The 144,179-nt window shown below is 51.0% G+C and overlaps 2 protein-coding genes and 1 long non-coding RNA gene across 5 annotated transcripts in view; 1 reads left to right on the forward strand and 2 right to left on the reverse strand.

The window, feature by feature from the left end:
* Positions 1–8,281: 8,281 nt before the first annotated feature.
* Positions 8,282–99,393, reverse strand: LOC149434240 (kinesin-like protein KIF19). Its single transcript, XM_089663898.1, has 20 exons — positions 99,132–99,393; positions 83,273–83,353; positions 62,373–62,483; positions 55,328–55,415; positions 49,127–49,263; positions 43,894–44,019; positions 41,385–41,579; positions 35,819–35,965; positions 33,573–33,695; positions 33,183–33,339; positions 31,106–31,280; positions 29,581–29,779; positions 24,669–24,939; positions 22,569–22,690; positions 20,089–20,258; positions 19,541–19,646; positions 16,848–16,935; positions 16,237–16,634; positions 14,560–14,716; positions 8,282–8,585 (listed from the first exon to the last, which is right to left on the reverse strand). Exons 1-20 carry the CDS (start codon positions 99,168–99,170, stop codon positions 8,428–8,430), a joined length of 3,048 nt encoding a protein of 1,015 aa, XP_089520024.1. The 5' UTR covers positions 99,171–99,393; the 3' UTR covers positions 8,282–8,427.
* Positions 46,378–47,988, forward strand: LOC149434241 (uncharacterized). The gene is made up of 2 exons (XR_016308788.1): positions 46,378–46,583; positions 46,663–47,988. It is a non-coding gene; the product is annotated as an uncharacterized LOC149434241 (long non-coding RNA).
* A 12,374-nt stretch (positions 99,394–111,767) lies between the features above and the next one.
* Positions 111,768–144,179, reverse strand: part of DNAI2 (dynein axonemal intermediate chain 2) — a 43,243-nt gene continuing 10,831 nt past the window's right edge. For 2 of the 3 annotated variants that reach the window (XM_089663890.1, XM_089663891.1), the window contains exons 5-14: positions 142,900–143,042; positions 140,214–140,327; positions 135,565–135,704; positions 134,599–134,721; positions 131,663–131,886; positions 127,893–128,028; positions 125,938–126,084; positions 121,646–121,882; positions 117,678–117,716; positions 111,768–111,908 (exon numbers count right to left, since the gene is read on the reverse strand). In XM_089663890.1, the coding sequence (XP_089520016.1) occupies positions 117,681–117,716; positions 121,646–121,882; positions 125,938–126,084; positions 127,893–128,028; positions 131,663–131,886; positions 134,599–134,721; positions 135,565–135,704; positions 140,214–140,327; positions 142,900–143,042 (1,300 nt within the window). In that variant the 3' untranslated portion in view covers positions 111,768–111,908; positions 117,678–117,680. Of the gene's footprint in view, positions 112,005–117,677; positions 117,717–121,645; positions 121,883–125,937; positions 126,085–127,892; positions 128,029–131,662; positions 131,887–134,598; positions 134,722–135,564; positions 135,705–140,213; positions 140,328–142,899; positions 143,043–144,179 lie in introns of all 3 variants that reach the window. The other variant, XM_089663892.1, reaches the window with a different exon arrangement.

Here is a 144,179-nt window from a genome sequence, read left to right on the forward strand (position 1 = left end):
GCCTTTAAGAACACCCTGTGGCTGTGGATGGTAATTAATTGGGGGGCGTGCCACCAACGGCGCAAGTGAGGTCACACTAGGTGCACGGGAGGAGGGGGGTTGAACTGATCCTTTAATTTCATTGGATGGTGACACTAAGCGGTACGGCTCATACTAGGCACTCCATCCTCACTGTGACGGTTGCTCCGCATACACAAGGTGCCGTTGCTGGGCTGGTTGCTAAGACGCAGACGCAACCTCATTGGTTGTTATGGTGCAGGCAGGACAGGAGGCGATCAACAACGGATGGAGACGATAGCAAGTGTATTAGTGGGTTCCTGGGGACTTCGGTCCAGTCGGGCAAAGATGGGGAACTGCACCCCCTGCCAAGTCTCTAACACATGACATAGATAGGTGTAGCACCAGGGGCGGACTGACCATTCGAGAACTCAGGCACTGCCCGAGGGCCCGGGGTCAGTAGGGGGCCCCATGAGATGCCCCTGGTACCTTTCATAGGCTTTTTTGAGTGTGGGTGAGGACACAGGGGCCCCATGATCCCCTATTCCCCGGGGGCCCCATGAGTTGTCAGTCCACCCCTGCGTAGCACCATGCATGCGCTGTGCACCCGCTCTCTTCTCCCCTCTCCCCCGTGCTCCAGGTGTCCATAGTTGGCACACAGGATGCACGTCCCTTCTAACTGCTACGTATGGGTGGCTGCACATGCGTGGTTTTTTTTTTGTGTCAGCTGTGGTTGGTTGGGGGGGCGGAGTGTGGTTGCATCTGAGCACGGTGTGACAACACGCCCGGTAGAAAGCGGGCCGTGGTCTGCTAGTTCCCCACCACCGATCCTCCATTCAAGGACGCTGCGCCTGAGGCGGCCGCCCCTTCTGCCCACCCCTTGTCCTGCCCCTGGAGGCAGCCATTTACCCCGATTGCCCCTCGCTGGCCTGGAACATTCCGGGGTTCTAATTACCATCCGTGTTCTCTGAGAAATCGGAAATTGCATAGTAATAATAAAAAAAAAAAGAGGGCTTGTTCGCACAGCGGACCGCAGGACCGCCTCTCCACCATCACAACGCCAAGGAAGGGAGGAGTACAGACTTTTGCATAGTTATTCTTTCTTTTTTTTTTACTTCCCCCTCCAGCACCCTCCAACAGTTCTGTATCTGCCTGCCTGCCTGGCCCGGGAGCTGCGCATGCATGCAGAAATCCTAGCCAATCATAGTTGGCCGCTCCTTAGGAATGAATGGGATTTTCCAACAGAAGGAGGAATGGCGGCAGTGGGAGGAGCTTGGACAGGTCAGTAGTAAATTTTGGAGTTGCGGAGGGACTTAATTAACAAAAAAAAATTGACCCCAGTCCTCTGCCCGGCCAATAGTGACCCCAGTCCTCTGCCCGGCCAATAGTGACCCCAGTCCTCTGCCCGGCCAATAGTGACCCCAGTCCTCTGCCCGGCCAATAGTGACCCCAGTCCTCTGCCCGGCCAATAGTGACCCCAGTCCTCTGCCCGGCCAATAGTGACCCCAGTCCTCTGCCCGGCCAATAGTGACCCCAGTCCTCTGCCCGGCCAATAGTGACCCCTGTCCTCTGCCCGGCCAATAGTGACCCCAGTCCTCTGCCCGGCCAATAGTGACCCCAGTCCTCTGCCCGGCCAATATTGATCCCAGTCCTCTGCCCGGCCAATAGTGACCCCAGTCCTCTGCCCTGCCAGTAGTGACCCCAGTCCTCTGCCCAGCCAGTAGTGACCCCAGTCCTCTGCCCTGCCAGTAGTGACCCCAGTCCTCTGCCCAGCCAGTAGTGACCCCAGTCCTCTGCCCTGCCAGTAGTGACCCCAGTCCTCTGCCCTGCCAGTAGTGACCCCAGTCCTCTGCCCTGCCAGTAGTGACCCCAGTCCTCTGCCCTGCCAGTAGTGACCCCAGTCCTCTGCCCTGCCAGTAGTGACCCCAGTCCTCTGCCCAGCCAATAGTGACCCCAGTCCTCTGCCCTGCCAGTACTGACCCCAGTCCTCTGCCCTGCCAGTACTGACCCCAGTCCTCTGCCCTGCCAGTACTGACCCCAGTCCTCTGCCCTGCCAGTACTGACCCCAGTCCTCTGCCCTGTCAGTACTGACCCCAGTCCTCTGCCCTGCCAGTAGTGACCCCAGTCCTCTGCCCTGCCAATAGTGACCCCAGTCCTCTGCCCTGCCAGTACTGACCCCAGTCCTCTGCCCAGCCAATAGTGACCCCAGTCCTCTGCCCTGCCAATAGTGACCCCAGTCCTCTGCCCTGCCAGTAGTGACCCCAGTCCTCTGCCCTGCCAGTAGTGACCCCAGTCCTCTGCCCTGCCAGTAGTGACCCCAGTCCTCTGCCCAGCCAATAGTAACCCCTGTCCTCTGCCCTGCCAGTAGTGACCCCAGTCCTCTGCCCAGCCAGTAGTGACCCCAGTCCTCTGCCCAGCCAATAGTGACCCCTGTCCTCTGCCCAGCCAATAGTGACCCCTGTCCTCTGCCCAGCCAATAGTGACCCCTGTCCTCTGCCCAGCCAATAGTGACCCCTGTCCTCTGCCCAGCCAATAGTGACCCCAATCCTCTGCCCTGCCATTACTGACCCCTGTCCTCTGCCCAGCCAATAGTGACCCCTGTCCTCTGCCCAGCCAATAGTGACCCCTGTCCTCTGCCCTGCCAGTACTGACCCCTGTCCTCTGTCCAGCTAATAGTGACCCCTGTCCTCTGCCCAGCCAATAGTGACCCCTGTCCTCTGCCCAGCCATTACTGACCCCTGTCCTCTGCCCTGCCAGTACTGACCCCTATCCTCTGTCCAGCTAATAGTGTCCCCTGTCCTCTGCCCAGCCAATAGTGATCCCAGTCCTCTGCCCAGCCAATAGTGACCCCTGTTCTCTGCCCTGCCATTACTGACCCCTGTCCTCTGCCCTGCCAGTTCTGACCCCTATCCTCTGTCCAGCTAATAGTGTCCCCTGTCCTCTGCCTGCCAGCAGTGACTCCTGCCCTCCGCCCTGCTAGTAGTGACCCCTGCCCCTTGTCCTACCAGTAGTGATATCTGTCCTCCGTCCTGCCAGCAGTGACCCCTGTCCTCCACCCTCCTGACCCCTGTCCTCCTCCCTGTAGCCCCTCTACACTGCCCTACTGACCCCTCTCCTCCACCCTGTGGGCCCTATATATGGCCCTTCTGAACTCTGTCCTCCACCCTGCTGACCCCATACAATGCCCTTCTGACCCGTCCTCCCACCTGCTGACCCGTTCACTGCCACACAACTAATGGCCTCTATACACTTCCTTACAACCTCCCATTCTCTGCCCCCCCTGACATTTTTGACTGCACCCTCCCATATCGGACGAGCCAGATCCAGCCCTGGTTTGCCCACAGAGAGGCGGGAAATTCGTTTTTACAGAGAGATTACCGATTCTCCCTTCTGGCCAGCTTCAGGTCCATCTCCTTTCCCTTCCAAAAACATGGCGGAGGAGAGGCGGGGCCGCGAACGGCCGTGCGTCCAGCCTAACAGTATAAAAGACCCTTCAAAGGCATTTGCCAACCCAGCCGCTGCCTGGACCGTAGATCAGAGTTCAGTTACTGCAAATGGATCAGTTTGTATCCAGGCTCTGGGCCCCATCATTGCATATCGGAGGTTTGAAGGGGATTTTTCGGCTAGAAATCGGCCCTCACACAGTATATCGGACTATGAGACCTTCTTGGATCAGGACCTGTAGAAGTGCCTGCGCTGAGGTTCCGGTGTTGCAGATACTGATGCTGCTAGTAGAATACTGGGAATACGTAGATGAGGCCAGGGTTGGGTCAAGCTGCATTGTGTGTCGTGGCTGTTTTGTTGTTCAATGCATACAGAGGTAGGACCTGTTCTGCTATGGGGCCCCGAAACCCTGCCGATAATTTGGATTTTTTTTCCTCAAAAACAGCTACGCACAGCCAGGGGCGGACTGACCATATGGAAACTCGGGCACTGCCCGTGGGCCCGGGGTCAGTAGGGGGCCCCATGAGATGCCCCTGGTATCTTTTTCATAGGCTTTTTTGAGTTTGGGAAAGGACACAGGGGCCCCATGATCCCCTATTGCCCGGGGGCCCCATGAGTTGTCAGTCCGCCCCTGCGCACAGCGCAATAGCCGTGAAGGTATGCGGACCGGCAGCCAAAAATCGTTTTTTTAAGTTTTGGATAGTGTGGAAGGGTCAGAGCCTCTGTCAGGTTTTTATCGGGTGAATCTCTGCTGGGAACCCAGTGACCCCCTTTGAGGCTTCATTCACACCAGGATGGTTGGACCGGCTGAGTGCGCTTTTTTTGTGCGTTTCCATCCATCGTATTTAGGACAGCCCATTACATGGCCGCCATGGAAGTCCGACCGGCTGAGTGCGCTTTTTTGTATGTCTCCGCCCATTGTATTTAGGACAGCCCATTACATGGCCGCCATGGAAGTCCGACCGGCTGAGTGCGCTTTTTTGTATGTCTCCGCCCATTGTATTTAGGACAGCCCATTACATGGCCGCCATGGAAGTCCGACCGGCTGAGTGCGCTTTTTTGTATGTCTCCGCCCATTATTTAGGACAGCCAATTACATGGCCGCCATGGAAGTCCGACCGGCTGAGTGCGCTTTTTTGTATGTCTCCGCCCATTGTATTTAGGACAGCCCATTACATGGCCGCCATGGAAGTCCGACCGGCTGAGTGCGCTTTTTTGTATGTCTCCGCCCATTGTATTTAGGACAGCCCATTACATGGCCGCCATGGAAGTCCGACCGGCTGAGTGCGCTTTTTTGTGTGTTTCCGTCCATCGTATTTATGGCAGCCCATTACATGGCCGCCATGGAGGTTTGACCGGCTGAGTGCGCTTTTTTGTATGTCTCCGCCCATCGTATTTAGGGCAGCCCATTACATGGCCGCCATGGAGGTCCGACTGGCTTAGTGCGCTTTTTTGTATGTCTCCGCCCATCGTATTTAGGACAGCCCATTACATGGCCGCCATGGAAGTCCGACCAGCTCAGTGCGCTTTTTTGTATGTCTCCGCCCATCGTATTTAGGACAGCCCATTACATGGCCGCCATGGAAGTCCGACCGGCTCAGTGCGCTTTTTTGTATGTCTCCGCCCATTGTATTTAGGACAGCCCATTACATGGCCGCCATGGAAGTCCGACCGGCTGAGTGCGCTTTTTTGTATGTCTCCGCCCATTGTATTTAGGACAGCCCATTACATGGCCGCCATGGAAGTCCGACCGGCTGAGTGCGCTTTTTTGTGTGTTTCCGTCCATCGTATTTATGGCAGCGCATTACATGGCCGCCATGGAGGTTTGACCGGCTGAGTGCGCTTTTTTGTATGTCTCCGCCCATCGTATTTAGGACAGCCCATTACATGGCCGCCATGGAAGTCCGACCGGCTCAGTGCGCTTTTTTGTATGTCTCCGCCCATTGTATTTAAGGCAGCCCATAATAGTGCTGCCCTATGTGCAATAAATGCGCACAAAAGGTTCCAACGCCAATATAAAAAGCAAGTCGCACCTACTGCGGTACCATGCGTTTTGGTGTGTGCGTTTGCGGGATGCTTGGGGGTGACCTTAAGAATTAGGCCGCATTCACACTTGGCGGTTCCAGAACTCATGCATTGCGGAAAAACATTGCAAACGGTCACGCTTAGCAGACGCGCATTTTGTCATGCTACAAATGCGCCAAAACAAGCGTTAACAAGTGCCATACTTGAAAAGGCTCTTTGGCACATTTGTCGCGTGACGGCAGTGACTGGGCTGCCCTATACGCCAACGTGCGGAAATGTGCTGAAATGTGCAAAAGATGTGAGCAGGAACGCAGGTGTAGGTGGGGGCCATAATGAGCGCATTTTTGTGCGATGCGGAAAAGCTTTTGCGCACGTGGTAGCAGTGCACTGGTGTGCATGAAGCCTTAAACAGGAAATGATGGGAAATCCGAAATGTTACAGTTGTCACCGAAACAGGAAGTGAGGAGGGGATCCTCCAATGGAAACGCCTGTTTTGGTAACTGCTCTCATTGGTGGGAGTGTCCCTTGCTTTGGGGAGACTTCCACATAATTCCTGTCACATTTCAAGGACAGGAAGTGTAGGAAAATCCCCCAATGTGGACACAGCCAGCAATAAAAATCTTCTAACCCCTCTATCCAAAACAAAAAAAAAATGTTTGAACCGGTGTTCTACTTTTTTTTTTTTTTGCTAACCCCGCCCTCCGAGGAATACACAGGCTGCCATTGATGAAACGCCTGAAAGTGTTGTCATGCCAATTCTCCTACTATCAATGAGCCAGGTGATTGGCATTTTCAGAGGCAGGCCAACAATGAAAGCAAACACATTTTCGTTTCGATTTTTTTTTTTTTTTTTTAAAGTGACCTGGCGACACCTCGCCAAATCCGCTCATTGGCAGCCTGCAAAATAATGATTTTATTGCTCAGCCTTCTGGACTGCTTCCTGACACTTCCAGGTGTGTCGAATATCATGGTCCCGATGGTTTCACAGCTGACCACTACATCATTGTGTGTCATGAGAGCCGATGGGTGACAACACAAATGGGGACGCACCGTCCAACGCACTGGGAAGTGTAGAATAGAAGTGTGGTAATTGGAATGGTAAGGTTTAAAGCTGAAGTTCAGCACCAGTCCCGATTGGATAATCTATCCTCACCACCAGTCCCCATTGGATAATCTATCCTCACCACCAGTCCCCATTGGATAATCTATCCTCACCACCAGTCCCCATTGGAAAATCTATCCTCACCACCGGTACCCATTGGATAATCTATCCTCATGACCAGTTCCCCATGGATAATCTATCCTCACCATCGGTTCCCATTGGGTAATCTATCCTCACCACCGGTCCCCATTGGAAAATCTATCCTTACCACCAGTCCCCATTGGATAATCTATCCTCACCACCGGTTCCCATTGGATAATCTATCCTCACCACCAGTCCCCATTGGAAAATCTATCCTCCCCACCGGTTCCCATTGGAAAATCTATCCTCCCCACCGGTTCCCATTGGAAAATCTATCCTCACCACCGGTCCCCATTGGATAATCTATCCTCACCACCGGCCCCCATTGAATAATGTATCCTCACCACCAGTTCCAATTGGATCGCCTATCCTCACCACCAGTTCCAATTGGATCGCCTATCCTCACCACCAGTTCCAATTGGATCGCCTATCCTCACCACCAGTTCCAATTGGATCGCCTATCCTCACCACCAGTTCCAATTGGATAGTCTATCCTCACCACCAGTCCCCATTGGATAATCTAGCCTCAACCCACGTTCTGGTGACAACCATACATATACGATTGGATTTCTCACCGGGACAAACCATGGGGTGAATCTCCCCAATGGGGACACAGACAGCACTCCTTTCCTATTTTATCAAAAATAAGAAGAACATTTGTTGGGTGTCCTTCAAGAATTCTGCATTTGCAGGCTGCCGATGAGTCCATTTTTTTTAGGTCACTTTAATTCTTTTTTTAATCCAATTTATTGTAAACCAATTTCTATTTAATTCTTTCATTTAGTTGAATTTAATTTAGATGAATCCCTATTTAATTCTATTTAAACGGTCCCTTTAATCTGTCGTAGATACAGTCCCTGCCACATGGCAGAGGCCACAGCCAAGAGGGAGGGGGTTTATATAAAGCTCCCCACCTAACACCCAGCATTGGTCAGTGACCGTCCAATAGCAGCAGCTTAAATTTGCATCGTACGTAAATCTTGCAGAAAATACAAAGGTTTGAGCCCTCCGCAGAAACAGGCGACCAGTGCAGGTCGATAGAAAAAAAAAATTAGCAAAATTTTGAAAAGAAAAATTGTCTTGCAAAATTGATTCCATAGTCGAGCGGACCCTCTACAGGAGAGCCCCCGTATTTGGGTCTGTAGTCACTGACCCCCAATAAATTTTCTCCCTTGTGCGTTTCTTCTGTACCAGCATTGAATGTCTAAGGTACGGTCGTCTAAAATGAAGGTGGGTGATGGGTAAAAATCCAAGGGTGGTGACCACCATTGGTCAACAGCCTTCTACTCCTGCAGGATCGCCAGCACAGCAGCACCCCCGATGAAGGGAAAGGCCGCGGCCATGATTGAATAAGTTGGATATAGGATGGAAGTCCCATTACAGGCACTCCATACCTGCACTGACCTCCTCTGTGCAATACTGACGCAGGCCGTCTCGCTTTCTTAGTGCCGGCACTCCACCATGTGAGCAGCCTGAAGTACATTTGTCCTGTTCCCCTTGTTACAGTCACAAGGGGCAAGTTAGAGTCATAATACCTGTCGTAGGGTCAGGAGTGAGGAGCATACCCTCCAGAATACGGATCCCATACTGATTTATTGATACTGGTGGAAGGAAGTCATTTCTGAACCTCAAAAGGTTCCATCAAAAGGTCCCATCAATACCCGGTCAGACTCCGGGCCCGCTTCTTGGCTGTACTGCTATGTACCAATGACCACCGCTTAGTATTTCCGAACCTTCATCTCTTTGCCAGTGACACCGGCAGCATTGGAGTTGACATAGTGGAATCGTGGACGCTGGTTGGAGGTTTGCTTCTTTGTGTTGACTGGAGGGTTGGGCTGGGACACTGTAGCCTGGTGGTCCGTCTGTTTCACTGTTCCTGTATAGATTGAGAAGAGAACAATGTGAGTTGTTGGGCTTTCGTAGACCTATTAGCCAAGGCAACAGCGCAGTAAGTCACCAATGGGCTGTCTGTTACAAATGGGGGCAAGGCACTGGTGGGGTTACCACTTCTATAGAGCCTGGGGCAGGAAGGGGTTTGGTTGAGGGACAGGAGGTATGTGAGTAGAGCTGGTGCCTCCATACTTGAAGTGGCCTGGAACATAACGATACTGCAAGGTGAATTCTTATTAGTTGGTTTGTCTAGGACAGTGGTCTTCAAACAGTAGCCCTTTTCAGTGGGGCAATGTTCCTCCAACTGACACCATCAATGGGGCACTATTCCTCCCACTGACACCAACGTTCAGAGTTGATTTCTCCTTCTGATACCAGTGATGGGGCACTTTTTATCTCACTGACACCAACAATGTGGAACTATTGCTCCCACTAGCATCAATGATGGGGCACTATTCCTCCCACTGACACCAACGATGGGGCACTATTCCTCCCACTGACACCAATAATGAGGCACTATTCCTCTCATGGACACCAATGATGGGGCACTATTCCTCCCAATGACACCAATGATGGAGCACTATTCCTCTCACTGACACCAATGATGGGACACTATTCCTCCCACTTACACCAATGATGGGACACTATTCCTCCCACTGACACCAATGATGGGGCACTATTCCTCCCACTGACACCAATGATCGTGCAATATTCCTACCACTGACACCAGTGATGGGGCACTATTCCTCCCACTGACACCAGTGATGGGGCACTATTCCTCCCACTGACACCAATGATCGTGCAATATTCCTACCACTGACACCAATGATGGGGCACTATTCCTCCCAATGACACCAATGATGGGGCTCTATTCCTCCCACTGATACCAATGATGGGGCACTATTCCTCCCACTGACACCAATGATGGGGCACTATTCCTCCCACTGACACCAATGATGGGGCACTATTCCTCCCACTGACACCAATGATGGGGCACTATTCCTCCCACTGACACCAATGATGGGACACTATTCCTCCCACTGACACCAATGATGGGACACTATTCCTCCCACTGACACCAATGATGGGGCACTATTCCTCCCACTGACACCAGTGAAGAGCATTGTTCACTACCACTGGCCACAGTCTGCCCCCCCCCCCCTAAGAAAAACAAAACTGGCCCTTTATTTAGAAATTTAGAAAGTTTGGCACCCCCTGGTCTAGAATGTCTGCATCCTAACTGAATTTGTTAAGGCGCTCTGTATCATCAACAATTGCTGAGTTATGACAATGAAAGGAGAGGCAACAGAATTACAGTCACAGCCAAAAATCTGCCCCCCCCCCCCCCCTGCCTTTCTGTCAGATAACGCACCACTTCACCCAGAAATTTGTTTCAGTAACAAATGTTTCGGTATTGTTGTGTTTCTTTCTTTGGCTTGTATCGGTGACACAAAAAAGTGGAGAAACAAAAAGCCAAATCTGACCCATTCCGTCCAAAACCCCAAAAATGGACAAAATTATTGGCACCTTCCATGTAATATTCGGTGGCACACCCCTTGGAAAGAATACCTAAAAATCAAAGGCTTCCTGTCACCATCAATGAGTTTCCTCCACCTCTCTGCTGGAATTTTGGATCGCTCTTCTTCCACCAACTGCTCCGGGTCTCTCGGATTGGAAGGGTTCCTTTCCCCAACTGCTCCGGGTCCCTCAGATTGGAAGGGTTCCTTTCCCCAACTGCTCCGGGTCCCTCAGATTGGAAAATTCCTTTCCCCAACTGCTCCGGGTCCCTCAGATTGGAAGGTTCCTTTCCCCAACTGCTCCGGGTCCCTCAGATTGGAAAATTCCTTTCCCCAACTGCTCCGGGTCTCTCAGATTGGAAGGTTCCTTTCCCCAACTGCTGGTCTGAGATCTCTCCACAGGAGCTCTATGGGATGGAGATCTGGACTCATTGCTGGCCAGTTCAGTCCTCTCCAGCGCTTTGTCTGACACCATTTCTGGGGGCTTTGTGACGTGTGCTTGGGGTCATTGTCCTGCTGGAAGACCCCTGACCTCTGACACTGGAGACCCAACTTTCTGACACCGGGCCCTACATTGCACCCCAGAATTCTTTGTTAGTCTTCAGATTTCATAATGCCATGCACATGGCCAAGACATCCAGTGCCTGAAGCAGCAATGCAACACCAAAACATCAGTGACCCCCCACCATGTGTGACTGGAGGGACTGGATTCTCTTCTGTAAAGGCCTCATTGCTTTTTCTGAAAACAGCAGAATGATGGGCTTTACCAAAAAGCTGGAATATTGTTCCGTCTGTCCCCAACACATTCTCCCAGAAGGGTTTTGGCTTCCTCAGGTACGTTTTGGCAAACTCCAATCTGGCTTCCAATATGTTTCTGTGTCAGCGGTGGGGTCCTCCTGGGTCTCCTCCCATATTTCTGTGTCAGCGGTGGGGTCCTCCTGGGTCTCCTCCCATATTTCTGTGTCAGCGGTGGGGTCCTCCTGGGTCTCCTCCCATATTTCTGTGTCAGCAATGGGGTCCTCCTGGGTCTCCTCCCATATTTCTGTGTCAGCAATGGGGTCCTCCTGGGTCTCCTCCCATATTTCTGTGTCAGCAGTGGGGTCCTCCTGGGTCTCCTACCATATTTCTGTGTCAGCGGTGGGGTCCTCCTGGGTCTCCTCCCATATTTCTGTGTCAGCAATGGGGTCCTCCTGGGTCTCCTCCCATATTTCTGTATCAGTAGTGGGGTCCTCCTGGGTCTCCTCCCATATTTCTGTATCAGTAGTGGGGTCCTCCTGGGTCTCCTCCCATATTTCTGTGTCAGCGGTGGGGTCCTCCTGGGTCTCCTCCCATATTTCTGTGTCAGCGGTGGGGTCCTCCTGGGTCTCCTCCCATATTTCTGTGTCAGCGGTGGGGCCCTCCTGGGTCTCCCACCATATTTCTGTGTCAGCAGTGGGGTCCTCCTGGGTCTCCCACCATATTTCTGTGTCAGCGGTGGGGTCCTCCTGGGTCTCCTCCAATATTTCTGTGTCAGCGCTGGGGTCCTCCTGGATCTCCTCCCATATTTCTGTGTCAGCGGTGGGGTCCTCCTGGGTCTCCTCCCATATTTCTGTGTCAGCAGTGGGTTCCTCCTGGGTCTCCTCCCATATTTCTGTGTCAGCGCTGGGGTCCTCCTGGGTCTCCTCCCATATTTCTGTGTCAGCGGTGGGGCCCTCCTGGGTCTCCTCCCATATTTCTCTGTCAGCAGTGGGGTCCTCCTGGATCTCCTCCCATATTTCTGTGTCAGCAGTGGGGTCCTCCTGGGTCTCCTCCCATATTTCTGTGTCAGCAGTGGGGACCTCCTGGGTCTCCTCCCATATTTCTGTGTCAGCGGTGGGTTCCTCCTGGGTCTCCTCCCATATTTCTGTGTCAGCGGTGGGGCCCTCCTGGGTCTCCTCCCATATTTCTGTGTCAGCGATGGGGCCCTCCTGGGTCTCCTCCCATATTTCTGTGTCAGCGATGGGGTCCTCCTGGGTCTCCTCCCATATTTCTGTGTCAGCAATGGGGTCCTCCTGGGTCTCCTCCCATATTTCTGTATCAGTAGTGGGGTCCTCCTGGGTCTCCTCCCATATTTCTGTATCAGTAGTGGGGTCCTCCTGGGTCTCCTCCCATATTTCTGTGTCAGCGGTGGGGTCCTCCTGGGTCTCCTCCCATATTTCTGTGTCAGCGGTGGGGTCCTCCTGGGTCTCCTCCCATATTTCTGTGTCAGCGGTGGGGCCCTCCTGGGTCTCCCACCATATTTCTGTGTCAGCAGTGGGGTCCTCCTGGGTCTCCCACCATATTTCTGTGTCAGCGGTGGGGTCCTCCTGGGTCTCCTCCAATATTTCTGTGTCAGCGCTGGGGTCCTCCTGGATCTCCTCCCATATTTCTGTGTCAGCGGTGGGGTCCTCCTGGGTCTCCTCCCATATTTCTGTGTCAGCAGTGGGGTCCTCCTGGGTCTCCTCCCATATTTCTGTGTCAGCGCTGGGGTCCTCCTGGGTCTCCTCCCATATTTCTGTGTCAGCGGTGGGGTCCTCCTGGGTCTCCTCCCATATTTCTCTGTCAGCGGTGGAGTCCTCCTGGGTCTCCCCCCATATTTCTGTGTCAGCGGTGGGGTCCTCCTGGATCTCCTCCCATATTTCTGTGTCAGCAGTGGGGTCCTCCTGGGTCTCCTCCCATATTTCTGTGTCGGAGGTGGGGTCCTCCTGGGTCTCCTCCCATATTTCTGTGTCAGCGGTGGGGCCCTCCTGGGTCTCCCACCATATTTCTGTGTCAGCGGTGGGGTCCTCCTGGGTCTCCTCCCATATTTCTGTGTCAGCAGTGGGGTCCTCCTGGGTCTCCTCCCATATTTCTGTGTCAGCGGTGGGTTCCTCCTGGGTCTCCTCCCATATTTCTGTGTCAGCGGTGGGGCCCTCCTGGGTCTCCTCCCATATTTCTGTGTCAGCGATGGGGCCCTCCTGGGTCTCCTCCCATATTTCTGTGTCAGCGATGGGGTCCTCCTGGGTCTCCTCCCATATTTCTGTGTCAGCGATGGGGTCCTCCTGGGTCTCCTCCCATATTTCTGTGTCAGCGGTGGGGTCCTCCTGGGTCTCCTCCCATATTTCTGTGTCAGCGATGGGGTCCTCCTGGGTCTCCTCCCATATTTCTGTGTCAGCAGTGGGGTCCTCCTGGGTCTCCCCCCATATTTCTGTGTCAGCGGTGGGGTCCTCCTGGGTCTCCCACCATATTTCTGTGTCTGCGATGGGGTCCTCCTGGGTCTCCTCCCATATTTCTTTGTCAGCAGTGGGGTCCTCCTGGGTCTCCCACCATATTTCTGTGTCAGCGGTGGGGTCCTCCTGGGTCTCCTCCCATATTTCTGTGTCAGCGGTGGGGTCCTCCTGGGTCTCCTCCCATATTTCTTTGTCAGCGGTGGGGTCCTCCTGGGTCTCTTCCCATATTTCTGTGTCAGCGGTGGGCCCCTCCTGGGTCTCCTCCCATATTTCTGTGTCTGCGATGGGGTCCTCCTGGGTCTCCTCCCATAGCGCCCCTCTTCATTCAGATGGTGACGTATAGTGGGAGGGGACACAGTTGTACTCGGTGCCTGAAGGTCGGCTTGGATTTGTCTGGAAGTTGATGGAGGTTCTTCTTCCACCATTCCAACAATCCTTCGTTGCAATCTTTGATCAGTTTTTCTCTTTCGTCCACATCCAGGGAGATCAGCTACAGTGTCATGGGCTGGAAATGTCTTGACAATGTTGCGCACAGTGGACACAGGAACATGGAGATCTCTGGAGATGGACTTGTCACCTTGAGGTTGTCCATCATTTCCGCCATTTTTGTTCTCCAATCCTCAGACGATTCTTTGCTGCTCTTCCTCTCCTCCATGTGGCCCACAGAGACACCAACAGGAAGGTGGAGGCCATTTGTCACCATTGTCCCCGGTTGCCGGTGATTTCGGTTGTCAGCGCCCGGTCATGGATATGGGGGGGGGGGGGAGATTAATGACAAATTACAGGAGCGTCACAGACGTGGAGTGCGATTATTTCTTACAATTTTGAGAAGGTGCCAATAATTTTGTCCATTTTTGGGGTTCTCCGTGGAATGGGTCAGATTCGGCTTTTTGTTTCTTTGCTTTTTTGTGTCACCAATACAAACCAAAGAAAGAAACGAGAACGCCGAAACATTTGTCATCGCAGCGATTTTCTGGGTGAAGGGGGGCGTTATCAGACAGAAATGTGGGGGGGGGGTAAGATTTTTAGCCATGACTGTAGAAGATTCACATTCTCCTCGCAATGCAACACAGCTGACCTGCCTTGTGTGCTGCTTCTCCCTCCCCCAGTCTGAGTTCTGCTGTACTGCAGGAGGCGGGTTCCAGGTCGCAGTTTGCATTTACACCGAATACATTTCATGATGAATCGATGATTACAGAGCCGAATTATCTCTGACATCTGCCTGGAGTCCACTCACCCGTCTGGTTCTGCGGAAGTTTGACCTGTGCGATCGGCAGGACGACCTTCCCCGGGCCGCGCCCGTTTCCTCCCGGAGGGCCGTTCGCCTGGATCTTGTGCTCAGAATTGCTTTCCAGGATTCTGTTCCGGGAAGGATGGTTCTTCGGTCTGATCAGCTGCAGAAAGATGTGAGATCGTCCGTGAAAAGGGGGGATGGAGGCGGAGCCTGACTTCATTATGTGTCCCAGACCCTCCGGATGCAATCTCCATAATATAAACTAAGAATAAAACCCAGCACAGGGATGGTGGGAACCCCTCATAATGGGCACAGGGATGGTGGGAACCCCTCATAACGGGCACAGGGATGGTGGGAACCCCTCATAACGGGCACAGGGATGGTGGGAACCCCTCATAACGGGCACAGGGATGGTGGGAACCCCTCATAATGGGCACAACGGGGCTACAGACCTGGGAACTCGGCACAGGGATGGTGGGAACCCCTCATAATGGGCACAGGGATGGTGGGAACCCCTCATAACGGGCACAGGGATGGTGGGAACCCCTCATAATAGGCACAACGGGGCTACAGACCCGGGAACTCGGCACAGGGATGGTGGGAACCCCTCATAATGGGCACAGGGATGGTGGGAACCCCTCATAATGGGCACAGCGGGTGTACAGACCCGGGAACTCAGCACAGGGATGGTGGGAACCCCTCATAATGGGCACAGGGATGGTGGGAACCCCTCATAACAGGCACAACGGGGGTACAGACCTGGGAACTCAGCACAGGGATGGTGGGAACCCCTCATAATGGACACAGGGATGGTGGGAACCCCTCATAACAGGCACAGCGGGGGTACAGACCTGGGAACTCAGCACAGGGATGGTGGGAACCCCTCATAATGGGCACAGCGGGGCAACAGACCCGGGAACCCGGCACAGGGATGGTGGGAACCCCTCATAATGGGCACAGTGGATGTACAGACCCGGGAACTCTCACAGGGATGGTGGGAACCCCTCATAATGGGCACAGCAGGTGTACAGACCCGGGAACTCTCACAGGGATGGTGGGAACCCCTCATAATGGGCACAGCGGGACTACAGACCCGGGAACTCTCACAGGGATGGTGGGAACCCCTCATAATGGGCACAGCGGGTGTACAGACCTGAGGACTCGGCACAGGGATGGTGGGAACCCCTCATAATGGGCACAGCTGGGGTATAGACCTGAGGACTCGGCACAGGGATGGTGGGAACCCCTCATAATGGGCACAGCGGGGGTATAGACCTGAGGACTCGGCACAGGGATGGTGGGAACCCCTCATAATGGGCACAGCGGGGGTATAGACCTGAGGACTCGGCACAGGGATGGTGGGAACCCCTCAGAATGGGCACAGCGGGGGTATAGACCTGAGAACTCGGCACAGGGATGGTGGGAATATGTGAGTTCCTTGAACGAGCTCATTTTTGAATGGCAACTTACACCTGAAAATGCTTGTTCCCTGGCTGTCTCTAAGACCCCGCCCCAGAACAAGCATTCAGATGTTGAAAGTCAGGGAGAAGTCAGAACACATGTGGATTCCGGTCGTGGGGCCGTGACCCGTACTGAAGCCGCAGGATCGGGCTGTCAGCCAGGGACTTGGTATGTTCAGGAGAGGTTAGAGGTGTCATTCTGCCATCCTTGGAGCCTTACCCCCTGGCCGGTGACTTCAAAGGACCGCGACCTCTTCTTCCTGCGTTTCACCTCCAGGGTCTCCTCCCTCTTCTCCGACTTCGGGGCCCCTTTCTTTGGCACTTGCTGCCACAACCCCGGAGAACCCCTCCCACGGTTTCCTCCCACCAGTGCCGCCACCATCTCCCCGGTGCTGGTGGAAAGGTTGTCTTCGCTGGCGGCGTGGTGGAGGGGAGAGGCGGGCATCTGCTGGTCTCGGAACGGGTTGTCCTCGCTCTCGCTCAGCGAGTGGACGGACAGGTTGCTCCTCTCCTTCATTGGCTGAAGAGGCTGGAGGCGGTCCCCGTCTGTGACCCGGGAACGCCGTCTGGCCGCCTTCACCGAGATGCTTTTTATGCTGCTGAGAATCTCCTTCTTTTCTGTAATAAAAGTGACACAAAATGAGTCCTGAACACGTGACCACTGAGCCAGCCAATCACAATGGTCATGTGATCGGGAAGTCCGTCCCGCCCATGAGGATCTAACCAATCTCTACTCCATCCAAAACTTAAAGAAAAGGTTTTGGCTTCACGTACATGTCATAGCACCTCGTGGGCGGGGCTGTGACACAGGGATATCTCCCCGCCTCTTACCTTTGCGTGTTAAAGCGACCTTGTCGACGCTCTCAGGGGAGGAGTTGATGTGCTGGCTCATGCTCACCAGATTGCTCCGCGGAAATGGCTGCAACAGTAGAGAATTTTTTAATTAAAGTCGAACTCCGGACAATCAAAAGAAGCCCACCCTCTAGGACTAGTGGGTCTCAACCCCTGCCAGGTCACGGCCTCCCTCCTCCCAGGACTCCAGCTAGCTGCAGACCCCTAAATTCCCACAGTGCCACCCAACCTCCCACAGCGCCACCAAACCTCCCACAGTGCCACCCAACCTCCCACAGCGCCACCCAACCTCCCACAATGCCACCAAACCTCCAACAAGGCCACCAACTTCTCACAGAGCCCCCAGGCTCCCCAAGAGCCCTCAGTACCCACCAACTTTCCACAGTGATTCTCATCCTCCCACAATGCCACCAACTTCTCACAAAGCCACCCAACATCTCACAAAGCCTCTAGGCCCCCAAGAGCCCTCAGTACCCACCAACTTCCCACAGTGCCTCTCATCCTCCCACAGTGCCACCCAACCTCCCACAATGCCACCAACTTCTCACAGAGCCTCTAAGTCCCCAAGACCCCTAAGTACCCACCAGCTTTCCACAATGTCACCCAACATCCCAGAGTGCCACCCAACTTCTCACAGAGCCCCTAGGCCCCCAAGAGCCCTCAATACCTACTAACTTCCCACAGTGCCACCCAACCTCCCACAGTGCTCCCAGGGTCCCCAAGAGCCCTCAGTACCCACCAACTTCCCACAGTGCCTCTCATCCACCCACAATGCCACCCAACCTCCCACAGTGCAAACCAACGTATCATAAAGCCTCTAGGCCCCCAAGAGCCCTAAGTACCTACCAACTTCCCACAGTGCCTCTCATCCTCCCACAATGCCACCCAACTTCTCACAGAGCCCCTAGGCCCCCCAAGAGCCCTCAGTACCCACCAACTTCCCACAATGCCACCCAACTTCTCACAGAGCCCCTAGGCCCCCCAAGAGCCCTCAGTACCCACCAACTTCCCACAATGCCACCCAACTTCTCACAGAGCCCCTGGCTCCCCAAGAGCCATCAGTACCCACCAACTTCCCACAGTACCTCTCATTCTCCCACGATGCCACCCAACTTCTCACAAAGCCCCCAGGTCCCCCAAGAGTTCTCAGTACCCACCAACTTTCCACAGTGCCACCCAACCTCCCACAATGCCACCAACTTCTCACAAAGTCCCCAGGCCCCCAAGAGCCCTCAGTACCCACCAACTTTCCACAGTGCCACCCAACCTCCCACAATGCCACCAACTTCTCACAAAGCCCCCAGGCCCCCAAGAGCCCTCGGTACCCACCAACTTCCCACAGTGCCACCCAACCTCTCACAATGCCACCAACTTCTCAGAAAGCCCCCAGGCCCCCAAGAGCCCTCGGTACCCACCAACTTCCCACAGTGCCACCCAACCTCTCACAATGCCACCAACTTCTCAGAAAGCCCCCAGGCCCCCAAGAGCCCTCAGTACCCACTAACGTCCCACAGTGCCTCTCATTCTCCCACAATGCCACCCAACCTCCCACAGTGCCCCCTAGCTTGCTGCTAAGCCTCCAACCTCCCCACAGTGCCCCCAACAGTGCCCCCCAGCCCCCGCATTGCTACAAATGCCTTTTCACACGTATCTGGCTCAGTGCTTCTCCCAGGAATCTGATTGGCACTTGAGATCACATTACTGCGCAATGTCCTGCAGTGATCTACCTGGAAAGAGTGCGGCACGCGGGGTGCAAGGGATTATTTTTGTGGCAATGGGCCTGATCACATGATCCTATAGGCAGACCCTCCCACGTAGCACCGGTGTGGCTTAGTTCAATACCTACGGCACAGGAACAGGCAAGGAAGTGTGAGGGGGAGGGGATGCAGGGAGCGATGAGGGGAGTCACAAGACTCTTCATGGTTCAGGAAAGATCAAACCATTTCTCCTTCCTTTTCTTTAGTTCTCTGTACAGTGAAAAGTGGCTCTGTACCAGGGGCGGACTGACCATTTGGACACTCGGGCACTGCACGAGGGCCCGGGGTCAGTAGGGGGCCCCATGAGATGCCCCTGGTACCTTTTTCATAGGCTTTTTTGAGTTTGGGCAAGGACACAGGGGCCCCATGATCCCCTATTGCCCGGAGGCCCCATGAGTTGTCAGTCCGCCCCTGCTCTGTACACAGCGGCGTATTTACCCCGAGGCAAACAAGGCATTCGCCTAGGGTGGCAATTTTCAGGGTTGGCGGGGGAAGGGACACACATGGCAGGGATGGGGACCTGGTGAGGCTCTGCCATGGAATCTGAGGAGGCTGCACACTGCTGGAGGGTATAAGATTCCCGCACAAGGAGGGGGGGGGGGGCGGTTTGTGGACAGTGGCAGCAGCGGGGCCCTGGGGGGGTGGAACTCACTATAGCATTCATTATTCCTAAAGTAATTACATGACACAAGGGGCGTGGCTTGTCCCAAAAGGCAACATCATTCTGGTGTGTCTAGGTCTCAGCAGAGGCCGTGAGCTATAGAAGGGGAAACTGGGCGGAGTTATTTACAGGGACCTCCCAGGAGGAACACACCGGACAGTTTTCTATAGCTTTCGGAGATCTCAGCGCTCCAAAACTGGTGTCTTACAGCTCAGGATCGCAAAATCTCAGCTCTACTTCTAAAATCCACTTACCTCCTTGCTGACCATCCCGTTCACATGAATTGGAGGCGGAGTCACCACCGTGGAATTCTTAAAGTAACGGGCGCGGGGGCTGGTTTTAAACACTTTATTGGTATCGCTGTTGAGGAAAGGATTGAAGGCTCATTAAAATCCTCTTATTCCTGTTAGAACTTCAGGATTCGTACGGAGAAAGCGAAAATAGAAATAGAAAATAGACGTCATTCACAAATTAACTCAGGATAGGGAGCCTTATTTTAAAAAAAGTGACAGTTATTTTCAGCCAATGAGACCAATGAGATTTCAAGATTACAAAAAAGATTAAAATAAGGATCCTTATTCTTGTTCCATAGTCCTGTCCTAGGGTGACAACCCTGTTCCTCCCTACAGTACGGTGAGTGAGTGTTGTCACCCTAAGACAGGAAGTCACCGGATCGCCGGATGAAAAAAAGGAAAGAAAACAAATGCAGCCATCACACCAAAGACCGGCATGCTGCAATGTGATGAAAACTCCAGAGGTAACAGTCAGAAGAAGTTCTTCAAGGACAAGACCTTCCTCTCACCTCTCAGCCTCGGAGAGAAGTCGCGGTAAGATTCGGCGGTACGACTCCCTGTAGTGCAGATTGTGGTTGTCGGATCCGAAGGTTCTCACGCTCTCTTGGTCTGAGTCGGGTTCCTGGGAGGTCTCCTCGGCGGTGATCTGAGGGATTTTCGGCAAGGAGCTCTGGCTGTCCTGCAATGGAGGGGGTCGAAGGTCCGCTTAGCTGGCCATACATTATACAATTTTCCTTTAGATTTACCAAAACAATATAAATCGGAGGTCACCCCTAGACACTTCCAATTTGTATGTAGGGATTGTTTAAAAAGGCTGTCTGTTCCTGTCTTCTCTGATCCTCCCCTTCATCTACTGTCCCCAATCTATCTGCTGACAGTACATAGCTCTAGGAGGAACTCGGCACATGCTCAGTTTGGTGTGTATTGCTAGAGAGGTTTTTTTTTTTTGAGGGGGGAGGTACATGTGATTGGCACAGGGCCAATTGGCACTGTCCAGACAGAGGGTCAGGGGTCATGCAGCCTCATGGAACACTCAGAGGTGAATGAAAACTCCTCCTACAACCAGTGCTCTGCTGGACACTGATAGAAGTCACAAGACTGCTCTATATACTGCTGATGGGAAAGATATTTAGCAGTTTATATTTACTAAAATAATTGCATTTCCATGTTCTGTGTACTGTGGGAGAGCAGATATAGTGAATGCGGGGTCCGGGGAGAGCGGATATAGTGAATGCGGGGTCCGGGGAGAGCGGATATAGTGAATGCGGGGTCCGGGGAGAGCGGATATAGTGAATGCGGGGTCCGGGGAGAGGGGATATAGTAAATGCGGGGTCCGGGGAGAGGGGATATAGTAAATGCAGGGTCCGGGGAGAGGGGATATAGTAAATGCGGGGTCCGGGGAGAGCGGATATAGTGAATGCGGGGTCTGGGTATTCGCTTGGCACTCCCATGTGACCCGTGTGACTGTGACACCCATGAAGTTGGAGAGTGAAGCTGGCCGAGAAGACCAACATAACATTTGTCTGGTGGTTTAGGATCAGTTGTGCGATTTTTCAGCAGCCCCTGAACTGTCCTTTGTCTTCCTCTGTCTCCATGTACACATCGTCCTTTACAGGCAGTTGAGGTCGCAGACATTTTTTTGAAAGCACAAAAATCGTGTCCAGATGTAGAGTTTACCGATGTTTCAAACACCAAACGCTTGTAACCGCGTGTAAACGCGTTTTTGCGTGTTTGCGTTTAGACAAGTGTTTGGGCCGATCCATGTCCAGATGCTGACCAGAACCTTTTTTCTTCATCAGAAATGCATGCAAAGCTTTTTCCATGTATTCAAATGGACCCGATACACCAGCGCAGTCAGTTGCAAGTTTTGCGCGAAGGAAAAAAATGCATAATGCTCATGATGGGATCCATAGTGAATACAACCAGAAAAGACCGATCATCTCCACACATACTGCTCTCTCTGCTTCTGCTCTCCCCGCTTCTGCTCTCCCCGCTTCTGCTCTCTCTCTGCTTCTGCTCTCCCCGCTTCTGCTCTCCCCGCTTCTGCTCTCTCTCTGCTTCTGCTCTCTCTCTGCTTCTGCTCTCCCCGCTTTTGCTCTCCCCGCTTCTGTTTTACCCGCTTCTGCTCTCCCCGCCTCTACTCTCCCCGCCCCTGCTCTCCCCGCTTCTGCTCTCCCCGCTTCTGCTCTCCCCGCTTCTGCTCTCTCTGCTTCTGCTCTCCCCGCTTCTGCTCTCCCTGCTTATGCTCTCTCAGCTTCTGCTCTCCCCACTTCTGCTCTCTCTCTGCTTCTGCACTCTCTCTGCTTCTGCACTCTCTCTGCTTCTGTTCTCCCCGCTTCTGCTCTCCCCGCTTCTGCTCTCCCCGCTTCTGCTCTCTCCGCTTCTGCTCTCCCCGCTTCTGCTCTCTCCGCTTCTGCTCTCTCCGCTTCCGCTCTTCCCGCTTCTGCTCTCCCCGCCTCTGCTCTCCCCGCCTCTGCTCTCCCCGCCTCTACTCTTCCTGCCTATGCTCTCTCCGCTTCTGCTCTCCCTGCTTCTGCTCTCCCTGCTTCTGCTCTCTCAGATTCTGCTCTCTCAGCTTCCGCTCTCCCCGCTTTTGCTCTCTCAGATTCTGCTCTCTCAGATTCTGCTCTCTCTGCTTCTCACAAAATGTCTGCAATAGTTAATGATTTAGTATTTTTCCGTGCATTCTGGGTATTCGGAGGGTCTCCTGAGGTTACCTTTTAAAAACACTTCTAAACGCAAACACGCATAAACACGGTAGGTAAACGCGGCTAAACTGGCATTTTTATCCCATGTTTTCCAGCAGTCAGTTTCCAGCGGTCAGAAGAGTTTTCCAAACGCCCCGTGTACATGGAACCCTAAGACAGAACCTCCTCCCAGCAGTGTACTTCTCAATGGCTTTGTATTGGTGGTAAAAACTGGGCTAAATCTAGTGGGACCCACTTGCCACAGATTCTCACAGTCAACAGATTTGGTAAAAGGAAGGAACCTTCAAAGCCAGAAGTGAAGCTCGGTCAACGAGACTGATCCGTTCCAAGGTGCCCTCTTCCAGCTCGCGGAGGTACACTTCATACAGGTCCTCCAGGCGGTGCGGGACGGTCAAGTTGTGATCTGGAAAACGATTTATTGTCAGGAGTTACACCACTAAAAAGGCATTTTCTATAAAACACAGAAAAAAAATGAGGGAAATGGCCGTCGGGGAATTATACTGCCGCCAGGAGCTCGGCCATAGCAAAAAAGAAAACCTCGGTTGGCAACCAAAAACTGGAGGCAACCCGATCCGACTGCCGACATTTATCACATTTATATCTGTATACAATAAAATGAAAGTTTTTGTAGAGAATTTTTTGGTCGCCTTCAAAGTCCCAACAGGACTTCTAATATTGAAGGGATGGTGGCACCCTATGTCCACACCAGAAACTGGCTTTCCATTTTAAAGCCGGGATGTAGCCAGTCATCATTCAACATGGTGGAGCTGCCATTGGCTCTATGGCCAAGTCGTCGATTTGACCTGGACGCTCACTGAGCTCGATGCACAAAGCCGTCACACCGGGATAAGGACAGTTATTTTCTGACAAGTGGCAGTTATTTTCAGTCGAGTCCGACGAGATTTGAAAGTGCTTTGTGACTTAGGCCTAGAGTCTGGAAATGAAAGTGAAAGCAAAAACGACTTTATTCTTAACGCCTCCCGGCCCTTTAAGGGTTTCAGAAGCTGGGAGGTGGGGCGGGGTTTTAAGGTCATGTGACCGCCCTGTTTTGCCATCACGGCGGTCACATGATTGGGAAAGGTCCCGATCAAAAGAGGAGATCGGGACCTTTCTGTGAGTACCGGAAATGTGTGCTGGGAGCGCAGGGCACACTCTCAGCACATATGTTTTTGTTAATTGCACGCAAATGCGCGGCCGCTCGGCGTCAAGGCCCAGATGCCGGGAGGACGCACATTTGCATGCGGCCGGCATGAAGAGGTTAAACGCCTGTCTGTCCAAATGCGCTTTTTATCTTGGGATAGAATAACACAAATATGTTCAGTATTGTACAATAAAAATGTATTTATTTCCGGTACTTGTATATCACCGCCAATTTACTCCGCGCTTTACATATATATTGTATATTCACAGCAGTCCCCGCCCCGAGGAGCGTACAATCTAAGGCACAGGTGTCAAACACAAGGCCCTCCAGGCCATTTCATGTGGCCCTTGCACCTCTCCTGCTGGTACCCCCTTGTCTGCGCTCCCCACGCACCTCTCCTGCAGGTACCCCCTTGTCTGCGCTCCCCACGCACCTCTCCTGCAGGTACCCCCTTGACTCCGCTCCCCGCGCACCTCTCCTGCAGGGACCCCCTTGTCTCCACTCCCCACGCACCTCTCCTGCAAGTACCCCCCTGTCTCCGCTCCCCGCGCACCTCTCCTGCAGATTCCCCCTGTCTCCGCTCCCCGCGCACCTCTCCTGCAGATTCCCCCTTGTCTCCACCCCCGCGCACCTCTCCTGCAGGGACCCCCTTGTCTCCACCCCCACGCATCTCTCCTGCAGGGACCCCCTTGTCTCCGCCACACAACCCAGCCTAAAGTTGCAGTGCTGGACTCATCTGTCACTCCAGCCACGCCCCCGATGCGTTTCGTCCCACCCACTGGGGCTTGGTCACAGAGATGGAGAAGACAAGCAGAGCAAGAGTTTACATATACACCATCGGCCGTATAAAGAAACAGGTGTGTGCGTGTGTGTGTGTATGTATGTATGTGTGTGTGTGCATGTATGTATGTGTGTGTGTGTCTGCTGCTTCTCCTTTCACTGTATTACTTGTGCTGCAGTGCAAGCAGCGCGCTGATAGGAGGAGATAGCAGAGTGACAGAGAGATGAGCTCATCACAGTGCTGCTTCTCCTTTCACTGTCCAATCACGGGCCGGGGGAGGGACAAGACCTGTAAATGTTACTTAACTGCATCAGAGAAAAAAATCCATTCTTCTGCCCTGCCAGATAGGGAGGTGGTGTGTGGCAGAGCTGTGTAAATCTCAGGACCGGATGGACAGACATACAAATCCTCCATGTAAAATACGCGGTCAGATTCCGGCACGTCAGATATGACATTTACCTGCGATGATCCTCCTCTGCTGCCGGATGATCTCGTCGCAGATGCAGCGATGCTGCTCGAACCGCTGCACCATGTAGTTCTTCTGGCGGATCATGTTGTCCTTCAGCAGGGCGTGGGACTGCATCTCGGTGTTCTCGATCTCCAGCTCGTGCACCTTACACAGCAGGCTGAGGACCTCCCTCTGCTCCTCCGAGCTGATCCTCTTCGGTAAAATCTCCTCCAGCCTCCTCGCTCGCTGACGGATCTCCTTAAATCTCCTCTCCAGCTCCAGCTGTGTGGGAAGAGGATGATGCCATTATAAGACGCGGTGGGATGGGGGGTGGGGGGCTGCAAACCTTACATGGGGGCTTCGTTCACACGCCATGTGCGCACTTTCTGTACGGAACGCAGGTTCTTGTAGGCGGAGCTATGAGAATGAGCCCCTATGGAGATGGGGAAAGAGATACCAGGGCAGAGACCTTGTGGGGTAGATGGAGAGTAGAACTCCACCCACAATGGAAAAGGAAACCTGTAATGAGACAAATATGGGGACGGCTATTGCAGAACATCTCCTAGCAATACCTTTTGCCTGGCTGCCCCTGACTTCTCTGATCCTCCTCCCAGGATTCACATGTGTCCTCCTCCCAGGATTCACGTGTCCTCCTCCCGGGATCCACATGTGTCCTCCTGCCGGGACTCCCATGTGTCCTCCTGCCGGGACCCCCTTGTGTCCTCCTCCCGGGATCCACATGTGTCCTCCTCCCGGGATCCACATGTGTCCTCCTCCCGGGATCCACATGTGTCCTCCTCCCGGGATCCACATGTGTCCTCCTCTCGGGACTCCCATGTGTCCTCCTCCCGGGACTCCCATGTGTCCTCCTCCCGGGACTCCCATGTGTCCTCCTCCCGGGACTCCCATGTGTCCTCCTCCCGGGACTCCCATGTGTCCTCCTCCCGGGACTCCCATGTGTCCTCCTCCCGGGACTCCCATGTGTCCTCCTCCCGGGACTCCCATGTGTCCTCCTCCCGGGACTCCCATGTGTCCTCCTCCCGGGACTCCCATGTGTCCTCCTCCCGGGACTCCCATGTGTCCTCCTCCCGGGACTCCCATGTGTCCTCCTCCCGGGACTCCCATGTGTCCTCCTGCCGGGACTCCCATGTGTCCTCCTGCCGGGACTCCCATGTGTCCTCCTGCCGGGACTCCCATGTGTCCTCCTGCCGGGACTCCCATGTGTCCTCCTCCCGGGACTCCCATGTGTCCTCCTCCCGGGACTCCCATGTGTCCTCCTCCCGGGACTCCCATGTGTCCTCCTCCCGGGACTCCCATGTGTCCTCCTCCCGGGACTCCCATGTGTCCTCCTCCCGGGACTCCCATGTGTCCTCCTGCCGGGACTCCCATGTGTCCTCCTGCCGGGACCCCCATGTGTCCTCCTGCCGGGACCCACTTGTGTCCTCCTCCCGGGATCCACATGTGTCCTCCTCCCGGGATCCACATGTGTCCTCCTCCCGGGATCCACATGTGTCCTCCTCCTGGGACTCAGATATGTCCTCCTCTCGGGACTCCCATGTGTCCTCCTCCCAGGACCCCCTTGTGTCCTCCTCCCGGGATCCACATGTGTCCTCCTCCCGGGATCCACATGTGTCCTCCTCCCGGGATCCACATGTGTCCTCCTCCCGGGATCCACATGTGTCCTCCTCCCGGGATCCACATGTGTCCTCCTCCCGGGACTCCCATGTGTCCTCCTCCCAGGACTCCCATGTGTCCTCCTCCCAGGACTCCCATGTGTCCTCCTCCCAGGACTCAGATTTGCCCTCCCCCAAGGATCCACGTGTCCTCCTCCCAGGATCCACATGTGTTCTCCTCCCGGGACTCCCATGCGTCCTCCTCCCGGGACTCCCATGTGTCCTCCTCCCAGGACTCCCATGTGTCCTCCTCCCAGGACTCAGATTTGCCCTCCTCCAAGGATCCACGTGTCCTCCTCCCAGGATCCACATGTGTTCTCCTCCCGGGACTCCCATGCGTCCTCCTCCCGGGACTCCCATGCGTCCTCCTCCCGGGACTCCCATGCGTCCTCCTCCCGGGACTCCCATGCGTCCTCCTCCCGGGACTCCCATGCGTCCTCCTCCCGGGACTCCCATGCGTCCTCCTCCCGGGACTCCCATGCGTCCTCCTCCCGGGACTCCCATGCGTCCTCCTCCCGGGACTCCCATGCGTCCTCCTCCCGGGACTCCCATGCGTCCTCCTCCCGGGACTCCCATGCGTCCTCCTCCCGGGACTCCCATGCGTCCTCCTCCCGGGACTCAGATATGGCCTCCTCCCGGGACTCCCATGTGTCCTCCTCCCGGGACTCCCATGTGTCCTCCTCCCGGGACTCCCATGTGTCCTCCTCCCGGGACTCCCATGTGTCCTCCTCCCGGGACTCCCATGTGTCCTCCTCCCGGGACTCCCATGTGTCCTCCTCCCGGGACTCCCATGTGTCCTCCTCCCGGGACTCCCATGTGTCCTCCTCCCAGGACTCCCATGTGTCCTCCTCCCAGGACTCCCATGTGTCCTCCTCCCGGGACTCCCATGTGTCCTCCTTCCGGGACTCCCATGTATCCTCCTCCCGGGAATCCCATGTGTCCTCCCCCCGGGACTCCCATGTGTCCTCCTCCCAGGACTCCCATGTGTCCTCCTCCCAGGACTCCCATGTGTCCTCCTCCCAGGACTCCCATGTGTCCTCTTCCCGGGTCTCCTTCAACCTCTTCCTGCCCATGTATTGTGCACATGCAGCAGCAAAGAGGGTGGGCCCTAACACCCACACGCATGCATCCATGGGTGACAAAGCATGTAACAGCGAGGACTCTGCACACCTACAGAGCTGAAACTATGAATGAATGAAAAGCAGCTTCAGCCGGCTCCTTCAACGCCATGTGTGCTGACGTGTTTCGACCCGTTGGCTGTCAGAGGTCTAGAACCCGGGGCAGAACGCCACTGATGAGATCAACGTCCTCACAAAGCCAACACGTTTTGGGGGTTCAGCTCTCCCCTTCTTCAGGACTTTATTGCTGGACGATGGTTTCAGTGTAACAGATTTTGACCAAACGGATTAAAAAGTCGACCAGCAGCTGGTTTAGGACAGTTCGTTTAGAATGAATGTTACATTGTAACCATCATCCAGCATCTCTGTGATTTCATTGTCAGCATTTAGGCCCTGAAGAAGAGGAGAGCTGAACCCCGAAACATGTTGGCTGTGACAAAGTTCATCTTATCCTACCTAAAAAATTAATCAATGCCGGGATGAAATGTTGGGGTGTCCCTTCAAGTCCTTTGTATAAAAGCTGCCAGCTATAAGAATCCAGAAATCCAAGTGAAATCCCCCTATGACCCTATGAGCTGCCTTAGGGTGCGGGGGGTGGTAAAATCCGAATCCCTAACGCTCCCTCTGTGTCCACCCAGCACTCTCCAGCATTCCCTGTGTGTCCCCCCAGCGCTCCCTCTGTGTCCCCCGGCACGCTCCAGCACTCCCTCTGTGTCCCCCCAGGCACTTCCCAGCGCTCCCTCTGTGTCCCCCCAGCACACTCCAGCGCTCCCTCTGTGTCCCCCGGCACTCTCCAGCGCTCCCTCTGTGTCCCCCGGCACGCTCCAGCACTCCCTCTGTGTCCCCCCAGGCACTTCCCAGCACTCCCTCTGTGTCCCCCCAGCACACTCCAGCGCTCCCTCTGTGTCCCCCGGCACTCTCCAGCGCTCCCTCTGTGTCCCCCGGCACGCTCCAGCACTCCCTCTGTGTCCCCCCAGGCACTTCCCAGCACTCCCTCTGTGTCCCCCCTGCACACTCCAGCGCTCCCTCTGTGTCCCCCGGCACTCTCCAGCACTCCATCTGTGTCCCCGCAGAACTCTCCAGCACTCCATCTGTGTCCCCGCAGAACTCTCCAGTGCTCCCTCTGTGTCCCCCCAGGCACTCTTTAGCACTCCCTCTGTGTCCCCCCAGGCACTCTTTAGCACTCCCTCTATGTCCCCCCAGGCACTCTTTAGCACTCCCTCTGTGTCCCCCCAGGCACTCTTTAGCACTCCCTCTGTGTCCCCCCAGCACTATCCAGCATTCCCTCTGTGCCCCCCAGCACTCCCTCTCTATCCCCCCCAGCACTTTCCAGTGCTCCCTCTGTGTCCCCCCAGCACTCTCCAGTGCTCCCTCTGTGTCCCCCCAGCACTCTCCAGTGCTCCCTCTGTGTCCCCCCAGCACTCTCCAGTGCTCCCTCTGTGTCCCCCAGCACTCTCCAGTGCTCCCTCTGTGTCCCCCCAGCACTCTCCAGTGCTCCCTCTGTGTCCCCCAGCACTCTCCAGTGCTCCCTCTGTGTCCCCCCAGCACTTTCTAGTGCTCCTTCTGTGTCCCCCCCAGCACTCTCCAGTGCCCCCTCGGTGTTCCCTCAGGGATCCTGCTGAGAGACTTGTAAGTGCAGAGCTGATCTTCACACAAGGGCCAGGATTTACGTTTAGGTTCCATTGTAAACAATAAGTAGAACATGAGGAGATATTGGCTGCAGAAAGACACCAAGTGGTCCTGCCTTGTTTTTAATGTTTTTTCTGTCTGTTTATACTGTAGATTGATGTTCGTCCCAATCATGTTTGAATCCACTGCCTTAGGGTGCCACTTACTTAGGGGGACACTTACTGTAGACTGACTCACTACCTCTGCTGGAAGTCTGTTCCAAGCAGCAACTACTCCTTCCATAAAGTAATACTTTCTAAGGTTAGTTATGACCTTTCCTCAGGTTCGTTGGAGATGCAGAAAAAGTGGTCTGTGGCCAGTTTATAAACTAGATGGCTATGTGGCTACCTGGACATAGATACATCGTTTTCGGCTGTCTACCCTCAGGGGAACCAGAAGAAATGCTCTGAAAAGTTTAAATATTTAGCTAATAATGATATTCAAGTCTCCCACTTCCATCATACCTTCTGCCTGCGGAGTTTTCCCTGGTCTCCCACCAGTGCCTGGATGTTCTCCCTGGCTGCGGTGACCTCCTGTGGCTCCATGATGTCTGACTGGTCGTCTCCCGTGTCCGAGTCCTTTTCGCTATCGTCCTTTCCATAGGATTCCTTACGCAGCTCTTCCCTCCATTTGCGCACTCGCCGGGTTTTTTCTTGCTCCCAACTGTGAAAGTCACAAAGCAAAAATTTGAATTAACAGTAAGACATTGTCTCTGAGGCATGCTGGGTTATTTTATGAAGTTGGAAATACACCATCATAGCTGAGGACCAAGCTGGGCAAGAGCCTGGGAAGGGGCTGACCATATGAAAAGAACTATTCTAGGAAAGTAATAGGTTCTCTTGATAGACCAACCTTCCACCCTTCAACTTACCTATCCAGCAACCCACCTCCACCTTTCTGTTCATCTTTTGGAGCTCAAGTCTAATCTCTTTGCAAGCTCTATGTTGAAGCTTACAGAAGATCTACTCCCCTAACACCACTTGACAGTTAATGCAATCTACTATCTGCAGGAATCTCTAGATCTTCAGAAGGTCGACTACAATAAGGCCCACAACTGCCGTCACATTGCAGACCCCTACTATGAACTGCCAGTCTTCAATCGAGAACATGGACAGCAATTGGTAGCTCAGGCATTGGGGACTACCTCCTAGGAGGAAGGGATCAGGTCACATACTGGAAGATCTACAGGTGGGCAAGATTGTGCCTGTTTGTCCAACCACCATAAACCACCTAATCCCTTTGTAAGCTCCATGTGAAAGCTTAGAGAGGGTTAAAGATCTACTCCCCTAACATCACATGACTGTTGATACCATCTACTGTCTGCAGGTGTCTTTAGATATGCAGAAATGTTGCTATGATAAGGCCCACAACTGCCATGACATTGCAGACCCTCTCTTCGACAGAAAAGATGGGTGGCCATTGAAAGCCTAGGCCTTACCTCCTGGATGAAAGGGAGAAGGTCACATACTCTACCATACCTGGGAGTACTGGGTATTTTCTTATTAAGTGTACCTATCACTTTACCTTCAATGAACAACAAGACATCTTCAATTTAGGATGCCCTCTAAAGCAGGATCAGTTTCATCCCAAGATGTATTGGGAATGGATAGACTGAGCTAAGGCTGCATTAGAGAGACCTGATGAGCGTTTCCTAGAATGTTTAACTGATTGAACACGTGTTTGTCTAAAGAACTTTCAAACAGAACATCTAAGGGTGGTCAAGGTTGTACTTGTGTGTCCAACCATCATCCACTGTATGCAGGTATCTTTAGATCTTCAGAAATTTTGCTACAGTAAGGGCCACAACCTCTGTCACATTGCAGAGCCGTATTCTAGACTGCTAGGCTTCAATAGGGACAATATTAAGATGCAAATCACCTCAGGCGGCTCACAACACGTGCCCTCATCATGTGCTGATTTGTCCCAACTTACCCTCCTTCTATGAAACATGAAAGTTCTCTGAGTTGACATGTATCTTCGAAAACTTACTCTGCGACGATGAGGAAATGCCGAGACGTCTCCATTTGTATTTCCATGTGGTTGCTCTCCAGTTCCATCAGCTGTCTCCGAATGTCCATCTGCTCTCTGAAGGCCTTTATCAGCTGTTCTCTAAGCTGGTCCATCTCTCGTCGGTCGTAGGGCAAGGTGTGGAGCTGGACTTCAGCTAGAGAAAGCAAGGCAGAGGATCAAAAAGTTTGATCAGCTATCATCAACTACAGATTTTAAAGCAGGGTTTCTCAACTAAGGTTCCTCCAGAGTTGCTGGGGGTTCCTTGAGCAATTTCGGCTTCTCAGATAATTTTCACACTGAAACCATTGATCTTTTTCATTATCTGTAAGGGGGTAATTCTTCCCAATGACCACAAGTCTAAGGAGCCTTCTTCCCACTGACCTTCATAATTCATTAGTTGTAGATAGTCATTTTTAGCATCGTTCCACAAGGCCAGAAAGATATTTCAAGGGTTCCTCTGTGTTACAAAGGTTGAGAAAGGTTGCTTTAAAGGAAACCCATCATGCTACTGCTAACATCTCCTTCTTCTAGCTGCCTGGCTAGCATGTTGATACATTAGCTCCACTTCAGTGACCTGGAACATGTATAGAGGTAAGGAATTCAGACCCCCTCAAGAAGAAATGTTGCAATAGGGAGGAGCCATGGCTGTCACCAAGGATGAACTTCAAACATGTCTGCCAATGTTCCTCTCCAACACATGGAGGATTGATGGGATAAGTTGTTTATGTAGGAAAGGTGAGAATGTTTGAGCTGTCTTTTCAGCTCACAAGAGGTGATAAGGACACTGCATTTCTGGCAGGATCAACACATATATTCTGGTAAGACCCACCTAGTCAACCACTTAGCCAACCAGAAGGCAAAACTCAAGTATGGATGAATCCTTTACTTCAAACTGCCAATGGATCCAAAAGAGAAGAAGCCGATGGCACTCCAATGAAACCCAATGCAAGTGTAACTTTATTGTTCTGGACAGGCAAAGACGAAGTCCCTCTTCTGCGACTTGCTACACCCAAGTGTAGCTTTATTGTTCCGGAGAGGCAAACATGAAGCCCCTTCTCGGACTTGCTACACCCAGGTGTAACTTTATTGTCATGGACAGGCAAACACGAAGCCCTGTCTAGGACTTGCTACTCCCAAGTTTGTCTTTAGTGTTCAGGATAGGCAAACACGAAGCCCCACCTGGAACTTGCTAAAACAAGTGTAACTTTATTGTCCTGGACAGGCAAACACAAAGCCCCGCCTGGAACTTGCTAATACAAGTGTAGCTTTATTGTCCTGGACAGGCAAACACAAAGCCCCGCCTGGAACTTGCTAATACAAGTGTAACTTTATTGTCCTGGACAGGCAAACAGGAAGCCTTGTCTAGGACTTGCAACACCCAAGTATAGCTCTATTGTTTTGGACAGGCAAAAATGAAGCCCCCCCTCTTCTGGGACTTGCTACACCCAAGTGTAACTTTATTGTTCTGGACAGGCAGACACAAAGTCCTATCTAGGACTTTCAAAACCCAAGTGTAGTTTTATGGTTCCAGAGGAGCAAACATGAAGCCCTATCTATGACTTGCAACACCCAAGTGTAGCTTTATTGTTCTGGCCTGGCAAACATGATGCCCCTTCTGGGATTTGCTACAACCAAGTTTGGCTTTATTGATTCAGACAGGCAAACACGAAGCCCTGCCTGGGATTTGCAACACCCAACTGTAGATTTATTGTTATGGACGGGCAGACATGAAGTCCCTCCTGGGATATCCCAGGCTGGGCTTTGTGTTTGCCTGTATGGAACAATAAAGCTACAATTACATTGTATTTTAACAGAATTCTACTGGCTTTTCCTCTTTTGGATCTGCAGGTATTTTCTGTAGTTTCTGAACATTTTTAACCTGAAGCAAGAAAACGAAGGCAGCCACCACATCCGAGGGCTGGTACGCTACAATATATTCCATTTTTTGCTTTTAGCTGTAGATACATTTTAGAATGTCCCACAGGATCTACAAACCAGAAATCCCATCCTGCCCTGGGACATTGATGCCCACAGGGAAGGACAGGTGTGGGATTACCCTGGATGTTGCGGATGTCGCCCCTCTCGCCCCGGATCTGTTTCATGCTTTGCTCGTCAATCTTCTCCTTGAGTCTCTGGATCTCGTTCCTCAGCTCGGAGATGATGCTGGTGTACTGGGCGATGTGGTAGGACACGTTCAGGAGGTTCCGTTTGACCTGGTGGATAGCGACACGGACGGCAATAAAAACCTGAACAATTCCAATCAACCCAAAAAGTGAAAACAAAAAGTTCTCTCTTTAGAAACATCCAATTTCTTTATGTCCAATGTGGACTCACAGCCCTCTTCACTCCTGACAATGCTTCCTATTAGGGATCAGGACCCCAATAACCAAGATATCAGACAACATAAGCCGGGACTCCGGGACTGAAGCGTTCGGGAAGCACTCACCCGGGTCTTTATGTTTTTGGCACGATCAGCGTAGGTGAGAGTATTTCGGGACTCCTCGAAGGCACTGTTAGCGGGGCTGATGTGCGCAATCATGACGGTTCGGCTGTTCCCTCCCAAAGAATCCTGATGAAGGAGACCGGCAGAAAAAACAACTATAAGTTTAAAGGAGAACTCCACTGTCATCCAAAAAAATTAATCAAGCGTGTAAAAAATGCTACAATTGTAATCTAATGTTATTAAACACGACTTTTCTATTTCATTCTGAAGCCCTGGGCTTTTTTTCTCAGAGAAAAGGTGCAGGAACTCCCCCTTCCTGAGTCTCTCCTTATCTACGCCCCCTACCCACCTCTGAGCACCACTCCCTGGTTCCACCCCCTACCCACCTCTGAGCAACGCTCCTTGGTTCCACCCCCTACCCACCTCTGAGCACCACTCCTTGGTTCCACCCTCTACCCACCTCTGAGCACCACTCCTTGGTTCCACCCCCTACCCACCTCTGAGCAACGCTCCTTGGATCCACCCTCTACCCACCTATCAGCACCGCTCCTTGGTTCCACCCCCTACCCACCTCTAAGCAACGCTCCTTGGTTCCACCCCCTATCCACCTCTGAGCAATGCTCCTTGGTTCCACCCCCTACCCACCTCTTAGCACCACTCCTTGGTTCCACCCTCTACCCACCTCTGAGCAACGCTCCTTGGTTCCACCCCCTACCCACCTCTGAGCACCACTCCTTGGTTCCACCCGCCTACCCACCTCTGAGCACTACTCCTTGGTTCCACCCCCTACCCATCTCTGAGCAACGCTCCTTGGATCCACCCTCTACCGACCTATCAACACCGCTCCTTGGTTCCACCCCCTACCCACCTCTGAGAACCGCTCCGTGGTTCCACCCCCTACCCACCTCTGAACACTACTTCTTGGTTCCACCCCCTACCCACCTCTGAGCACTACTCCTTGATTCCACCCCCTACCCACCTCTGAGCACTACTCCTTGGTTCCACCCCCTACCCACCTCTGAGCACTACTCCTTGGTTCCACCCCCCTACCCACCTCTGAGCACTGCTCCTTGGTTCCACCCCCTACCCACCTCTGAGCACTGCTCCTTGGTTCCACCCCCTACCCACCTCTTAGCACCACTCCTTGGTTCCACCCCCTACCCACCTCTGATTACCGCTCCTTGGTTCCACCTACTACTCACCTCCCAGTACTTCCCCTTTTAGAGGATACAGAACCAAGTATCATTTTGTGGTGCTAAATCATTTGTAAGGAATTTGTTAATGATAACAAGAAAACCAGTACAATATATTCCTGCAACCAGCAACAATAGATCCCACCTCAGCAACAAGAGATCCCACCTCAGCAGCAAGAGATTTCCCCACACAACAATGGATTCCCCAGCAACAATGGACTGCACCACAGCAACAATAGGTCCCCCCAGCAACATTAGACCCCACTCCAGCAACAATAGATGCCCTGCAGCAACGATGAACCCAGCAATAATAAAGCCCACTGTACCAACAATAGATCCCCCACACATCAACAGACCCCCCCCCCCACAAACACACAGCAACAATGGACAACCCACAACAAAATATCACCCCCAGCAAAAAAGATCCACCACAGCAACATAGACACCCCCCTGCAGCAACAACAGATCTCCCAGCAGCCAGCACCAATAGTACATCAGTAGCCAACAACCTCTCCCTCAACAGTAGATCTCTTACATCAACATAAGACTCCCAGCAACAATAGACCCTCACATAAAAACAGATCCCCACCAGTGACAATAGATCCCCCAGCAGCCAGCATCAATAGATCCTCCAGCACACCCTAGCTTTCCTTGATAGAGCACAGAGCATGCCCCAGGTGATTATAATGAACCTGACCCTCCCAATCAGAATCAGTCTGCCCAGGACACGGGGAAACACACAGCTATTTCTTCAAAGAAACACAAGGTAGAATTCTGCTACAAACTTTGTTACAATCCCTGCGATGTGCATTGATCACCCCGGGGGGGGGGGGGGGGGGGAATGTTTTTTTATCAACAAATGAGAGTTACCCTTTAAGAATCTTATAAGGAAGAGCAAAGACAATATAATGATATCCGTATGAAAAATGTATAATTTTCACAAACAAATACAAATACTTGTGCGGATAATTGTTATAAAGTTCTTTTTTCCTGGACAGAGGAGCCTGAAATGGCCAACAATGTGACAGAAGAATATTCGGCACTGCATGGACGCACCTTCAGAAGTCTGGTCAGCTTGCTGTCTCGGTAGTTGACGTATTTGTTCCCTCCTCTGTCGCTCAGAGCGTTGATACAGTTCCCGAGAGCCAGCAGAGACCGGTTGATGTGAGCCCCCTCCTTCATCCTCTGTCCTCGGTTCTGAGTCTGCATTACAAGCAAGTGACAGTTAGGGGGTCTATATATAGGGCAGCACAGGGGCTAAATGGTTAGCATTTCTGCCTGGCAGGACTCGGATCGTCAGTTCAAATCCCAACCACAGCACCACCTGACTGGAGCCTGCATGCTCTCCCTGTGTCTGCACGGGCTTCCTCCAGGTACTCCGGTTTCCTCCCACACTCCAAAGACATGCTGGTAGGATAATTGGCTCCTGTCTAAATTGGCCCTTGTATGTGTATGCATGAATGTCAGTTAGGGACCTTATCATAGGTTCACGCCCAAGCATGTTCTGCAGCGTCTTGCATTTTGCAGAAACACAGTCCACGTCACATGACTTCCTATGGGACAGGTTCACATCTCTGCGTTTTCACCCGCTGCGTTTTTTCGAAAGGCTCAGGGACTTTTTTAACGCAAAACGTTGCATTTTTGGTTCTATAGACTTCAATGGGAACGCCACAGAAAAGCATGGATTGTGTTTCTGCTGCATTGTGCATTTAAAATTTGCCTAGCAACAGGAAAAAAAAAAAAAAAGAAAAAACGCATCAAAAATGCGTCAAGAATGCAAAACGCAATGCAGAAATGCATCAAACGCAACCTGCATAAGTGTGAACCTAGACCTTAGACTGTAGGCTCCTCGGGGGCGGGGACTGATGTGAATGTACTATATATATATATATATATGTAAAGCGCTGTGTAAATTGACGGCGCTATATAAGTACCTGGAATAAATAAACCATTATTTTTTTCTTTTATTAGAAGCGCTTCTTTCTGATTGGATAACACTTGAAACCAGTGGCGTCCCTAGGCAGCTGCGGGGGATGCGCGCCGCACCGGGTGACACCTATCGCACGTGGTGACACCGGACCCGCTCCATGAAAAGGTAAGTTTTAAAGCAAGGGGGCCGTCATTCTCATCCTTATCGCCTGCAGCATCCTAGTCCGTATGCCAAAAAAGCGATGTTTCAAGCAGGGGCGGCCCTAGGGTTGGTGTCACCCGGTGCAATAACACTTGGTGTCACCCCTCCGATGAACCCCGCAGGATGGATTGGATCTGCGGATTGAGCATAATGGATCGGAGTCCGATCCATTATGCTCCCCAATCCGCAGATCCGATCCATCCTGCGGGGCTCGTCGGCTTTCTTTAAAACGTACCTATTCGTGGCGAGATCAGTTAACCCCGTATAGGTTGCAAGCCGACAATCCCCGCAGGATGGATCGGATCTGCGGATTGGGGAGCATAATGGATCCGACTCCGATCCATTATGCTCAATCTGCGGATCCCATCCATCCTGCGGGGATCGTCGGAGGGGGTGACACCAAATATTATCGCCCTGGGTGACACCAACCCTAGGGACGCCCCTGCTTGAAACGTCACTTTTTATTGGGGAGCATAATGGATCGGGCTGATCCATTATTCTCAATCCACAGATCCGATCCATCCTGCGAGGTTCGTCGAAGGGGGTGTCACCAACCCTAGGGCCGCCCCTGCTTGAAACATCACTTTTTTGGCATCAGGACTAGGATGCTGCAGGCGATAAGGATGAGAATGACAGCCCCCCGAGGGTCGCACATGAAGGCAGCTGGGAGCCCCCCATAATCCCGAACTGACAAGCTTCCCATAATTGGAACGCCAACTACGTTGTACTTCCACCAGAGACCCGCTAGGTGGCGCTACCATCCAATAGAAGTCCCAGCACCAGGCTGAGGGATGATGGCCCCGCCGCAGCGAGAGTCGCCTTTTGTCCTCGGCTGGGTTTCAGGTTACCAATAAAATAGCAGCTTCATTATAAGCCTCAAAGGCGCTCGTTAGGGACAAAGACGGAGAAGATTCGGCGCGGCCTTTTTATAGCCGGAGATGTTACATACGGTATACGCTTTCTGGATCACGCCCACGGGAGGAGAACGCCGCACACGGAATAAAACAAAGAGAAACACCAGAAAAGTAGACCTTGTGCCACAAAGGAAGATTCCCTTTTTTCCCCCCCATCAGGCCTCCCCAAAAGCCAGAACTAGGGGCGGACTGACCATTTGGAAACTCGGGCAATGCCGAGGGCCCGGGGTCAGTATGGGGCCCCATGAGATGCCCCTGGTACCTTTTTCATAGGCTTTTTTGAGTTTGGGCAAGGACACAGGGGCCCCATGATCCCCTATTGCCCAGGGGCCCCATGAGTTGTCAGTCCGCCCAGGCCAGAACACAAAAAAAAAAAAAAAAAATGAGTAAAAAGCAAAAAAAAAATTTTGACTTCCACAAATTATCCTTCCAACGAGATCCCGGGGAACCCCTGAGCACCCCAAATCTTATGAGGCGATGCTCCAGCATGTTGCGTCTTCTCCCGAGATCGGGGATCCTAATTGTGTCCTTTGATTAGAATAATTACACTGGGACACCGCAGGGGGGCGAACGGGGGGGGGGGGGGGGGGCAGCTAGGAACCCGAATATGCCGGGGCGGACTGACCATTGGGGAACTCGGGCACTGCTGAGGGCCCAGGGTCAGTAGAGGGCCCCATGAGATGTCCCTGGTACCTTTCATAGGCTTTTTGGGTGTGGTTTGAGTGTGGGCGAGGACACAGGGGCCCCATGAGTTGTCAGTCCGCCCCTGCCCTGTATCTATGGGGGTCCCTGGCTATGTGCTTGTTTTTTTCAGGGTGGTGCAGTTACAGCAGAACACCAGCCAAAGGTATCAGCAAATCATTAAAAAATTAAATTCCAAACCAGCAAAATGTTCCCCTTCAGTCCAAAAAGTTCCCCTGCAGTACTGTTTCCTGCCACTAGATGTCCTTGGTTTCATGGTCTGATGGACACACCCATGGTTTGTGACTGGACAGTGAAGGGAGAAGCAGCGCAGTGGTGATCTCATCTCTATGTCACTCTGCTCTCTCCTATCAGTATGCTTCTTGACAGCACGCAAGCTGATTGGCTACTTGAGCTGCTTCTTCCTCTCACACTCCAGCCCTGCTGTCAAAGGGCAAGAGGCTGAAACCAGGTCACATTCAGGCATTATTTGTTCCCCTCCCCCCAGCCTATGACTAGACAATGAAGAAAGAAGCAGCAGAATGATGAGCTCATCTCTCTCTACATTACTTTGCTCTCTGTCTATCAGCATACATCTACCCTGCTCCAAGCGGGACCCATAAAATTACACATGTAACAATGGCCCCAGACCGGCATTGCGGTTTAGGGGTCTCCAAACTGCGGCTTGAAGCTTGGATGTGGCCCTTTGCTAGCCTCTATCCAGTCCTTGGGGCACGGTTCCTCCCACTGACACCAACAAAGGGAGAAATTTCTTCTAGTGATACCAATGATGAGGCCCTATCCTCCCACTGACACCAATGATGGAGCACTATTCCTCCCACTGACACCAATGATGGGGCACTATTCCTCCCACTGACACCAATGATGGGGCACTAATCCTCCCACTGACACCAATGATGGGGCACTATTCCTCCCACTGACACCAATGATGGGGCACTATTCCTCCCACTGACACCAATGATGGGGCACTATTCCTCCCACTGACACCAATGATGAGGCACTATTCCTCCCACTGACACCAATGATGGGACACTATTCCTCCCACTGACACCAATGATGAGGCACTATTCCTCCCACTGACACCAATGTTGGAGCACTATTCCTCCCACTGACACCAATGATGGGGCACTATTCCTCCCACTAATACCAATGATGGGGCACTATTCCTCCCACTGACACCAATGACGGGGCACTATTCCTCCCACTGACACCAATGATGGGACACTATTCCTTCCACTGATACCAATGATGGGGCTCTATTCCTCCCACTGACACCAACGATGAGGCACTATTCCTCCCACTGACACCAACGATGGGGCACTATTCCTCCCACTGATACCAATGATGGGGCACTATTCCTCCCACTGACACCAATGATGGGGCACTATTCCTCCCACTGATACCAATGATGGGGCACTATTCCTCCCACTGACACCAATGATGGGGCACTATTCCTCCCCCTGATACCAATGATGGGGCACTATTCCTCCCACTGACACCAATGATGGGGCACTATTCCTCCCACTGACGCCAATGATGGGGCACTATTCCTCCCACTGACACCAATGATGAGTCACTATTCCTCCCACTGACGCCAATAATGGGACACTATTCCTCCCACTGACACCAATGATGGGGCACTATTCCTCCCACTAACACCAATGATGGGGCACTATTCCTCCCACTGACACCAATGATGGGGCACTATTCCTCCACTGACACCAATGATGGGGCACTATTCTTCCCACTGACACCAATGATGGGACACTATTCCTCCCACTGACACCAATGATGGGACACTATTCCTCCCACTGATACCAATGATGGGGCACTATTCCTCCCACTGATACCAATGATGGGGCACTATTCCTCCCACTGACACCAATGATGGGACACTATTCCTCCCACTGACACCAATGATGGGGCACTATTCCTCCCACTGACACCAATGATGGGGCACTATTCCTCCCACTGATACCAATGACGGGGCACTATTCCTCCCACTAACACCAGTAATGGGACACTATTCCTCCCACTGACACCAATGATGGGGACACTATTCCTCCCACTGACACCCATGATGGGACACTATTCCTCCCACTGACACCAATGATGGGGACACTATTCCTCCCACTGACACCAATGATGGGGCACTATTCCTCCCACTGACACCAATGATGGGGCACTATTCCTCCCACTGACACCAATGATGGGGCACTATTCCTCCCACTGACACCAATGATGGGGCACTATTCCTCCCACTGACACCAATGATGGGACAAGGGGTGGGCAGGAGGGGCAGCTGCCCTGGGCACAGCAGAGCAAGTAGGCAGAGAATGAGCACAGGGTGGTACACCCATTCTACAATATGTATTATCAGTGGGGGAGGGGGTACAGTTCTACATCCTTGCCCTGGGTGCTGGATGAACCTCTCCCTGTACTGCCAGCCAGATACCTGTACCATGAGCCTCCAGGCCAAATCCCCAACGGGCTGACTCTGAACGGACTTACTCTAGACACAGGCCCTTCAGCTCTCCCTGACCTGGGACCTCAATGAACTCCTACAGACTTCAGCTACACTGCCCAGAAGGGCATCAGGCTGGATCTTCTCCTCCAGGACCAGAACCCTCCTATTCCAGGCCCCAGCCAGTCATTGTCTCCCCTCCCCCGAGGAATTGGCTGAGGCTGTATGATTCTGCAGGTCTAGCCCACTACATTCTAGAAGTCACTAGAAGATGGAGAAGTAGTTGAGCTGAACCCAACAAGACCCAGAAGAGCCAAAAGTAATCACACTCTTCTCCACTGGCTACATTACAACCCAAACAAACAAAAAAAAAAAAGAAAAAGAACAAAAATAATATGAACACTGCAGTACCTGGGAAGCCCTCTCTGACCCGGCCAGGTCTATCATGAACAGTCTTCCCATTCGCACCTCCTGAGTGATGTTCTTGATGCGACTTTTCTGTCTCACGGTGACTTGGAGGATGGCATGTGACCGCGATGAGGTTTTATTGGCTGCCGTAGGTTCCTGGGTCCTCTGCTTGTTCCCTTTCATCAGCAGCTGCATGATCTATGAGAAGAGGAAAGGTCAGAACTTGTCCAACCGCGATTACAATGTCACTCGTAGATCAGCCATTCTCAGCCAGAGGTCCTCCAGACATTTCCGACTTTGGAAGATTAAATTCCACATTTAACACCATAATATCAGGGGCAACGGCACTTGGCAGAGCCAGCAGGCGGACATCTTTGTTAGCTGTCTGCAGAGATTGCACCACCAATGTAAGGGACATTCTTCCCACTGACCCCCAATGTAAGGGACATTCTTCCCACTGACCCCCAATGTAAGGGACATTCTTCCCACTGACCCCCAATGTAAGGGACATTCTTCCCACTGACCCCCAATGTAAGGGACATTCTTCCCACTGACCCCCAATGTAAGGGACATTCTTCCCACTGACCCCCAATGTAAGGGACATTCTTCCCACTGACCCCCCAATGTAAGGAGCATTCTTCCCACTGACCCCCCAATGTAAGGGACATTCTTCCCACTGACCCCCAATGTAAGGGACATTCTTCCCACTGACCCCCAATGTAAGGGACATTCTTCCCACTGACCCCCAATGTAAGGGACATTCTTCCCACTGACCCCCAATGTAAGGGACATTCTTCCCACTGATCACCAATGTCAGGGACATTCTTCCCACTGACCCCCAATGTAAGGGACATTCTTCCCACTGACCCCCAATGTAAGGGACATTCTTCCCACTGACCCCCAATGTAAGGGACATTCTTCCCACTGACCACCAATGTAAGGGACATTCTTCCCACCGACCACCAATGTAAGGGACATTCTTCCCACTGACCCCCAATGTAAGGGACATTCTTCCCACCGACCCCCAATGTAAGGGACATTCTTCCCACTGACCACCAATGTAAGGGACATTCTTCCCACTGACCTCCAATGTAAGGGACATTCTTCCCACTGACCCCCAATGTAAGGGACATTCTTCCCACTGACCCCCAATGTAAGGGACATTCTTCCCACTGACCCCCAATGTAAGGGACATTCTTCCCACTGACCCCCAATGTAAGGGACATTCTTCCCACTGACCCCCCAATGTAAGGAGCATTCTTCCCACTGACCCCCCAATGTAAGGGACATTCTTCCCACTGACCCCCAATGTAAGGGACATTCTTCCCACTGACCCCCAATGTAAGGGACATTCTTCCCACTGACCCCCAATGTAAGGGACATTCTTCCCACTGACCCCCAATGTAAGGGACATTCTTCCCACTGATCACCAATGTCAGGGACATTCTTCCCACTGACCCCCAATGTAAGGGACATTCTTCCCACTGACCCCCAATGTAAGGGACATTCTTCCCACTGACCCCCAATGTAAGGGACATTCTTCCCACTGACCACCAATGTAAGGGACATTCTTCCCACCGACCACCAATGTAAGGGACATTCTTCCCACTGACCCCCAATGTAAGGGACATTCTTCCCACCGACCCCCAATGTAAGGGACATTCTTCCCACTGACCACCAATGTAAGGGACATTCTTCCCACTGACCTCCAATGTAAGGGACATTCTTCCCACTGACCCCCAATGTAAGGGACATTCTTCCCACTGACCACCAATGTAAGGGACATTCTTCCCACTGATCCCCAATGTAAGGGACATTCTTCCCACTGATCACCAATGTAAGGGACATTCTTCCCACTGACCCCCAATGTAAGGGACATTCTTCCCACTGACCCCCAATGTAAGGGACATTCTTCCCACTGACCCCCAATGTAAGGGACATTCTTCCCACTGACCCCCAATGTAAGGGATATTCTTCCCACTGATCCCCAATGTAAGGGACATTCCTCCCACTGACCCCCCAATGTAAGGGACATTCTTCCCACTGATCACCAATGTAAGGGACATTCTTCCCACTGACCCCCAATGTAAGGGACATTCTTCCCACTGACCACCAATGTAAGGGACATTCTTCCCACTGACCACCAATGTAAGGGACATTCTCCCCACTGACCCCCAATGTAAGGGACATTCTTCCCACTGACCCCCAATGTAAGGGACATTCTTCCCACTGACCCCCAATGTAAGGGACATTCTTCCCACTGACCCCAATGTAAGGGACATTCTTCCCACTGATCCCCAATGTAAGGGACATTCTTCCCACTGACCCCAATGTAAGGGACATTCTTCCCACTGACCCCCAATGTAAGGGACATTCTTCCCACCGACCCCCAATGTAAGGAGCATTTCTTTACTGATCATCAATGAATCTGTTAGTAAGGTTCCCCGAGACCTGAAAATGACTTCAAGAGTTCCTTTGGGGTAAAGTTTGAGGCTGATGTGTAATATTTTACCTCTTTAGCGTTGATGGTGGACACCTCTGTAATTCCGGCTACTTGGATTACACCCTTTGAGTCCTCTCGCAGGTCCAGGTAGCCCAGTGATGGGTTCAGTAGGTCCCGGATCATTTCATTGTAGATCTGTACATAGAAGAGAAGTGAAGGCATCAGGAGTCATAACTATCCAACACAACTAAAGCCGAATATTTAGATGTATAAAGACAAACACTGAACTGCCCCCAAGGTGAGGAAAGCGGCTCCTGGATATTCCAATGATGGTGTTCAGAGTTCAAGGTGAGCTCCAGTCTTCCCTTCAGTCTTGAAACAGCTTACTGTGATGTCACCGGGAGCTTCTCACAATCTGCATTAGAAGCTGCAGCAAGTCAGATAGAGCTCCTCCCCATTTCCTGGCTGGAGGATGTCCAGCATCATCTAGACCTTTCCTCCCCAGCCTGACTGTCCCTTTCTCCACCCTTTTCATTCATTGGATTTCAGTTCTTTCAACCATGGAGGTTCAGGATCCCATGTACCTAGGGTGCAGCGGCGGACTGACCATTTGGAAACTCGGGCACTGCCCGAGGGCCTGGGGTCAGTAGGGGGCCCCATGAGATGCCCCTGTACCTTTTTCATAGGCTTCTTTGAGTTTGGGCAAGGACACAGGGGCCCCATGATCCCCTATTGCCCGGGGGCCCCATGAGTTGTCAGTCCGCCCCTGCTAGGGTGGTCTGTATGCAAATACTGCCTGCCTAGGAATGCCCACTCCTCCAGGCTGACCACTCCTCCAGACTGACTTCCACCAATCTAGGCATTTTGATATTTGCATAACTCTTCCCTAGAGTCCGCCCACTGCTTACATCAGGACGTTTGAGAGGAGAACTGAGGCAAAGTGCTGTGATGTTTTCGGGCAACTATATACAACACCCTTCAGGGATGAGAACAACGGACGAGGAAAACCAGATGAGGAGGATGGGATGAGTGGGATTGGAATAGCAGGATGGGATGAGGAGGACTAGATAAGGAGGACGGGAAGAGGAGGACGGGATGAGGACTGGATGAGGAGGACGGGAAGAGGAGGACGGGATGAGGAGGACAGGATGAGGAGGACAGGAAGAGGAGGACGGGATGAGGAGGACGGGATGAGGAGGACGGGATGAGGAGAATTGGGTGAGGAACCAGTTCAGGAAAAGAAGATGGGCAAGATGGGATAAGATGGACCAGAATAGCAGGATGGGATGAGGAGAACAGGATGAGGAGGACAAGAAGAGGAGGACAGGGTGAGGAGAATGGGATGAGGAGTACAGGATTACAGGAGGAAGAGGACAGAATGAAGAGGAAGGTATGAGGAGGACAGGATGAGGAAGAGGACGGGATGAGAAGGAGGGGATGAAGAGGATGACATGAAGAGGATGAGATGAGGAGGACAAGATGATGAAGAGGATGGGATGAAGAGGACGGGATGAAGAGGACAGTATGAGAAGACGGGATGAAGAGGATGGAATGAAAAGTAGGGGATGAAGAAGACATGATGAAGAGGATGAGATGAAGAGGACGGGATGAAGAGGACGGGATGAAGAGGACGGGATGAAGAGGACAGGATGAAGAGAACAGGATGAGGAGGATATGATGAAGAGAACAGGGTGAGGAGGACATGATGAAGAGGGCGGGATGAAGAGTACGGGATGAAGAGTACGGGATGAAGAGTACGGGATGAAGAGTACGGGATGAAGAGGATAAGATGATGGGATCAGGAGGATGGGATGAGGAGGACATGATGAAGAGGACAGGATGAGGATGACATGATGAAGAGGACGGGATGAGGAGAACATGACGATGAGAATGGGATGAAGAAGAAAGGATGAAGAGTATGGGGTGAAGAGGACAGGAAGAGGAGGACATGATGAACAGGACGGGATGAAGAGGATGAGGAGGATATGATGAAGAGGACGGGATGAAGAGGACGGGATGAAGTGGACGGGATAAAGTGGACGGGATGAAGAGGACGGGATGAAGAGGACAGGATGAAGAGGACGGGATGAAGAGGACATGATGGGTAGGATGGGATCAGGAGGACATGATGAAGAGGATGGGATGAAGAGGATGGGATGAGGAGGACATGGTGATGAGGATGGGATGAGGAGGAAATGATGAAGAGAGCAGGATGAAGAGGAAGGGATGAACAGGAGGGGATGAGGAAAACGGAATGAGGAGGACGGGATGTGGAGGATGGGATTAAAAGGATGGGATGTGGAGGATGGGATGAGGACGACAGGATGAAGAGGACGGGATGAGGAGGATGGGATGTGGAGGATGGGATGAAAAGGACGGGACGTGGAGGACGGGACGTGGAGGACGGGACGTGGAGGACGGGACGTGGAGGACGGGACGTGGAGGACGGGACGTGGAGGATGGGACGAGGAGGATGGGATGAAGAGGACAGCATGAGGAGGATGGGATGTGGAGGACGGGATGTGGAGGACGGGATGTGGAGGATGGGATGTGGAGGACGGGATGTAAAGGATGGGATGAAAACAACGTGATGTGGTTGGCAGCTCCAGAGCCATGTTTTTTCCATCTATTAATACAGGTTCACTTGAACAGCTGCTTGTCCTTTAAAAAAGAAAAAGTCGTCCCTTTATCTGCGGAATGGGATCAGTGTTTGAGGGATTCTGTATCCTGGCCGGGGACACTCTGACGGCACAGAATAGGTAAGTGGCATCGGCGCGGCGGTAACACGACCTGACGTGTTTACTTCCATTCTCATTTTACACTGATTTCTTGTCCCAGGTCCCTGTTTTCCGGCTCGGTTGCTCCAGAGCGCGTCGTGAGCAAATATTGCACAGACCATAAAGAACCAACGATGACGGGCGTAACAGAAGAGATACGGACGCAAAGCCTGACTCCAGCCGTCGCCATGGCGATTATCTGCCCCGCTCGCCAGGATGTTGCGGCCAAGCGAATTGTAAATGTTATCAGGTCTTCTGGAGAAACAAGAGGAGAGCTGGCAGAAGGGACTCGGGAGCAGGCAAGCTATAGGCGTGTGCTTATCAAGATAAATTCGATCCGAGGATCGCGGTATAGGTACAGCGTGTCCTTCTGATGAAGAGCTTTCAGCCGAATACAATGTACCCATCACTGGGTGTCGCAAGAGCCGGATGGTTAAAGGGGAGCTCCATTGGAGGGTGTCCAAATCACAACATACAACTAGGGGTTGGCAAAGCGGTAAAAGTCAATATGGCGTCGGCCAGTTCTTCCTTAAAGCAGTTATATCCACCTGTAGACCATTTCAATAACAACGTATCCAACTTCCTCCACATGAAAAAATCTATCCAACGTATCAAAACATATCCAATGTACCAAATTGTATCCAATGTATCAAAACATATCCAACGTATCAAAACATATCCAATGTACCAAATTGTATCCAATGTATCAAAACATATCCAACGTATCAAATTGTATCCAACGTATCAAAACATATCCAATGTACCAAATTTTATCCAATGTACCAAAACATATCCAAAGTATGTATGAAGCAAAGAAAAGTCAATACAGTGTGGGTCAGTACTTCCTTAGGCCCCATTTACCTTTGAGCCCATTGGAATCGCAGGCAGAAACGCACGATTCTGCTTGTGATTCCAGAATGGGGGCAAAATGTGATACGCACAAACGAGGAACAATTTTTGCCGCAATTCTTGCACGACACCAAAGGCACCTGGCTCGGTGCCAAAATATAGAACATGAACTTCTTCGGCTTGTTTTTGGAGCAGAGAGCGGCCCAATCAAAATGATTAGTGCCACTCCACAAATGTGCAATCAATGGCTTTCTGGAACCATCAATGAGCTTCTTCCACCTCTCTCCTGGAATTTGAATCGCTCTTCTTCCACCAAGTGCTCCGGGTCCCTCAGATTGGAAGGGTTCCTTTCCCCAACTACTCCAGGTCCCTCAGATTGGAAGGGTTCCTTTCCCCAACATCACAAACTTGGAGTGCAATTATTATTAATTATTTTTGGCATTTTGCGTGGAATGAGTCAGATTTGTCTCTTTTGTTTCTCTACTTTTTTGTGTCATACCAATACAAAACTAAAGAAATAAACACGAGAATGCTGAAATGTGAATGGCAACAATTTTTTGGGTGAAGTGGTGTGTTATCTGACAGAAATGCGGGGGGGGGGGGGGGGGGCAAGAATGTTGTTGGAACCTCTGAGCATCGTCCCTTGGTTCCACCCCCTACCCACCTCTGAACAATGTACCTTGGTTCCACCCCCTACCCACCTCCGAACAATGTCCCTTGGTTCCACCCCCTACCCACCTCCGAACAATGTCCCTTGGTTCCACCCCCTAGACACCTCTGAACACTGTCCGTTGATTGTACCCCCTACCCACCTCTGAGCACTGTGTCTTAGTTCCACCCCCTATCCACCTCTGAGCACTGTGTCTTAGTTCCACCCCCTACCCACCTCTGAGCACTGTGTCTTAGTTCCACCCCCTACCCACCTCTGAGCACTGTGTCTTAGTTCCACCCCCTACCCACCTCTAAACACTGTCCCTTGTTCCACCCCTATCCACTTTTGAGCACTGTGTCTTAGTTCCACCCCCTACCCACCTCTGAACACTGTTCCTTGGTTCCACCCCCTACCCACCTCTGAGAACTGTCTCTTGGTTCCACCCCCTACCCACCTCTGAGCACTGTCCCTTGGTTCCACCGCCTACCCACCTCTGAACGCTGTCTCTTAGTTCCACCCCCTACCCACCTCTGAACACTGTCTCTTAGTTCCCCCCTACCCACCTCCCAGTACTGTCCTTTTAGAGAATACAGAACCAAGTATCATTTTGTGCTATTAAATAATTTATATGGAATTCGTTCATGATAAGAAAGACAGTAAAATAGACCCCCCTGCAGTGAGCAACAATAGACCCCATCCCAGCAACAGCAGCCCCCCCACAACAAAATACCACCCAGCAGCAATAATAGACTTCTCCCTCAACAATAGATCCTTCCCAGCAACATCGGACCTACCCAGCAACAATCGCCCCCCATGCAAAAACATACCCCCACCAGCGAAAACAGGTCCAGCAGCAACCGGCATCGACAGACCTCCAGCGCACCCCAGCACCCCTTGCCATTACATACATTCAGAGTTCCCCCCATGTTCCCGCTGAGAAATACCCCTGGTGTATCAGGGAAAGGAAATACCCAAGAAAGATATTGTAACAGCCAATCATGGCCGATCATGGCGTTTTCTTTACCTCTAAATAAGACATGATGACCTCGTACTCCATATCATCACTGGTCTCCTCGATGGCTTTGAAGAGGTCATTCAGGGTCCTTATGTATATCCCCGGCTCTCGGTCTGTGCCCAGCATAGTGTAGGTCTTGCCACATCCTGTGGGGGGCAATAGAGAGCAAGAAGGGTGTCAGAGAAAAAAAAAATATGGAGGTGTGGTCAGCACAGGACCGGCACTAAAACTATGCTGAGCGTCAAAGCTTCAGCAAGCCTCACCCGCCACCCTACAGGTCAATAAGGCCGCACGCTGCATTGTGATACGCTGGGGTCAGGATAGATTGCTGATTGCCATTGAGATCGCACTTTTTATATACAGCCATCAATTAATATAAATTGTAATCACACATATATAAAATATATAAAAAAACAAAAAACATAGCAGTCAAAGTACATGTGAATGGGGCAAAAGAAACCCAAATCTTACTAGACGACTTTCTGTGCTGGTCAAAATGCTTTTCAATAATTAGAAATAGAAATAGAAAATAGACATTTGCGACGGTTCGTTTCGTTCCAAATCGAAATTCGGACAAAATTTCATTATTGAAAGATTCAGATGTATCCGAATTTCCCAATAACAATAGTAACGAATTTAAAAGAATCCAAAATAACGTAACGAAGTTTAGTCTGAAATAACAAATGATCTGAATCCTAATTGAATTCTAGACGAATTTGAAATGTAAACATATTGCTGACTATTGCCGATTTCCTTCAAAGACCCATGTGTATCAGTGTTAGAATAGAGCTGTTTTTCAAAATTCAAATTTTGAAAAGAATAAAATAGAATAGAAAATAACAGAATAGAAAATAAAAGAATAGAAAAAAATAGAATACATTAGAATAGAATACAATGGAAAGAATATAGCCATCTTCATCTAGCCAATATAAAAAAGAATAGAAAAGCATAAAACATAATAGAATTGAAAATAAAGGAATCATTTGACTCTAGCCTCAGTGCCTGTAAATGGGCTCCTCCCATTTGGGCTCCCACTGGCAAATGGGAGGAGCCCATTAACAGGCACTAGGGCCAGAGTCAAATGATGTTATATAAGGGGTGATTGCGCAGCATTATGAATAGGCTCTGAGGAAGAGGGGATCGCCCCTCGGAACGCGTCAGCATTTTCAAGCTTGCTTGTGGAACTCATGCACCATTTCAGACCGTGGACTATTGTCGGTCACGATATTCCTGCGTACATTTGATGTTTGTGAGTACATATCTGCTACGTTTTATGATTGAAGATTCGATAGAGGTAATGCGTAAGGCTTGTGCGCCCCTTTCTCTTCTTATTTTATAACACAATATGGTACAGCAATGGGTGCGGGGACCCGGCCCAGCACCCACACCGGTACCTTGCGCCTCTGATGCTGCGTCACCAAAAGCAGCAAATTCTTTGCAAATTATAAAGAGACTTTGAAAAGACGGGGACTGCGGAGTTTTCCTTTAAATCCAATGAAACAGAAATGAACAAAAGCCCCAAATGACTGTTTACATGCTGCGCAATTACCAACTCCCTCACCTAATTCATTGCTACGATTAGGCACAATGAATAAACCCGGAGTTTTAATTGCTGGTTTTACGTTACTTTTTAAACACGCGACAATTATACTGAATTCTCAACAATCTACATAAAAAAAGGAAATAAAATGTACGGCTAATTGATCATTATGAAGACAGTGAAGTGTGAAGCTGAAATAGATCCAGAGGAATAAATCCGATATTACTGAACAGTGGAATTATTATTAAAGTGTTACTAAACCTCGGACCCTTCATTCATTATATTCGCTCTCCCTGGACCCCACATTCACTATATCCGTTCTCTCCAGACCCCGCATTCACTATATACGGTCTCCCCGGACCCCGCATTCACTATATCCGGTCTCCCCGGACCCCACATTCACTATATCTGGTCTTCCTGGACCCCGCATTCCCTATATCCGCTCTCCCCGGACCCCGCATTCCCTATATCCACTCTCCCTGGACCCCACATTCACTATATCCGCTCTCCCCGGACCCCGCATTCACTAGATCCGCTCTCCCCAGACCCTGCATTCACTATATCCCCTCTCCCCAGACCCCTCATTCACTATATCCGCTCTCCCCGGACCCCGCATTCACTATATCCGCTCTCCCTGGACCCCGCATTCACTATATCCGCTCTCCCTGGACCCCGCATTCACTATATCCACTCTCCCCGGACCCCGCATTCACTATATCTGCTCTCCCCGACCCCGCATTCACTATATCCGCTCTCCCCAGACCCCTCATTCACTATATCCGCTCTCCCCGGACCCCGCATTCACTATATCCGCTCTCCCCGGACCCCGCATTCACTATATCCGCTCTCCCCGGACCCCACATACATAGGAGAACATGCTGGGGGGTTCACTGGCTGTTGAAAAAACATCAAAAGCCAAAAACAGCCGCTGTAAAAACGGACTTAAAACTCTAACGCTGAATGGAAAACGCAGTAAAATGCGGTAAATTAATGCAAACCGGAATTTTTGGATGTGTTTTTGACCAAATAAAAGTGAAAAAACGCAGCAAAATGCTAATGCAAAAACTTTAATAAACACTAAAAAACTCGGGTTTTTAACGTGACTATACACAGCCAAAGTTACCGGCGTTATTAAACCCTCCCCCCCCCCCCCAGTGTGCTTGGAGCCTTTAGGATGGAATGAATTAAGTGTATCAATAAATATTTCTGCTCTTTAGTTTTGGATGGAAGGGGGAGAAGTGAGAACCCCAGGGGGGTATTACTATGACCCAGGGAGGATGTGAGGGGAAATCTGCAACAGGGGACAGACAATAAAAAGCTGCCCGAGGTTCCAGTATTACCCTCCTGTCTGTGTTGCTGTAAGTCGGCCGTACAGATTCCTCCACCCGCGCCATACGTCAATATCTCCCATCACAGCTATTGTATCTTGACAGCCGGTCCAGCCAGCCGAGCAGCAGCTGCATTCAGTCACCTGAAGATTGTTCAGCAAACTTCTTCATCAAATGTCCAACAACTTTTGTTGAATGGACTGAAGTCGGCAGGGACACCCACTCAGCAAATTTCATCACCCCCCAGTGTATGGTCAGCCTTGGGATTTCCACTCACTTCCTGCTCTGGGGACAACCTTTGTACCTGGAATCTCTCCACTAGACCCTCCGATGGCACTAAACGCCGACTTCCGTCCCAAAACTTCCCAACTCCATCCTAACTAATATATAACAAGGTTGGCTGTACATTCCGGAATTGTTTAAAAATCCCACTTTACATAAATCTACAAAAATCAACTCGCATCATTACTGGGGAAAAAAGACACAACTTTTGTGGCAAGAGTACTAAAAAGAAATGATGGATAAAGATGAAGGAAGGAAAGAAAGAATGAAACAGAGAGAGAAAAGGGAGAAAGAGAGAGTGAGAGATAGAAGAGGGGGGGGGGTTATAAAGGAAAGGAGGAAAGGGAAAGGGAAAGGAAAAGGGAAAAGGACAGGAAAGGGGAAAGGAAAGGAAAAGACAAAGGGAAAGGAAAGAAGAGGAAGGGAAAGGAGAAAAATGGAAAGGAAAGGGGAAAGGAAAAGAGAGAAAAGGAAAATAAAAAGGGAAAGGAAAGGGGAAAGGAAAGGAAAGGAAAGGAAAAGAAAAGGAGCAGAAGGGAAAGAGGAAAGGAAAAGACAAAGGGAAAGGAAAAAGGAAAGAAGAGGAAGGGAAAGGAGAAAAAAGGAAAGGAAAGGGGAAAGGAAAAGGAAGGGAAAGGGGAAAGGAGAAAAAAGGAAAGGAAAGGGGAAAGGAAAGGGGAAAGGAAAGTTAAAAGGAAAGGGGAAAGGAAAGGAAATGAAAGGAAAGGAAAATGGAAAGGAAGGGAAAGGGGAAAGAGAAATGAAAGGAAAGGGAAAAGGAAAGGTGAGGAAGGGAATGGGGAAAGGAAACGGAAAATGAAAGGGAAAGGAAAAGAGAGAAAAGGAAAGGAAAAGGGAAAGGAAAGGGGAAAAGAAAAGTAAAAGGCAAAGTTAAAGGAAAGGAAAAAGGAGAAGAAGGGAAAGGTGAAAGAAAATGAGAAAGGAAAGTAAAGAAGAGAAAATTAAAGGAGAAAGGGGAAAGGGGAAAGGGAAGGAAAGGAAAAGAAAGGAAAGAAGAGGAAATAGAAGTGAGGAAAGAAGGACGGAAGGAAGGGAAAAGAAGAGAAGGAAGGAAGGAAAGGAAAGGGAAGAAGAAAAAGGAAAATGAAAGGCATGAAAAAGAGAAAAGATGACAAGGAAGGAAAGAGACACAAAAAAAGAACACAGTCCAATAGAAGAGAAGGAACAGAAGGGAACAAACAGGAAGGAAGAAGAGGAAGAGAGAGTGAAAGGAGAAGGAAAGGATCGTAGTGATCTTCGCATTGTATCTCATCCGAGGTTTCTGGCCCAAATAATGGTCCCCATGGATGTGTCCGTGTTGTTACCGTAGCAACAGAAGATGCAGGGAACCAGCAGAAGACAAAAAGCACTTTACACATGACTACATGCGTGTTCTATCCTGGACTGCGCTGGAAGGATATGACATGTATACAGCACTGATAGCGGGTATTCATGCCCTCAACATGAGGGGGGGTGCTTTGGGGCCAGAGCACCTTATCACCATGTTGATGGGGACAAGGGTTTCTTCCCCACAACCCTGGGCTGTAGTTGTGGGGGTCTGCGGGCGGGGGCTTATCGGAATCTGGAAGCCCCCCCTTAACAAGGGGGCCTCCACATCCCAGCCCCCCATGTGAATGAGTATGGGGTACATGGTAATGCTACCCAAAAAAGTGTAGTGAAAAAATGACAGTAGAGGGTCTCTGACAAGTCCTTTATTAAATATAAAAATTTTAAAAAAGTCCCCCGAAGTAGATCCAACGCCAATCACGATGCCCCGCCGCCGCCGCCCCAAAGAAACAAAAAAAACTTGCTCCTCTTGTGACGCTGGTTCCCGGCCATCTGACAGCTGCGCCGCAAAGACAGTTCTTAAATATTGTGATGATGTCACAAGGGGGCGGGGTTCACCCTGCCCCCTTGTGATTGCATCCTCTGCTGTGACTGACCAAAGCATTGCACCTGACCTGTGGTCGGGTGCATTGCTTTGACCAATCACAATGCAGTCATGGCGCAGTGCATTATGGGGCGCGGTAGGCGATCAGCCCGCCCAATGCCCGTACCAGTTGTGTGTTCAGCGAACACATGTACAGTCAATGTTCGAGTCGAACATTCAGCCCAACACTGCTTCCCTTCCTATGGTGACAACACTGCTCCTCCTTACAGTATGGCAAGTAAGCGTTGTCACCCTAGGACAGAAACTTCTTGCTGTCAGGATCACCAATAAAACCTGGAAAAAGAAAGAAAACTAATGCAGCCACCACATCTAAGGACTAGTAAGCTGCAATATATGACATTGGTGCTCCTTGGATTTTATATTCTTTAGGCACCGCCTACAAGCTAAGCCCCTCCCTCTGTATGAATCCCGTTCACTTCCATCACTTTCTATACCCTCCTAGGGAGGCTGCTAGGATGATGGGTGAATGTAGTTATTTTGTGCTCATCTGTAATCATTGGATGTTGATTACTTTGGTCTGCTCTGGATCTCACTGGTTGCAGGTTTGACTGCCCCCCCCCCCTGCCTTCTAGAGGCTTCTGGAACATAGAGGGTCTGGGAGAGTCAAAGGGGCAGCTTGAATATTTATTGTGCTGCAGCCAAACCCTGGGGAGGAGTCCTCAGTAGGCGGCTGGGGAGAACATAAATAATCTGGAATCTGGAGCAGTCCTTGTTCTGGTCCTGGTGCCCCTTTGAAGCAGTTCTGCTGCCGCTTGCTGATGTTCATTGAGGTCCCAGATATAGGATAGATGGGGGGGGGGGAGGGGGGAGCTTGGGTGGGTAGCACTGCACAATGCTGTTCTGAGATGCTGAGTGACAGTTGGGGCGAGGTCATTTAGCACCCGAGGCAAAAAGGCCAAAGTGCCCCTCCCCCCATGAGCAGTGACCTTCTTCAGCAACATAGGGTGCCCCTCCTGCTGATGTGCCCATGGCAGCCACCTGGTTTGCCTACCCCTGGGCCCGGCCCCTCCATGGACCATTTCCAAACTCCTACATAATACTCAAAGATCAAAGAAAAGCAAAAAAGAGAACCTTTCCTGGTCACTCCGGCAGACAGGAGTGCGACTCACCGGTGGGGCCGTAGGCGAATACTGTGGCATTATACCCCGAGATGACGCCCTCTATCAGACCCTTGGTTGTCAGCCGGTACACCGTCTCCTGCCAATCAGAAGAGAGGAAGGTCAGTGAGTTGCTGCAGCAATTGGTCCTTATGGGTAATGCAGATACAATGTCACGGAGAAATGTCCATTCATATACAGGAGGGGACCGAGATCCTGGGATTCATAGACCGCGGGGCCCCATCACCTTATACAGTCCTAGACAGGCTTGAGATATGTATACAGGACATACGGGACACACTGGGGGGTACTGTCCTCTACTACAGAAAGTGTCATTTCCTCAGTCCCCCCCAGTGATCAGACTGTACATTGTAACTTTGTAGAAGAAGGAGGAGGCATTTCCTCAGTCTCCTCCCCCAGTGATCAGACTGTACATTGTAACTGTGTAGAATGAGGAGGAGGCATTTCTTCAGTCTCCTCCCCCAGTGATCAGACTGTACATTGTAACTTTGTAGAAGGAGGAGGAGGCATTTCCGCAGTCTCCCCTCCCACCGTGGTCAGACTGTACATTGTAACTTTGTAGAAGGAGGAGGAGGCATTTCCTCAGTCTCCCCTCCCCCCGTGGTCAGACTGTACATTGTAACTTTGTAGAAGGAGGAGGAGGCATTTCCTCAGTCTCCCCTCCCCCAGTGATCAGACTGTACATTGTAACTTTGTAGAAGGAGGAGGAGGCATTTCCTCAGTCTCCCCTCCCCCAGTGATCAGAACGTACATTGTAAGTCAGAAGGTGAGAGGCGGCAGTAGGGGCTGATCTGTGTCAGACATTTGTGAACACAGCCTAGAACGGCAGAGGCACCAGGATTTGCATGATTCGGTCATCTCTAAGCTGAATACTCAGCCCAGGAAGTAGATGTGACCCTGGATGATGCCTGAACAAAGATGGCACTGTCCTTCTGGGCAGATTGTCAGGGGGACTCCTGTGATCTCTGTGAGAGGTAATAAACATCTGGAGGGGTTAAAATGACACATTAGTGAATATTCACTATATCTGATGATAGGCCCACTTTAACTCCTAATCCCCTTATAATTTACATGGGGGGAGGGGTGGTGTCACCCCCATACAGCAAGACTCAAGAGCAAACATTGCAGGAGGTGGAAAGGCTCCAGGTAACGCAAACCACTTCACAAAGAAGCAACCCGATCCCACCAAGGAGGTAACTCTATCTGGAGGAGGACTTGGGTTTCCTCGCTCCCCTTTCTCCTCCATTAAAGGAAAAGATTTCTCGGCAGGCGAGGGGGAGAGAGTGCGAGAGAGTAAAAGTACAGCAGAGAAGGAAGCAAAGCGCGAGGAAGAGAAAAGGGAGACGTAAGAGCGGCCAGGAATGAGGAGGAACAGGGCGAGTCAGTACAAGAGAAGGAACCAGGACAATGACCAACGCGGGAGGGAGGAAGGTGAATGGCCGACGTTGATGAAAGACTTCATACAGGGCAGGGAGTAAATCAAGAGTTTCCTGCCGCACACCTGAACCCCTGACAGCTCAATGAGGAAACTATTCGGAAAGTATCTGCTGCCCTTCACAGATGAGTGAATCTCGAACCGAAGCTCTGCACTGCGGAGTTCAAGTTCAGAAGTTTATTTCAAAGATGAATTGTAATCAAATCCAACGCGTTTCAGGGGCTGTGAGCTGTCCACCCGAGAAGGTCAGCCGTTCTCAACCTATTCACATTGGAGGAACCCCGAAAACAGTTGTCAGGCCTCAGGGAATTCCTGGTATATTCATCAAAGGTCATGTAGAAGAATGCCCCCCTATGGTGGTGGTCATTGAGAAGAATACCCCCTATGGTGGTGGTCATTGAGAAGAATGCCCCTTATAGTGGTGGTCATTGAGAAGAATGCCCCCCTATGGTGGTGGTCATTGAGAAGAATGCCCCCCTATGGTGGTGGTCATTGAGAAGAATGCCCCCTTATAGTGGTGGTCATTGAGAAGAATGCCCCCCTATGGTGGTGGTCATTGAGAAGAATACCCCCCTATGGTGGTGGTCATTGAGAAGAATGCCCCCTTATAGTGGTGGTCATTGAGAAGAATGCCCCCCTATGGCGGTGGTCATGAGAAGAATGCTCCCCTATGGTGGTGATCATTGAGAAGAATGCCCCCCTATGGTGGTGGTCATTGAGAAGAATGCCCCCCTATGGTGGTGGTCATTGAGAAGAATGCTCCCCTATGGTGGTGGTCATTGAGAAGAATGCCCCCCTATGGTGGTGGTCATTGAGAAGAATGCCCCCCTATGGTGGTGGTCATTGAGAAGAATGCCCCCCTATGGTGGTGGTCATTGAGAAGAATGCTCCCCTATGGTGGTGGTCATTGAGAAGAATGCCCCCTATGGTGGTGGTCATTGAGAAGAATGCCCTCCTTATGGTGGTGATCAAGAAGAATGCCCCCTATGGTGTTGGTCATTGAGAAAGAATGCCCCTATAGTGGTGGTCATTGAGAAGAATTCCCCCTTATGGTTGTGGTCATTGAGAAGAATGCCCCCCTATGGTGGTGGTCATTGAGAAAATTCCCCTTATGGTTGTGATCATTGAGAAGAATGCTCCCCTATGGTGGTGGTCATTGAGAAGAATGCCCCCCTATGGTGGTGGTCATTGAGAAGAATGCCCCCCTATGGTGGTGGTCATTGAGAAGAATGCCCCCCTATGGTGGTGGTCATTGAGAAGAATGCCCCCCTATGGTGTTGGTCATTGAGAAGAATGCTCCCCTATGGTGGTGGTCATTGAGAAGAATGCCCCCCTATGGTGGTGGTCATTGAGAAGAATGCCCCCCTATGGTGGTGATTATTGAGAAGAATGCTCCCCTATGGTGGTGGTCATTGAGAAGAATGCCCCCTATGGTGGTGGTCATTGAGAAGAATGCTCCCCTATGGTGGTGGTCATTGAGAAGAATGCCCTCCTTATGGTGGTGATCAAGAAGAATGCCCCCCTATGGTGTTGGTCATTGAGAAGAATGCCCCCTATAGTGGTGGTCATTGAGAAGAATGCTCCCCTATGGTGGTGGTCATTGAGAAGAATGCTCCCCTATGGTGGTGGTCATTGAGAAGAATGCCCCCTATGGTGGTGGTCATGTAGAAGAATGCCCCCCTATGGTGGTGGTCATGTAGAAGAATGCCCCTCATAGTGGTGGTCATTGAGAAGAATGCCCCCATATGGTGGTGGTCAATGAGAAGAATACCCCTCTATACCCTGTACACCTGTGCAAAACTGAAGGGGAGGAGCCGGTACACCTCTGCCAGACTGAAGGGGAGGAGCCGGTACACTGTGCAAGACTGAAGGGGAGGAGCCTGTACACCTGTGCAAGACTGAAGGGGAGGTCAGAGGTCAGATTTAACATTTTTCAGGCCTTAGTTTTTTAGTCTCTGACCCCATTGTGTGAAGTTTCTCCTCACTTCCTGTCCCTGTGACACCCACACAAGAAATAAGGAGGCGGAGCAGAATGCTGTGGACAGCAATAAAAAGACATCTCAGCGTTCTCTGCACTCTTCTAAAATGTGTTCATGCTGAATCGGTGTCCCCGTTGGAGGGATCACCTGTCACTTCCTGTGCTGGCTGGAAGTCAGGGGAAATCTCAGGATAAAACCTGAACAGATTTCTAACACTTGGATGGAGTTGGGCTTTAAAACGTTCAGCGATGACAACAGAAGATTCGATGGTTTGCAGCGAACGCTCTTTGCTGATTATTGTCACATTTCCATCCACATCCATACATAATGAATCCTAATGACCCGAGCGGGGGATGAGCTGAAGTATAATTACGGTGTCACCGGGGACGGCGCATCTGAGGAACCGTTCCTGAAAACATACGCGGCTAATGTTTACTCTCTCTGGATGCGCCACCTGAGCCCCCGGCACTATGGAGCCGCATTGTGCGACAAACATCGCTCTGGGCCTCGCCGCTGCCGCTCAGTCATCTCCATTAATTGAAATGTCCGCGAAAAAACGGTAATGACATCGCCGAAAAAACAGCCCTGCGCTGTAACATCTACCAGCCAATCAGAGATCAGCTTCGGCCAGTCTAGCGTGCTCACGAATTGGCGCGTCTGCCGCTGCCTGTGCGATCCGAGACACGGGGGGGTGGGGTCGGTTTAGGAAAAAAATAAATAAATTCAAGTCTCAAGCATTCGCCTTGACGAATAATCCCCAGAATTCCCCTAATGGGTATTTCCTATGACCGTCAGCGCCATCTAGTGGCCATCAGGTGGTATTGTCCTGAAATAACCCAATCAGGTAAAGACCACGTCGTGGCCACTAGATGGCGCTGAGGATAACAAAGTGTGGGTCTTCTCTGTGAGGGCTGTGTGAATGCTGGACGCACACGCACAGATAATTCGTTGTCACCTGAGGCGTATCGAGCAACAAACGGATATCCAGGCGCAGGTAAAGCTGCGGGACGTTCGTCCGCCTTTTCCTGCCCGTCTGTCAGTCCTCACAATTGGCTCCACCAGATACAACTCAAAGTCCTCGTCCTACAAAATCAAATCCTACAAATCCTGGCCCTTCTCTATGCCCCCCCCGGAATGTCACCCACCAGCCTCTGTGTATCCAGAACCCAAAGCGATGACACAGCGAGAGGCCGACTTTTGTAGGATTCGACATCGAAGAACGAGAACTTCAGGTTTGGTTGTTGTTGCCAAGACTTTGCCCCCCACCTATGCGGACCCTCCGGCCCCCACGCCGGCACTTATCAGAATTTCTGCAACTTTAATGCAGCGACTGAAAGACAATCCAGAGAATTACCGGAACATCCATCCCAGGGATACGCAATGTATATCGTCCGATGCCCAGGCCGGGCCGCTGGGGGGGTTTTATCTGACATCCGGACACTTCCCCCCCCTTCCAGTCCGGACACTTCCCCCCCCTTCCAGTCCGGACACTTCCCCCCCCTTCCAGTCCAGACACTTACCCCCCCCCTTCCAGTCCGGACACTTTCCCCCCCTTCCAGTCCGGACACTTTCACCCCCTTCCAGTCCGGACACTTTCACCCCCTTCCCGTCCGGACACTTTCACCCCCTTCCCGTCCGGACACTTTCACCCCCTTCCCGTCCGGACACTTTCCCCCCCTTCCAGTCCGGACACTTTCACCCCCTTCCCGTCCGGACACTTTCACCCCCTTCCCGTCCGGACACTTTCCCCCCCTTCCAGTCCGGACACTTTCACCCCCTTCCCGTCCAGACACTCCCCCCCCCCTTCCCGTCCGGACACTTTCACCCCCTTCCAGTCCGGACACTTTCCCCCCATTCCAGTCCGGACACTTTCACCCCCTTCCAGTCCAGACACTTACCCCCCCCCTTCCAGTCCGGACGCTTCCCCCCCTTCCAGTCCGGACACTTCCCCCCCCCTTCCCGTCCGGACACTTTCACCCCCTTCCCGTCCGGACACTTTCCCCCCCTTCCAGTCCGGACACTTTCACCCCCTTCCCGTCCAGACACTCCCCCCCCCCCTTCCCGTCCGGACACTTTCACCCCCTTCCAGTCCGGACACTTTCCCCCCTTCCAGTCCGGACACTCCCCCCCCCCTTCCCGTCCGGACACTTTCACCCCCTTCCAGTCCGGACACTTTCCCCCCATTCCAGTCCGGACACTTTCAACCCCCTTCCAGTCCGGACACTTACCCCCCCTTCCAGTCCGGACGCTTCCCCCCCTTCCAGTCCAGACGCTTTCCCCCCTTCCAGTCCGGACACTTTCCCCCCCTTCCAGTCCGGACGCTTCCCCTCTTCCAGTCCGGACACTTTCCCCCCCTTCCAGTCCGGACACTTTCCCCCCCTTCCAGTCCGGACACTTTCCCCCCCTTCCAGTCCGGACACTTTCACCCCCTTCCAGTCCGGACACTTTCCCCCCCTTCCAGTCCGGACACTTTCACCCCCTTCCAGTCCGGACACTTTCACCCCCTTCCAGTCCGGACACTTCCCCCCCTTCCAGTCCGGACACTTTCCCCCCCCTTCCAGTCCGGACACTTTCCCCCCCTTCCAGTCCGGACACTTCCCCCCCCTTCCAGTCCGGACACTTCCCCCCCTTCCAGTCCGGACACTTTCCCCCCCCTTCCAGTCCGGACACTTTCCCCCCCTTCCAGTCCGGACACTTTCCCCCCCTTCCAGTCCGGACACTTTCCCCCCCTTCCAGTCCGGACACTTTCCCCCCCTTCCAGTCCGGACACTTTCCCCCCCTTCCAGTCCGGACACTTTCCCCCCCCTTCCAGTCCGGACACTTTCCCCCCCCTTCCAGTCCGGACACTTCCCCCCCTTCCAGTCCGGACACTTTCACCCCCTTCCAGTCCGGACACTTCCCCCCCTTCCAGTCCGGACACTTCCCCCCCTTCCAGTCCAGACACTTCCCCCCCTTCCTGCGCAGGCCAAAATGTATTCAGTTATCTTTTTAGTAAAAAACCCAAATTAGTTTATAACCAAAAATTATAATTTAAAAAAAATACCGTCACCCTAGCAGTAGTGTCACCATGGTAACCCTGTACTACTTGTGGGGGGTGATGAAGTTTTGTTTTGTTTTTTTTACACTGATTGCTTTTACACCCATAAAGGCTGTAAAATCAATACTTTCTCCTTCTCTCTGGCTGCATTCTTGCAGCCATTGAGAAATACTGTGAGAGCTGTGATTGGTCACAGCTTATCACATGGTACAAGGCTGTTGTGAATAGCCCTGTACCATGTGATCTCTGTGATCATTCACAGATTTCACACATAGTAAGCAATGATGTCAGAAGTGACATCTTGCTTACTACTATTCATGTGATCACTGATTGGCCAATCACTGATCACATGATCGGAACCTCACAAAGAGGTCCTGTATGACGATCGGTGTTCCACTGTGTCCAGAAGACAGATCGCGGTGCCGCACGCTCCCAGGGAGCACACACAATCCAAAATGGCGGGCGCCATTTATGAACGTCAACTGCCACCGTCCGGCCGGATGGGAAGTGGTTAATACTAACATGCTGCAGGCCTGGAAAGGGTTTGATGGGTCGGACTGGAGGAAATCGCTGGGAATGTCATACCTGGGTAGCGGTGTAATCAAAGGTGACATCGAACATATAGGACTTCTCCCGGGAACGGTTTGCTCTCAAGATGTCATCCGGGTCTTCCATGGGATCCATTAAAACCACCATCTGGGGGGAAAAATGAAAACACATTTTTGAAAATGCCATTCAGTCCAATGTATCTAATAAGAGCCAATGGTAACCCTCGGTTCACATCTGTGCGGGTGGTGCCGCCGTGGATCTGCGGGAAAATCCTTGCAGCCGCACCCCCCACACAAAGAAATGCGGATCCGCGGGAAAATCCTTGCAGCCGCACCCCCCGCACAGAGAAATGCGGACCCGCAGGAAAATCCTTGCAGCCGCACCCCCCGCACAGAGAAATGCGGACCCGCAGGAAAATCCTTGCAGCCGCACCCCCCGCACAGAGAAATGAGGATCCGCGTGAAAATCCTTGCAGCTGCACCCCCCACACAGAGAAATGTGGACCCGCGGGAAAATCCTTGCAGCCGCACCCCCCGCACAGAGAAATGCGGACCTGCGGGAAAATCCTTGCAGCGGCACCCCCCGCACAGAGAAATGCGGACCCGTGGGAAAATCTTTGCAGCCACACCCCCCTCACAAATAAATGCGGACCCGTGGGAAAATCCTTGCAACCGCACCCCCCGCACAGAGAAATGTGGATCCGCGCAAAAATCCTTGCAGCCGCACCCCCCGCACAGAGAAAAGCGGATCCGCGCGACAATCCTTGCAGCCGCACCCCCCACACAGAGAAATGTGGATCCGCGCAAAAATCCTTGCAGCCGCACCCCCCACACAGAGAAAAGCGGATCCGCGCGACAATCCTTGCAGCGGCACCCCCCGCACAGCGCAATGTGGATCCGCGTGAAAAGCCTTGCAGCCGCACCCCCCACACAGAGAAATGAGGATCCGCGTGAAAATCCTTGCAGCCGCACCCCCCGCACAGAGAAATGCGGACCCCTGGGAAAATCCTTGCAGCCGCACCCCCCGCACAAAGAAATGCGGACCCGCGGGAAAATCCTTGCAGCCGCACCCCCCACACAGAGAAATGCGGACCTGCGGGAAAATCCTTGCAACCGCACCCCCCGCACAGAGAAATTCGGACCCGCGGGAAAATCCTTGCAGCCGCACCCCCCACACAGAGAAATGAGGATCCGCGTGAAAATCCTTGCAGCCGCACCCTCCGCACAGAGAAATGCGGACCCGCGGGAAAATCCTTGCAACCGCACTCCCCGCACAGAGAAATGCGGATCCGCGGGAAAATCCTTGCAACCGCACTCCCCGCACAGAGAAATGCGGACCCGTGGGAAAATCCTTGCAGCCACACCCCCCTCACAAATAAATGCGGACCCGTGGGAAAATCCTTGCAACCGCACTCCCCGCACAGAGAAATGCGGACCTGAGGGAAAATCCTTGCAGCGGCACCCCCCGCACAGAGAAATGCAGACCCGTGGGAAAATCCTTGCAGCCACACCCCCCTCAAAAATAAATGTGGATCCGCGTGACAATCCTTGCAACCGCACTCCCCGCACAGAGAAATGCGGATCCGCGGGAAAATCCTTGCAGCCGCACCCCCCGCACAGAGAAATGCGGATCCGCACGAAAAATCCTTGCAGCCGCACCCCCCGCACAGAGAAATGCAGATCCACGGGAAAATCCTTGCAGCCACACCCCCCACACAGAGAAATGTGGATCCGCGGGAAAATCCTTGCAGCCGCACCCCCCGCACAGAGAAATGCGGACCTGCGGGAAAATCCTTGCAGCTGCACCCCCCGCACAGAGAAATGCAGATCCGTGGGAAAATCCTTGCAGCGGCACCCCCCGCACAGAGAAATGCGGACCCCTGGGAAAATCCTTGCAGCCACACCCCCCTCACAAATAAATGCGGACCCGTGGGAAAATCCTTGCAGCCACACCCCCCTCACAAATAAATGCGGACCCGCGGGAAAATCCTTGCAACCGCACTCCCCGCACAGAGAAATGCGGATCCGCGGGAAAATCCTTGCAGCCGCACCCCCCACACAGAGAAATGTGGATCCGCGCAAAAATCCTTGCAGCCGCACCCCCCAAACAGAGAAATGTTGACCCACGGGAAAATCATTGCAGCCGCACCCCCCGCACAGAGAAATGCAGATCCGTGGGAAAATCCTTGCAGCCGCACCCCCCGCACAGAGAAATGCGGACCCGCGGGAAAATCCTTGCAGCCGCACCCCCCGCACAGAGAAATGCGGACCCGCGGGAAAATCCTTGCAGCCGCACCCCCCGCACAGAGAAATGCGGACCCCTGGGAAAATCCTTGCAGCCACACCCCCCTCACAAATAAATGCGGACCCGTGTGAAAATCCTTGCAACCGCACTCCCCGCACAGAGAAATGCGGACCTGAGGGAAAATCCTTGCAGCCACACCCCCCACACAGAGAAATGCGGACCCCTGGGAAAATCCTTGCAGCCACACCCCCCTCACAAATAAATGCGGACCCGTGGGAAAATCCTTGCAACCGCACTCCCCGCACAGAGAAATGCGGACCCCTGGGAAAATCCTTGCAGCGGCACCCCCCGCACAGAGAAATGCAGACCCCTGGGAAAATCCTTGCAGCCACACCCCCCTCACAAATAAATGTGGATCCGCGTGACAATCCTTGCAACTGCACTCCCCGCACAGAGAAATGCGGATCCGCGGGAAAATCCTTGCAGCCGCACCCCCCGCACAGAGAAATGCGGATCCACGGGAAAATCCTTGCAGCCACACCCCCGAACAGAGAAATGTTGACCCACGGGAAAATCCTTGCAGCCGCACCCCCCGCACAGAGAAATGCGGACCTGCGGGAAAATCCTTGCAGCTGCACCCCCCGCACAGAGAAATGCAGATCCGTGGGAAAATCCTTGCAGCCGCACCCCCCGCACAGAGAAATGCGGACCTGAGGGAAAATCCTTGCAGCCGCACCCCCCACACAGAGAAATGCAGATCCGCACGAAAATCCTTGCAGCCGCACCCCCCACACAGAGAAATGCAGACCCACAGGAAAATCCTTGCAGCCGCACCCCCCGCGCAGAGAAATGCGGACCTGCGTGAAAATCCTTGCAGCCGCACCCCCCGCACAGAGAAATGCAGATCCGTGGGAAAATCCTTGCAGCCGCACCCCCCGCACAGAGAAATGCGGACCCACCGATTCCTTCGTATCACAGTATTTATTTAAATGGAGAGACTTGGGCAGAGAGTTCTCGGCTGAACAAAGGGATCACATCTCACCGCTCTTCAACTGTGAGCAAGTATCAAAAATTAGGCTACAAACTGCTCACCCGTTGGTAGAAGGTCCCAGTCCTGCTACAGCAAATCTGCCCGGAGGCAACGAATATTTGGAGGAAGAGGGCACGCTCCTCCACGTTTTCTGGTCCTGTAGAAATCTGGCCAACTATTGGTCACAAGTTAGGGTGACTATTAATGTTTGAAGGACTTTGACCTGGGAGAGGACCAAGCCAGATCCTACTGCTCCACTCTGATCTCTCGAGAAAACGATGTAAAAACTCTCTACTGGTGCATTTGTTAAGCTCGGGCTTGCCTGCCATCACTCTGGAAACAGGAGAACCCTCCATCTCTTCATGGGGTTGAGTAGAACTGAGGAACATTCATTCTATGGAAAGGTATCATGGCCGTACTTCGTGGCAAGGAAGAAAGGTTCCGCCATTGGTGGTTCCATTGGTCTCTCTTTACCTGCTTTAGTGAATATGAGTCCATCGTACATTTTGGGCTTTGAGGTTTCCTCCCCCCTCCTCAGTCCCTTAATCTTAAGTAATTAAAGAATGTTTGAAAAATAAAAAGGACCGAAGACCTGATTACACCCGTTCTCTGTAACCACCCTCTCTTCAAGGACAAAGCCACCTACCTTCTCCATCCATCCCTGATCTACAAGGAATGACAGGGACTCCCCCGAACCAAGTCTAATTCTGGAATTTATTTTAGCTGAATCCAAAAACACATGAAATGAATTTATAAAATAATAACCCCCACATTGGTAGAGTTCAGCTTATGTCACATATTTCAGCACAAGTGTTCGCTGGATCGAATAAAAGTCAGCCTGTTCCTTCTGTCTATGAACTGCCAGTAGAGAAGAACATGTCAGGAGAAAAATCCGGGAACAGATGGTCCCCGGCCTACAGACTCGGCAAATTCCCCCAAATCAGATAAAAGGAATTATTCCAGAAACGGTGCCAGGCCAGACAATGTGTGCCGGAATGACGGTGCAGGTGGGACAGACAATGGCGTCCTTCTCCTCCTGACCCAACCAGCGATCTCTCTGCAGAGCCAGAACAATGCCTGCTATGTGCTCCGCCAACACGCGGGATCGAGGTACGGCGCTTCAAAGGGGCATTGAGTGCTCTGGGCCATCCAGTCACAGGAGACGGTACCTGAGGTTTCGGTGTTCTACATTTCTGATTCTCATTTTTTATTTAATATATTTTATTATTTGAATTTGAAATTTAATAACAACCTGTCCTCCAGGCCAGAAGGTCAGCCCACTGCAAGATCTTCAGGTTGGGGACCATAGGTGGGGGAGATATCTTCATATGAGTTCCAGGATCTGCCTACCGGATACAACTATTGTATGTGTGTGTGTGGGGGGGGGCTGCTCTCTCCTAGCATGAAATGGACCATATGGTGAGTCAGTTAGACAAAGGCAACCATGAAGCAAGCAGGCAGTCCTACCTTCTGGACACCAAGTGCCATGGAATTGCCATGGGTGAGCGACTATCATCTAAATCTATTGGTCACGTGGGCTTCATGTATCTCTTCCAGATCTGTGCACTAATCCCCGTGTGAGTCTCCTGGCAGCCTGTAGTGGGTGGGTCCTGTTGGGCCCCTCCCACAGCTCTGCTCTCTCTCTTTGTGCAGGTGGCTGGTCTTATCTCCGCCCCCTCCTGTAGTTTTCTGTAGTGGGTGGAGCCTGCTGGGCCCCTCCTACAGCTCTGCTGTCCCTCCTTGTGTAGGGTGACTGATCTTGTGTCCACCTCCTCCTGTAGTGGGTGGAGCCTGCTGTTCTCCAGACTGATCCCAGTACTGTGCCCTCCCGACCCCCTGTACTGTGCCCTCCCGACCCCCCCGTACTGTGCCCTCCCGACTCCCCCCTGTACTGTGCCCTCCCGACCCCCCCCCTGTACTGTGCCCTCCTGACTCCCGCTGTACTGTGTCCTCCTGACTCCCCTGTACTGTGCCCTCCTGACTCCCCTGTACTGTGCCCTCCTGACCCCCCCCCCTGTACTGTGCCCTCCTGACTCCCCCCTGTACTGTGCCCTCCTGACCCCCCCCTGTACTGTGCCCTCCTGACCCCCCCTGTACTGTGCCCTCCCGACTCCCCCCTGTACTGTGCCCTCCCGACTCCCCCCGTACTGTGCCCTCCCGACTTCCCCCTGTACTGTGCCCTCCCGACCCCTCCTGTACTGTGCCCTCCCGACTCCCCCTGTACTGTGCCCTCCTGTCCCCCCCCCCTGTACTGTGCCCTCCTGACTCCCCCCGTACTGTGTCCTCCTGACCCCCCCCGTACTGTGCCCTCCTGACTCCCCCCGTACTGTGCCCTCCTGACTCCCCCCGTACTGTGTCCTCCTGACCCCCCCCGTACTGTGTCCTCCTGACCCCCCTGTACTGTGCCCTCCTGACCCCCCCCTGTACTGTGCCCTCCTGACCCCCCCCTGTACTGTGCCCTCCTGACCCCCCCCTGTACTGTGCCCTCCTGACCCCCCCTGTACTGTGCCCTCCTGACCCCCCCCTTTGTGTTGATTAGTCTTTGAATTATGAAGTGTGTTCTTATTGTTTGACCCCTTCACGCCGGCACCTCCCAGCCCTTTAAGAGTTTCAGAAGCCAGGAGGCGGGACGGGTGGGGCAGAGTTTAGGATCATGTGACTGCCGTGACGCGTCATCACAGCGGTCACATGATCGGGAAAGAGGAGACTAGGACCTTTCCGTGAGTACCGGACATGCGTGCTGGGAGCGTGTAGGGCGCGCGCTCTCAGCACATATGTTGTTTCTTACCTGAAAGCAAATGTGCGGCCGCTCAGAATCTAGGCCCAGACATCGGGAGACCGAAGATTTGTGTGCGGCCGGCGTGAAGAGGTTAAAATCAATTATTTTGAAAGTCCTAATAAATATGTTTAATTCCATCAACTATTTATACATTAGTTCTTGAGAGTAGGTGCATAAATTGGGGCAGGCTGGTAGGGGCCCCAGTGCATTACTTTGCTCAGGGGCCCATGATGCTATTAGGGTAGCCCTGCCTCTAGAACGTCAGTATGACGGAGCATTACGGAGAGCAGAGCTAGTGCTAGGCTTTCCTATTAGAATGGACGAGACAGACTGGATGGAAGTTACGTAGTTAGTCTGGCTGAAAAAAGACAAAGGTGATAATCCTCCGCCAGTCGGGTATAAGAAGTATCTTCTATTAAATGTTTCTTTTCTTTAATAAAGGGATTTTATTGTTGGTTGGGCGCGGAGGACCACTGTGAGCCCCCCACAGGAAGAGTCTACAGACCGTACAAAGCCGCCACGCACATTATAAAGCCAGTTATTGGGGAGAAGCCAATCCGCCGACCGGAATGTTTCTGAACTTTTACAAAAGACACCAAACAAGGTTGCTGCCTGCTAATTATCGCAGAGCTCGGCGCAATGAATTTTTAATCAGCTCTTTGAATAAAGTGTAGATTTTATCTGACAGCAAAATGTCAGGCAGCCCTCCCTGCTGTCACCACAGCGAGCTCCAATGCCTCCACTCTGACATATGGCAGCTACCAACACCCTTAAAGGGGGACCTCCGGCCTTCCCCACAGTCTTCCACAGTTTTCCAGCTCCTCCCCTTCAGTCTTCCACAGTTTTCCAGCTCCTCCCCTTCAATCTTGCACAGGTGTACCATCTCCTCCCCTTCAGTCTTGCACAGGTGTACCGGCTCTCCCCTTCAATCTTGCACAGGTGTACCGGCTCCTCCCCTCCAGTCATGCACAGGTGTACCGGCTCCTCCCCTTCAATCTTGCACAGGTGTACAGGCTCCTCCCCTCCAGTCTTGCACAGGTGTACTGGCTCCTCCCCTTCAATCTTGCACAGGTGTACGGCTCCTCCCTTCAGTCTTTCACAGCTGTACCAGCTCCTCCCCTCCAGTCTTGCACAGGTGTACCGGCTCCTCCCCTTCAGTCTAGCACAGGTGTACCGGCTCCTCCCCTTCAGTCTTGCACAGGTGTACTGGCTCCTCAACTTCAGTCTAGCACAGGTGTACCGGCTCCTCCCCTTCAGTCTTGCACAGGTGAACCGGCTCCTCCCCTCCAGTTCTGCACAGGTGTACCGGCTCCTCCCCTCCAGTTCTGCACAGGTGTACCAGCTCCTCCCCTTCAGTCTTGCACAGGTGTACCGGCCCCTCCCCTTCAGTCTTGCACAGGTGTACCAGCTCCTCCCCTTCAGTCTTGCACAGGTGTACCGGCTCCTCCCCTCCAGTCAGCAAGGTGTACCGAGTCCTCCCCTTCAATCTTGCACAGGTGTACAGGCTCCTCCCCTCCAGTCTTGCACAGGTGTACTGGCTCCTCCCCTTCAATCTTGCACAGGTGTACGGCTCCTCCCTTCAGTCTTTCACAGCTGTACCAGCTCCTCCCTCCAGTCTTGCACAGGTGTACCGGCTCCTCCCCTTCAGTCTTGCACAGGTTTACCAGCTACTCCCCTTCAGTCTTGCACAGGTGTACCGGCTCCTCCCCTTCAGTCTTGCACAGGTGTACCGGCTCCTCCCCTTCAGTCTTGCACAGGTGTACCGGCTCCTCCCCTCCAGTCTTGCACAGGTGTACCGGCTCCTCCCCTTCAGTCTTGCACAGGTGTACCGGCTCCTCCCCTTCAGTCTTGCACAGGTGTACCGGCTCCTCCCCTGGACTGGAATGTCTTCCTCTGATGTCAATGCACACTGGGAGCTTCTCACAATGTGCATTAGATGCTGCAGCCAGTCAGATAGAGCTCCGCCTCCTTTCCTGGCTGGAGGACATCCAGCATCATCTATCCATTTCCCCCCCAACCAGCCTAGCTGTCCCTAGCCCTGCCCCCTTTCATTCATTGAATTCCAGTGCTTTCCATCATGGTGGCTCAGGCATCGCATGTGGGTGTTACCTATGCAAATACAACCTGTTTAGGAATGGCCACGCCTCCAAACTGGTAACCAGCCATCAAAGCATTTTGATTTTGCATAACCCCTCCTCCTTTTTATATTAAACATTGTTAAGATTATTTCAAGGGTAACTCCAAGAAAAAAATGAGCAAATAATAAAAAATGAATATAGCAAATACAGTGTCTACACAAGTCTTATTATAATTGATTATTAAAAATTCCCTTTCCTTCTCAATGTGCAGCCGCTGTCATTTTCTGTAAAATGCAATATGGCCGCCTGGAGGCGCTCTGTACACCAATGGTATAAGGACCGCGCCCAGAAATGTCATTTACTGCCTCTGTGACTTTCCCAGAAGTCTGCACTAAGATACAAGTCAGATTTTGGCATCCCCTGCAACAAAAATGTCATATTTGGTGAGATACTCCCAAAGGAAAATCCCATCTGAAGGGATGCAGACCTGCCACTTTCCTCATTAGGACCCTGCAGGTGCAGCAGCTGATTGATCGTTATATAGTCGCTCCCATTCACATTCCCTCTGCGCAGGACACAGAGAAACAAACAGAGATTTCTTCACAATAACAAAAGGAAGAGATCTGCAACAAAGTTTGTTACAATCCCTGAGATGTACAGAGATCACCCAGAGGGGGCGGGGGGAGGGGTGTTTTTCTTAACCACTTCCCGACCGGCCCTTGTATATAAACGGCTGGAGGGTGGCAGTGCAGGGGCGGGTGGACGTTTATAAATGGCCTCCCCACAACCCTGCTTGTGCACGCTCCCTGGGAGCGCACAGCACCGTGATCCAGTGCCCGCTGTGTCCTCCGGACACAGTGAAACACCGATCATGCGCGAGGTCCCGATCATGTGATCACTGATTGGACAAATCAGTGATCACATGCAAAGTAGTAATCAAGATGTCACTTGTGACATCATTGCTTACTACGTGTGAAATCTGTGAATGATCACAGAGATCACATGGTACAGGGCCATTCACAACAGCCTTGTACCATGTGACAAGCTGTGACCAATCACAGCTCACACAGTATTTCTCAGTGGCTGCAAGAATGCAGCCAGAGAGAAGGAGATATGATTGCTTTTACATCCTATATGGGTGTAAAAGCAATCAGTGTAAAAAAAAAAAAATCATCACCCCCCACAAGTAGTACAGCGTCACCATGGTGACACCGCAATGCTAGGGTGACAGTATGCAAAAAAAAATAATAATAATATAAAAAAAAAATAAAAATGTAAAAAAAAATGTTTAAAAATTATAATTTTTGGCTATAAACTAATTTGTTTTTTGTTTTTTTACTAAAAAGGTAACGGAATAAATTTTGGCCAAGATTTATGATGAAATATAATTTATTTGCAAAATTTTATTAAAAAAAACACTTTTTTTTCAAATTTGTGGACTTTTTTATTTACATAGCAAAAAAAAAATAAAAATCCCAATAAATACCACAAAATAAAGCTTTACCTGTCTCAAAAAATGGTAAAAAATTCATATGCGTACAGTGTTGCATGACCGCGCAATTGTCATTCAAAGTGTGATAGCGCTGAAAGCTGAAAATTGGCCTTGGGGGGGGGGGGGGGGGGGGGAGTGTCCGGACTGGAAGGGGTGAAGGTGTCCGGACTGGAAGGGGGTGAAAGTGTCCGGACCTGGAAGGGGGGGAAAGTGTCCGGACTGGAAGGGGGGGAAAAGTGTCCGGACTGGAAGGGGGGGAAAGTGTCCGGACTGGAAGGGGGGGGGAAAGTGTCCGGACTGGAAGGGGGGGAAAGTGTCCGGACTGGAAGGGGGGGGGAAAGTGTCCGGACTGGAAGGGGGGGAAAGTGTCCGGACTGGAAGGGGGGGGAAAGTGTCCGGACTGGAAGGGGGGGGAAAGTGTCCGGACTGGAAGGGGGGGTGAAATGTCCGGACTGGAAGGGGGGGAAAGTGTCCGGACTGGAAGGGGGGGTGAAAATGTCCGGACTGGAAGGGGGTGAAGGTGTCCGGACTGGAAGGGGGGGGAAAGTGTCCGGACTGGAAGGGGGGGAAAGTGTCCGGACTGGAAGGGGGGGGAAAGTGTCCGGACTGGAAGGGGGGGAAAGTGTCCGGACTGGAAGGGGGGGAAAGTGTCCGGACTGGAAGGGGGGAAAGTGTCCGGTCTTGAAGGGGGGGGGTAAAAGTGTCCAGTCTGGAAGGGGGGGAAGTGTCCGGTCTGGAAGGGGGGTAAAAGTGTCCGGTCTGGAAGGGGTTAACAAGTGGAGTTACTCCCCCGAGCGATTTCAGACTGCGATCACCTGCAGCCTTTGAAGGGTTAAGTGACACCTGTCGCTGGTACCTGAGAGCACTGCACACCCCCCATCTCAGTGTCCTAATATGCCTCTGGCACTCTCCCACCAACTGCTCCCCCCCCCCACACACACCGCTGTCTCCCGTCTGTCCAGGCCGTTGCTGTAGCAACATTGTCCTCGCCAAAAAGAAGCGGGTAGCTGATGCGTCTTAAAAGCCTGTTATCAGCCAGCGCCATCTGTGCCGGCCTCTCCCCGGATCGCTCCGGCGTCTTCTGTAGCCTGTAGATGCGCCCTCGTTCATCTAAAATCACCTCCCGTGAACGAGAAAATATCATTTACAAACTACGAAGCATTTATTTTTTGGCACAATAAGCTTTGTTTTGTGCTTACTGGACGAAGATTTGTGATCGAAAAACGCAGATTTGCAGGAGCTCCTTCTAGTGGCTGATCGGGGCATCAGGCAGTTTAGTCACCATCAGGGGCGAACTGACCATTTGGAAACTCGGGCACTGCCTGAGGGCCCGGGGTCAGTAGGGGGCCCCATGAGATGCCCCTGGTACCTTTTTCATAGGAGTTTGGGCAAGGACACAGGGGCCCCATGATCCCCCATTGCCCAGGGGCCCCATGAGTTGTCAGTCCGCCCCTGGTCACCATCCTTAGTGCCAGGAATAGCCTGCGGTGCTAAGAGGGCATCTAAGGCCATTTCTAGTTATAGTACCTCCAGGTCCACCTGGACTTCTGCCAGGACTTCCACAGTCCCTACCAGTACTTAAATGCTGCATGTAGAATCTCTGCCATTACTTCAAATGGTGCTCGCAGAATCACTGCCAGGACTTCTAGATTTATTTACAACATTGGGCATGTCCCCTGACTGAGCATTGCCCTGAAAACGACTGATACTGTGTCCTCTCATCAGCTACTGTGCTGGCCCAGATTGTCCTGGCAATTCGCCTGCTGTCTTGCCTGTTGCTGGCCCAGATTGTCCTGGCAATTCGCCTGCTGTCTTGCCTGTTGCCGGCCCAGATTGTCCTGGCAATTCGCCTGCTGTCTTGCCTGTTGCTGGCCCGGATTGTCCAGGTAACTCACCTGCTGTCTTGCCTGTTGCTGACCCAGATTGTCCTGGGAATTCGCCTGCTGTCTTGCCTGTTGCTGGCCCAGATTGTCCTGGCAATTCGCCTGCTGTCTTGCCTGTTGCTGACCCAGATTGCTCTGACCACTCTTCTGTCTTGCCCACTGCAAATCCAGCTTGTTCTGACCACTCTCCTGCCTGCCACCTGCCCATGGGCTCTGGCTGAACGTTATTCTCACTCTGTCTTACTGTTGCCTCCCCAGATAGTTCTGATCACTCTTCTTTTGCCTTTCCTGTTGCTGACCCAGATTGCTCTGACAACTCTTCTGTTGCTGATCCAGATTGTCCTAGTGACTCTTCTGCTGTCTTGCCTTTTGATAACCCAGATTGCCCTGACCACTCTTCTGTTGTCTTGCATGTTGCCTCCCTAGATTGTTCTGACCACTCTTCCTCTTCCTTGCCTGTTGCTGACCCATATTGTTATGATCACTCTTCTGCTGTCTTGCCTGTTGCTGACCCAGATTGTCCTGGTAACTTATTTGCTGTCTTTCCTGTTGCTGACCCAGATTGCTCTGACCACTCTTCTGCTGTCTAGCCCACTGCAAATCAAGCTTGTTTGGACTACTCTCTTGCCTGCCACCTGCCCATGGCTCTGGCTGAACCTTCTTCTCACTTTGCTGCCTTGACTGTTGCTGAACCATATTGTTCTGTCCACTCGTCTGCTGTATTGCCTGTTGCTGACCCAAATTGTCCTGGCAATGGGCCTGTTGCCTTCCCTGTTGCTGACCCAGGTTGTCCTGGTGACTCATCTGCTGTCTTACCTGTTGCTGACCCGGATTGTTCTGACCACTCTTCTGCCATCTTGACCACTGCAATTCCAGATTGTTCTGACTACTCTCCTGCCTGCCACCTGCCCATGGGCTCTGACTGAACCTTTTTCTCATCCTGCTGTCTTGCATGTTGCCTCCCCAGATTGTCATGACCACTCTTCTGCTTGTTTACCTGTTCCTGATCCAGATTATCCCGACCACTATTTTGCTGCACTGACCATTGCTGACCTGAATTGTCCTGACCACTCTTCTGCTGACTTGCCCGTTGCTGACCGGGATTTTTCTAAACCACTCTTGTGTTGCCTTGCCTGTTGCCGACCCAGACTGCTCTGACCACTCTTGTGTTGTTTTGCCTGTTGCTGTTGTTTGCCTGCATTACCCATTGCTGACCTTAATTGTCCTGAACACTCTTCTGCTCTCCTGCCTGTTGCTGACCCAGATTGTCCTGAACACTCTTCTGCTCTCCTGCCTGTTGCTGACCCAGATTGTCCTGAACACTCTTCTGCTCTCCTGCCTGTTGCTGACCCAGATTGTCCTGAACACTCTTCTGCTGCCTTGCATGCTGTCAGGAGCAGAAACAAGTTTTGTATGTGCAAACAAGGAGATAAGAAGAGGAGACAAGAAGAGGAGACAAGGAGACAAGCACCTTTAAGTGTAATATGTAAATATATTTATTTTTATATATATATATATATATATATATATATATTATATTATATATATAAAATTTGGGGTCCCGTTAGATATTGTGGTACCACGGTGACACCTGTATAAATTTCGGCTTCTGCTTACTTTCCTTCTGGCTTGAAAAAGGAGTGCGCAACGCATTGCCTCCCCCCACTTGGTGACTTCATCCTGCTCATGCTGCACTCCCACTGTGGCTTCAGGAAAGAAGACGCTGGCACTCTCCATGCGGACCGCTGTTCTGAAGACCCTAGTGCATACCTGGTGCGGGTGACTTCCACTGCCATGAGCAGCTTCTGATTCATACGAGCCTCTTTACTGCTTTTATATGTGAGTGGCCCTTTGGCAGTTTTTCAATAAATTTAGTCTGTATTCCACTGCAAGCCTCTTTCCTCTTTGTTTCCTTGAATCCAGATTGAGTGAGAGTACTCACTTGCCTGTTGCCTGCCCTTGACCTCCAACTGAATCTGAACACTCTTCTCACTCTTGCATGTTGACGCTCCAGACTGTCCTGACCACTCTTCTGCTGTCTTGCCCGTTGCTGACCCAGGTTGTCCTGACCACTCTTCTGCTGCCTTGCCCATTGCCTACACAGATTGTCCTGACCACTCTTCTGCTGTCTTGCCCGTTGCTGACCCAGGTTGTCCTGACCACTCTTCTGCTGCCTTGCCCATTGCCTACACAGATTGTCCTGACCAGTCTTCTGCTGTCTTGCCCGTTGCTGACCCAGGTTGTCCTGACCATTCTTCTGACGTTTTGCTTGTTGCTGACCCAGATTGTTCTGACCTCTCGTCTGCCATTTTGCCCGTTTCTGACCCAGATGTCCTGACCACTCTTCTGCTGCCTTGCCCATTGCCTACACAGATTGTCCTGACCACTCTTCTGCTGTCTTGACCTCTGCTAATCCAGATTGTTCTGACTACTCTTGTGCCTGACCTCCAACTGAACCTGACCACGCTTCACATCTGCTGTTTTACATGTTGCCGCCCCAGATTGTCCTGACCACTCTTCTGCTGTCTTGACCTCTGCTAATCCAGATTGTTCTGAACACTCTTCTGCTCTCTTGACCTCTGCTAATCCAGATTGTGAAGAGTGGTCAGGTTCAGTTGGAGGTGAGGCACAAGAGTGGTCAGAGCAATCTGGATTAGCAGAGGTCAAGATAGCAGAAGCGTGGTCAACTCAATCTTGGGCGGCAACATGCAAGACAGCAGATTGTGAAGAGTGGTCAGGTTCAGTTGGAGATAAGCACAAGACTTGTCAGAACAATCTACTGTCTTGCATGTTGCCGCCCAAGATTGAGTTGACCACTCCTTTTTTTTTTTTTTTTTTTAAGTCCGCAAACGTGCAACTATAACGAAAAAACCCGTAAGTGTTCACAAAAAATGTGCAAGTGCAAAACACCACACGAAAAAGTGCACTTAGGGGTGTGTTTGTCCTACCCCCGGAAGGGTTGGACCATTCACCCGATCCCCCGGGGCACGAAGCTCCTGACAGGGACAAGGTTCCCATTTGGTCCTCCTGGCCAAAAGGCCTGGTGGACCACCGTTCCTTATGCCCAGCCGAAGCCGGACATCCAGTACTAGGCAAGGGGGTTCTCCCGAAGGGAAAACCCCCTAGGGATCAGGGGAGGAAGGAACCGTAGGGCCACACATCCTCCCCCCTAGACTTCAGGTAAGGCCCGAGGGCCCACATCCTCCTCTGGACCACTCCTCTGCTCTCTTGACCTCTGCTAATCCAGATTGTTCTGACTACTCCTGACCTCCAACTGAACCTGACCACTCTTTATAATCTGCTGGTTTACATGATGACACCCAAGATTGTCCGGACCACTCTTCACAATCTGCTGTTTTACATGTTGCTGCCCCAGATTGTCCTGACCACTCTTCTGCTATCTTGACCTTTGCTAATCCAGATTGTTCTGACTACTCTTGTGCCTGACCTCCAACTGAACCTGACCACGCTTCACAATCTGCTGTTTTACATGTTGCCGCCCCAGATTGTCCTGACCACTCTTCTACTGTCTTGACCTCTGCTAATCCAGATTGTTCTGAACACTCTTCTGCTCTCTGACCTCATGTTAATCCAGATTGTGAAGAGTGGTCAGGTTCAGTTGGAGGTGAGGCACAAGAGTAGTCAGAGCAATCTGGATTAGCAGAGGTCAAGATAGCAGAAGCGTGGTCAACTCAATCTTGGGCGGCAACATGCAAGACAGCAGATTGTGAAGAGTGGTCAGGTTCAGTTGGAGGTAAGGCACAAGACTAGTCAGAAACAATCTGCTGTCTTGCATGTTGCCGCCCAAGATTGAGTTGACCACGCTTCTGCTATCTTGACCTCTGCTAATCCAGATTGTTCTGTCTACTCTTGTGCCTCACCTCCAACTGAACCTGACCACTCTTCACAATCTGCTGTCTTTCATGTTGCCGCCCAAGATTGTCCTGGCCACTCCTCTGCTCTCTTGACCTCTGCTAATCCAGATTGTCCTGACTACTCCTGACCTCCAACTGAACCTGACCACTCTTTATAATCTGCTGGTTTACATGATGACACCCCAAGATTGTCCTGACCACTCTTTATAATCTGCTGGTTTACATGATGACACCCAAGATTGTCCTGACCACTCTTTATAATCTGCTGGTTTACATGATGACACCCAAGATTGTCCTGACCACTCTTCACAATCTACTGGTTTACATGATGACACCCAAGATTGTCCTGACCACTCTTCACAATCTACTGGTTTACATGTTGATGCCCCAGATTGTCCTGACCACTCTTCTGCTATCTTGACCGTTGCTGACCCAGTTGCTATGACGTCGCTCCCTTGTCTGAGCTTTGACTCAGTTGACGGAAGGGAGGTAGTGAGTAATCCTGGCAAGGAAGATAAACAGCCCTCCAATCTCAACTTCCCCACATCTACTTGTCGATGGTGCCTGCATCCCTATGGAAACGACGCCATGTTCCCATCTCACCTTTAGTATTCTAGGACAGGTCAAGGAGCGGCGCTGGAAATACCATCTCGGAATATATAGGACTGATCCATTCTAAAAATACTATAAGCATAGGAAGGCGATTCAGCAGTAAACAGGCATTACAGATAATAAGAGAGCAAGCTACGGAGAATTATCGTGAACTTTGCGACCCAGAACTTTCCTCTCACGGGGATGGAGGGTTAAGCCTCATATTGTGCCGTAACAGTGGAAAAGGTCGCACAGGAGACACAACAAGCTTGAGCCAGGAGAAGATAATCTTCTATACTTAACATGTTACGTATAATTCATCTCCATAGCAACCCCTCATAACTTTTGTCGTTCTAGTCGAACAGGTGAAGCACAGAAAGGAGCCGTGTACAATGAGGTTCATATTCTGGTGACCCCCATTGTTCTATAGGACGAGTCTGCAGTTCTACATCGTCCTCTTCACTCGTCTGCTTGCTCTCTGATCTTTGGGTTGCTAGTGAACCGTAGCCTGTGCCCTCCCTCTCCTGTGGTTGGCAAAGCAGCCCCTCCCACCACAAGCCTGATATAAGCCTTCAACTGGTGCAGCAACTCCATGGAAAGTTGGATAAGTAGACTAGTTGCACAGCTCCCAAATTTACTTCACTTGGCCAGACTGGGAACCAAACCCCTTTGTTCATCGCTACCCCTCAACTGACTCTCACTCTGGTCGGATGTGTAGACCTCTATTAAAAAAAAGGCTTGATATAACTACCAAACAGGGGCGGACTGACCATTTGGAAACTCAGGCACTGCCCGAGGGCCCGGGGTCAGTAGGAGGCCCCATGAGATGCCCATGGTACCTTTTTCATAGGCTTTTTTGAGTGTGGGCGAGGACACAGGGACCCCATGATCCCCTATTGCCCGGGGGCCCCGTAAGTTGTCAGTCCACCGCGGCTACCAAACCTTCATCCGGCCTCTAATAATTGAATTTCTGGAAAACCAGCATACAGGAAGTGGATCGTGCTTTGCTGGGTTTCCTCTGGATCAACTGTGGGTATGGGATTATAATGGTTGAACTGGATGGACTTTTGTCTTTTTTCAGCCAGACTAACTATGGAACTATGTAAAGAAATCACTTGCGAGATCAACTAAAACCATTTTTGCCATATTATTTAATATGTGTAACTGGGCATGGGTTGGGGGCGGGGTCTCCTTTACCTGAATACTTTGTGCCAGCAGGTGTCTCTTTTTTTATCTCAGAAGGTTGGGAGGTGTGTGGTTGAACTCAGATGTGGAGGAAAGACACCAGTGAACTGCAGCATGTGTATTTGATATGTTTGCATGGGGCATGCAATCCATACATACAAAGAAAGCAAAAAACAAATAAGTTCAGAAATTAGGTTATAATAAAATGGAATGACGCAGGGAAAAAGTATTGAACACATGAAGAAAGGGAGGTGCGGAAAGGCATGGAAAGCCCAAGACACCAGCTGAAATCTATCAGTAATTAGAAAACAATCCGGCCCCTTGTCAGTGCAAATTAATATCAGCTGGTTCAGTCTCAACTGATGGCCTATAAAAAAGTGTCTCATTACCAAGTTGGCACACAAGAAACATCTCATGTTGGGTAAAAGCAAAGAGCTCTCTCAAGATCATCACAACCTTATTGTTACAAAACCTACTGATGGCATTGGTTACAGAAGGATTTCTGAACTTCGGAATGTTCCAGTGAGCACTGTTGGGGCCATAATATGGAAGTGGAAGAAAATCATTTCATCATAAACCAGCCATGACCAGGTGCTCCTCGCAAGATTTCTGACAGAGGAGTGAAAAGAATTATCAGAAGAGTTGTCCAAGAGCCAAGGATCACTTGTGGAGAGCTTCAGAAAGGCCTGGAATTAGCAGGTACAATAAATAATGCACTCAACCACCATGGTTGTATGCACGTCACCACGCAAGACTGCATTGCTGAAAAAAAAGCATGTTGAAGCTCGTTTAAAATTTGCAGCACAACATTTGGACGAGCCTGTGAAATACTGGGAGAATATAGTCTGGTCAGATGAGACCAAAATGGAACTCTTTGGATGCCACAATTCACACCATGATTGGGGGGATATGATCTCCATGTATAATACATAAGGGGGGATATGATCTCCTTGTATAATACATAAGGGGGGATATGATCTCCATGTATAATACAAAAGGGGGGGATATGATCACCATGTATAATACATAAGGGGGGATATGATCTCCTTGTATAATACATAAGGGGGGATATGATCACCATGTATAATACATAAGGGGGATATGATCTCCTTGTATAATACATAAGGGGGGATATGATCTCCATGTATAATACAAAAGGGGGATATGATCTCCACGTATAATACATAAGGGGGATATGATCTCCACGTATAATACATAAGGGGGGAATATGATCTCCATGTATAATACATAAGGGGGGGGATATGATCTCCATGTATAATACATAAGGGGGGATATGATCTCCATGTATAATACATAAGGGGGGATATGATCTCCATGTATAATACATAAGGGGGGATATGATCTCCATGTATAATACATAAGGGGGATATGATCTCCATGTATAATACATAAGGGGGGGATATGATCTCCATGTATAATACATAAGGGGGGGATATGATCTCCATGTATAATACATAAGGGGGGATATGATCTCCATGTATAATACATAAGGGGGGATATGATCTCCACGTATAATACATAAGGGGGGATATGATCTCCATGTATAATACATAAGGGGGGGATATGATCTCCACGTATAATACATAAGGGGGATATGATCTCCACGTATAATACATAAGGGGGGATATGATCTCCACGTGTAATACATAAGGGGGGATATGATCTCCACGTATAATACATAAGGGGGGGATATGATCTCCATGTATAATACATAAGGGGGGGACCTATATGATCTCCATGTATAATACATAAGGGGGATATGATCTCCATGTATAATACATAAGGGGGATATGATCTCCATGTATAATACATAAGGGGGGGATATGATCTCCATGTATAATACATAAGGGGGGATGTGATCTCCATGTATAATACATAAGGGGGGATATGATCTCCATGTATAATACATAAGGGGGGATATGATCTCCATGTATAAATACATAAGGGGGGATATGATCTCCATGTATAAATACATCAGTGGTCATCACAGAGGACAAGGGGGCGCTCTTTACATCTGGAGGAAAAGAAATGTCATCTCCAAACACGGAAAGGTTTCTTCACAGTAAGAGCTGAGAATGTGGAATAGACTCCCTCCAGAGTTGGGTGTGGCCAGCTCAGTGGATTGCTGTAGGAAAGTCCTGGATTCTTTCTTGGATACACAGAATATAACTGGATATAACATTTATAGGGAAAGGTGATCCCGGGAATATCCGATTGCCTCTCGGGGGATCAGGAAGGAATGTTTTCCCTGCAGGAGCAGATTGGATCGTGCTTTGCTGGGTGTTTTGCCTTCCTCTGGATCAACTGTGGGTGGAGGATTATAACTTTTTTTTTTGTTAATGGTTGAACTGGATGGACTTTTGTTTTTTCTTCAGCCAGACTAACTATGTAACTATTTTTTAGAAAAATCTCTTGCCATCTCCCAGGATGATGAAGATGAAATGAGGGCGGACATTTCAGCAAGACAATGATCCCAAACACAAAGCCAAGGAAACTCTCAATCGGTTTCAAAGAAAGCAAATAAAGCTGCTAGAATGGCCCGGCCATTGAATCCAATAGAAAATCTATGGAAAGAACTAAAGGTCAGAGTTCATAGAAGAGGCCCACGGAATCTTTCAGATTTGAAGACTGTTTGTGTGGAAGAATGGACCAAAATCCCACCTGACCAATGGATGCCACTAGTTTCTCCATACAGGAGGCGTCTTGAAGCTGTCATTGCAAAGGATTTTGTAACAAGTAGTACATAAATTTCAGTTAGCGTGTTCAATACTTTTTCCCTGCATCTTTCCATTTTATTACACACAACTTAATTTCTGAACTTATCTGTTTCGGTTTCTTTTTATGTATGGATTGTATGGGTTGTTACCGACATGCGGGGAAAATTTCATGTCAACAGTACCTTTAGAAATATATTTACCGAGCAAAAGGGTGACGTGCTCAATACATATTTTACCCGCTGTACATGTCACATCAGAAGCTGCCCCCTTTTAGACACACTGTCTCTGATTGAAATGCCAGACATCTGAAGGGAGGGCAGAGGGGGAAGAGTTTTTACTTGAGCTACTGAGCTCTGTAAATAACCAGCTCTTTACAGTAAACCATGAATGGCTTTGCTAGGAAGACATTGGTAAATTTCAGAGTGTTTATGTGACATCGTTGCACGGGGCTAGTCTTGAAAAGACTGGAAAACCTAAATGACAACCGCGTTATTATAACGTATCGATAACATTTACAGAAATATGTCTAAAAGATGGATTCACTTATCCAAGCTAAAGATAAAAAGTCCCCCAAAAAACGAGATCCCATTCTTCCTGTATAGGGTTGTATGCAGATCCAGGAGCAATGTTAATGGACACTGCCGCTGTTATATATATATATATCAAATCAGAAGCTGCTTCCTTTCAGCCATGCTGTCTCCAATTGAAACCTCAATCAGAGCTCTTTCAAATAAAGAAGGGCGGAGGAAGAGAAGTTTAACTTGCGCTACTGAGGTCTGTAAACAACCAGCTTTTTACAGCACAGCAGATAAAGATAACCTGGAGATCACGTGTAAAGTAAGTGAAAACCTGCCGATGAGATAATAATTATTCTCTCGGAACATTTCATTGTATAAACACAAGAAAAAATATTATTATTATTCAGGACTTATATAGCGCCAACAGTATGCGCAGCGCTTTACAATATAAATACATTTGATACTGTAATGATCCTACTATACATTTCCTTTCATTTCTGTCCTCCTGTGAAGATGTTCCTACCTGGTCATCCACCTTATGGGCGATGATGGTGGCTCCCTCCATCAGTTCTGTTTCATTGATTGGCCGGATACGGAGAGCGACCTGTCCAGAGAGAGAAGAGCAGAGTCATCACCTGACCCGTGTACTGTACATTAAGCTTTGATTACGAATTTTGCTACTCAATTTTTTTTCTCTTAGATGTTCGTTTATGAGGTTCTGGTTTTGTGAGATAAAAAAATGATTACTATTAAAGTTTAAAGTATCATTTAATTTCGATCTTACCACCAATCAGCAATGCAGCACACGGCCAAACACAAAAGAATCGGCATTTCATAAATGTATCTAGAAATGATCTCAATCAATCCATTCAAATATTAATAATATCCGGCCAATACATTATACGATAAAAGGTGCGCGGATACCGTCACTCCAAAGCTTGTTGGACATCCCACTTCAAAACTATGAAATATGGAGTTGACCCTCCTTTGTTGGGCCTACTTGTTCAGTCCGGCAAATGAGACTTCCCATTCAAAAACCACAACCAATAATATAGAATCGCCCCTCTATGTGGTTATACAACTCTTCTAAGACTTTCCACAAGATGTTGGAGGGTGTCTGTGGGAATTTGTGTCCATCTGGGAGGTCAGGTACTGGTGTTAGATGAGAAGACCTGGCTCACACATCCGGCCTCACATTGGGCACCAGAAAAAAAGAAATAAAAAAGACCTGGCTCACAATTGGCATTCCAATTATACCAAAGGTGGTCAGTAGGGCTGAGGTCAGGTACTGATGTTGGATGAGAAAACTTGGCTCACCATTGGCGTTCACATTCATCCCAAAGGTGTTCAGTAGGGCTGAGGTCAGGTACTGATGTTGGATGAGAAAACTTGGCTCACCATTGGCGTTCACATTCATCCCAAAGGTGTTCAGTCGGGTTGAGGTCAGGTACTGATGTTGGATGAGAAAACTTGGCTCACCATTGGCGTTCACATTCATCCCAAAGGTGTTCAGTCGGGTTGAGGTCAGGTACTGATGTTGGATGAGAAAACTTGGCTCACCATTGGCGTTCACATTCATCCCAAAGGTGTTCAGTAGGGCTGAGGTCAGGTACTGATGTTGGATGAGAAAACTTGACTCACCATTGGTGTTCATATTCATCCCAAAGGTGTTCAGTAGGGTTGAGGTCAGGTACTGATGTTGGATGAGAAAACTTGACTCACCATTGGTGTTCATATTCATCCCAAAGGTGTTCAGTAGGGCTGAGGTCAGGTACTGATGTTGGATGAGAAAACTTGGCTCACCATTGGCGTTCATATTCATTCCAAAGGTGTTCAGTAGGGCTGAGGTCAGGTACTGATGTTGGATGAGAAAACTTGGCTCACCATTGGCGTTCACATTCATCCCAAAGGTGTTCAGTAGGGCTGAGGTCAGGTACTGATGTTGGATGAGAAAACTTGGCTCACCATTGGCGTTCACATTCATCCCAAAGGTGTTCAGTAGGGTTGAGGTCAGGTACTGATGTTGGATGAGAAAACGTGGCTCACCATTGGCGTTCACATTCATCCCAAAGGTGTTCAGTAGGGTTGAGATCAGGTGCTGATGTTGAATGAGAAAACGTAGCTCACCAGTGGCATTCAAATTCATTCCAAAGGTGTTCAATAGGTTTGAGGTCAGGGCTCTGTGCAGGACACTAGAGTTCCTCCACACCAAACTTGTCAGCCATGTCTTTATGGAGTTGGCTTTGTACACAGAGGACAGTCATGGGGGAACAGAAAAGGGTCCTTCACCAAACTGTTACCACAAGGTTGGAAGAGCACAATTGTCTCCAATGTCTTTGTATGATGGAGGATTAATGGTACCCTTCATTGACCACCATCATTTAGAGGGCTGACCATACTTTTGTTTGGGGGACCATAAAAATGCACTGGATTGTGGGTGGGCCCTCAGGGTTCCCAATTACAAGGCAGGACTGCTGGTCCTACATTCTACAGGATGACTCCAGAGTGCAACCAACAGAGAGATTGCTGAAGAGAAGAGGCTTTGGGTGACTGGTTACGTGGAAAGGAGGAAGCCTTTGGGTGCAATCGATGGGGTAAGTAAAACAGCTTATTACTGTTCCCAAGGCAAACACAAGCGTAACCCTCCAAATCAAAGCACTTAGCGGAGTTCCAGCCCCTGCCCGCCCCCCCCCCCAAAAAAAAAAAGTAAAAGTCAGTAGATACAAACACTGGGGCCATGAAAGTCATGTGTGTGGAAAGGCCGGTGGCCCGATACTTGGGGCAAACTAGTGGTGTATATATGGGGGGGGGGGGGGGGGTGGGGACAATACTTGGGGCAATCTAGTGTATATATGGGGGGTGGGGACAATACTTGGGGCAATCTAGTGTATATATGGGGGGGGACAATACTTGGGGCAATCTAGTGTATATATGGGGGGGGACAATACTTGGGGCAATATAGTTTATATATGGGGGGTGGGGACAATACTTGGGGCAATCTAGTGTATATATGGGGGGGGGTGGGGGCAATACTTGGGGCAATCTAGTGTATATACGGGGGTGGGGACAATACTGGGGGCAATCTAGTGTATATATGGGGGGCGGGGACAATACTTGGGGCAATCTAGTGTATATATGGGGGGGTGGGGACAATACTTGGGGCAATCTAGTGTATATACGGGGGGTGGGGACAATACTTGGGGCAATCTAGTGTATATACGGGGGGGTGGGGACAATACTTGGGGCAATCTAGTGTATATATGGGGGGTGGGGACAATACTTGGGGCACTCTAGTGTATATCTGGGGGGTGGGGACAATACTTGGGGCAATCTAGTGTATATATGGGGGGGTGGGGACAATACTTGGGGCACTCTAGTGTATATATGGGGGGGGTGGGGACAATACTTGGGGCACTCTAGTGTATATATGGGGGGAGGGGGCAATACTTGGGGCAATCTAGTGTATATATGGGGGGAGGGGGCAATACTTGGGGCACTCTAGTGTATATATGGGGGGGTGGGGACAATACTTGGGGCAATCTAGTGTATATATGGGGGGGGGGGACAATACTTGGGGCACTCTAGTGTATATATGGGGGGGTGGGGACAATACTTGGGGCACTCTAGTGTATATATGGGGGGGGGACAATACTTGGGGCACTCTAGTGTATATATGGGGGGGGGACAATACTTGGGGCACTCTAGTGTATATATGGGGGGGTGGGGACAATACTTGGGGCACTCTAGTGTATATATGGGGGGGGGACAATACTTGGGGCACTCTAGTGTATATATGGGGGGGGGACAATACTTGGGGCACTCTAGTGTATATATGGGGGGGTGGGGACAATACTTGGGGCACTCTAGTGTATATATGGGGGGGGGGACAATACTTGGGGCACTCTAGTGTATATATGGGGGGGGACAATACTTGGGGCACTCTAGTGTATATATGGGGGGGGGGGGACAATACTTGGGGCACTCTAGTGTATATATGGGGGGGTGGGGACAATACTTGGGGCACTCTAGTGTATATATGGGGGGGGGACAATACTTGGGGCACTCTAGTGTATATATGGGGGGGGGGACAATACTTGGGGCACTCTAGTGTATATATGGGGGGGTGGGGACAATACTTGGGGCACTCTAGTGTATATATGGGGGGGGGGACAATACTTGGGGCACTCTAGTGTATATATGGGGGGGGGACAATACTTGGGGGAATATAGTGTATATATGGGGGTGGGGACAATACTTGGGGCACTCTAGTGTATATATGGGGGGGTGCTGACAATACTTGGGGCACTCTAGTGTATATATGGGGGGGGGGACAATACTTGGGGCACTCTAGTGTATATATGGGGGGGGACAATACTTGGGGCACTCTAGTGTATATATGGGGGGGGGACAATACTTGGGGCACTCTAGTGTATATATGGGGGGGGGGGACAATACTTGGGGCAATCTAGTGTATATATGGGGGGGACGGACAATACTTGGGGCACTCTAGTGTATATATGGGGGGGTGGGGACAATACTTGGGGCACTCTAGTGTATATATGGGGGGGGGGACAATACTTGGGGCACTCTAGTGTATATATGGGGGGGGGGACAATACTTGGGGCACTGTAGTGTATATATGGGGGGGGGGACAATACTTGGGGCACTCTAGTGTATATATGGGGGGGGGGTGGGGACAATACTTGGGGCACTCTAGTGTATATATGGGGGGGGTGGGGACAATACTTGGGGCACTCTAGTGTATATATGGGGGGGGACAATACTTGGGGCACTCTAGTGTATATATGGGGGGGGGGGGACAATACTTGGGGCACTCTAGTGTATATATGGGGGGGGGGACAATACTTGGGGCACTCTAGTGTATATATGGGGGGGGGTGGGGACAATACTTGGGGCACTCTAGTGTATATATGGGGTAGGGGGACAATACTTGGGGCACTCTAGTGTATATATGGGGGGGGGGGGACAATACTTGGGGCACTCTAGTGTATATATGGGGGGGGACAATACTTGGGGCACTCTAGTGTATATATGGGGGGGGGACAATACTTGGGGCACTCTAGTGTATATATGGGGGGGGGGACAATACTTGGGGCACTCTAGTGTATATATGGGGGGGGTGGGGACAATACTTGGGGCACTCTAGTGTATATATGGGGGGGGGACAATACTTGGGGCACTCTAGTGTATATATGGGGGGGGGGACAATACTTGGGGCACTCTAGTGTATATATGGGGGGGGACAATACTTGGGGCACTCTAGTGTATATATGGGGGGGGGACAATACTTGGGGCACTCTAGTGTATATATGGGGGGGTGGGGACAATACTTGGGGCACTCTAGTGTATATATGGGGGGGGGGACAATACTTGGGGCACTCTAGTGTATATATGGGGGGGGACAATACTTGGGGCACTCTAGTGTATATATGGGGGGGGGGGGACAATACTTGGGGCACTCTAGTGTATATATGGGGGGGTGGGGACAATACTTGGGGCACTCTAGTGTATATATGGGGGGGGGACAATACTTGGGGCACTCTAGTGTATATATGGGGGGGGGGACAATACTTGGGGCACTCTAGTGTATATATGGGGGGGTGGGGACAATACTTGGGGCACTCTAGTGTATATATGGGGGGGGGGACAATACTTGGGGCACTCTAGTGTATATATGGGGGGGGGACAATACTTGGGGGAATATAGTGTATATATGGGGGTGGGGACAATACTTGGGGCACTCTAGTGTATATATGGGGGGGTGCTGACAATACTTGGGGCACTCTAGTGTATATATGGGGGGGGGACAATACTTGGGGCACTCTAGTGTATATATGGGGGGGGACAATACTTGGGGCACTCTAGTGTATATATGGGGGGGGGACAATACTTGGGGCACTCTAGTGTATATATGGGGGGGGGGGACAATACTTGGGGCAATCTAGTGTATATATGGGGGGGACGGACAATACTTGGGGCACTCTAGTGTATATATGGGGGGGTGGGGACAATACTTGGGGCACTCTAGTGTATATATGGGGGGGGGACAATACTTGGGGCACTCTAGTGTATATATGGGGGGGGGGACAATACTTGGGGCACTGTAGTGTATATATGGGGGGGGGGACAATACTTGGGGCACTCTAGTGTATATATGGGGGGGGGGGGTGGGGACAATACTTGGGGCACTCTAGTGTATATATGGGGGGGGTGGGGACAATACTTGGGGCACTCTAGTGTATATATGGGGGGGGACAATACTTGGGGCACTCTAGTGTATATATGGGGGGGGGGGACAATACTTGGGGCACTCTAGTGTATATATGGGGGGGGGGGACAATACTTGGGGCACTCTAGTGTATATATGGGGGGGGTGGGGACAATACTTGGGGCACTCTAGTGTATATATGGGGGGGGGGGACAATACTTGGGGCACTCTAGTGTATATATGGGGGGGGGGGGGACAATACTTGGGGCACTCTAGTGTATATATGGGGGGGGACAATACTTGGGGCACTCTAGTGTATATATGGGGGGGGGACAATACTTGGGGCACTCTAGTGTATATATGGGGGGGGGGACAATACTTGGGGCACTCTAGTGTATATATGGGGGGGGTGGGGACAATACTTGGGGCACTCTAGTGTATATATGGGGGGGGGACAATACTTGGGGCACTCTAGTGTATATATGGGGGGGGGGACAATACTTGGGGCACTCTAGTGTATATATGGGGGGGGGACAATACTTGGGGCACTCTAGTGTATATATGGGGGGGGGGGGGACAATACTTGGGGCACTCTAGTGTATATATGGGGGGGGGACAATACTTGGGGCACTCTAGTGTATATATGGGGGGGGGACAATACTTGGGGCACTCTAGTGCACGTCTTCCCGTAGAAGTGGCAGTTTGCTGTATTGCAGGTCCTGTCACTGTAAAGCCTTCGGCTGATTATCCGATGCTGACTCACGTTTTGTGTCCATCCAGCCGAAGCGTCGGATCTGAAAGCCTGTTATGTCAAACGTAATTACGTGTCATTATTCGGGATCTCTAATCCTGTGCCGGAGACCCCCAGCGAGGGATTAGCCGCCTTTCACAAACATACAATTAATGTGCAGCGCGGTGTGAACACGCCACAACCACACCGCCCCGGGCGACGCACACGGGACACACGCCAACAAAGGTGCAAGAAGGGAAAACTCCGATGAAATGATTACAAGTTATAAATGATCTGATTAACCGTTTCACAAGCTCAGCGTTGGCCGCGGTGTAAATCTATCGCCGGTTCTGAGCGATCGCTGACATCTGACCGATGGTGGGAGCGTCACTACCTAAAGTACGCCCGTGGTAATGACAACCCCAAGTTACACCCATTCACCAAAATCTCATAGGAACCTAAAAGTGGAGTGGAACCTGCTGCCCCTCCCCCCCATGTAACACATATGTGCGTTGGCTTTAATGCTCACGTGCTGCGCATGTGCGCTGCTGTGCGCCTGATGTCTCGCACTTACTGTTCGCTCCCAGCACAGAGATCGAGCTGTCAAAGATAGCTCTTGATCCCTCTAATGATTGGTAGCCAGCAGGACTGGCACCCTATCATGTGACTATTGTGAGAGCCAATCACAGTGATCACATGGTCACCAAGCCTTCTTGCCACCTGAGCAAATCAGAACCAGGGATGCCAGGGCAGGTGGGACAAGGTCAGAGCATTCAGAACCAGGGATGCCAGGGCAGGTGGGACAAGGTCAGAGCATTCAGAACCAGGGATGCCAAGGCAGGTGGGACAAGGTCAGAGCATTCAGAACCAGAGATGCCAAGGCAGGTGGGACAAGGTCAGAGCATTCAGAACCAGGGATTCCAGGGCAGGTGGGACAAGGTCAGAGCATTCAGAACCAGGGATTCCAGGGCAGGTGGGACAAGGTCAGAGCATTCAGGACCAGGGATGCCAGGGCAGGTGGGACAAGCTCAGAGCATTCAGGACCAGGGATGCCAGGGCAGGTGGGACAAGGTCAGAGCATTCAGAACCAGGGATGCCAGGGCAGGTGGGACAAGGTCAGAGCATTCAGAACCAGGGATTCCAGGCCAGGTGGGACAAGGTCAGAGCATTCAGAACCAGGGATGCCAGGCAGGTGGGACAAGGTCAGAGCATTCAGAACCAGGGATTCCAGGGCAGGTGGGATAAGGTCAGAGCATTCAGAACCAGGGATTCCAGGGCAGGTGGGACAAGGTCAGAGCATTCAGAACCAGGGATGCCAGGGCAGGTGGGACAAGGTCAGAGCATTCAGAACCAGGGATGCCAAGGCAGGTGGGACAAGGTCAGAGCATTCAGGACCAGGGATGCCAGGCCAGGTGGGACAAGGTCAGAGCATTCAGAACCAGGGATTCCAGGGCAGGTGGGACAAGGTCAGAGCATTCAGGACCAGGGATGCCAGGGCAGGTGGGACAAGCTCAGAGCATTCAGGACCAGGGATGCCAGGGCAGGTGGGACAAGGTCAGAGCATTCAGAACCAGGGATGCCAGGGCAGGTGGGACAAGGTCAGAGCATTCAGAACCAGGGATTCCAGGCCAGGTGGGACAAGGTCAGAGCATTCAGAACCAGGGATGCCAGGCAGGTGGGACAAGGTCAGAGCATTCAGAACCAGGGATTCCAGGGCAGGTGGGATAAGGTCAGAGCATTCAGAACCAGGGATTCCAGGGCAGGTGGGACAAGGTCAGAGCATTCAGAACCAGGGATGCCAAGGCAGGTGGGACAAGGTCAGAGCATTCAGAACCAGGGATGCCAAGGCAGGTGGGACAAGGTCAGAGCATTCAGAACCAGGGATGCCAAGGCAGGTGGGACAAGGTCAGAGCATTCAGGACCAGGGATGCCAGGCCAGGTGGGACAAGGTCAGAGCATTCAGAACCAGGGATGCCAAGGCAGGTGGGACAAGGTCAGAGCATTCAGGACCAGGGATGCCAGGCCAGGTGGGACAAGGTCAGAGCATTCAGAACCAGGGATTCCAGGGCAGGTGGGACAAGGTCAGAGCATTCAGAACCAGGGATTCCAGGGCAGGTGGGACAAGGTCAGAGCATTCAGGACCAGGGATGCCAGGGCAGGTGGGACAAGCTCAGAGCATTCAGGACCAGGGATGCCAGGGCAGGTGGGACAAGGTCAGAGCATTCAGAACCAGGGATGCCAGGGCAGGTGGGACAAGGTCAGAGCATTCAGAACCAGGGATTCCAGGCCAGGTGGGACAAGGTCAGAGCATTCAGAACCAGGGATGCCAGGCAGGTGGGACAAGGTCAGAGCATTCAGAACCAGGGATTCCAGGGCAGGTGGGATAAGGTCAGAGCATTCAGAACCAGGGATTCCAGGGCAGGTGGGACAAGGTCAGAGCATTCAGAACCAGGGATGCCAGGGCAGGTGGGACAAGGTCAGAGCATTCAGAACCAGGGATGCCAAGGCAGGTGGGACAAGGTCAGAGCATTCAGGACCAGGGATGCCAGGCCAGGTGGGACAAGGTCAGAGCATTCAGAACCAGGGATTCCAGGGCAGGTGGGACAAGGTCAGAGCATTCAGGACCAGGGATGCCAGGGCAGGTGGGACAAGCTCAGAGCATTCAGGACCAGGGATGCCAGGGCAGGTGGGACAAGGTCAGAGCATTCAGAACCAGGGATGCCAGGGCAGGTGGGACAAGGTCAGAGCATTCAGAACCAGGGATTCCAGGCCAGGTGGGACAAGGTCAGAGCATTCAGAACCAGGGATGCCAGGCAGGTGGGACAAGGTCAGAGCATTCAGAACCAGGGATTCCAGGGCAGGTGGGATAAGGTCAGAGCATTCAGAACCAGGGATTCCAGGGCAGGTGGGACAAGGTCAGAGCATTCAGAACCAGGGATGCCAGGGCAGGTGGGACAAGGTCAGAGCATTCAGAACCAGGGATGCCAAGGCAGGTGGGACAAGGTCAGAGCATTCAGGACCAGGGATGCCAGGCCAGGTGGGACAAGGTCAGAGCATTCAGAACCAGGGATGCCAAGGCAGGTGGGACAAGGTCAGAGCATTCAGAACCAGGGATGCCAGGGCAGGTGGGACAAGGTCAGAGCATTCAGAACCAGGGATGCCAGGGCAGGTGGGACAAGGTCAGAGCATTCAGAACCAGAGATGCCAAGGCAGGTGGGACAAGGTCAGAGCATTCAGAACCAGGGATTCCAGGCCAGGTGGGACAAGGTCAGAGCATTCAGAACCAGGGATGCCAGGGCAGGTGGGACAAGGTCAGAGCATTCAGAACCAGGGATTCCAGGGCAGGTGGGACAAGGTCAACGTTTGCTCCAATCTAATCATTCCCCTCCACTTTTTTACTAAAAATGACCTTTCTATAACTTTTTAGACTTTTTTTGTATCTGGCCCCACCCTCTGCCGCCAAGGCGTTTCATTCTTTTCCTGCTGCCTCTTGGGATGCCGATGTCAGATATCCCACGGGGCATTCCTTCCATTCATGTAAACCAGGGGTCTCTAAAGTACGACCCCTTGGGTCAAATTTGGCCCACAGTATCTATCCATGAAAAATACCTTGGCTGGTTGGCAATGGAGGGGCTGGTCTGTGTATGGAGACTGGAACATCCACTGCAAGCCAGCCATGGCCATCCTCCATTCCCCAGGGCTAGTCCCTTCCCTCTGTTGTGGTTGGCTACTGATGGCTGGTGTCTTGGCAACCAATGATGAGACTGGCCCATCAGTTTTTAGGAGACCCAGATTTCCTCCATTAAGACCTGTTCCACCTATTGGCTCTTTGCCCTGCTGCTCTGCCACCTGAAATGTAAAGGGGACCCTACTAGGTACACATGGATGCAAGGTGGGGGGAGGGGGCTAGGCTCTGCTGGGTACTCCAGATGGCCAGGGGGAAAAGACTACTGGACACACCTGGATACAAGAGGGGAGGCTCTGCTGGACACACCTGGATACAAGGGGGAGACTCTGCTGGACACACCTGGATACAAGGGGGAGACTCTGCTGGACACACCTGGATACATGGGGGAGACTTTGTTGGGCACACCTGGATACATGGGGGAGAGTCTGCTGGGCACACCTGGATACAAGGGGGAGACTCTGCTGGGCACACCTGGATACAAGGGGGAGACTCTGCTGGGCACACCTGGATACAAGGGGGAGAGTCTGCTGGGCACACCTGGATACAAGGGGGAGACTCTGCTGGGCACACCTGGATACAAGGGGGAGACTCTGCTGGGCACACCTGGATACATGGGGGAGAGTCTGCTGGGCACACCTGGATACAAGGGGGAGACTCTGCTGGGCACACCTGGATACATGGGGGAGACTCTGCTAGACACACCTGGATACAAGGGGGAGACTCTGCTGGACACACCTGGATACAAGGGGGAGACTCTGCTGGACACACCTGGATACATGGGGGAGACTTTGTTGGGCACACCTGGATACATGGGGGAGAGTCTGCTGGGCACACCTGGATACAAGGGGGAGACTCTGCTGGGCACACCTGGATACAAGGGGGAGACTCTGCTGGGCACACCTGGATACAAGGGGGAGAGTCTGCTGGGCACACCTGGATACAAGGGGGAGACTCTGCTGGGCACACCTGGATACAAGGGGGAGACTCTGCTGGGCACACCTGGATACATGGGGGAGACTCTGCTGGGCACACCTGGATACATGGGGGAGAGTCTGCTGGGCACACCTGGATACAAGGGGGAGACTCTGCTGGGCACACCTGGATACATGGGGGAGAGTCTGCTGGGCACACCTGGATACAAGGGGGAGACTCTGCTGGGCACACCTGGATACATGGGGGAGACTCTGCTAGACACACCTGGATACAGGGGGGGAGATTTCTTGTCAGCAACAAAAGGACAGACACTCAATGGGGAAATGACAGGGAGGGTGATGTGTGCGCAAACCAGGGACGATTCCAGGCACGGGGGGTCTTCAGCCACAGGCAGGCAGTCTCCCCCATAGGCTTGGGGCCTCAGCCGAGCTCCCTCCGTGACTGGACAGCGAATTGGAGACTCGGGCAACAGGCGGCAACCTACCACTGGGCAGGGGCCTCGGGCAACAGGTGCCAATCTACCCCTGGGCAGGGGCTCGGGCAACAGGCGGCAACCTACCACTGGGCAGGGGCCTCGGGCAACAGGCGGCAACCTACCACTGGGCAGGGGCTTCGGGCAAAAGGTGGCAACCTACCACTGGGCAGGGGCCTCGGGCAACAGGCGGCAACCTACCACTGGGCAGGGGCTCGGGCAACAGGCGGCAACCTACCACTGGGCAGGGGCCTCGGGCAACAGGCGGCAACCTACCACTGGGCAGGGACCTTGGGCAACAGGCGGCAACCTACCACTGGGCAGGGGCCTCGGGCAAAAGGCGGCAATCTACCCCTGGGCAGGGGCTTGGGCAACAGGCGGCAACCTACCACTGGGCAGAGGCCTCGGGCAAAAGGCGGCAACCTACCACTGGGCAGGGGCTCGGGCAACAGGCGGCAACCTACCACTGGGCAGGGGCTCGGGCAACAGGTGGGGAGTAGGGCAGCACGGCACGTGGCGGGGAGTAGGGGAGCATGGCACAGACGGGGAGGAGGGGAGCACGGCACACGACAGGGTGTAGGGGAGCACGGCACACGACGGGGTGTAGGGGAGCACGGCACACGACGGGGAGGAGGGGAGCACGGCACACGACGGGGAGGAGGGGAGCACGGCACACGACGGGGAGGAGGGGAGCACGGCACGCGGCGGGGAGGAGGGGAGCACGGCACGCGGCGGGGAGGAGGGGAGCATGGCACACGACGGGGAGTAGGGGAGCACGGCACACGGCGGGGAGCACGGCACACGACGGGGAGGAGGGGAGCACGGCACACGGCGGGGAGTAGGGGAGCTCGGCACACGGCGGGGAGGAGGGGAGCACGGCACACGACGGGGAGGAGGGGAGCACGGCACACAGTGGGGAGGAGGGGAGCACGGCACACGGCGGGGAGGAGGGGAGCACGGCACAGGACAGGGAGTAGGGGAGCAAGGCACACGGCGGGGAGGAGGGGAGCACGGCACAGGACAGGGAGGAGGGGAGCACGGCACACAGTGGGGAGGAGGGGAGCACGGCACACGGCGGGGAGGAGGGGAGCACGGCACAGGACAGGGAGTAGGGGAGCAAGGCACACGGCGGGGAGGAGGGGAGCACGGCACATGATGGGGACAACGCTACATCTGTATAATATTATAGAATGAGAAGAACACCAAAGAGAAGTACTGGAGGGTAAGGGGAAAATCTAATGGGAGGGTGAAGACCATTGTTGGGAGGGAAGGTGCCCCATCAATGGTGTCAGTGGGAGGAATTATGCATCTATAGGTGGTGTCAGTGGGAGGAATTATGCATCTATAGGTGGTGTCAGTGGGAGGAATTATGCATCTATAGGTGGTGTCAGTGGGAGGAATTATGCATCTATAGGTGGTGTCAGTGGGAGGAATTATGCATCTATAGGTGGTGTCAGTGGGAGGAATTATCCTGTGGTCTTCCTGTATCTCTCAGATGCTCTAATGATAGGATTCGGTCATAGGACTGGACATGTCTAATAAGCTGCACACACATAAGGCCATCATAAAGGTGTCACTCCGTCACAGCTGGACGCCTCAATAATTGGAAATCCACCGGGAGAGGGTGACACCATCCATGTCGGAAATCATTGGACTGAGCTAAGAACTGTGTGTGGAGATCAATGGAACCTCTAAGATGGAAAACCAGCATGTGTCCTGGATGAGTGATTGTACCAGAGGAGCTTACGCTCTAATGTCCCCTCGCCCACAGTCCCATCAGTCTCTGTACCAGAGGAGCTTACGCTCTAATGTCCCTCCCCCACAGTCCCATCAGTCTCTGTACCAGAGGAGCTTACACGCTAATGTCCCCTCCCCCACAGTCAAGTCAGTCTCTGTACCCGAGGAGCTGACGCTCTAATGTCCCCTCCCCCACAGTCACATCAGTCTCTGTACCAGAGGAGCTTACGCTCTAATGTCCGCTCCCTCACAGTCCCATCAGTCTCTGCACCAGAGGAGCTTACACTCTAATGTCCCCTCCCCCCAGTCACATCAGTCTCTGCACCAGAGGAGCTTACACTCTAATGTCCCCTCCCTCACAGTCACATCAGTCTCTGCACCAGAGGAGCTTACACTCTAATGTCCCCCTCCACAGCCTGCTCTGAAGGTAAGCTTATGTCCTACCAAAATGTTTTTAAATTGTGGGAGGCCACTGGAGGAATCCCAGACAAATATGATCAGGATATGCATACTCCATGCAGATACTATTCTTGGTGGGAATTAAAAGCGGGACTTGTGAGCTCCAACTGAAAACTGAAATCCCAATTCCTGAAGGCATTGCCATTGCTGACCAATATATTAGAATGTATATATATAGTATTTACATCGTATATAATAATAATAAGAGTTTAGAATGTAACAGAATAGTAATTTTAAAACATTTATTTATCTATATATATATTATAATATTATTATTCATTTAAAAAATAAACAAAAAATAAATACATTTATTTATATATATATATATATATATATATATATAAAAACAAAAATGAATATATAAAGGAATAAATAAATAATAATAGTGATGACTATATTGCTATACTAATATACTATATATAGTATTACAATACTATACATGTAAGTTTAAATATAAATGAAACAATTGAGTACTGCTTGGACCTTGAAGAAGGGGACCCCCCGAAAGCTTGTCCTCAAAATTGTATGTTAGTGCAAATAAAAAAAAGTATCCCGTCAGAACTCAATTGTTCCTGTCGCAAATGCACTAATACAGCTACAATCACCTCAATAAAAATAAAAGTAATAACAATATTACTATAATACGTATACTGTATATATACACACAAATAAATATATATATTATACACATACTTGTAATTAATAATAATTTTAAAAAAAATAAAAAAATTATATATATACACACTCATACTTATTACTATCAGTAAAAAACACACAATCATGATTAAATAATACATCTAAAATGAAGGTAATAACGAAAGTAACAACAATATTAATATAATGTGTACGCTGTATACACACACACAGTATATATATATATACTGTATATATATACACATACATACACACACACAGTATATATACATACATACACATACATACACACACACAGTATATATACATACATACACATACATACACACACACAGTATATACACATACATATACACACACACACACAGTATATATATATATATATACACATACATACACACACACAGTATATATACATACATACACATACATACACACACACAGTATATATATATATATATATACACATACATACACACACACAGTATATATACATACATACACATACATACACACACACAGTATATATACATACATACACATACATACACACACACAGTATATATATATATATATATATATATATACACATACATACACACACACAGTATATATACATACATACACACACACAGTATATATACATACATACACACACACAGTATATATACATACATACACATACACACACACACAGTATATATATATATATATATATACACATACATACACACACACAGTATATATACATACATACACACACACAGTATATATATATACACATACATACACACACACAGTATATATACATACATACACATACACACACACAGTATATATACATACACATACATACACACACACAGTATATATACATACATACACACACACAGTATATATATACATACATACACATACATACACACACACGGATATTTTATATACACACGTTACTAGTAATAATAATAAAATATATACTGTATTTTATATTAAAAAAAAATACTAATTACTATTAATAAATAAAATACCACATATGTGTTATAAATAATAATAATCCGTATCGTTACCCTAAACATATAAATCTGAAATAATAATGAAAGGAATAACAATCTTTCGATGTATTTTGTGATTATTATTAGTTATATTGACACACGAAGGGAATTGTGTATTAAGAAAAATATCCATCAAGTGACACCGAAGAAAAGTTGTAACATGTGATCTGTATACTTCTTCTGGGTCAGTGACTCCCTGAAGCCAGGGGATCAGCATGACAGCCAGGCACAGAACATATTCAGACCCAGCAACCTCTTGGATTCCCTCCGCACGGCGCACATAGAAATAAGTCAGCGTTATATTAATGAGTGACCTGAGCGCTATGGTCCGGTTATCGCCTACGTTGTGCGCCAGCCGCTTGACGCGGAAGAACGCGCGGGGTCGGTTGGCGCACAGCGTATCGATATTCCCTGACATCATATCTCACCGTCAGCTGCTGGTCCTTGGATTCTCCCCCGTCCTTCATGGCTGCGGTGGGGGGCAGGGATGGCGGTGGGGGGGTTACATGTCACAGGTTCAGGGTTGTTCAGGGACAGGCAGGATTCAGCGCAGCAGCGGTCCTATGGAGGACATAGTGTGTAGGGGTCCCCAAGCCTGGGGGGGGGCAGCCGTTGGGGTCCTCATGTGTCGCCCAGGCTGCAGAGTGCAGGGACAGGGATCTGATCTCTCCTTTATCTCTCCCTCTTATGGATTCCCTGGAGATCTGGAAACCCAACACAACAAACCAACCCCAGCTGTCACTGCACAGCTCCCCTGCCCCACCTCCTGGCCACACTGGGGTATTACAGGAGAGGTGCAGCCCGTCACAATGTAGCAGTTTTGTTTCTTTAAAAAATAAAAAAACGATTCTTTGTTTCTTTTTTATATATTAGTATTTCTTTATAGAGATCCGTTCTGTGAACACGCGCAGAAGTGCGCATCGTCAGGAAAAGACGCGCGTCGCACTTGCCAAGCCATTCGTTGTTGGGACGACCGTCTGCCCCAAAACGCGAGACAAGCTTGCTAAAACGCACCAGTAAGAATGGGCCGCGCTGAACGCTGGAGACGGCGCAGGAGCTTTTTTGTCGCACGATGGGAAGTCCATTCAAATTAATTGGCTCTCCTTTGCGCAAAGAACTAGCAAAAAAAAAAAAAACGCTAGACGTGAACCAAGTCACCCCCCCCCCTCCTTGTAGGTGATCTAATCCCCCCCCTCCCCGGATGCGGCTGCATTCATGACCAGAATCTTATCATTCTGTATGTTTCCAAAGAATTTGTTTTTTATAAATAAAGTTTAATCTGCTTGTATTTTTTCCTGCCACGCCCCCTTCCCCTCCCCCCCCCCTTATACCTACCTCACCTGCCCCAATCAAGATGCAAATGGAATTTTTAAATTAATTTGTTTATAATTTTCATGACATACCTTATTTTAGATTTAGTGATGTCATCACTGGGTCTCGGTGATTTTCTAAGCAATTCAGGCAGATCATAGCTGGTGGGAGGTCCTGGCAGGGTACTTCCTGAAAAAAATCAAGGCCTCCGACCTCAATGCTCCTCTCCAAAGCCCTCAGCTCTGATGGAAGCAGTGGGCTGGCTTTTGGAAGGAGTTATGTGGGAGGAATAGTGCCCCATCATTGGTGTCAGTGGGAGGAATAGTGCCCCATCATTGGTGTCAGTGGGAGGAATAGTGCCCCATCATTGGTGTCAGTGGGAGGAATAGTGCCCCATCATTGGTGTCAGTGGGAGGAATAGTGCCCCATCATTGGTGTCAGTGGGGGGAATAGTGCCCCGTCGTTGGCGTCACTGGGAGGAATAGTGCCCCATCATTGGTGTCAGTGGGAGGATTAGTGCCCCGTCGTTGGGGTCAGTGGGAGGAATAGTGCCCCATCATTGGTGTCAGTGGGAGGAATAGTGCCCCATCATTGGTGTCAGTGGGAGGAATAGTGCCTCATCATTGGTGTCAGTGGGAGGAATAGTGCCCCATCATTGGTGTCAGTGGGAGGAATAGTGCCTCATCATTGGTGTCAGTGGGAGGAATAGTGCCCCATCACTGGTGTCAGTGGGAGGAATAGTGCCCCATCATTGGTGTCAGTGGGAGGAATAGTGTCCCATCATTGGTGTCAGTGGGAGGAATAGTGCCCCGTCGTTGGCGTCAGTGGGAGGAATAGTGCCCCGTCGTTGGTGTCAGTGGGGGGAATAGTGCCCCGTCGTTGGTGTCAGTGGGGGGAATAGTGCCCCATCATTGGTGTCAGTGGGGGGAATAGTGCCCCGTCGTTGGCGTCACTGGGAGGAATAGTGCCCCATCATTGGTGTCAGTGGGAGGAATAGTGCCCCGTCGTTGGTGTCAGTGGGAGGAATAGTGCCCCGTCGTTGGCGTCAGTGGGAGGAATAGTGCCCCATCATTGGTGTCAGTGGGAGGAATAGTGCCCCATCATTGGTGTCAGTGGGAGGAATAGTGTCCCATCATTGGCGTCAGTGGGAGGAATAGTGCCCCATCATTGGTGTCAGTGGGGGGAATAGTGCCCCGCCGTTGGCGTCACTGGGAGGAATAGTGCCCCATCATTGGTGTCAGTGGGAGGAATAGTGCCCCATCATTGGTGTCAGTGGGAGGAATAGTGCCCCGTTGTTGGCGTCAGTGGGAGGAATAGTGCCCCATCATTGGTGTCAGTGGGAGGAATAGTGTCCCATCATTGGTGTCAGTGGGAGGAATAGTGCCCCGTCGTTGGTGTCAGTGGGAGGAATAGTGCCCCGTCGTTGGTGTCAGTGGGGGGAATAGTACCCCGTTGTTTGTGTCAGTGGGGGGAATAGTACCCCGTTGTTTGTGTCAGTGGGGGGAATAGTGCCCCATCATTGGTGTCAGTGGGGTGAATAGTGCCCCATCATTGGTGTCAGTGGGAGGAATAGTGCCCCATCATTGAGCACAGGTGTATCAGGAGGGAGGAGTTTTTCCTGGTGTCAGGTGCTCCAGCTCCTGTGTGAGAGGGGAGGGTGGTGAACTCTTTTCTAGGCCTTCTGGCTCCTTCCTGGGGAAGCCATGGAGTCCAGCGGGGTTTCTCCTGCTGGGAGCTCGCAGCCATCCCCTGGGCTGATGGGTGACATGCCTGCTTCAGTACAAGCCGGGGCTGGTGATCTAGCTGCCCTGGGTGAAGATGAAGGTGCCAAGTCCATTCGGGAGAGCGTGTATAGCTGGAACCGGGGATCCGTGGATCAGCATGACAGCGTGTATAGCTGGAACCGGGGATCAGCATGAGAGCGTGTATAGCTGGAACCGGGGATCAGCATGAGAGCGTGTATAGCTGGAACCGGGGATCAGCATGAGAGCGTGTATAGCTGGAACCGGGGATCAGCATGAGAGCGTGTAAAGCCGGAACCGGGGATCCGTGGATCAGCATGAGAGCGTGTATAGCCGGAACCGGGGATCCGTGGATCAGCATGAGAGCATGTATAGCCGGAACCGGGGATCTGTGGATCAGCATGAGAGCGTGTAAAGCCGGAACCGGGGATCCGTGGATCAGCATGAGAGCGTGTATAGCCGGAACCGGGGATCCGTGGATCAGCATGAGAGCGTGTATAGCCGGAACCGGGGATCTGTGGATCAGCATGAGAGCATGTATAGCCGGAACCGGGGATCTGTGGATCAGCATGAGAGCATGTATAGCCGGAACCGGGGATCCGTGGATCAGCATGAGAGCGTGTATAGCTGGAACCGGGGATCAGCATGAGAGCGTGTATAGCTGGAACCGGGGATCCGTGGATCAGCATGAGAGCGTGTATAGCTGGAACCGGGGATCAGCATGAGAGCGTGTATAGCCGGAACTGGGGATCAGCATGAGAGCGTGTATAGCTGGAACCGGGGATCCATCGATACTGAAGTCCAGTTGGCTAAGGTCCGGGTGGAACACCAGGAAACCATTGTGGCCAGGATGGAAGGGAGAGATGGGCCTTTCAAGGAGAAGTTTTGTAATGAGAGAAGGTAAGCAAAGATGGAGGTGGAGACCCCCAGTTCTGCCCCCTCAGGGTGAGGTAAGCAGCCCCATGCCTTCTCAGGAGGCATGGTGAGGGTGATCCGGTCCATGGAGTCTCCAATGCGGGGAATCGGCTGGTGTTTGGTGAGGACATCCCTGATAACGGGCCTGAGAAGGTAAAGCCTATCCAGCCCCAAACTGTGAAGACCGTCTTTATGCCATTCAACACAGCAACTAATGCTGACGTTTGCCTAGTGACACCCAGCCTGGTGACACCATGTCCAGCAAGGCTTTGACTGATTGTGTTAGAAGTCAGCAAAATGTGCATTTAAAAAAAAAAAAAAGACATTTCTACAGAGGGACTACAAGTGTCAGCAGAACCTGGTAACCTTTCTTTGGCAAAATCCAAAGCTGCGTGCCCAGTCACAGCTGCTGAACAAGGCTCTATAGTGCCGTATCAGGTGACCGGTGGTATTGCGGTGCAGACTGTGCCTGATGAAAGGGTTATTGTCTATGTGATGGACAGTCCTATCAGGACAGGTGTGATGGACAATCCCGCCAGGACGGGTGCGATGGACAGTCCCGCCAGGACGGGTGCGATGGACAGTCCCGCCAGGACGGGTGCGATGGACAGTCCCGCCAGGACGGGTGCGATGGACAGTCCCGCCAGGACGGGTGCGATGGACAGTCCCGCCAGGACAAGTGCGATGGACAGTCCCGCCAGGACGGGGGCGATGGACAGTCCCGCCAGGACGGGGGCGATGGACAGTCCCGCCAGGACGGGTGCGATGGACAGTCCCGCCAGGACGGGGGCGATGGACAGTCCTACCAGCTCAGATCCATCTGTACATAGTAATGTCCAGACCAGTGTTGTATCAGTGTGGGGCCTTGGCCCTGATAAACCTACCTTTGCTCGGGTGGTGGGCTCTGCTCCTGGTAATGTTATCAAGCCAGGGCTGCAGTCGAAGGGGAACTCCGCTTCCAAGCAGGTTCCCCCCCCCCCAAACACCACTTTGAGTACCCCAGGGTTGGGTCTAGGGTCTCTGGCCTCTGTCAGAGGTCCAAGGCGAAATGTAGTCATACTTAAATGGTGGTGCAGTCCCTCCAGCAAGGCGAGTGGTGGTGGATTTGATCTTGGGGATGGGGTTCAGGGCAAATGACCTCTATGCCTTCATTCATGTAGCTGGGAACCAGGAATACACCATAAGCGTCACCAGGCCAGAGGGTCTGGACCTGTTTTGGGAGTGGTGTGAGGCTCAGTGCAGGTCAAGCCCCGAATGGGAAGGTCTGACACCAGTTGCTGTCTCACAGAGGTCAACCATGAAAAAGATAACCATCATCCTCAGTAATGAGTGTTCCTGCCCGGGACCTAGAGGTCTGGTCGAGACATTATGGGGAGGTTTTGACAACACCGGATAAAATTCATGATGAACGCAACATCTGGACTGGGGGTTGGTTGGTGACAGGTTGGCCAGGGATGGGAATGTTGTCCGTCACCTGCCCTCCTCCGCTTTTATAGAGAGGGACAGGATGAATATTTTCTATCCTAGTCAGCCAAAGCTGTGTCACCGGTGTGGAGAAAAGGGGCACTTTAGCTCCTCCTGTTCAGCTTTGATATGTTGAATGTGTCGGGGTAAGGGTCATGTGGCCAAGGACTGCACCCAGATAAGGTGTAACCTGTGCCTACGCCTTGGCCTCCCCTACAGCCAATGTTCTGAGGCTTGGCACAATGTGGAGAAAGAGGTGATGGATGAACTGTTGAGGCTGGACAGGATGGAGGGTGAGGCCTCTGGTGTAACTTCCTCCTCTCTGATGACTGACTACCCTGGTTCTGTTCGGGATCCCTCCCCAGTTCCATTGGCCACCCCTCCTGTGTCTGTAAGAATTCCTTCTGTTCCTGCCTCTGTGTCCCCCCAACCTACTGTACCTGCTCCCCTTAAGTCAGAACCTTCCAAATCTGTGCCCCCTGAGTCAGTTATCTCCTGTGAGTCTTCTCCTCTCAAATCTGACTTGAAGGAAGGTCTCCCCCCCACCAGGAGTGGTGGAGGGTGACAAAAATTGTGCTGCCATCTCTACTGGAAAAAAGTCTGTGAAGAATTCTTAAAATAAAGCATGACAGCATCTCTGAATCTGACTGGCAGTACCTAGAGGGGAGAAGGAAGGTTGTGAGGCAGAAGAGGCGGGCGGTGGGGACGGAACAGGGACGGGAAGCTCCAGTGCCTGTCTCCAACCGTTATTCCAATTTGAATGTAGTTCAGAATGTGAATTGGAGTTTGAGGAAGCCTGGAGAAAGATAGAGGCTTCTGGTGATGAGCAGCAGAGGGGAACTGAGAAGCAATCCACCCAATAACCCAAATGGCGGTTCCCCCTCTGCTAAAAGTGGCGACAATAAATGTCCCCAGCATTAAGTCGGTAAGAGCTCGTTCTATGGCCTTCCTTTTGTTCAGCCAATTAGATGCTGAAATTTTATTTTTGCAAGAGACTAGGCTCACCTCCTTGGCAGATATTCATATGGCCAAGAAGAGTGGAGGTATGATCCATCTTACTGGTCTCTTGGGGCCGAGCCTTCCAGCGGTGTGGCGGAGTTGTTTAAGGTCAGCATGGTAACTGTCCAGCGGGATATTGAGGTGGAGATTGGGAGATGTATGGTCTTAGACATCCTTGTGAGAGGGCAGGACCTGCGCCTAATTAATGTTTATGGGGCGCACACAAAGTGGGACAGGAAATGCCTTTTTACGAGGATCAAGCCATTTCTTTTTAAATCCCGGAAAGTGGTCTTTGGAGGTGACTGTAATACTGTGACTAGGCCCAAGGACAGGGAGGACTTCAAAGACCAGCTGGGATATGATAGCGTTTTTTTGAATAGTATGGTTAGGGATGCTGGTCTTGTGGATGTGCACATTAAGCACCTCCCAGATGACACGGGGTTCACCTTTCATCGAGGTAATAGCCAGAGTAGGATAGATAGGGTTTTTTTTATAAAGGAGACCTCTGCTTTCTCTCCCCCCGTGGTGCAGGCAGTAGAGTTCTCTGATCAATGTTTGCTATCTGTGGTCTTGAATGCTTTAGACTCCCCTCAGAGGGGCAAAGGCATCTGGAGATTGAATTCGACTCTCCTCGAGGAAGAACACATTAGACAATCCGAGGAATTCTTTCAGGCACAGGTGACCATCCTGGACTTTTGTAGCAGCAAGGCTGAGTGGTGGGAGCTGACCAAAAAGAGGATCGCTGGATTCTTTAGGGGCCTAGCCAATAGAAAGCAGATTGATAGACACATGACCTACCAAAGGTTGCGGAGGAAGCTGGATGTTCTTGTCTCAAGAGGAGGAGATCCTGTGGGCAATCTCTGAGGTGAAACTCTTCCTCAGGAAGTGTCAATATGATCGGCATGCCTCTTTGGTTCTGGAGAGGGACAATGGGAAGTACCACTCGCTGGACCCTTACCAGAACTGCAAACAAGGTGTAGCAGTTAAGACAGTTGTTGGCCTTAAGGATAGTACAGGTTCCTTGACAAAGTCCAGGTCAGGGATCCTGCAGGTCATGGGGTCCTTTTATGCTGAACTTCTTGGGAGGAAAGAACTTGATCGAGGCAAGATGGAAGGCTTTTTGGACTCTACTCCAGGTCTAAATGGTGGAGATGTTCCATTGATGAATTTGACAGAGGAGATCACAGTTGAAGAGGTGATGAGGGCAATTGAGCAGCTAACCATCAAAAAGTCACCTGGACCGGATGGCTTGACGGCTGAGTTTTACGAAGCTTTCAAGTCTATTCTGGCCCTGCATTTAGTAGAGATTTTTAACAGCTGCCTCGTGAGGGGACTCTTCCCCCTTCCATGAGGCTCTCAGCTGTGATTCTTCTGTCAAAAGGTAAGGATCCTTCGATGATTGAGAATTGGCGTCCCATCAACCTTCTCAATATCGATAGCAATTTGCTGAAGATACTTTCCTGGCGCTTATCATCAGTAGCAGAGTCTTTGCTTTCTCTCCATCAGCACAGTCCAGGGTAGGAGCACCTTCACAGCGGTGTTAGCTGTCCGGGAGGCCCTGGAGCAGTGCAGGGCTGCAGGCTGGGGAAAGTATTTGCTGGCATTGGATCAGGCAAAGGCTTTTGATCGTGTCAACCATGAGTACCTGTGGCTGCTCCTTAGTAAGTACGGTCTGCCACGTGGTTTTGTCGATTGGTTGAAAGTCTTGTATAAGGGGTCAGAAAGCTTCCCTCTTGTTAATGGTTGAGTTGGGCAGTCCTTTGAGGTTGGCTCTGGGGTGTGCCAGGGTTGTCCTCTGAGTCCCTTACGCTGTGTGTGCAATCGACCCCCTTCATCAGGAGACTAGAGAGCAGCATGTTGTGTGGGGTACCAGTGGGGCTCCCGGGTGAGCCACCTTTGAGGGTTGTTGCCTATGCGGACAATGTATCGGTGATTGTCACTGGGATGGATGAAGCAGAGGAGGTGGTCTCTCTGACATCACGGTGCTCTGAAGCATCAGGCTCCAAGATCAATCGGGATAAGAGTAAAGTTTTCTTGATGGGAAAGGAAGGTGAGCTGTTTGATCTCCCGAACGCATTTCCAACGCCCCAGGAAAAAATTAAGATACTAGGCATTGAATTCGACCCGGCGATTATGGCCTTAAAAATTGGGAAGGCAGGCTGGAAGTTGCCAATACTAGGGTGATCAGCTGGAAGAGATGGAAGTTATCTCTGAGGAAAAGGGTTGATATGATTGAGACTTACCTGATTCCGATCTTCTTGTATGTCAGCTTTGTCTGCCTCTTGTCAGTGTCTCTCCGTTAGGGTCTCTAGTGTGTTCTTCCAGATGCTGTGGGGGAACAGACTGAACCTCATGAAGAGGAACGTCACCTAGCTGTCCAGGAGAGAGGGAGGCTTAGGTATGGCCAACCCAGTTAGTTTCTTTTCACTGCTTTTTCTCAAGTTTAACATTGGTAATATGCTTGCAGTGGAACCTCTTGGATGGACAGACATGTTTAGATCTTGGTTTAGGCCTTTTCTAGGACTTTGGGAAGAAGGTGGCCAAGTGAAGAGTCTTAGGGGTCATCGTGGTCAGCTTCCAGCCAAGTCTCTCCGTGCCTGAAGTTTCTGTGGCAGTGGTGATTGTCGGCTGAAGATCTCAGATCTGCTCTGAGGAAAGTCCTTATGAGCCGGGTCTTGAGCGAAGTCTTTCATGACCCACTGGCCTTAGAGATTGCCCAGGTGAAATTATGAGGGAAGGGTTAAGGCTGATTAATTTGGATAGAGTCCCCTTAAATTTAGGGATCTGGCCTGGCTGTGCTTCCATGGGAGGCTCTATGTTCGGGGCAATTTGAAATATCACAGTGAGACGGATCGTGGTTGTCCTCGGGAGGAGTGTGCAGGTGAGGAGGAGACCATGGACCATTTTCTGCTTCGTTTCCCTTTTAACATTGAGGTATACAAAGAGGTAGGGCAGGCCCTCGGTGTTCCTTTCCTCTCTAGGCTGGGTTATGGTGAGTGGGTGTACGGAGCGGGAGTACGGAGCAGGTGCATGGAGCGGGCGTACTGAGTGGGTGTACGGAGCGGGAGTACGGAGCAGGTGCATGGAGCGGGCGTACTGAGTGGGTGTACGGAGCATTCAACACTGGTGGGGCTTTTTGTTTGGATACACTTTTCTTAGCCTAGTAGTCAGTTATTTCACCTGGAACGCACGGTGTCAGGTCACCACTCGGCGTACAATCCTTCCTGTTCAGGTGGTGGTGTGTGACATTCTGCATGAGGTGGGGAAGATTCGGGTGCTGCAGAGAGACAAGTGGGGTCGGGGGGCTTGGTTGAAGGTTTGGAGGGGTTTCAAGCCTCCCTGACTACCAGAAGTCTCTCTCCCGGTTGTGGCTGTCTGTCTCTTATCACCCTAGTTTTTTTTTCCTTGATGCTCAATTTTTGAAAAATGGCTGCAGAGTATATAGGCGACGGGCGTACATAGGCGACGGGCGTACATAGGCGACGGGCGTACATAGGCGACGGGCGTACATAGGTGATGGGAGTACATAGGTGACGGGCGTACATAGGTGATGGGCGTACATAGGCGACGGGCGTACATAGGCGACGGGCGTACATAGGCGACGGGCGTACATAGGCGACGGGCGTACATAGGCGACGGGTTGTGCCTCTTAGGCCCTCTCTGCTGCTTTATGTAAATAGTTTTCAATAGTCTGAAAATTCTGGTAGTAAACTCTGTATATATTGTATATATTCTGGACATGGATGGGATTCCTTTTGTTTTCTATTGTATGACTGTACTAGGGTTATGTTTTTTTACTTTTGTATAAAATTATGTTGCTTGATTCTTTTCAGTAAAAGATCAATAGTGCCCCATCGTTGGTGTCAGTGGGAGGAATAGTGCCCCATCATTGGTGTCAGTGGGAGGAATAGTGCCCCATCATTGGTGTCAGTGGGAGGAATAGTGCCCCATCATTGGTATCAGTGGGAGGAATAGTGCCCCATCATTGGTGTCAGTGGGAGGAATAGTGTCCCATCATTGGTGTCAGTGGGAGGAATAGTGCCCCATCATTGGTATCAGTGGGAGGAATAGTGCCCCATCATTGGTGTCAGTGGGAGGAATAGTGCCCCATCATTGGTGTCAGTGGGAGGAATAGTGCCCCATCATTGGTGTCAGTGGGAGGAATAGTGCCCCATCACTGGTGTCAGTGGGAGGAATAGTGCCCCATCACTGGTGTCAGTGGGAGGAATAGTGCCCCATCACTGGTGTCAGTGGGAGGAATAGTGCCCCATCACTGGTGTCAGTGGGAGGAATAGTGCACCATCACTGGTGTCAGTGGGAGGAATAGTGCCCCATCACTGGTGTCAGTGGGAGGAATAGAGCCCCATCACTGGTGTCAGTGGGAGGAATAGTGCCCCATCATTGGTGTCAGTGGGAGGAATAGTGTCCCATCATTGGTGTCAGTGGGAGGAATAGTGCCCCATCACTGGTGTCAGTGGGAGGAATAGTGCCCCATCACTGGTGTCAGTGGGAGGAATAGTGCACCATCACTGGTGTCAGTGGGAGGAATAGTGCCCCATCACTGGTGTCAGTGGGAGGAATAGAGCCCCATCATTGGTGTCAGTGGGAGGAATAGTGCCCCATCATTGGTATCAGTGGGAGGAATAGTGCCCCATCATTGGTATCAGTGGGAGGAATAGTGCCCCATCATTGGTATCAGTGGAGGAATAGTGCCCCATCATTGGTGTCAGTGGGAGGAATAGTGCCCCATCATTGGTGTCAGTGGGAGGAATAGTGCCCCATCATTGGTATCAGTGAGAGGAATAGTGCCCCATCATTGGTGTCAGTGGGAGGAATAGTGCCCCATCATTGGTGTCAGTGGGAGGAATAGTGCCCCATCATTGGTGTCAGTGGGAGGAATAGTGCCCCATCATTGGTGTCAGTGGGAGGAATAGTGCCCCATCATTGGTGTCAGTGGGAGGAACTCTACACTTTGCACATTGCACACTCCTGAACTCTGCATGTAGCACACCCTTCAACTCTGCGCTCTGCACACGGCACACTCCTGAACTCTGCACTCTGTACGCAATGCACCCCAGATACAACCAGCGCTTTGAGGGCAACCAAACTGCTGATGCGGCCTAATAAAATTGAGTTTGACACCCCTGCTCTATAGTGTTTTATGGAGCCACCCTGTATGTGAGCTCCAGACTGACACCTATAGAAACTGCTCCGCCCTTCTCCCTCCTTCCTGCTGTCCCTTCTGAACAGCACATTGAAGTTGCATAGGCGTGCACTCCCCTTCCTGGAAGTTCAGGAAAGTGGCTCCATGTGTGAATATACACACCTGCAGTGTTAAATATGTACACAGCAATTCTTCCTAGACTTCTCTGAATGTATTATTCAAAAACAAAAAAAAAAAGACCATTTAATACTACAATATAATTTAATACCCATCCCCCGGGGCCTACAATGGTTTGGTGATCTGCATCATAAATGTGGCACTGAAACCCAGCACTGCTGAAAAATAAGAAGAGCTGTGAGAAATTCTTCCGTCATACGGGATGCATCAGGAAGAGCCGCAGATTACCAGGCTGACAAATCTGTCCGTGTCACAGCAATATGGGAGCAGATGGGGCGCTGATGTCAGGCGTGGGCTCCGAGTACCACAGCAGGGACTGCGCGCTGCAATGCCTGATACACGTTATGGTTGTAGAAACCTCGCCTCTGTCTGCAGTTTGCAACTATAATGGGTGTATTTATTTAAAAAAAAAAAAAGCGGATGTTCGTTTGTTCTGCGCAAACGAAGCAAATAAAAAAAAAAGGAAAAAATATCACATATGTCCGCTAGGTGGCGCTAACTGCTATGATACTTGGCACCATCTAGTGACCAAATGTGGTATTTTCCTTTGTAAGGCGGTATGAAACCCCAAAACCAAACAATGTCCTCTATGGTATTGCAGCCAAGTCAGCCCCCCCCCCCCCCAGTGTCAGAATGCCTGCTGCTGTCCCGCTATAGGTCGCTCATCACCGCCATTACTAGTATAAAAAAAAAAAAAAATCCCCGTATCCATCCCGCCATTTGTAGACGCTATAACTTTCACGTAAACCAATTAATTTACACGGATTGGGATTTTTTTTCAGCAAAGACATTTAAATTTATGATGAAATTTGATTTTTTTTTTCTTGGATGTTTTATAGCAAAAAGTCAAATATTGTTTTTTTCAAAATTGTTGGTGTTTTTTTGTTTGTAGCACAAAAAATAAAAAAGTCATTCAGATACCACCGAAAGAAAGCTCTAATTGTGGGGAAAAAGGATGTAAATTACGTTTGGGTGCGGCGTTGCATGACCGCACAATTGTCAGTTAAAGTAACGCAGCATTGTATCGGAAAAAATGGCCTGGTCAGGAAGGGGGGGGGGGGGAATCCTCTGGAGGGGTTAAATAAAGCAAACATCGAGCTTCATTGTGACAATGCGGCGCAGCAGATGTGCGCAATTCTATAAAGTGCGCCCGCTGGAGTGAACAGTCCTTTGATACCAAACCTAGATCAGCTGTGAGAAGAAATGAGCGGATTTTCTAACTTTCGCACGGCTCAGGATGGTATTGGCGGCTCCTAGACTGGATTCCTTCTAACACACCACAACGGCCGCGATGCAATCAAATATTTATTCTTTCTTTTACAATAAAAAAAAAAAAAAGAATATGGAAACAGTAAGAATAATCGAGTGAAAAATAAATGATGCTGTTCTGCGGCTTCTCCTCTGCAGTGGCCCCGGAGGAAGGCTGGCGGGATCTGTGAGAAGGAGACAGAAACCATCATCGCATTGTTAGTTTACAGAAAGTCGTTCTTGTCCCCGTATCTTGTGTCACCGAGCGAACACACTGCAGCCTGATATTTACAAACAAACAATAATAATAATAATAATACACATACAGTTGTGCTCAAAGGTTTGCATACCCTGGAAGAAATCGTGAAATTTTGGCATTGATATTGAAACAATTGGAACAGCACTGACTGGCAGATTCAAGGCTTTGGACATCTTTTTATGTCTTTTTCCATCTTTATAAAGTTCCATTACCTTGTTACGCAGGACTTTTGACAGTTCTTTCTGATCCCCATGGCTCAGTATCTAGCCTAGACAGTGCTTCCACGTGAGAGCCAACAAACTCACCGACTATTTATACACTGACACTGATTGTGATGTAAGAAGCCACAGATGTGGGACATGAACCTCTAATGGCCTCAGAGACTCCGCCCTCTCCTGGCTCTCTTCCTATCACAATGCTCCTTCAGTGTTACCTATAACGCTGCCACCTCCCCCTCACTCCCCCTCTCTGTTGGGGTCCCCCAAGGCTCTGTCCTCGGGCCCCTTCTCTTCTCCATCTACACCTCCTCCCTTGGCCAACTCATACACTCCCACGGCTTCAACTACCACCTCTATGATGACACGCAAATATCTCTCTCAACCCCCCACCTCACCCCCTCAGTCTCCACCCCCACCTCACCCCTTCAGTCTCCGCCCCTCACCTCACCCCCTCAGTCTCCACCCCCACCTCACCCCTTCAGTCTCCACCCCTCACCTCACCCCCTCAGTCTCCACCCCCCACCTCACCCCTTCAGTCTCCGCCCGAATCACACACCTACTGAGCGACATATCAGACTGGATGTCACTCCACTTCCTTAAATTAAACCTTTCCAAAACTGAGCTCCTGGTCTTCCCCCCCCAGCCCGGACACCACCCCCCCCCTACTTCTCCATCACGACCAACAATGCCACCATCAGCAGCACCCCGCAAGCCAGAGTCCTAGGTGTCACTCTAGACTCCAATCTGTCCTTCCAACCCCATGTCCAATCGCTGCCAAACTCGTGCAGACTCCACCTCCGCAACATGCAGACTCCGCCTCCGCAACATGCAGACTCCACCTCCGCAACATGCAGACTCCACCTCCGCAACATCTCCAAAATCCGCACGTTCCTAACCCCAGAAACCACTAAACAGCTCATCCACTCCCTCATCATATCACGACTCGACTACTGCAACTCCCTCCTCACTGGCCTGCCTCGCCACAGGCTATCCCCGCTTCAGTCCATCCTGAATACGGCTGCCAGACTCATTCACCTTTCCAACCGCTCTGTCTCCGCCACCCCCCTCTGCCAATCCCTCCACTGGCTCCACCCCCCTCTGCCAATCCCTGCACTGGCCTCCAATCAGTGTCCTCCACCCCCTCTGCCAATCCCTCCACTGGCATCCACTCAGTGTCCTCCACCCCTCTCTGCCAATCCCTCCACTGGCCTCCACTCAGTGTCCTCCACCCCCCTCTGTCAATCCCTCCACTGGCCTCCACTCAGTGTCCTCCACCTCTCTCTGCCAATCCCTCCACTGGCCTCCATTCAGTGTCCGCCACCCCCCTCTGCCAATCCCTCCACTGGCCTCCACTCAGTGTCCTCCACCCCTCTCTGCCAATCCCTCCACTGGCCTCCATTCAGTGTCCTCCACCCCCCTCTGCCAATCCCTCCACTGGCCTCCACCCCTCTCTGCCAATCCCTCCACTGGCCTCCATTCAGTGTCCTCCACCCCTCTCTGCCAATCCCTCACTGACCTCCATTCAGTGTCCTCCACCCCTCTCTGCCAATCCCTCCACTGGCTTCCGATTGCCCAACACATAAAATTCAAAATATTAACATTGACATACAAAGCCATTCATAACGCCGCCCCGAACTACCTCACTGACCTGATACCCAAATACTACCCAACCTGTAATCTTCGCTCCTCACAAGACCTCCTACTTTCTAGCTCCCTGGTCTCCCGACTGCAGGACTTCTCCAGGACTTCCCCCATTCTCTGGAACTCAATACCCCAATCCATCAGACTGTCACCTACTCTCCTCTCCTTTAGGCGCACCCTGAAAACCCATCTCTTCAGAGAAGCCTACCCCACCCTCACCTAACAGCCGATCTCCTCCACTCTTCCCACCACTCCATCCCCCACAGCCACTTCCTCCTGTACCACTATCCCCTCCCTCCTAGATTGTAAGCTCCAAGGATCAGGGCCCTCAATCCCCTCATGTATTGTATTGTTACTGTATTGTCTCATGTTCTGTCCCCCTCGCTATTGTACAGCGCTGAGCACACCATTGGCGCTATATAAATCCTGTATAATAATAATTGGCATTGTAACCCGTGTGTGTCACCTTGTGTGTCTGTACCAAGACTGAACATTCCAGGGGGCGGAGACTTCCGATTGGGGGCGGAGACTTCTGATCCAGGCCATTGGGGTGATTTCTGTTATCATTATGATTTAAAAAGGAGCCAAACAACTCTGTGATAATAAATGGCTTCATATGATCATCATCCTCCAATAAAAGAGCATTATTTGGCAGATCCGTCAGATTTTCAATATCAATGCCAAAGCTTCACAATTTCTGCCGGGGGTGCAAACTTATGAGCACAACTGTATATCAGGTGATTCAGGTTTTCCAATCCCCTCCCAATCATGTGATTCAGGTGTTCCAATCCCCTCCCAATCATGTGATTCAGGTGTTCCAATCCCCTCCATATCATGTGATTCAGGTGTTCCAATCCCCTCCATGTCATGTGATTCAGGTGTTCCAATCCCCTCCATATCATGTGATTCAGGTGTTCCAATCCCCTCCATGGACACAGGTGTATACAATCAAGCCCCTTGGCATGCAGACGGCTTCTACAAACATTGGTGAAAGAATGGGTCGCTCTCTGGAGCTCAGTGACTCCAAGCGTGGTCCCGTGATAGGTGGCCACCTGGGCAATAAGTCCATCCGTGACATTTCCTGGCTACTAAATATTCCACGCTCAACTGTTAGTGGGATTATAACAAAGTGGAAGCAACTGGGAACAACAGCCACTCAGCCACCAAGTGGTAGGCCACGTCACATGACAGGGCGGGGTCAGCGCATGCTGAAGCGCACAGTGCGCAGAAGTCGCCAACTGTCTGCAGAGTCAATAGCTAAAGACCTCCAAACTTGGTGTGGCCTTCAGATGAGCCCAACAACAGTGCGTAGAGAGCTCCATGGAATGGGTTTCCATGGCCGAGCAGCTGCATCCAAGCCTTCCATCACCAAGTGCCATGCAAAGCGTCGGATGCCGTGGTGTAAAGCATGCCGCCACTGGACTCTAGAGCAGTGGAGACGTGTTCTCTGGAGGGACCAATCACGCTTCTCTGTCTGGCCATCAGATGGACATGTCTGGGTTTGGCGGTGGCCAGGAGAACGGTACTTACCTGACTGCATTGTGCCAAGTGTAACGTTTGGTGGAGGGGGGATTATGGTGGGGGTTTGTTTTTCAGGGGTTGGACTTGGCCCCCTAGTTCCAGTGAAGGGAACTCTTAAGGCTACATTTTGGACAATTTCATGCTCCCAACTTTGTGGTCATGTGCAGGGAAAGGCTGGTGGCCCGATATAGTGTGTGTGTATATATACACATACAGGAGGGGGTATTCCAAAAGTTTCCACACTTTTATACATTTATATCATAAAAAAGTGAGGAAACATTTTGAAGAACACACATATATACAGTTGCAAGAAAAAGTATGTGAACCCCCTGGGATTCCGTGGAGTTTTGCATGAATTGGGCATAAAATGTGCTCTGAACGTCATCTAAGTCACAACAATAGAAGAACACAGTCTGCTGAACATAATACTACACAAACATTAGATGTTGCCATGGTTTAATTGCACATAACATGTAAACATTCACAGTGCAGGGAGGAAAAAGTATGTGAGGCCCTAGCTTAATGACTTCTCCCAGAGCTAATTGGAGCCAGGAGTGAGCCAACCTTGACTCCAATCAGTGTGATGATATTAGATGTGTTGCTGACACCTGTTTTGGGTTTACTGGTTTTAAGAAGCACTTTCTGATGTGAACCATGCCTCGCAGAAAAGAGCTCTCAGAAGACCTACGATCAAGAATTGTTGACTTGCATGAAGCTGGAAAGGGTTACAAAAGTATCTCCTTGAGCCTTGATGTTCATGTGTCCACGGTAAGACAGACTGTCTACAAATGGAGAAAGTTTAGCACTGTTGCTACTCTCCCTATGCATGGTCGTCCTGTAAAAATGACTGCAAGAGCACAGCGCAGAATGCTGCATGAGGTAAAGAAGAATCCCAGAGTGTCAGCTAAAGACCTACAGAAATCTCTGGCACATGCTGACATTTTTGTTGACACATCTACAATAAGGAAAACATGAAACAAGAATGGAGTACATGGGAGGACACCACGGAGGAAGCCATTGCTGTCCAAAAAGAAGATTGCAGCACGTTTGAAGTTTGCAAAAGAGCACCTGGATGTTCCACAGCACTACTGGCAGAATATACTGTGGACAGATGAAACCAAGATTGAGTTGTTTGGGAAGAACACACAACACTATGTGTGGAGAAAAAAAGGCCCAGCACACCAACATCAAAACCTCATCCCCACTGTGAAACATGGCGGAGGGAGCATCATGGTTTGGGGCTGCTTTGCTGCCTCAGGGCCTGGACGGATTGTTGTCATTGATGGGAAAATGAATTCCAGAGTTTATCAAGACATTTTGCAGGAAAACGTACGACCATCTGTCCACCAACTGAAGCTCCGCAGAGGATGGGTGATGCAACAGGACAATGACCCAAAGCATACAAGTCATTCAACAAAACAATGGCTGCAACAGCACAGAATACGCCTTCTGGAGTGGCCCAGTCAGAGTCCTGACCTCAACCCCATTGAAATGCTGTGGCATGACCTTAAGAGAGCGATTCACACCAGACATCCCAAGAATATTGCTACACTGAAACAGTTTTGTGAAGAGGAGTGGTCCAAAATGACTCCAGATCGTTGTGCAGGTCTGATCTGCAACTACAGGAAACGTTTGGTTGAGGTTATTGCTGCCAAAGGAGGGTCAACCAGTTATTAAGTCCAAAGGTTCACATACTTTTTCCTCCCTGCACTGTGAATGTTTTCATGTTATGTGCAATTAAACCATGGCAACATCTAATGTTTGTGTAGTATTATGTTCAGCAGACTGTGTTCTTCTATTGTTGTGACTTAGATGACGTTCAGAGCACATTTTATGCCCAATTCATGCAAAACTCCACGTAATCCCAAGGGGTTCACATACTTTTTCTTGCAACTGTATATATATAATAAAGAGAGTGAGAGAAGCGTACTGCCTATGGAGAGGCAGCATAACCTATGGGGGTACCTGCCTGTCCTAGGGGGGATCAATAGAACATGAATACGAATATACAGATTATAGAAGCCTTGAACAATTATTCTCTATAATAACATTTCTGGGGAAGCAGATACTGTAGATCCATGAAATGCGTTGCCCTTCTATGGGAATATTACATGTTATATGTTGAACACTGGAATGGTGTATAGATTGTATTTATGTATTAATATTTACCTTAACGTGTAACATTGTAACATTGTGTAATAATAAAATATGATCTTTTTGTATAATGGACCTTTGTTGGGTTCAATATTTAAAGCCCCCATTCTTTTCTTGGGAGTTCTTTGGAGACATTTTAGATCTCTACACCCAGAACTCACCTCTCACTTCACACCCTTCTCTTCAGACACCTCTTTCTCCTGCAGGGGAAACATACAATATATTACACGTATGTACTGTGTCTATGCAGTCATTACATACAAGGCAGCAGGCTGTATCCAGAGCTTTTTCTATACATTTCAGGCGGACGTCCCACCCAGAGAGCAATCAATGCCTGGCAGAGCATGTATCACAGGGGTCAGCAGCAGCAAATCTGTGAGGATTGGGCACAACCACTGGGACTGGTTTGGGGTCAGTTTTGTGTGCCCGCCGGTGCCTGTCCTCCATCCGCCTGTCCTCCATCCGCCTGTCCTTCATCTGCCTGCTACCCGCCTGTCCTCCATCCGCCTGTCCTCCATCCGCCTGTCCTCCATCCGCCTGTCCTCCATCTGCCTGCTACCCGCCTGTCCTCCATCTGCCTGTCCTTCATCTGCCTGCTACCCGCCTGTCCTCCATCCGCCTGTCCTCCATCCGCCTGTCCTCCATCCGCCTGTCCTCCATCTGCCTGCTACCCGCCTGTCCTCCATCCGCCTGTCCTTCATCTGCCTGCTACCCGCCTGTCCTCCATCCGCCTGTCCTCCATCTGCCTGCTACCCGCCTGTCCTCCATCCGCCTGTCCTTCATCTGCCTGCTACCCGCCTGTCCTCCATCCGCCTGTCCTCCATCCGCCTGTCCTCCATCTGCCTGCTACCCGCCTGTCCTCCATCCACCTGTCCTCCATCTGCCTGCTACCCGCCTGTCCTCCATCTGCCTGTCCTCCATCCGCCTGTCCTCCATCTGCCTGTCCTCCATCCGCCTGTCCTCCATCTGCCTGTCCTCCATCCGCCTGTCCTCCATCTGCCTGCTACCCGCCTGTCCTCCATCCGCCTGTCCTCCATCCGCCTGTCCTCCATCTGCCTGTCCTCCATCCGCCAGTCCTCCATCCGCCAGTCCTCCATCCGCCTGTCCTCCATCTGCCTGTCCTCCATCCGCCTGTCCTCCATCTGCCTGTCCTCCATCCGCCTGTCCTCCATCTGCCTGTCCTCCATCCGCCTGTCCTCCATCTGCCTGCTACCCGCCTGTCCTCCATCCGCCTGTCCTCCATCCGCCTGTCCTCCATCTGCCTGTCCTCCACCCGCCTGTCCTCCATCCGCCTGTCCTCCATCCGCCAGTCCTCCATCCGCCAGTCCTCCATCCGCCTGTCCTCCATCTGCCTGTCCTCCATCTGCCTGCTACCCGCCTGTAGTCTACCTGTCTGCTGTTGCCGGTGCCAGCCTGCTCCTGTCTGCTGTATTTTGTTTATTTCATGTATTTTATTGTGAATTAATGTCTGGAATGTATTATTTAAATCCAAAACTTGCAAGATTTTTAAGTGGATAAAAGACGAGGGAACTGCGCATGTATTGCAGAGATTAGGGGTTGCAGCGATACCATTTGTTTCATCGTCGAGTACAAGTACGATAGTTGTAGTCAAGTACTCGCCGATACCAATTATCGATACCTCTGCGGTGTGATCCGAGCCCAGACAAAATGAATAGACTCAAATCGCACTGCAAAGAATCGCATGCCATTTGAACAGGAATACGGTGTGATTCCTGTCCGAGTCGCATGCAGTTTCTCTGCAGAAGTGGTGCGATTCCTGTCCGAGTCGCATGCAGTTTCTCTGCAGATGTGGTACGATTCCTGTCCGAATCGCATGCAGTTTCTCTGCAGGTGTGGTGCAATTCCTGTCCGAATCGCATGCAATTTCTCTGCAGATTCGGTGCGATTCCTGTCCGAATCGCATGCAGTTTCTCTGCAGGTGCGGTGCGATTCCTGTCCGAATCGCATGCAGTTTCTCTGCAGAAGTGGTGCGATTCCTGTCTGAGTCGCATGCAGTTTCTCTGCAGAAGTGGTGCGATTCCTGTCCGAGTCGCATGCAGTTTCTCTGCAGATGTGGTACGATTCCTGTCCGAAACGCATGCAGTTTCTCTGCAGGTGTGGTGCAATTCCTGTCCGAGTCGCATGCAGTTTCTCTGCAGATGCGGTGCGATTCCTGTCCGAGTCGCATGCAGTTTCTCTGCAGATGCGGTGCGATTCCTGTCCGAATCGCATGCAGTTTCTCTGCAGGTGTGGTGCAATTCCTGTCCGAATCGCATGCAATTTCTCTGCAGATGCGGTGCGATTCCTGTCCGAATCGCATGCAGTTTCTCTGCAGGTGCGGTGCGATTCCTGTCCAAATCGCATGCAATTTCTCTGCAGGTGCGGTGCGATTCCTGTCCGAATCGCATGCAGTTTCTCTGCAGATGTGGTGGGATTCCTGTCCGAATCGCATGCAGTTTCTCTGCAGATGTGGTGCGGTTTGAGACGCTCATTTTGTATGGGCTCAAATCGCACCGCAGAGGTATCTGTTTTAGGTATCTGAGCATTTGCACGAGTACAAGTACCCATCCAAATGCTCAGTATCGGCACCGGTACCGGTATGGGCAGGGACGGACTGACAACTCATGGGGCCCCCCGGGCAATAGGGGATCATGGGGCCCCTGTGTCCTTGCCCAAACTCAAAAAAGCCTATGAAAAAGGTACCAGGGGCATCTCATGGGGCCCCCTACTGACCCCGGGCCCTCGGGCAGTGCCCGAGTTTCCAAATGGTCAGACTGCCCCTGGGTAGGGGTGTCAGTGCAACCCAAGCAGAAAGGTAGTAAAGAGGTTTCCTTTTTTTTGCCCTGACACCAACTTTTATTCAATTACCTGGGAAGGTGTCAAGGCAGAAGCTGATTGTCCAAGAACAAGATGGAGGTGTGAAAACTCCTCCATACTCCAGTCACCATTGTGCTGTGAAGCCTGGGACAGGTGTTAATTGGTGTGAACCATCAATCTGCTGGGCTGGTGTCACCTACCTGGTAGAAGAGCCTGATAGGGGGGGGGGGAGGCCTCTCTTACACCTCTGACTCGGGGCCCCTGGTAGGTAGGTAGCACAGGAGTGCCGAGTGGCTGATGGTCTTGTTGATCACAGGGATGGACAAGATCTCCTGGACAAGCAGCGGATGTAGGGTTGTCACCTCATCCATTTACACCCGAACACATACTAAGGACACGGCTTGTCAGGCTGATTTCATGCAGCGAGTACATTTACCACCTAAATCGGCCACAGAACCCGTCATGTCGCTTTGGGTTGCCACGTCACGCCTCGAACCGAACACTTATTAATGACACGGGTCAAATCCTTCCCTCTATGTAAATCGGGGGACACAGCTCCCTCTTCCCATATTTTATTTTCATTTATTTCAGGTACTTATATAGCGACATCAATGTACTCCGCGCTTTACATATCTATTGTACATTCCCATCAGTCCCCGCCCCCGAGGAACGTACAATCGAAGGTTCCTAACTCACATTACATACTAGGGACAATTTAGACAGGAGCCAGTTAACCTCCCAGCATGTCTTTGGAGTGTGGGAGGAAACCGGAGTACTTGGAGGAAAGCCACGCAGGCACAGGGAGAACATGCAAACTCCAGGCAGGGGGTGCTGTGGCTGGGATTTGAATCAACGACCCGAGTACTGCCAGGCAGAAGTGCTAACCACTCAGCCACTGTGCTGCCCATATACCGTACTATTGTTTTTCTGCAGGTGGGAGGGGTTTAAGCCTCAAGGAGGCTGGCCTTCAGTTTACTATGAGCCCTGCAGGCGGCAGCATAACTCCAGAATATCATCAGGCTCTATAGACTTAGATCACGGGTGTCAAACTGGCAGCCCTCCAGCTGTTGCAAAACTACAAGTCCCATCAGGCATTGCAAGATGGACAGTTACAAGCATGATTCCCAAAGGCAGAGGCATGATGGGACTTGTAGTTTGCCTCTGCCTTTGGGAGTCATGCTTGTAACTGTCCATCTTGCAATGCTTCATGGGACTTGTAGTTTGGCAACAGCTGGAGGGTGGCCAGTTTGACCCCCGTGACTTAGATAGAAGGATTGTATTTCTCCCTGGGATAGGGCAGCTGCTCTCATACCTCTTCTTCCCTTTCTTGCAGTTTCTTCTCTTCCTGATCCCGTTTCTTCTGCTCGGCTTCAATCATCTCTAAGAAGTCCTTCTCCGCCTTGGCGATCAGCTCCTCGCTGTTCTCCTCCGGCTTGTCCTCCTTGGTCTCCTCCTCTTTACCCGGCTCGGCCTTGCTGCGTTCCTTCAGCCGCATCTCCCTGTGCCGAGCTTCCAGGATCTTCTCTCGCTTTGTCTCACGCTCAAACATCTGAGGACAGAAGGACAGGATATGAGATGAGGGAGCCACAAACCAGCAGATCTGGAAGGGAAAGCGCTAGCTGGACTAGAGGAGCACAAGAGTCCAGGTTTGAATAGGCGAGTCTTAAAGTGGAGTTCCCCTCAGCCTGTCAAAAAATTAAAGTCAGCAGCTACAAAAACTGTACAAAAACGACATAAACTGTACAAAAACTGTACAAAAACGACATAGACTGTACAAAAACTACATAAACTGTACAAAAACCATACAAAAACTTCATAAACTGTACAAAAACTATACAAAAACCACATAAACTGTACAAAAACTATATAAACTGTACAAAAACTACATAAACTGTACAAAAACTATACAAAAACTATATAAACTGTACAAAAACTATACAAAAACTGTACAAAAACTATATAAACTGTACAAAAACTATACAAAAACTATATAAACTGTACAAAAACGACATAAACTGTACAAAAACTGTACAAAAACGACATAGACTGTACAAAAACTACATAAACTGTACAAAAACCATACAAAAACTTCATAAACTGTACAAAAACTATACAAAAACCACATAAACTGTACAAAAACTATATAAACTGTACAAAAACTGTACAAAAACTACATAAACTGTACAAAAACTATACAAAAACTTTATAAACTGTACAAAAACTATATAAACTGTACAAAAACTATACAAAAACTGTACAAAAACTATATAAACTGTACAAAAACTATACAAAAACTATATAAACTGTACAAAAACTACATAAACTGTACAAAAACTATATAAACTATACAAAAACTACAAAAACTGTACATAAACTGTAGCTTCTGACTTTTAAAAAACAGCCACTTACCTGTCCCTCGGTCCCACGATGTGTCCCCCGCAGCCCATTTCACCGGCCTTCCTGGATTCCTGGAGGCCGGCATCTTCATTGTGGGCACCCGGCTGTGACAACTTGCGGCTTCACAGCCGGGTACCCACTGCGCATGTGCGAGTAGCGCTGCGCTTCATGAATGGTCCTGTAGTCTTCTGGGACCTGTCACATGTCCCAAAAGACTACAGGGAGGGGGGGGGGGGAGGACACCTTCCGCTTCCGCTAGCCTAGGTCAGGGGTAGGCAACCTGAGAGCCGCAGGACTACAAGTTCCATCATGCCTCTGCCAGTCATAGCTGTAACTGTCAGTTTTGTAATGTTGCAATGCCTCATGGGAAATGTAGTTCCACAACAGCTAGAGAGCCGCAGGTTGCCTGGCCTAGGCAATTGGACCGGAACTGGGAGCGGGTACCTGTCAAATTCGGGTACCCGCCCCCCAAAGGTGCCAATACTTAATGGGGAGGGGGGGGCAGTCCTTAAAGTGTAACGTCCCCTTTTGGGTGGAGCTCCGCTTTGAGTTAGTTAGTGGCGGTGTTGGGCCTCAAGCACACAGGGAATTTGCCCGGCTCTTCTAAACGCCTTTCCTCTTGGCGGCAGAAAAAAGAAAACACTTGATGTGTGTAAATGCGCGTTCTGCAGGAACGTCATATGACGCCCTCCCAGGACTGGACTACCATGCTGTAACTGCCATTCGCCTATAGCGTGGTTGTGACAGGAGTCACTTTGGGTGGGGGGCCCATGGAACACCGCTCACTTTGGTTGGGGGCCATGGAACACCGCTCACTTTGGTTGGGGGCCATGGAACACAGCTCACTTTGGTTGGGGGCCATGGAACACAGCTCACTTTGGTTGGGGGCCATGGAACACCGCTCACTTTGGGTGGGGGGCCCATGGAACACCGCTCACTTTGGTTGGGGGCCATGTAACACAGCTCACTTTGGAGAGGTGGGGAGACCCCTGTCTCAGCTCCCCATATCCCTATTATGTGTAAGTCCCCCTGTGCCTGTTAGGGGTACAGGGTGATCTGTCCTAATATTGGGGTGGGGGGGTTGTGGATTGTTTAATGTCATGCAGTTGCATCCCATTGTTCTATTGTGTGTCTTGCTTGGGAGAAAACTATTATGGGATGTATGTATTTATGTGTATTGGCTTGGTGGGGGGGGTGTCTCCAGCAGCCCTCCCTACTGATGGGACGGTCTGCTAGTGTGTCTCTTGTTACTAAAGATAAATTGCCCCGCCCTGTGTCCTTATGCAGGGAGGGGGGATTGCCCCGCCCTGTGTCATTATGCAGGGAGGGGGGATTGCCCCGCCCTGTGTCATTATGCAGGGAGGGGGGATTGTCCCGCCCTGTGTCATTATGCAGGGAGGGGGGATTGTCCCGCCCTGTGTCATTATGCAGGGAGGGGGGCTTGTTCCCTGAGTGTATATATCTTGTATCTGTGTTAATATAAACTAGTCTATTTCCTGGTTTCCTTCAAGATTGGTGCAGTCTAGTCGTGTATGATCAGCGGTGGTGTCCGTGGTCGATGTTCGGACAGACTGGTGTTGTCTAGCCTTGTATGGTCAGCGGTGGTGTCAGTGGTCGATGTTCGGACAGACTGGTGTCGTCTCGTCTTGTATGGTCAGCGGTGGTGTCAGTGGTCGGTGTTCGGACAGATTGGTGTTGTCTAGCCTTGTATGGTCAGCGGTGGTGTCAGTGGTCGATGTTCGGACAGACTGGTGTCGTCTCGTCTTGTATGGTCAGCGGTGGTGTCCGTGGTCGGTGTTCGGACAGACTGGTGTCGTCTCGTCTTGTATGGTCAGCGGTGGTGTCCGTGGTCGTGTTCGGACAGACTGGTGTCGTCTCGTCTTGTATGGTCAGCGGTGATGTCCGTGGTCGGTGTTCGGACAGACTGGTGTCGTCTCGTCTTGTATGGTCAGCGGTGGTGTCCGTGGTCGGTGTTCGGACAGACTGGTGTCGTCTCGTCTTGTATGGTCAGCGGTGGTGTCCGTGGTCGTGTTCGGACAGACTGGTGTCGTCTCGTCTTGTATGGTCAGCGGTGGTGTCCGTGGTCGGTGTTCGGACAGACTGGTGTCGTCTCGTCTTGTATGGTCAGCGGTGGTGTCCGTGGTCGTGTTCGGACAGACTGGTGTCGTCTCGTCTTGTATGGTCAGCGGTGATGTCCGTGGTCGGTGTTCGGACAGACTGGTGTCGTCTCGTCTTGTATGGTCAGCGGTGATGTCCGTGGTCGGTGTTCGGACAGACTGGTGTCGTCTCGTCTTGTATGGTTGGCTGTGGTGTCAGTGGTCGATGTTCGGACAGATTGGTGCAGTCTAGCCTTGTATGATCAGCGGTGGTGTCCGTGGTCGGTGTTCGGACAGATTGGTGTCGTCTAGTCCTGTATGGCCAGCGGTGGTGTCCGTGGTCGGTGTTCGGACAGACTGGTGTCGTCTCGTCTTGTATGATCAGCGGTGGTGTCCGTGGTCGGTGTTCGGACAGACTGGTGTCGTCTCGTCTTGTATGATCAGCGGTGGTGTCCGTGGTCGGTGTTCGGACAGACTGGTGTCGTCTCGTCTTGTATGATCAGCGGTGGTGTCTGTGGTCGGTGTTCGGACAGACTGGTGTCGTCTCGTCTTGTATGGTCAGCGGTGGTGTCTGTGGTCGGTGTTCGGACAGACTGGTGTCGTCTCGTCTTGTATGGTCAGCGGTGGTGTCAGTGGTCGGTGTTCGGACAGACTGGTGTCGTCTCGTCTTGTATGGTCAGCGGTGGTGTCAGTGGTCGGTGTTCGGACAGATTGGTGTCGTCTAGTCTTGTATGATCAGCGGTGGTGTCCGTGGTCGATGTTCGGACGGGGAAGCGGTATTCTAACGGAAGTACCGAGTGCAGTCGGGGTTCCGGTTCCGTTACAGAGGTAGTAAAGCGGTTCATGAATACTGAGCTGCAATGTGCGCCTTATATATCCCCCACATCTAGCAGCTGGATGGAGGATTAATCCCTACTCCGGTGGCCACCTCATCCCTAACACATCAATGACACGGGTTCCGGGGTCATTAAACTCACTTAGTGCCTCATCTGCTATAAATCTGCCTCAGAACCCGTGTCATTCATATGTGTTCGGGTGTAAAGGGCTGAGGTGGCCACCCTACCCCCCCCCCCATGAAATGAGCCATTATAAATGGAGGTGATGGACTCACGGTGGTGGCGAGGTTCTTCTCGTTCCTCTGTATGGTGCAGAGTCCCGATGACATCTCCAGGAGGGTTGTCAAACCGTTCTTGGATCCGCAGGCCACAAAACGCCCGTTCTCTTGTAGGCGGAGGCTGTAGAGCGGCTCATCGCACACCTGAGGAGGAGATTCCACCCATTCTGTTATCATCCAAAATCATCTCAATGGATGAAGTTCAGAAGACTTTCCCCCCACAGAGACCAATGGCAGGGAAGGATATCAGAGGATCCATTGTACCATCACCTGCTATTACCTGTAATAGGGCATATTATTGGCTGTTCCTGGCAGAGGGGCCCTCAGCAGACCACACATGGAGGCCCTCAGCAGACCACACACGGCGGCCCTCAGCAGACTACACATGGAGGCCCTCAGCAGACCACACACAGAGGCCCTCAGCAGACCACACATGGAGGCCCTCAGCAGACCACACACAGCGGCCCTCAGCAGACCACACACAGAGGCCCTCAGCAGACCACACACAGAGGCCCTCAGCAGACCACACACACAGCGGCCCTCAGCAGACCACACACACAGCGGCCCTCAGCAGACCACACACACAGCGGCCCTCAGCAGACCACACACACACACAGAGGCCCTCAGCAGACCACACACACACAGAGGCCCTCAGCAGACCATACACACACAGAGGCCCTCAGCAGACCACACACAGAGGCCCTCAGCAGACCACACACACAGCGGCCCTCAGCAGACCACACACACACAGAGGCCCTCAGCAGACCATACACACACAGTGGCCCTCAGCAGACCACACACACACAGAGGCCCTCAGCAGACCATACACACACAGTGGCCCTCAGCAGACCACACACACACAGTGGCCCTCAGAAGACCACAAACAGAAGCCCTCAGCACACCACACACAGCGGCTCTCAGCAGACCACACACAGCGGCCCTCAGCAGACCACACACGGTGGCCCTCAGCAGACCACACACGGAGGCCCTCAGCAGACCACACACAGCGGCCCTCAGCAGACCACACACAGAGGCCCTCAGCAGACCACACACAGAGGCCCTCAGCAGACCACACACAGAGGCCCTCAGCAGACCACACACAGAGGCCCTCAGCAGACGACACACAGAGGCCCTCAGCAGACCACACACAGCGGCCCTCAGCAGACCACACACGGAGGCCCTCAGCAGACGACACACAGAGGCCCTCAGCATACCACACACACAGCGGCCCTCAGCAGACCACACACAGCGGCCCTCAGCAGACCACACACACACGGAGGCCCTCAGCAGACCACACACGGAGGTCCTCAGCAGACCACACACGGGGGCCCTCAGCATACCACACACAGAGGCCCTCAGCAGACCACACACAGAGGCCCTCAGCAGACCACACACAGAGGCCCTCAGCAGACCACACACAGAGGCCCCCAGCAGACCACACACAGAGGCCCTCAGCAGACCACACACAGCGGCCCTCAGCAGACCACACACAGAGGCCCTCAGCATACCACACACAGCGGCCCTCAGCAGACCACACACAGAGGCCCTCAGCAGACCACACACAGAGGCCCCCAGCAGACCACACACAGCGGCCCTCAGCAGACCACACACAGCGGCCCTCAGCAGACCACACACGTTTACATCCATTTTGTATCTGTTTACATCTTTTTTCTGTCCGTTTTTCATTCGTTCCGTTTTTTTGTTTGTTTTTTATCGGGTTTTCGTCTGTTAAGAAAAGCGGATGTTAACGGATGCCGACATTAATGGATGTAAAGAGATGATGATCCGTTTACATCCGCTAATCCATAGAAATCCATGGGGGGGCGGTATTCATCCGTAAACGGACAGATGTAAGATGGACATACGGAACGCCCGGGGGAGGGGCCCTACAAGGTATACGGTCAGCCTACAGCGAACTCTCGGAGGGTCGTGCAGAAAGTGTCACAACTCACCCTGAGGCTGAGAGACGGGTTGTTCTGTTTGAACAGATAGTCCCAGACATCCAAGGTGCCGTCCATTTTGGTGGTCAGGAACACGGAGGGGCGCATCGGACTCCATGCAGCATCGGTTAGGTAGCTCATGTGATATCTACATGTCAATGACAAACAAACCAACTTAATGTGTTATACAGTGTGGAGGCCACGCTACTGCCAGGGCCCCGGAGCCCAGAGACGGGGCCACACTCCCTTCATCCCTTAAAGTGTTACTAAACCCCCAACAGTACAATCAGTCTGTAGATGCAGCAAAGCATGCTGGTTATACTCACTGTGGAACCTAAGGGGTTAATCCTCTGCACTGATCTTCTACTGTCCCCAATCCATCTGCTGATAGTACAGAGCTTTAGGAGTCACTCTGCACATGCTCAGTTTGGTGTGTAGTGCTAGAGGGTTTTTTTTCCGTGGGAGAGTGCATGTGATCAGCACAAGGCCAATCAGCACTGTCCAGAAAGAGGTCAGGGGTTCTGCGTCCTCCTAGGGCAGAATGAAAACTCCTCCTACAAGCTTTAACATGTGCTCTGCTGGACACTGATAGAAGTCACAAGACTGCTATATACTGCTGATGAAAAAAGGGATTTAGCAGTTTATAATTACTAAAATAATAGCATTTCTATGTTGTGTGTACTGTGGGAGAGCGGATATAGTGAATGCGGGGTCCAGGGAGAGCGGATATAATGAATGTGGGGTCCGGGGAGAGCGGATATAGTGAATGCGGAGTCCGGGGAGAGCGGATATAGTGAATGTGGGGTCCGGGGAGAGCGGATATAGTGAATGGGGGGTCCGGGGAGAGCGGATATAGTGAATGGGGGGTCCGGGGAGAGCGGATACAGTGAATGTGGGGTCCGAAAAGAGCGGATATAGTGAATGCGGAGTCCGGGGAGAGCGGATATAGTGAATGCGGGGTCCGGGGAGAACGGATATAGTGAATGCGGGGTCCGGGGAGAGCGGATATAGTGAATGTGGGGTCCGGGGAGGGCGGATATAGGGAATGCGGGGTCCGGGGGGAGCGGATACAGTAAATGCGGTGTCCGGGGAGAGCGGATATAGTGAATGCGGGGTCCGGGGAGAGCGGATATAGGGAATGCGGGGTCCGGGGAGAGCGGATATAGTGAATGCGGGGTCCGGGGAGACCGGAAATAGTGAATGCGGGGTCCGGGGAGAGCGGATATAGTGAATGCGGGGTCCGGGGAGAGCGGATACAGTGAATGCGGGGTCCGGGGGGAGCGGATATAGTGAATGCGGGGTTCGGGGAGAGCGGATATAGTGAATGCGGGGTCCGGGGAGAGCGGATATAGTGAATGCGGGGTCCGGGGAGAGCGGATATAGCGAATGCGGGGTCCGGGGAGAGCGGATATAGTGAATGCGGGGTCCGGGGAGGGCGGATATAGGGAATGCGGGGTCCGGGGGGAGCGGATACAGTGAATGCGGGGTCCGGGGAGAGCGGATATAGTGAATGCGGGGTCCGGGAGAGAGCGGATACAGTAAATGCGGTGTCCGGGGAGAGCGGATATAGTGAATGCGGGGTCCGGGGAGAGCGGATATAGGGAATGCGGGGTCCGGGGAGAGCGGATATAGTGAATGCGGGGTCCGGGGAGACCGGAAATAGTGAATGCGGGGTCCGGGGAGAGCGGATATAGTGAATGCGGGGTCCGGGGAGAGCGGATACAGTGAATGCGGGGTCCGGGGGGAGCGGATATAGTGAATGCGGGGTTCGGGGAGAGCGGATATAGTGAATGCGGGGTCCGGGGAGAGCGGATATAGTGAATGCGGGGTCCGGGGAGAGCGGATATAGCGAATGCGGGGTCCGGGGAGAGCGGATATAGTGAATGCGGGGTCCGGGGAGGGCGGATACAGTGAATGCGGGGTCCGGGGAGAGCGGATATAGTGAATGCGGGGTCCGGGGAGAGCGGATATAGTGAATGCGGGGTCCGGGGAGAGCGGATATAGTGAATGCGGGGTCCGGGGAGAGCGGATATAGTGAATGCGGGGTCCGGGGAGAGCGGATATAGTGAATGCGGGGTCCGGGGAGAGCGGATATAGTGAATGCGGGGTCCGGGGAGAGCGGATATAGTGAATGCGGGGTCCGGGGAGAGCGGATATAGTGAATGCGGGGTCCGGGGAGAGCGGATATAGTGAATGCGGGGTCCGGGGAGAGCGGATATAGTGAATGCGGGGTCCGGGGAGAGCGGATATAGTGAATGCGGGGTCCGGGGAGAGCGGATATAGTGAATGCGGGGTCCGGGGAGAGCGGATATAGTGAATGCGGGGTCCGGGGAGAGCGGATATAGTGAATGCGGGGTCCGGGGAGAGCGGATATAGTGAATGCTATGCTGCTTTTTGCTTTTAAAAAAAAAAGTTCCACAAAGGCAGCGGCTCAAAAAAAAAAATAAAGTAAAATAAAAGCATAGATGTGAACGTGTTCCATAGGAAACCAAGTTAAATGGACTGTATTGCGTTTCTGTGAAAAGCACTAAAAAAACGCAGTGGCCAGTGCGAGTAGAAAATGTCCCGGCATCAGTAGGAGGAAACACTGCTCCACCATTGGCTTTAGCAGGAGGAATAGTGAACCATGCTTGGTATCAATTGGAGGCATAGTGCCCCATCGATGGTGTCAGTGGGAGGAATAGTGCCCCATCATTGGTATCAGTAGAAGGAATAGTGCCCCATCGATGGTGTCAGTGGGAGGAATAGTGCCCCATCATTGGTGTCAGTGGGAGGAATAGTGCCCCATCATTGGTGTCAGTGGGAGGAATAGTGCCCCATCGATGGTGTCAGTGGGAGAAATAGTGTCCCATCATTGGTGTCAGTGGGAGGAATAGTGCCCCATCGATGGTGTCAGTGGGAGGAATAGTGTTCCATCATTGGTGTCAGTGGGAGGAATAGTGCCCCATCATTGGTGTCAGTGGGAGGAATAGTGCCCCATCATTGGTGTCAGTGGGAGGAATAGTGCCCCATCATTGGTGTCAGTGGGAGGAATAGTGCCCCATCATTGGTGTCAGTGGGAGAAATAGTGTCCCATCATTGCTGTCAGTGGGAGGAATAGTGCCCCATCATTGGTGTCAGTGGGAGGAATAGTGCCCCATCATTGGTGTCAGTGGGAGGAATAGTGCCCATCATTGGTGTCAGTGGGAGGAATAGTATCCCATCATTGGTATCAGTGGGAGGAATAGTGCCCCATCATTGGTGTCAGTGGGAGGAATAGTGTCCCATCATTGGTGTCAGTGGGAGGAATAGTGCCCCATCATTGGTGTCAGTGGGAGGAATAGTGCCCCATCATTGGTCTTAGCAGGAAGGGTAGTGCTCCATCATCGATGGTATCAGTGGGAAGAAGAGTGGCCCATTAATGGTGAGAGTGGGACGAATGGTGCCTCATCATTGGTGTCAGTTGAAACAATAGTGTCCCAAAGGCTGGATAGAGGCAAGCAAAGGGCCACATGTGGCCCCGGACTGCAGTTTGGAGACCACTGTTTTAGTGCATGACTTCTCAATGACCAATCCAAGCAGTTCAGGCCTACAGCTGGCCAAGGCTGCAGACTGGACAAGCCACCATTCTCTTCTGTGTCCCCTGGGCAGCATGGTATGGAAATCTTTACACGAGGCTTTTAGCACCCCCCCACTCCCCACCCCTCCCCCACCATACCCAATGGATCTACAGTAGTGCCAGCTCAGTTTTGGTGTCAGGCTTACCCCATCAGCTCCTCTAGTATCAATTTCCAGGTGCTTACTTTGTCCACATAATGGAGGACTCCCTGGAGTCTTCGGACCAGATCCGGGCTGTCCAGTCTCCAACTGTCAGGAAGTTCTTCGGGAAGAAGGGGTTCCTCTGCACGGAATAAATGGGTCCATGGTGCCCGCTGTAAGTGCACACGATCTTTTCGGCTGGGGTCTTGGCCTTGCGGTTGCAGGATATTACCATCCCCTGCTCTGTTCCCACCATGAACTTGGTTGGCTTTGTGACAAAACATAAAGCAGATGATTGTTATTAGACCTTCATCCGCTTCCCGGCCGTAGGACATCATATGACGTCATCGGGTCGAAGCGGTTCTGCTGGAATGCTGGTGCAGGCATCATCCTGGTATCAAACTTTTTCTGCTGCTGATTGCCTTTTCAGCAGAAGTGATTCGAAATTGCTGAATGTTGTCCCCTCCCCCCAGCCGCCATCGACACCTTTCCCAGGCTCTCCCATCCAATGGCAGACCTGACCGGCGGCATTGGACAGCACTGACGTCATTCCTCCCTCTCTGTGACCCCGGAAGCCACGAGGATTTCCTCACTTCCGGTTTCGGCTCTTTGTTTCCCTGGCTGTTAGCGGCCAGGAACGCAGCCTATCAGACCAGCCTGTGTCTGATCAGCTGCACTAGAGACCAGAGGAGAGATCTGGGGTCTAACAGACCCCAAATTTCTCCCTAAAGAGGATCTGTCACGACCCATTTCAAATAAGTAAATAATAAAAATTAAAAAAATTAAAAAATGTTAAATGCCCCCCCCCCCCCGCGCCTATGTGCGAATGCATATATGGGTCCCACACACATATGTGAACTGTGATCGCACCGCACTTGTGAGGTATCACCGCGAACATCAAAGCGAGAGCAATCATCTTAGCTCCAGACCGCCTGTGTATCTCTAAACTGGTAGCCTGCGAAGGATTTAAAGCGTCGCCAATGGAGATTTTTTTAGGTACACAACTCCACAAGCATGTGCAAATTTAAAGTGTGACATGTTCGGTATCTATGTACTCGCCGTAACATCATCTTTTGTATTTGAACTAAAATGAGGTATTATATAGCAATTGTGTAAAACAAAATTCATTTAAGTGTATTTTTTTCTGAAAAAACTGCATTTGAAAAATCGATACACAAAATACTGTCTGATGTAAAAAAAAATTGCAACACCCGCTGTTTTTGTTGTCAGGGCGCAGTGCACTGTGGGGCGCGGCGGGCGAATAGCCCGCCAAATGGCCTCATTGTTGATGTGTTCAGCAAACACACAAGCTTTCTATGTTCGAGTCGAACTTTGGTTTGACTGGAACATTCAGCCCAACACTATTGACTTACCATGACTTCTGCTCTGTGTCTTTGTGTGGAGGCAGCCATCTTGGTAGAGGAGCAAGGCTTTGCTTCCTTTTGCCAGAGCTTCCCCCCTTATGGCGATTTGATAACTGTTGTGGTAATGATGAGAAGGCAGCAGGGGAGGTGGAGGAAGCACAGACCTACAGCACGGATGAAGCGGAAGCTGGAGATCCTTGCACTGCAGGTCCTCAGATACAGCTTCCCCTCCAGCAAGGAGAACAGTGAGCAGCACAGTACTGACTGTGACGGAAGTCACTTTGGGTGGGGGGGCCCATGGAACACAGCTCACTTTGGAGAGGTGGGAAGACCCCTGTCTCAGCTCCCCATATCCCTATTATGTGTAAGTCACCCTGTGCCTGTTAGGGGTACAGGGTGATCTGTCCTAATATTGTGTAGACGTGTATAGGTGGGGTGGGGGTTGTGGATTGTTTGCTGTTATGTGGCTGCATCCCATTGTTCTGTTGTTTGTCAGGCTTGGGAGCAAACTATTATGGGATGTATGTGTTTATGTGTATTGGCTTGGTGGGGGGTGTCTCCAGCAGCCCTCCCTACTAATGGGACTGTCTGTTGGTGTATCTCTTGTTACTAAATGTAGATTGCCCCGCCCTGTGTCATTATGCAGGGAGGGGGGATTGTCCCCTGAGTGTATATATCTTGTATCTGTGTTCAAATAAATTAGTCTACATCCTGGTTTACTTCAAGACTGGTGTCGTCTAGTCTTGTATGGTCAGCGGTGGTGTCTGTGGTCAGTGTTCAGACGGGGAAGCGGTAGTCTAACGGAAGTACCCAAGTGCAGTCTGGGGTCGGTTCTGTTACAGTGACCTCACCACATCTTACTGGTGAGACTAGCAGTCAGAGGCAGCAGTGCCTTAGATGATCTTACACTGCAGAGATACAGCCATGAGACTCAAGACACAGGGAGCTGCTTAGGCACAATTAACATTTCTACATGTTCTCTAAGTACCATAGCAATTCTTTGCTTTAGGTGTTCTGGCGCACTTTAAAGATGGCTGCTTCCATACAGAGACACAAGGCAGAACAAGGCACGGCAAGTCTGTAATGGGGAAAAATCAGCTGCAGGGAGCCTCTAAGCAATACTAATGACTAGTCCTCTGCTTGCCTTTTTTGAGCACAGGTCCTCTTTAAAGTGTGTGCCCATCCAATTAAGCTCTCATCAACAATCAGAGATAAAATCCACACGGAAAGCAAGATTAAGCCCCACATGGGTGAAACGGCGCCTTGGGTGGGGTTTTTGTTTTAGGTGGAGATCCAAGCTGAAGCCATTTCTCCTTGACTTTGTATTCATAGTATGTGTGCAGACGGGCGCCATTTTCCTGTAGTCTCCACACATACAGCACATTGACTGGTAGACTTGTACTGTGAGAGATGAGCATGACTGATGACCAGCACTGCATACATAGTTAGAAAATATGGCCCCCTTGCACATGGGCGCAGGAGGTGGTACAACAAAAATTGTGGGTGTATTTCTGCGCCCAGGAGACGTAGATGCCGTATACTACCCCTATAGTAACATATGGCTGTCAGCGGGTTCCCCTTCAACATGTGATATTGTCCATTCCCAGGGTACTCACCATGGTTGGTTCAAACTCCAGAGAGATTCCACCCAAAGCCAGGTCCAGGTTCCCTTTCTTCGTGATGTCCAGGATTAACTTTTCTGTCGGTTCACTCATTTTTCGGATGTCCCACCACAAGACCTGCCGGGAAACATCCACAAATCATCCATGTAGCTGAGCACTTTGCAACCCGTAATTTGCTCGTTTTCTAGGAGTGCCCAGGTCCTTCCATACACACTCTTCCTGGCGCAGAGAGGGGTTTAATTGTCCTATTAAATGTATTTTTTACAATACGAAGAATCAAGCAGCAGGAATGAGACTTCCTTGCTTGGCCTAACAATGATGGGGACACAGAGCACACATGACAGCCCATTCACTGGGCGAGCGTACAATCCAAACGCACACGTTCCTGCGTTAAAAATGGCTGTATGTATAAGTGGGTGCTGCAGCGACCATTGGCTGGAACCAAACAAAGTGTGACCACATGCCTGATGAAGGGGTCCTGCGAGACTCCGAAATGCTGCCTTGCTGTAACTATGGGTCACATGCCTGATGAAGGGGTCCTGCGAGACTCCGAAATGTTGCCTTGCTGTAACTATGTGATCATTTACTAAAACTTTTTGGACCCATATTGGTGATCCTCGGTGTGCTGGTGACATTCCCCCTTGCTCATTCATTGGGCGACACGCAGGAAAGAAGAATTTTGAAATCGCAGTCCACACGGGAACTGAGCTTCCCAGTACGGTTGCAATTTCCAGTGCAGGCGGTGTACCATTAGGATTAATGGCACCTACCCATGGGTCCCATATTTGTGGGTGTTTGCAGCTGACGGTATTTGTGCGTGCCCCTCAGTGACACCACCTACACAAATGTGAACCTAGGGTAAATCCCAACTCCAGCCAAATCCTCTAACATCCATCTAACGGGCCTTTGTATGGCTGTATTCAGGTTTCCATTTCACCAACAGAGATTTCCTGAGGTTACCTGGCCATCTGTGGAGGTGGAAAAACACTCTGTTCCAGTCTTTGATTGGAGCCAGATGACCTTGTATACGGGATCTCGATGACTGTGCTCAATGACAGACAGCTCCACGGGTTGCCCTCCTTTCCGGGTGTCCCAGTACGCTGAAAGGAAAAGCAGTGTGCCATTACATACTGGTACCGTTTGCTACACAACAAAATTCTGTGAAACAGAAATTGCAGCAATAGCTGGTTGCAGTGCTGGGCCTGAACCTGGTCTTTTAAAAGTGTTTAAAATTTTCTGTCATAAGAATCTTCAAATGAGGGAACATCCTCTATAGGTACAGAGATGTTTGTTTACGACTGAAATGTGAGGATCCAATACCAGAACAAGTTTAAGTGGAAGACAGCGCTAGACGGGTGCCACTGGAGGCTGCCTAGCGGCAAGTTACTGTGTGGAGAGTATGGAGGGAATTGATTCCAATGGGTACTATCCCAATTGTAGGTGGTGGGAGATTCCGTTGGGGTCTAGGATTGCTACCTAGTTGTTTATTGAAGATAAAAGTAAACAAGTAGATTGTAAAATATCGTATTGTCTCGATTTTTTATTAACTTGTATTGATGAGAAATGTTCAAATAGAAAGTCCTTCCACTTCTTGCAATTACTCAAAAAGATGATTTAATAATAACGTTGCATAAAATTAGAAATAAAATATTGGCATACAGAATGTTTAAATAATGTCCAAAAAATATATTTAAGTTCTTGATAATAAGATTGTATATATGTATATGTATGTATGTGTGTGTGTGTCTCATCAAGGCTGCAAGCAAAGTGAGCATAAAAAGTCTTTGTTTCAACTCTTAAATGAGCAATCCAGCCCCCACCTTTTCCTCAAAATGGGCTGATATACTTGTAGTCCCACAAAGATAATTGGAAACAGATGTATATATATATATAACAAACCCTCCAGCCTACTTCTCTCAAAGTCTGAGTGTAACTTTATCTCTTACATAGATGGGGGAGGATGGTAGACCAATTGCTACCATATGTGGCTTGAATGTAAAGGAAACCCAAGATATATGTTCATATATAAATTCACAAACTATGAAGTCTAATCACTTACTTTTCCCAATCTAGAACAAATATAAATATAATAACTCAATTATTCTATTAAGATCCAACTCATTCATACTTATGTTAGTACTGTTAATAAGAAGATATTAAGTATTAGGTTAAGGAAAGCTTCTAACATAGATCCAACGCGTTTCGGGGGAATTGCCTCCTTCTTCAGGGCTGTTTTTCTTGCAGAATGATTAGACTCTGAGAGGGTTAAATATATTAGATTTGTGGCTCTGCGTTGTAGAGCGGAAACAGCCTGCAGAGCCCTGAAGAAGGGGGAGGCAATTCCCGCGAAACGCATTGGCTTTTACTTGGTTACTTTTATCGTCAATAAACAACCATGAGATTCATCAAGTGAGACTTTTTTTTAGACATTGGGCGCTCCTCTCCAATCATCCAAGTACTACTGGAACAGACCACTTTTTGTGAACTTTTTCCACAGGACAGAGTTGGGCAATGATTCCCAGAGGAGCAAACGTCCTTGTTGGATTGACCCAATCCTCATAGATTGCCCATTTTATTTGTTCACGAATGGGAAATGCCTCTTTAGACTTAGCAGGCCTTTTTGTCCACAAAGTCATGGTGAGACGGAGGAGAATCAAGTGCAAGTCAGCATATTATGTGAAGCTGTAACATCAGAAGAGAGATCTTCTGCAGTGGCCCCTAACATCGCCTCTGGGCCCTCCGTTCCCCCATGGCTGCGTCTTCTAGAACAGGCATGTCGGGATCTCACTCAGGTAGAGACGGTGGGGGTGGGGAAGGAGCCCAGAGATTTTGAGCTCTGGATAGTGATGGTTGTCATAAAAGCCAACAGTTGTCAAGAAATTGTGACATATTTTCATAAAAGTGTCTTAGTCAGGTAGGTCGCTGTCACGGTCCACCCACACGCACACGCCCACAGCGACTAGCTAACCGAGGCGCGCACGTGCGGCCGTGACTTGGGGTAAGAGGGAATAAGGGGGACTTAATCTGATATATATACGTATATAAGACTGGCCGTGATACACTTTCACAGCCCGCACTACCTCTTGGCCACCACCGGAGGGAGACTCCACTCCAATCCTGCTGGCCGACCACACACGGGCAGACACAAATCTTATATACAATCTGGTGCACTAATTAGAGTTGAGGAGCAGCCTAGCAATCGCACACCCTTCTAGGGTTCCTCCAGCTATCCTCCAAGCTAGAACCCCGGTGTTATCACCCTTCCACTGTCCACACACCCCCACACCAGACACACCACAAACGGTAGCTGGCCACCACCCAACAGTTTATCCGCAGAACGGTCTGTTGGGACACCACACACATACAGATCTCCGTCTGGCAGACCTGTTATCTTTACAATCTGCCAACACGCAGCGCAATTGCATACAGATTGGCAATGAGCTTGACCGAGCGTATAAAGACACTAGAATACAATACAATCTAATCTCTCCAATCTAATCTCTCCAATCTAATCTCTCTGGAGATATGAGGCCGAGCTTAAATACACAGAAGTCACTTATTAATTTTAAGATTTAATATCCCGAAAGTGGGCGGAGCATAAAATATGTAAAAAGTATAAAAAGTTACAGAAAATACAAAAAAATACAAGAAGACACATATAGACTATTCACTATAAAATAAAAGGGCAATAAAACAGAAATAAAACTTTTACCGAGAGTTATCCTGCGACCGGAGCAAGTCAGAGAAAGTCCGCGATCCGCCAGTCAATGGGACGGGCTCCATACGAATCACCCCTTCCATATCTCAGGGTCCTCAATTTATGGGAATATGGATGTGGGCTGGACATCAGTCCTCGGCCAATCAACCCTGGGGGTGTTCCTGTACCAGCCCACAGGACGTTCTGGGTGCTGAACTGCCCAAAGTCGATTGGACCAGGAACGGCTTGAATCACCAAGTCAGGGATTGAATTTCCGACACCAGCACATCAGTCCGATCGCGACAGTACCAATCACTGTTCAGCTGTCGCGATCCGGCGCCACATAACCATTTCCTGCATTTTTCTGGCATTCTACATAGACCACAAATACGGTTTTTACATGCAGATGTAGCCCACAGAGTGCCCAATCAGAAGGAAGTATTTTCATCTCTCTGCGACTTATAATTTAGCTTTTATGAGAGATTAAATCTATTCCTTTGATCTGCTAATATACTTTAAAGCTCCCCAGACACATCGGAGCCCCCCTGGTCTCTTGCAGCCGAAACATCTGGCGTTCCTCTTTTAAACTTCAGGAAGGTGGCAAAGTCTTAATATATATGCAGGTGACAAATCTTATTGGCACTTAGGTGTCACTTCCAGCCTGAGGAAGCTGCTCTGTCTTTTCAGATGCTAATGGGTGACCATATGTCTCTGAATACCTCAGACTGAATACATCTTTAATAACAAGGAATGAAACGATTACATATTGCTACTGATCACATCTCAGCTACTCAAATCTGTACATTTATGTGACAGTCGCTTGCTGCGAGCCTGAGATAGAGTTAGAATTGGATGCAGATCTCGGTGTTAGCAGGGCCGGTGCTACACTATTTTGCGCCCTAAGCAAGACCAGCTACTTGCGCCCCCCCCCCCCAAAATAATACTTTTTAAAAACAATAGAAAATATTAATTGCTTCCTGTCCGCCCTAAAGCAGAAGTACTGCTACAGGGCGGCACGGGTGCGCAAAATCATGTATATATGCATTTGCAGGTAGGGGGCGCGCGGCCGCAGCTGTCATTCACCGGGTCCCGGCCGGTGATTACTTGCCGCTGCCCGGTGACTGCTGAGAATCTCAGATGGGGTGGAGAACGGTTTGTAAACAAAACAGTTCTCTCCCCTGTCAGCAAATGCACACTGCTTTGTATGGCTCTGCATAGCAGCGTGCTCACAGTGAAACACACGCAGCACACAGTTAACCCTTTGATGGCCCCAGATGATAACCCCTTCCTGCCCAGTGTCATTTGTACAGTGTCAGTGCTTTTTATTAGCACTGATCACTGTATTGGTGTCACCGAGGATGTCCGTGAACAGGGAGGGTGATGGGTGCAGTTAGGGAGGGGGCAATTACTGGAACTGATCCCATGTATGACTCTCCTGCAGCAGCGGGAGGCAGAGGAGAAGAAGCCAGCTTTCAGCTGCTGCAGAGAGAGCCATAGAGGGGATCAGTTCCAGTAATTGCCCCCCCCAATCCCCGCCATGCCGATCACCGTTCCTGCCTATATCTGTTTTGCCCATCTGCCTGAGCCCCCCTACTGGCCTGGGCCCCATACGGACTGTTGGTACCCCCTTATCCATGGCCTTGGGTGTACCTAAATAGTGTGCAGTGAGTATAAATAAAACCCCCATTATGACCCTCTGTATAGACCCCCCCAGGGGCGGACTGACAACTCATGGGGCCCCCGGGCAATAGGGGATCATGGGGCCCCTGTGTCCTTGGCCACACTCAAAAAAGCCTATAGAAAAGGTACCAGGGGCATCTCATGGGGCCGCCTACTGACCCCGGGCCCTCAGGCAGTGCCTGAGTGCTCGAACGGTCAGTCCGCCCCTGGACCCCCCCCCATCCCCACTTACTGATCTGCCCGTTGTAGCAGCCGCCAACCAGGATGTGAGAGTCTTTGGGGTTGTACTCCAAGCTGACCAGCGGTGAGACGGGTTTCAGTGTCAGTTCTGGTTTGTTTGGATTTTCTGGAAAAAAAAGATGGGGGAGAAAAAAAATGTTAGTTTCCCTGGAGGACACAGAGAACATTAAGGGTTCATTGATCTTTTCACATCATAATATTAAGGTCCAAATGTGAGTTCATTCCACACTTGTTTCAGGGGCTGTGCCTCTTCATCAAGGCTTTGAAGAAAATGAAACCATGAATCGGTGGGCTCACAATTCAATCTATAATTGGGTGTAATTGGAATGAGTTTGCACACGGCTGCTGACAGCAGCCACGGGGCCCCAAATGGCAAACCTGACAGACCCCCCCCCCCCCAAAAAAAAACACAGTTTACTATGCTTCAGTTACAAATGAACACAGTGAGTGATCAGTACCAAACACTCATTGTGTTCATTCTGGAAAGGAAGGGGCAATTACTGGAACCGATCCCTGTATGGTTCTCTCTGCAGCAGCTGGAGGGAGAGGAGAAGAAGCCGGCTTCCAGCTGCTGCAGAGAGAGCCATACAGGGGATCGGTTCCAGTAACTGTCCCCCACACTGTGCTGATCACCCTCCCTGCCCACGTCCAATTCACATAGCTGCCTGGGCCCCATACAGGAGGACTGGTGGTACCCCCTTATCCACGGCCCTGAGTTTGCACAGCAACCTGTCAGCGGGTGGTTCAAGCATCCGTGAAGGGGGTGGAGTCACAGTCTCGAAAACACATTAGGCTTTGCAAACAATTTATCAATGGGATAGACTTGTATCTGAACTTGGATATCACAATGTGGCGCTTCAGCTCTAAATGAGTCCCCCCCCCCCCCCCCCCCACACTTCAAGGTGGTTGTGGAATCCTTATGGTGTGCACAACGCGTTTCAGGGGCTTTACCTCTGCCCAACAGGACTTGGGGGGAAAAAACCGAAACAATAAAATGGTGTATATGGACTCAACGTTCGATGTATAATTGGATGTAAATGACTGCACAGCAATCCTTCAGCAGCTACTTTACAGTAATTGGTGGCCAAGAAGCAGCGTTGGCCAATGCCACAAAGAAGCCCAGTGCGGTGTTGCCAGGCATGGTGTCACCGGGGTTTTTTGCATTGGCTTCTTTCTGGCTACCTGGCCATGCAGCTAATTTCTGGATCATCGTATTGTGCTTGTTGAAACACCCACACCGTCTTTTTCCAGAGCAGTCTGAGGTCACCTGTGGGGGATTTTCTTTGTATCCCAAACAATTCTGGCAGTTGTGGCTGCAATCTTTCTTGGTCTACCTGACCTTGGCTTGGTATCAAGAGACCCCCAAATGTTCCACTTCTATACAGGTGATTGAACAGGACTGACTGGTATATTCAAGGCTTTGGATATCTTTTTATATCCTTTTCCACCTTTATCTTCCATTACCTTGTTACGCAGGTCTTTTGAAAGTTCTTTTCTGCTCCCCATGGCTCAGTATCTAGCCTGCTCAGTGCATTCATGTGAGAGCTAATAAATTCATTGACTAATTATACACTGACAATGATTGCAATTTAAAAAGCCACAGATGTGGGAAATTACCCATTAATTGCCATTGTAACCTGTGTGTGTCACTTGTGTGTCTGTACCAAGGCTGGGCATTCCGGGGGGGGGGAACTCCTGATCATTTCGGTGATTTTTGTTATCATTAGGATTTAAAAAGGAGCCAAACAACTACATTATATTGCCAAAAGTATTGGGCCAGCCCTCCCAATCATGTGATTCAGGTGCTCCAATCCCCTCCAATCATGTGATTCAGGTGCTCCAATCCCCTCCAATCATGTGATTCAGGTGCTCTAATCCCCTCCAATCATGTGATTCAGGTGCTCTAATCCCCTCCAATCATGTGATTCGGGTGTTCCAATCCCCTCCATATCATGTGATTCAGGTGTTCCAATCCCTTCCATATCATGTGATTCAGGTGTTCCAATCCCCTCCATATCATGTGATTCAGGTGTTCCAATCCCCTCCATATCATGTGATTCAGGTGTTCCAACCCCCTCCATGGACACAGGTGTATACAATCAAGCCCCTAGGCATGCAGACGGCTTCTACAAACATTGGTGAAAGAATGGGTCGCTCTCGGGAGCTCAGTGACACCAAGCGTGGTCCCGTGATAGGTGGCCACCTGGGCAATAAGTCCATCCGTGACATTTCCTGGCTACTAAATATTCCACGCTCAACTGTTAGTGGGATTATAACAAAGTGGAAGCAACTGGGAACAACAGCCACTCAGCCACCAAGTGGTAGGCCACGTCACATGACAGGGCGGGGTCAGCGCATGCTGAAGCGCACAGTGCGCAGAAGTCACCAACTGTCTGCAGAGTCAATAGCTAAAGACCTCCAAACTTGGTGTGGCCTTCAGATGAGCCCAACAACAGTGTGTAGAGAGCTTCATGGAATGGGTTTCCATGGCCGAGCAGCTGCATCCAAGCCTTCCATCACCAAGTGCAATGCAAAGCGTCGGATGCCGTGGTGTAAAGCACGCCGCCACTGGACTCTAGAGTAGTGGGGACGTGTTCTCTGGAGTGACCAAAAAAAATATTTTCTATTTTCTCGATGATATGACTTGTGTGAGAATCTGATCAGGTGGGTGTCCTCACCGATATCCCAGATGTAGGAGTCGTAACTCATGTCTTTGGGGGCTCGCTGAAACTCCAGACAAGAGTAGGCCACGGCCAGCTTCCTGCTGCCATCTGGGTGCCAGGAGAGGTGGGTGGCGGTGCGCTTGACTTCACTGGGGTCCCTGTTGGCATAAAAATGATATATTACCAAAACTGGAATTTTACAGACCAAACACACAAGTGCGGCTCTAATCAAACATACAAACTCTATAAAGAGGTTAACAGCCACAACAGATCTGCAACATATTCATTGACATTTTCAGGCTCTCTCCAGTGTTGTCACTGCCCCTCCCCCTGAAGTGGCCATGTGGAAGGGAAGTACATGAAAATCGCCTCTTCAGAAGTTAGATCAAATATTTATTGTTCGTGGAAACATTCAAGAGAACACCAAGATGTACACCCACCGGCCACTTTATTGGGTTCACCTGTTCAATGGCTCGATAACACAAATTGCTGATCAGCCAATCACATGGTGGTATTGTCATGGTGTGGGGGATCCATCCTGCCTTGTATCAATCGTTCAGGCTGGTGGTGGTGGTGTCATGGTGTGGTGGATCCATCATGCCCTGTATCAACGGTTCAGGCTGGTGGTGGTGTCATGGTGTGGGGGATCCATCCTGCCTTGTATCAATGGTTCAGGCTGGTGGTGGTGGTGTCATGGTGTGGTGGATCCATCCTGCCTTGTATCAATGGTTCAGGCTGGTGCTGGTGGTGTCATGGTGTGGTGGATCCATCCTGCCTTGTATCAATGGTTCAGGCTGGTGGTGGTGTCATGGTGTGGGGGATCCATCCTGCCTTGTATCAATGGTTCAGGCTGGTGGTGGTGGTGTCATGGTGTGGGGGATCCATCCTGCCTTGTATCAATGGTTCAGGCTGGTAGTGTCATGGTGTGGGAGATCCATCCTGCCTTGTATCTACGGTTCAGGCTGGTGGTGGTGGTGTCATGGTGTGGGGGATCCATCCTGCCTTGTATCAATGGTTCAGGCTGGTGGTGGTGTCATGGTGTGGTGGATCCATCATGCCCTGTATCAACGGTTCAGGCTGGTGGTGGTGTCATGGTGTGGGGGATCCATCCTGCCTTGTATCAATGGTTCAGGCTGGTGGTGGTGTCATGGTGTGGTGGATCCATCCTGCCTTGTATCAATGGTTCAGGCTGGTGGTGGTGTCATGGTGTGGGGGATCCATCCTGCCTTGTATCAATGGTTCAGGCTGGTGGTGGTGGTGTCATGGTGTGGGGGATCCATCCTGCCTTGTATCAA

The sequence above is a fragment of the Staurois parvus genome, unplaced genomic scaffold (assembly GCF_062004578.1).
Source record: "Staurois parvus isolate SC_StPar_1 unplaced genomic scaffold, SC_StPar_1.0 ptg001797l, whole genome shotgun sequence".
Lineage (NCBI taxonomy): Eukaryota > Metazoa > Chordata > Amphibia > Anura > Ranidae > Staurois > Staurois parvus.

What these genes read in the sequence shown, in the direction of transcription:
- LOC149434240 (XM_089663898.1), bottom strand. Translation starts at nt 99,170, where the DNA reads ATGAAGGACGGGGGAGAATCCAAGGACCAGCAGCTGACG. An exon ending in GGTCAGAGAGGGCTTCCCAG is followed by an intron (nt 35,966 to 41,384) that starts GTACTGCAGTGT and finishes CTTGTAATGCAG; the next exon opens with ACTCAGAACCGAGGACAGAG. An exon ending in AGCTGACCAGACTTCTGAAG is followed by an intron (nt 33,696 to 35,818) that starts GTGCGTCCATGC and finishes CTCCTTCATCAG; the next exon opens with GATTCTTTGGGAGGGAACAG.